The sequence below is a fragment of the Oryzias latipes genome, chromosome 11 (assembly GCF_002234675.1).
Source record: "Oryzias latipes chromosome 11, ASM223467v1".
Lineage (NCBI taxonomy): Eukaryota > Metazoa > Chordata > Actinopteri > Beloniformes > Adrianichthyidae > Oryzias > Oryzias latipes.
Window position 1 is genome coordinate 10,835,113 of NC_019869.2, and position 116,852 is coordinate 10,951,964.

General features: G+C 37.9%; 2 protein-coding genes across 2 annotated transcripts; one reads left to right on the forward strand and one right to left on the reverse strand.

The window, feature by feature from the left end:
• Positions 1-10,475: 10,475 nt before the first annotated feature.
• kcnh8 (potassium voltage-gated channel subfamily H member 8) lies at positions 10,476-82,338 on the reverse strand. The gene is made up of 17 exons (XM_011480853.3): positions 81,932-82,338; positions 59,863-60,096; positions 55,702-55,833; positions 52,213-52,340; positions 50,758-50,995; positions 50,501-50,658; positions 45,523-45,727; positions 42,839-43,048; positions 40,245-40,444; positions 36,259-36,508; positions 30,518-30,732; positions 29,284-29,328; positions 28,156-28,245; positions 27,894-28,042; positions 26,121-26,227; positions 25,810-25,889; positions 10,476-12,412 (listed from the first exon to the last, which is right to left on the reverse strand). The coding sequence occupies exons 1-17, from the start codon at positions 82,005-82,007 to the stop codon at positions 11,822-11,824; spliced, it is 3,108 nt and encodes a 1,035-aa protein (XP_011479155.1). The 5' UTR covers positions 82,008-82,338; the 3' UTR covers positions 10,476-11,821.
• Positions 82,339-98,560: 16,222 nt separating this feature from the next.
• Positions 98,561-112,734, forward strand: LOC101170854 (DNA-binding protein SATB1). The gene is made up of 11 exons (XM_011480855.3): positions 98,561-99,083; positions 99,518-99,747; positions 100,030-100,206; positions 100,285-100,411; positions 101,740-101,863; positions 102,811-102,922; positions 104,444-104,976; positions 105,561-105,758; positions 106,683-106,838; positions 111,028-111,231; positions 111,578-112,734. The coding sequence occupies exons 2-11, from the start codon at positions 99,531-99,533 to the stop codon at positions 112,406-112,408; spliced, it is 2,679 nt and encodes an 892-aa protein (XP_011479157.1). The 5' UTR covers positions 98,561-99,083; positions 99,518-99,530; the 3' UTR covers positions 112,409-112,734.
• The last annotated feature ends 4,118 nt before the right edge of the window (positions 112,735-116,852 follow it).

The window sequence follows — 116,852 nt, forward strand, 5'->3', positions numbered from 1 at the left end:
GGACACACCTTCTCATTCAAAGAGTTTTCTTTATTTTTATGACTATGACACTTTTTAACTCACTTCGAGTGGCACACTCTTTGCATTCTCTTGATGAGCTTCAAGAGGTAGTCACCTGAAATGGTCTCCAACAGACTTGAAGGATTTCTCAGAGATGCTTATCACTTGTTGGGCCTTTTGCCTTCACTCTGTGGTCCAGCTCACCCCAAACCATCTCCACTGGGTTCAGGTCTGTTGACTGTGGAGGCCAGGTCATCTGATGCAGCACCCTATCACTCTCCTTCTTGGTCAAATACACAGCCTGGAGGTGTGTTTAGGGTCATTGTCCTGTTGAAAATTAAATGATGGTCCAACTAAACGCAAACCGGATGGAATAGCATGCCGCTGCAAGATGTTGTGGTAGCCATGCTGGTTCAGTATGCCTTCAATTTGGAATAAATCCCCAACACTGTCACCAGCAAAGCACCCCCACACCATCACACCTCCTCCTCCATGCTTCATGGTGGGAACCAGGCATGTAGAGTCCATCCATTCACCTTTTCTGCGTCGCACAAAGACATGGTGGTTGGAACCAAAAATCTCCAATTTGGACTCATCAGACCAAAGCACAGATTTCCACTGATCTAATGTCCATTCCTTGTGTTCTTTAGCCCAAACAAGTCTCTTCTGCTTGTTGCCTTTCTTTAGCAGTGGTTTTCTAGCAGATATTCTACCATGAAGCCCTTATTGACACAGTCTCCTTTTAACAGTTGTTGTAGAGATGTGTCTGCTGCTAGAACTCTGTGTGCCATTGACCTGCTCTCTAATCTGAGCTGCTGTTAACCTGCCCTTTCTGAGGCTGGTGACTCAGATGAACTTATCCTCCGCAGCAGAGGTGACTCTTGGTCTTCCTTTCCTGGGGCGGTCCACATGTGAGCCAGTTTCTTTGTAGCTCTTGATGGTTTTTGTGACTGCACTTGGGGAAACTTTCAAAGTTTTCCCAATTTTTCCGACTGACTGATCTTCATTTCTTAAAGTAATGATGGCCACTCGTTTTTCTGTACTTCGCTACTTTTTTCTCTCGCCATAATACACATTCTAACAGTCTATTCAGTAGGACTGTGTATCCACCTGACTTCTTCACAACACAACTGATGGTCACAACCCCATTTATAAGGCAAGAAATCACACTTATTAAACCTGACAGGGCACACCTGTGAAGTGAAAAACATTTCAGGTGACTACCTCTAGAAGCTCATCAAGTGTGCAAACCAGTAATCACAGCAAAAGGTGTCTACTTTGAAGAACCTACAAATGACATATTTTCAGTTGTTTCACACTTTTTTTGTAATGTATATAATTCCACATGTGTTAATTCATAGTTTTGATGCCTTCAGTGTGAATCTACAATTTTCAAAGTCATGAAAATAAAGAAAATTCTTTGAATGATAAGGTGTGTAGCCACTGACTAGGTTCTGCCGGGGACCAGAGAAAATTACAGTGTCTGCCATTGACTTAGCAGGTTTACCCACCGATTCTATGTTTAATTTGAGAACTCCGTCGGGCGTCGTTACTTTAGCAAATTTTTAGAGATGTGGTCAACATCAGTATATATGTCACCAAAAATGCTACACAGAATAACTGGAAGTCAGGGATGTTTTTCTTGAAGTGGTAAATCAGTTTTTTCTGCTTTCTGAAACAGTTCAACATCTTTAACTGCAAATAGAGCTATAGCCACAAGAACCTGAGCTTCCTCACACAGTGGAGTCTGGCTATGCACAAACCATCTTTGTGTCTAATGCATAAATCAGCATAAAGAAATTATCTGCATGATTCCATGTAAGTGATATTGAATAGGAGATTTTAAAGCATGAATGATAATGTTTGTGACTTATATATTGACTTCTGTTGTGTCAGAGATCTGAAAACATGACAGCTACATCAGAAACTAGTATCCCTTGAAGATCTTTTTCAGATTTCATCTATAATGTAATGCCATACTTTAGTATATAAGGCTGTTACAAACTAAAAAACATTGAAGTAGAATTTTAAAAATGATTTGTAATTTAAAGCAAAGACAGCAGAGGGAGCCATCATCCTTCAACACCTTTCACTGTAACAGCTGATTTAGCTCATTTTGTCTCAAGTTTCACCAGCAACCACACTAAGCCTTATTGTGAACATAACACAATTTTCAAAAATCAAATCTAAATGATCTAAACCAGCTTTCTCACAACAATTTAAATCTGTGATTATCAACTGGCCTTCCTGGTATTCTAAAGGCCCCAGATTGTAGCAGTATGTCCCCCTGTTTGTCCCACATAAATGCTTCTGAGCCCCATGGAGCTCTTAGTCCAGTTAAATACACAAACAAGCACAAAAACGTTTCAATTCTCATGGAGTGTCTGCAGCTTCGAGGCAGAATCTGATCATATTGAAGGTCGTCTTCTATTATGTCAGCAGCCCATGTATTTAAGTTTGGGCTGCCACAAAGGAGGGGAGGAATTTCTCTCAAAGCATACCACATTTCACTGAAGAAGACCAACCAGACAAGAACTGTTCTTCAAAAATCAATAAAATTTGCACTTTGCCCGGAGCCCGTGCTTTTGCATACAGCATCATAACTGCTATTCCTTTCACAATTACAACTTGTATGGATACAGATAAAACAAATCAAGAATTACAACATCTAAGCATTTATATTACCTCACCCTCTAGAGTTACCATTTGTTTGTTTGTTAAATTAGAAAATATTGACTGTCAAATAGCCAAATGGACCAACGAACCGTCCAGGGTGTACCAGGGTGCATCCAACCCTAACCCAACAGTGGTTGGGATAGGCTCCAGCAACCATGTGACCCTAAGGATTTAGAAACTGATTAGACATTAAATCAGACATTTAAAAATATCATCTATATGTAAATGTTTTTAGTGCTCAAAAGAGCATAATTGATTATTACAACCGGGTTTTAAACATTTTTTTAATTTCATATTATAAGATTTTGTTCATAAAGTTAAATCATTTCTTTGAAACATCTGTATTTTTGAGAAAATTAACACTTTAAACAGGCTGCAGTGACCTTTTTAGCCTCAAAATTCCATATTTTTAAGCAGAAAAAAAAGAAATAATTTGATACATTTAACAGTTTAATCAAAATAATTAAGATTATGTTTTTTTTCAAGTTACTAAAATAAAAACATGGAATAAAGAAAGTCCCACTTTCTGCATGATATTATTGCCCCAAAAGATTAATCTTTGTGTGCAAGAAAACAAGACAGAAAATCTACATTTGATGATTGTGAGCTTTGATAATTGGGCAAAATTGAAAACAGACATGACTTTATAGATGAAATCACAATTTCCAAGAGTAGGAAAATTTGTAGGGTATTTAAATGAAACAGCCTCACTTTAAGATGAAGTGTTCAGTAAAACGTGACCAGTTTGACCTTTACAGCTGTGTCTGGAAACCGCCTCCTCGATTAGAAATGCTACTCTGTGGAAATAAACCTCTCCCAGATCTGTAAATCCAGATCTCTGTGTATTTGTACTCTGGAAGATAACTCCAGTAACTTTTTTTATACGAAAAATTTATGGAGGATGTAACAAATGAAAGGTTGAGTAAAAACTGCTCTGCAGTGAGACATGATAAGGGCTGAATGATGAGGCATTTGCCTGCAAACACAATGCTCCAGGTTCAGACTCCAGCTTTTTCTTTCTCTGATTTTCTGTGTGCAGTTTCTACTGGAGTCCCAAAAACAAGCAGATTAGGTTGTCTGGTGATTTTAAATCAGAACTGAGAGTGAGCATGCTCGGTTGTTTGTCTCCGTGCGCCACCTCTCGCCTGACAACAGCTTGGAGCGGCTCCAGCACTCCCCCCTCCCACTTGACCCTGAACAGCATGAAGCAAGTACAGAAAATGAATAGATTGAATGTTAACTAACTCTGTTCAGCGTAGCTATATGTGTGCCCTTTTGAGATATCATTGTAAAATTTCTTAACCTAAATCCAATATAAGCCAGGGTTTTTCTTTAGTTCCTCTTTTGGTGGATTTTTGTCAAAAATAAAGCTCAAATTATGCCTTAAAACACCTTTTTATGTTCATTTCTACATTATAACAAGTTAAAAAGGTTGTAGAGAAAGGTTGTAGAGATAAGTTAAAATGAGAGAAAAAGTTTAAAAAAAAAAGTAGCCATGGCACACTTACATCGTGGTGGATCCCAGTGAAGTCTTTCATTGATCTGACAAGCAGAAAGCTGCAGGAGGTAATAAATATTTTCTGGTCTTGTAGAATTTTTCTCCCGCACTTAAAAGCAAATATTTTCCTTCTTTCCACCCCTTAATTCATCTCCCTTCAGCCCTGAAACTGTCCCTCGCTGATGCTGTCTGACCTTTTGCATGCCCCCCTCTGCATTTTCCATCTCCTCTTCATGCTCAGGATGAGTGTGATAAACACAGTAAACACCCACATCAAATGCAGCTGGCTGCTGGGCATGTCATACTCTCTCCACACTGCAAACATCTTCCGGAGAACCACAGTGACTCAGATGAGCATCAGCTGCTGTGGTTGAGAGGAAGCAGGGTCTTCTTCACCAAAATCCATGGATCTGTTGTATCAGAAAAGAGGTGTCTGCACTTGTGCAAAGTGCAAACCTCAGAGAGGCTTACACAGACCTCGTTGATTCAAATGATCTGTAAAGAGCAATTAGGCCTTTGTGGAGCAGGGTTGACAAATAAAAAAGGAAACCAAGTGCATTAAAATATGACAGAAACTGGCAGCAATTAAAAAAAAAGACTCCAAGTTCAGCAAGGATGCTGTCAAACACCAAATGCTAAAAAAAAAAAGGCTTTTCCGGATAATGAACTGAGAAAAATAATATTGGGTGTGTGGATTGTACAGGCATGCTGAATGATGATTAATAAGCCTCATGAAAAAAACAAAAATAGAATTTTTAAAAAGCAACTAGCATTGTCAGAATCAGACAAATCTCCATATTAGTGTTAAAAGTTCCAGCATTTGCAGAGAAACATCAGCCCTTTCAGAACGTCATGTTTATTAATTGTTTATTGCCATTGGTCTGTATGCAAATTTACATGATCACTAATCTATCCATCTATCTATCTATCTATCTATCTATCTATCTATCTATCTATCTATCTATCTATCTATCTATCTATCTATCTATCTATCTATCTATCTATCTATCTATCTATCTATCTATCTATCTATCTATCTATCTATCTATCTATCTATCTATCTATCTATCTATCTATCTATCTATCTATCTATCTATCTATCTATCTATCTATCTATCTATCTATCTATCTATCTATCTATCTATCTATCTATCTATCTATCTATCTATCTATCTATCTATAGGTGACTGATGATGACACTGACTCTCTGATCCACACCCTCAGGATCTAATGTACTGACATTGGGATGTCATTCGGGCTCGAGAAATGAAGCCGGATGGTGACAAAGAGAGGCAAGGTAGTCCACACAGGAGGGGTCTCACTCCCAGAAGGTCCAATAGCAGACATTGAGGACAGTTACAAGTACCTTGGAATTTCGCAGGCAAATGGCAACCTGGAGCAAGAAACAAGGAAAGCTGCAACATCTAAATACCTCCAACATGTGAAAATGATTTTCCAAATAAAAGATAGTAAAAAGAACAACAATAATCACAGCTTGACTGCCAGGAAATTACAGTAAAATAATCTTCTTTCAATCTTTCTCTCTTATAGTGGTTACACATTGGCACCATTATGAAGCAACAGAGCTCCGATCAGTGTGTTCATGGGTGTGTGGGTGAATTTTGTGACTGTGAACGCAAGAGTTTTGACTGTAGAAGCCCAAAATGTTCATCTACGCACGTTTACATAGACTTTTCATTTGAAAGCAGACGCTTGAATGTGGCTTGCCGAGGACAATGTGAACGCATGTGAACGCTTCATTTATTGGTAAAAAAATAAGACTTTCTAAATTGTTGTATTTTATATGACGAGGTACAGCAGTGATCTTTTTCAAAAATAGATGGCATCCCTTGAACAGATAGGATACTTGGAAAAATAAACAAAACATTTTCTGTTAAAAACAGAAAAAACACTATTTAGTTAGACGATAAAAGGAAGTCAATAGTCATAATACGTATCTTCTTGTGGGTTATTTAAGCTGTCTAGCCAGCTGTAACATGTCTTAGTAAAGTCTGCAAGTGAAAGACTCTCTTGGTCGTTCTTCTCACAGTTTGTAAGATTGTATGCGTAAGCAATACAAACTTATTACACGATCAGGGAAAACACAGTTCTTGTTACCTGGCAATTATGTCCATTCAATCTGGCCCCTGACAGTGAAGCTTATTGCAATAAGAAATATTTAAATTCATAAAACAAGTGCTGCAATTTCATAAAATGGAATTGGATTTGGATCGATAAACAAAAAAACAATTAATAATAAATAACAAATGTTTGAAAAGTGCTCCATTCCACCAACTTAAAAGTAGAAATATACCGTTTATGAATGTTACATTTACAATGACTGACAGCCACTGATCACTTTCCGGCCTTTACATAGAAAATCTGGATTTTTTTTTATGCAACGTAAACAACAAGCTTGTGTTGCGCCTTCAAGAATGCGCTGATCACGGGTTCTTGAACGTGCTTTTAGCATATATATAATATATAAGATGCTGGACTGTCGTTACCCAATACTAGTGCATGTACCTACTGTTGGAAAAGGCTTTGTGCGAAATGTCAGACTGGTGCAACTCCCTTAAATCTTGCTTCAAGCTTTTTCTTTCACAGCTCTATTTCGATATGTGACTGACTTTGTGTCATATAATCCCAACAGGGGACAAATCACAATAATTAATTACTCGTCCATGATAAACTTTATAAATGGTTGGCACTTCCATGAAAGAAAAGGGACCCTACCCAAATGTCACTACCACATCCAAGTCCCTGATTGGTTAAAGTTCAACTAGCTCAACTTGCAACGCGTGTTTGATGGCCACACATATGCAGAGCCTAAAAACGGGCTTAAAAATATGCGCAACTTCAGGTGAGTTTTGAATGGTGAAGCCCGAAACATGTATATACCCGGATTTACATTGACTTTTTATTGGAAGTGGTAGCTTGAACAAGCATTGCTGAGGGTGATGTGAATGTAGCTTTTGCCTTTAGCATTTCAACATGTGTCCCAACAACCTTTGCTGATTGGCACAGCCAAGAGTGCACCTCGAAAGGCAGACACCGCCATTAATCTCTACTTCTGACACGTTCTGTTTTGCCACCCCTCCAACCAGTCATACCAACCCCAGAAGCAGACGAGACTCATTCATCACAACACACTGAATGTCCAGCAGCTTCCCCCTGCCTTCCTGCTTTACATCAGCGCTAACAAGATTGATGGTACAGTACTAAATCATTTTATATATATATTTATGTAAAACACATAAATGCACCACATGCTCGGTGAAAAACCAACAGAACCAAAACAATGATGTGTTTTTAGCCCCTAGGAGCAAGAAGGTCTGCTGAATGCTTGGACAAAAACACAACTAGTTATTACCTGAAAGAAAAGTTCTCACTCCAACAAATTGTGTTGTTGTTGGTTTTTTTAAAGGGAAAATCTGGGTCGATGGAAGAGATTCTTTTCACTGGGTCGATGTGCTCATTTGAATAGAAGAATGAATTCATGTGTGTGCTCTGTATCCCTGTGAATGCGGGGGACGGGGATGAATTGTTGCTGTATTTGGGTCAGGGCCATCGCCAAACAATGCAGAGGGAGTCCAATTGAAACTCACAGTGATGTATGGGATATAAAACGGAAAGTCAAGTTTGTGTTTGGTTGAAAGATGAGCGCTTCTTAAAAATCTATTGGATCCGAACACTTCTCGTAAAAATTTCCAGATAAAAGAAGCAGAGTGCAAGGCAGGATGCCAGACGGCCTTCAGATTGCTAATGACAGAAAAAGTAGCAAAGCGGTGAATAAAAGATGAGTTTGCGAGCAGGTGGATAAAACGATGCATAAACGGTCATGGTTGGGATTGTCTGCACACCATTAAAGAAGGAAGGGTCTCCAGACCATAGGATAAATTACAGCATTCCCACAGATGTGCAGCTAAATACACAAACAATCCTTCTTAGTGGAAACAGCCACCTGGAAGTTAATTTTCAGCTGTTCTGGCCTGCATTTTCTGTAAAAAAAAAACACTAAACACTAGCACACAATAAACACACGATTGAGCTGTTATGAGGATTATGATTGATCAAATGTAGCAATCTCACTCAGCATCAGAGACGAAACGTCAAAAACACAGGGGATGACAGCAGGAGAGAACAGTTGAACCACTGATAGGTGGACCAGGCTCTTCCCCAGCACACTTCCTCTGCCAGCTTTCAAGTCCTGCTTACAAGAACATGGTACTTTTCCCTAAGCTGCAGCAGACAACACCAGACAACCACACAGAGACAAAGCAAATTTACCATTATACAGAAAAACACAGCCCAAATGCAAGGTGGAGGACACACAGTCAATTTAACACCCTTTTGTTAAGAAATCAGCAACACTAGTGTACTGTAGCGTAAAAATGGATAGCAGTTATGAAAAAAGAGAAAAAGATTAAATAATTCTATGTATATGTAGCTGTTTCAACCTTTATAAAAGGAATAAAAAATGTGTACCAGAACTAATACTTATGAGTTACTTAAAAAACATTTTAATGCTAGTTTTAGAATTACACAGCAAGCTAAAAGTTTCTTTTAATTAGATTGATCAAATTGATCAAATTTTTATTAATATTACTTCTAAAAGAGGCCTGTTACTAACGGAGCTAAGGCAACCTCAGCCTGGTTGTCTTTTTCTTTCTAAATACTTTTAAAGACCCACTTTGATCATGTTTTGATCTATTTAAAGCATTTCCAATGATCTTTTAATTATTATGATGCAGTTTTTACCCAAAATAAAAGAAAAACTTGTGTTGTTTTCTACGAAATAGTTTCTGCAGAGCAGCAGAGTAGTTCATTAACCCTTGTGCTATCGTAGATGAACCCACCCTTACATCGACGTGTTATTCCTACCATGACAAAGGTGGATGAAGGTGGAAAGATTTCATGTAATCCATGGACACCAGTGAAGATCAGAAATCACTGAAGAAAAAAGGTTCAGAGCACTGTCTAGTGGGTCTAGATGACCCAACTCCCAATGTTAAAGTGCCTCGGATAGCACAAAGGTTAAAATTAGCCTTTGAGTGGTGGGCGGGTCTATTGGTGAGAAACAACCCTACCCCGCTTCCTGTGACCCATCTGTTTACAAGCCCTACTTCATGCTAGCTTTCAGCCCCTCACACCCCCATTCTAACATTACCGGTGCAACAAAAATGGCGAGCAAAAAAAATGTCAGGCTGCAAAGGCGCCTGACAGTGTGTGAATACTGTATGTGTGCGTGCATGGGTGAATGGTACTGGGACTGTAAAGCATTTTGGGCCTTCTAAGAAGGTAGAAACGCGCCATATAAGTATACGCCATTTACCATTTGAGCAAGATGTCAGTTAAAACCAAGAAGTACATGGATCTAGTGGTCTAATAGTGGATGGATCAGAATGAAGTGGAGCAGGGAGCTTGAGGTCTGCTCAATGTATTCTACAAAACAAATACAATCTTATTTTAAACTGCATTTTTTCATCTGCCCCTGATTTAAATGACTGGAATGGAGAAACACTCAGAAATACAACTGTGAGCTTTATTTTCTTCCTGGATGTCCTCCTTCATCAGAAAAATGCCACAAGAACATGTTAAAACCACCAAAAACACAATTTTTATCGGAGTGGGTCTTTAACTCTTGTGTTATCCTAGGCACTTTAACGTTGGGAGTTGGGTCATCTAGACCCACTTGACAGTGCACTGAACCTTTTTTCTTCAATGATTTGTGATCTTCACTGGTGTCCATGGATTACATGAAATCCTTCACCTTTATCCACCTTTGTCATGGTAGGGAGAACACGTCAATGGAAGGGTGGGGTCATCTGGACCCCCTAGGATGGCACAAGGGTTAATTGCTTCACAGGACCCAGTCAGATAGCAGATGGTGGACTATTAAACATAATATAATGAATAGTTAACAGATTACAAAACAGTTACATAGTTCATATAATGTGTTCAGTGCTGCTCGAGGGCTTGATTATTACCTTTATGCAATGATCCTTTTGGGTCTTTTGGTTCAGGATTTTTTCATCAATTGCAAAAACAGAATTTTAAATAAAATGAGCCTGTGACAAAAACGAAAACAAATCAAATGTTCAAAATGTGTTCATATCTGTCTCCCTTCCTGAAACTAATCTAGTTTTTTTCTAGTCATAATATTCTACAATTTGTTGATAAAACCATTTCCATTGCACATGTGTGAAATATTAGAAGTGGATTTAATATAAAAATAAGAAAAATATACACAAGGTTATGTCAACCTATGATGAATAAAGAAGCCACCAGAAGAGTCATATTTCTTGTTTATTAGCATATCAATTTTTGTATCTAATAAATATCAAAAAGGGGAAAAGAAGGTTGATTACAGTACATTCCATTAGCAGAGTAAAAGGCTCAAATCTACAGGAATTCAAAAGAGAAGAGTAGATCTGCTGGACAAAAGGTTTGACTGCATTCAATGCCAACAGCTAACACACCGGCCATAAATTCTTTTACAGCTGCAATATTTTTGCCGACATCACACTACTGCATTCTTTGAGGTAAAAAATAAAAAATACATCTTTAGTATTGATACATTCATAGAAATATAAAAGTGTCTTTATTTCCCTGTTGTGCTTTTTATGTGGGAATATTGCCTTTATTCTTAACAGCTAACAAAATCGATCCAGGAGATCGTAACCCAGGATGATTATCAGGGTAACAGCTTGCAACGTGGACCAATTTAGCATCAGTAATATTTGCTCCAGGCCACTTTACATCAGAGGGGGGGAAACTCCTGTGTGCCTAAAATAGCAGCACTGTTTAAACGGAGCTCACATTCAATAAGTAGGCATCTGTAAATTCCAAGTTCAACCATTAAAATATTGAACCACGTTTCCTTTAAATAGACAGGTAAATGGCAAGCTGAATCTCCACGGGCTGACATGCAGCATGTCAATGTGGGGCTACAGGCACTACTCGAAAGGCATGCACAGAGAGTGGAGAACCAATGTGAGGTGCATGGGGAGAACAACTGCAAAACAGAGACAGAGAGGGAAAACGAACCCCTGTGTTCAGCTTGACAGACGACAGCATGGTTGCGATGCCCAAGGCTTAAAGTGCCCCACCGCCACCTCCACAGCCAGCTTCCTCCATCCTTTACCCATTCTGCCTGCAGGTCCAGCAGTAAATAGCACAGTACGCCCCATTTCTCTCCTCACATTGACTTGCGAACCCACTTTAACAAGTTGTGCACTGTTCCGCGGTGTCCAGAGCATCCGACATTGGTTAGATAAGCAAGGAAAGAAGGGGTAAAAGGAAGGAGAAGAAGAGGGTCGGAAGGAAGCAAGAAGGAGTGCTCAAAAACTACTTTTTCTTTCAAAGTTTCTGTCTCATTCTCCATCAGGGCAGAGTGCTTTCTCTGAAGGAGCCTCAATATACTGCTCCCAAATCTTTTCTTATATTAAAACTAAGCCTCTACAAGGTAAAGCTAACACCTAAACCCTCTTTCATGCAAATACATTTTGAAAAGCGTGCCTTTAAAAAAAAACAGAAATGTTCATTGCATCTCTGCCATGTCTTGCAGTGATATTAAAGTTCTGAGCTGAGTGTGTTTCCAAAGATTTTATTGGAAATGTCCTTAGGAAACTTTTTAAAGGTCTGCTACAAACCTTGGTTTGGGCAGCGATGAACCAATCCAAGTCCAGTTTGAGGAGAGGATCCAGAACTGTGATAAAGCCCCCTTTGTCCTCCGTCCTGCGGAGGTGAACTGTCCACACTTGACATTATAGGGGTAGGAGCCTGAACCTCGCAGCATGGGATATCATGCAAACTGCAGGACGATGAAGGCATAGGAAGCTCTGAGATGACAGAGGCCGGCTGGAGCTGATAAGAGTCAGGAGTTAAAGGTGAAGCTGAGCTAGGCATGGCGGGACATGCAGCTTGGAGGCTCTGTGGTCTATGTATTAAAAAGTCTGTGTGGCACATCACACTATGCTGCTGTGCGGCCGCGAGGGATGGAGAAGTTAGTGGCATTGGTGCTTCTGTCCAAATGGAGGCAGTTTTAGAGGGGGATGGTGAAGGGCAAGACCGAGTCGGTGTGGCAGGCCGCAAGCACATGTGGTGTGCCGGAGAATAATGTGCAGGACACACTATTGTAGGCGGCTGTACTGATGGAATTAGGGTCTCCATGAGTTGGGCCATTCTCTTCATGACCTGTCCAAGGTCGGCTACTTCTTTCCGCAGGGTCCCCACCTGCAGAGACAAACAGATGATCTCTCAGAAGACCTCACAATTTTTTTCATGGCCTCATGTTAAAGATCTACTGATATGTTTTAATGGAAAATCTCATATGTACACGCTAATAAAATAAAGTAAAAAGAGAAAAGTAAAAAGAGAAAAACATGTTTCATTTTCACAAATATGTTAAATACTGTAATGGCAAACTTCGTCAATTCATGGTGATACTTTTTAAAATTAATTATTAGCAACAATTTCTGTAAAACATCCTAATGTCACATTTGTCAAGGCAAATTTAGATTTTTTATATCACAATTCACATTTTTGACTACAACATACCATTAAATGAAATTTCCCCATTGTGGGATTAATAAAGTCATCTATCTATCTATCTATCTATCTATCTATCTATCTATCTATCTATCTATCTATCTATCTATCTATCTATCTATCTATCTATCTATCTATCTATCTATCTATCTATCTATCTATCTATCTATCTATCTATCTATCTATCTATCTATCTATCTATCTATCTATCTATCTATCTATCTATCTATCTATCTATCTATCTATCTATCTATCTATCTATCTATCTATCTATCTATCTATCTATCTATCTATCTATCTATCTATCTATCTATCTATCTATCCATCTATCTATCTTTCTGCCCGCCCGTCCGTCCGCCCGTCCGTCTGTCTGTCTATCTATCTAAAGACCCACTCCAATCATGGTTTTTTTATCTTCAGAGGAGACCCAGTGCTCCCTTCCCTGTTGATTAGAGCTTGGAGCTTGTAGCCCACCCACTGTATTTTCTACGTCACAAATGTGATCTTTTTCCAACTGCATTTTTTTCATTTGCTCCTGATGCACAATAAATTGAATCAAGAAAAATTTAGAAATGCAATTTTAAGCTTATTTTTTACAATTTATGTTCTCCATCATCAGAAAGATGCAACAAGAACATGTCAAAAACACCAAAAATAAAATTTTCATCAGAGTGGGTCTTTAAATCCAGGACTCCAGCATCACTTTGAACAGAAAAAACATATACTTTTTCCTTTTTTACATTATTGGGATTAAAATCATGTATCCCTGGACCTCATTGCTCTTCTCTATCTTTTGAGTTCCTTTTACAATAATTCAAATTATTATTATCTGTTGTGGCAAGTCCATGAAAGCAACAAAAATGTGTCTTCAATTGCATAAATGCTAAAAAGTGATGGAAGTTTTTTTTACTATTATACAACAGCACGCATCTCTGATCTAGTGGTGTTTAAACCCAAAGTCTTCCAGGGCTTATGTCTTGATTCTTTTCCATCCACCCCTGCCTCTGCTGCTTCTTATTGGTAAAAGACACTTGATTCAGACAGGTGCCCTGCCTCAGAAAGTGAGGCAGGGATTTCTGAAAAACAAGCAGGGTCTTTCATGTATTTACCTTGTCTTTGTATGATTCTTTATAAAGTTGAGTTTACGTTTGTGATCAGTCTTTGCATTCTATAGTAATTGCGCTATTACTTTTCTGACCTGCGCTATTAAATTCTAAGTCTAAGTCACAACTGTACATATGGGTAGATATGGGATGTCTGGAGAGAAAAATTAGCAAATCTGTGCGGCGAATGCAGGTTGCCAGTAGAAACTTTAAGGATTGTAACCCAGTGAAACTGTAAGGCAAAAATGTATAAGCACAGTTTTGTCTACTTAATGCTGCTGGCATCAGGTTGTAGTGAACACATAAGACACGCGTTATGGTAAGTAAGGTGAGATGGAAGTAAGTGAGATACAGGCATGTCCCAAAGATATTTCCTTTTTTTTCGACCCCTCTGAATCCTGTGCACTCCTTCGGAAGCTTGTTTGTACTGTTCAGGTGTTACAGTTCTTCTCAGTCGCTTTAGTACAATTGTCAGATCAGAATGAAATTCCCAAAACTATTTGTTCAATCTTCACATCATGATGTCACTTGTGCACATCATGTAAGCAGTTTCTCACTTCTTTGAATAAGTTGCAATTGTTTTGGTACATCCATGCAAATGATTATGTACAATTCTCTGCTCTTTGCTACATTATCAATTGTTTATATCATGTTGATCAAAATGTATTATATAGTTCACTGTGTAATGGTCTTACTCCTCAAAACTCCTAGTCATTAGTTCATCGTATAAGTCATTAACTGCAAAATGGTTGACCAAGTTGTCATGATATGACAAAAATATTTCGCTGCATTGCAAGAGAGGATATTCGCTGTGATGTGGATGAGAATTTGTGGCCTAACATACAGGAACGACAAGAGGTGTAGGAAGACCGCACAAATTCCTACTGCACTGCCTGTACTGTTGTACAGAATATTGTCCTATCTTTTTTTTCCCTTTGTGTTACTGTTTGCAGTGGGTTTTTTCTATGTTGGTATGACATGGTCTGTCAACAAATTACAATATGAACAATAAAAGTGTAAATGTGAATCTTGTCCAGTCTCTTGCAATCAAACAAAAAAGGTGAAACTTACATTTTACAATAATTGTCATCCAAACTTTAGCCATAGTTTACATCAGAACCTCCCTCTAAAGTACACAGTTATATTGACAACATGACAAAGTAATTCGACTGTCTTGTTCGTAGACAATGACACAAAGACTTGACATTCTGATGGCACTGACATGTTCAATGACATAAAGACTTAGTTTTGAGAGATGAACTAAAGATTTTGAGCACATTACAGGCTTTTGCAAGAAATCCGTAGCGTTTTGCTGTTTGTGCAAATTTTTTTGAGAAATGCACACATGTATTTGCAAACTTCAATTCTGATCTGAGAATTGTACTAAAGCGACTGAGAAAAACTGTAAGCATGTGGTCCTCGCACATCTGTTGCATTCACCCTGACTGTTAGAAATGAGGAAATTGGACAATCAAACTTTAGATTGTGATGACATACAAACATCTTACAGACACTTCTGTATCACATGCACACAGTATTTGCACGGGGTCAGTAAGAAGCAGTGAGCACCTCCCTAATGACTGGAGTACTACGTACAGGGTGCTGTGTGACAGCATCACACAGAGCATTTTTTTAGCAGTTTTTTTTAAAAGGAGGGTCTAAGGTTTAGCTTAGTTTAGCTTAGTTTAGCTTAGTTTAGTTTAGCAATCAGCTTTTGTATTTTATGACGGATTTTATGTTTTGTACAATAACCTGTGTAGCGCGTTGAGACAACTGTGTTGTAATATTGGGTAATATAAATAAAATGGAATTGAATTAAAGTAAAGTGTGTGTAACTTACACTACTGTACAAATACTTCACAAATACACATATCAAACACAACAATGGTACGTTCCACTTTTACGAGGTGGTCCCACTAGTCTCAAGCACCTGCAAGAGACATCTGCAACACTCTTAAGATCCTGCCACTCCTTTTTACAACTCTCTACATGCCTGGACAACCCAAAAACTTGCAGCACCCATTTAGGGATTGACCCATACGGGTGCATGTGGCTTTATAGATTGACAAGCTTCTCTGTTTGTGGAAATCCATCTTCAGATCCTGCTGAAGCTCTTTAAAGCTCAAGTGGCTGCTAGAGCCAACTTAGTTACTGTTGGTTGAAGGCAGGGTACACCCTGAACAGGTCACCAGTCTGTTGCAAGGCCTTACACTCACATGCACACCTTTGGACAATTTAGGGACACCAATTAACGTGTGAAGCATGTGGGAGGAAAACCTGGTTTTGAACCCATACAAGAAGATGCACTCAGAAACTCCACTCAGAAAGGTCCCTGTCAGAATTTGAACCAGGGCTTTCTTGCTGTGAGGCGAAACCACTGTGAAGCTGTTGAAAACGCTCTCAAAATGAGAGATTTTTGATATTTTCCATTAAAAATAATCTTCTATTTAGCCACAAAAAAGATTGGTTTCTGTCTGTGTCATGTTCTGTAAGGACATGATCATGAAGCCCTGCCAACCATCTGCTTCTGTTCACCTTTCCCCTCGTACATGCATGTGTCTGATGACGTTGACCTTTAAAACTTGAGGCACATCAGCCCCTGGAGGAGTGCACAGTAACAAATGCAAAGTGCTCCAGCTGCTGGATGAGGATAACAAAAGGGGATCATAGTGGTCAATCAATGTGGTTGCTCTAAGCCAACTCACCACTAGAGTGTCAATTTTCTCAAACATGACTACAGCTTTTATAAATAACACATAGCATGAAACAACAAAGTCTAAATAACAAAGGCCTTAAGTGCCTTGTTTCTGCTGTAAAATGTTTTTTTTTTTAAATCAGTCCAAAATAGCTGTGATATAAATAGAAAAGCTGAGTATTGCAGGACAGTGAGCTGCTGTCATCACAACTCTTGGCCTCACACTTTTGACTCAACTCCTTGTGGTCATGCTCAGACAAAGCAGCCCCCAGACAACTGCCGCTACAGGTAGAACTTCCAATAATTGTTATACTTGATCATTAATATACCAGTAATGGTCTTGAAGCAGGGATTTTGATCCACATGCTCCAATTCCTCAACAGAGAACACTATAAGTTGTTCTCAGGTCTCCCCAGTCTTTGATTTCCACATCAGTGTATTTTTCAGTTGAATGTTGTCCCTCACTCAGGGTGTTTTCAGACTAAGGAAAGGGCTGACAGACTCTTTAAATTTGACAGGAAAGTCTGAAAACATTCATTTGACATATCAGGCATGAAAGAAGAAAGGAGTGGATCAAGGCACCTGGAAAAGTATTTCAGTTACAAGAGTAAGAGCTACTTTCAGCCTTTAAAGGATTGCAGTTACTTTGAGGCTCATATCACCTTCATTGACATGTAGTAAGTCTATCTTTGAGTATTTGTAAGGATGACTAAGGGTGTATGTGATTGAAATGTACAGCTCTGGCTCACTCACCATATCAGAGTCACATTCAGGAAAACCAAGACACTCAAGTCAAGGTGCAGGTTTGCATGTACTAAAAATTATCTCAGGAATAGGTTCCTGGTCCAAGTGTGAATGTACCTTCAGGGACCTCAGCTGACTTGTTTTGATGGGAAGGAGCAGTAACTCTGTAAATCGCTTTTTTGGTTACTGTGATTTTCCCTTTCTCATTTTGTTCCCTACTGCTCGGCCCAAAATGACTGTGGCCAAATGCAATGCCAAATTCCAATAAGCTTAGAAAAACTAAAAAATAAAGTGATGCCAGTTCCAAACTAATTAGAGTTAAGTAATTCCTGCAGCACAACTAGAAAACCAACATAATACCTCAGTTGAAGTATTATCATCCAAATTCAACCACTAAGAGAAAAAAGGGCAAACAAATGACAAGCATCAAAAAACAAATTCACTAATATAACAGTATTGTGACAATTTTATTTTCACAAAAGCTGCAACTATATTGGGACCTAAGGCTTGTTGGATTTTTTTTTTACAAAACACATTCTTCCACTTTACAGGAGGTGTTTGAAAAGTTGATCTTGCTAGGAGCTTGTTTTTCCCATCACAACATGTTTTCTAAAGCTTCCAACTTAGAGCGTCTAATTATTTCTATAAAATCACAGTAACTGTAGAAAAAAAAGGCGCAATCCTTTACAGGGCTGGCCAGCCTCCAGTTCTCCCTGGACGTTTTGCTGCTGATTAACTGGATCAGGTGTGTTCAGTCACTCAGGATGTGGAATCTCTTGAGTCAGCCAATCAGCAGCAAGCAGGTCAGGGAGAGATTAAAAAAGGCAGAGTTTGCCAGTCCTGTTTTATTGAATAAAGTGAAAACCCTTTCTGAAGTAAAAGTGCTACTTTCTAAATAAATATGTATTGGAAATTTGGTGTTTGGAAACGATTCGTGCAATTAAACACCATCCAGTATGCATTTATCATTTTAGCAAGAACATATGCATTGTCAAAGTTTACAGCAAATATTACCCAATTTGTGCTTGATGTACCATAATTGTTTTTAATGAATGGGTTGTTAGTCCAGTTTCTCTTTCAGAAGAGCCATTAGAAAAATCAAGAATGGTGGCCATTTGTAAAGATGGCAGCCATACGCTCAATTGCTATGGTAATAATAAATTGTCTATTTGCCTTAGTCTCAAGAATATGGGCTGGTCATGCGCAGTCTTTAAACCTTACCAACAGAATAACATTTTATTTAAATCACATACTGTATATACTTTTTTAAATCTTGAATTTTTGTGACTATTGAGCTTTTCTAAAAGAGGAGATCCTAAGGTGCCAAATTTGGTTCTTGTACCACAAAATGCATGATTATTATAATAACTGGCTCCACTCTAATATTGAGGCAGTAGGTTACAAGTGGTGGAGAAGATCCATCATCAAACTTCCTGCTGTGTTTTGCCTGTGTTATGACAAGCTCTGTCACTTGTAAAAATCTCATCAAATAACGTTTTGTTCCTTTCACTGCGCTGGCATCCTGATGTTTCTGAACTATGTGAATGTTCACCAAATAAATCAGGGTTTTATGTGTTTCTTTGCATGTGTTTAATCAAATTTGAACAGCTTGAGAGAGTATTTACATTTCATTATTTCAGTGTGGTTTTCATACAAAAACGTCAAAACCCAGACTTCTGCTGCAGCACAACTAATCAAGACAACAACAAAAAAAAGATCATAAAAGCTTCAAGTTTATACTCAGAATAATGTAGGAGTATTTGCTTTTGCTACGTAAGCTACTGCTCCTTAAAAAAGTGGGTCACTATTGCTGTGAATGCAAGTGTGGATCCCTCTCAGTGTGTATCTTCTGTTTCCTCTTGTAATTATAAGTGAGGCTATTGAGAAACTGCTCTCATTCGCTTTATATTACTTGGTGGGGTAGCATTACTTTTTTCAACTGTTTTAACGGATTATAAGTCGTGGTTCTTTATATAGTAAGGCCAGGGGGTGCGACTTATATGTGATTTAAAAAAAGAAAAAAAGATGCTCATTGGTTCCTTGTTTTCCCACAAGCAACTGCTAGAGGGCACTGTAGGTGTGTATCAGCATTTACTACTGAAAGCAACACAGAAGAAGAAGCTAGAGTCCAAACAAACGTGAAGAATCTGGACAATCTCCTCCTGGGGGGTATTCCAGGAAGCGTGTTTAAACTAGCCTGACTTTAAGCCTGAACTCTGGCTGAAATCCGCCTGAACTTGCTTACTCGGGGTATGTCGGTTCCAAAAGACCAGATATGAGTTAGCGTAATTACGCTCGACTTGGTAACCCTGGGTTAATGCTCGTGCACAGCAGGTACATAAAGACATTCTCAATAGATCGCCGATTTCCGGAGTCACCATGGAAATGCGTGGTGAAAAAAAAGAAAGCGCTATACTTCAGACGGAGTCTGAGGTTTTAATGACGGCGTATGAAGATTATACGTCCATCAAAAAAGTAACATGGCTGCATCATCAAAAGAAAGAGTTTCTGCTTGTAGTAGAAGAACAGACAAAGTAAACGCATGAGTTTCTGATCTTATTTCCATCTTCATGTGACACACACACATATATATATATATATATATATATATATATGTATATAAATATATATATATATATATATATATATATATATATATATATATATATATATATATATATATATATATATATATATATATATATATATATATATATATAAAACTTATCCAATTTTGCCAACTTAAATGAATTACTTCTATTGATAAGAAGTAATTAAAACTCAGTAGTTGTTAATACAACTCAAATTTACATATTTATTTAACTAAATGTCATATTACTCCAATTCAAGTAATTTCTTTTCCACCGTAATGAATTAAAATTCTTGAACTTTCATATGTCTAAGTTTGAGCTGGCAGATCCTCATTTTTATAACAATAAAAAGAACAAAACAGTTTGTAATGTGTGCGCATATTCATTTAGGAATTCACCAACATTGTTAATGTATAACTTCACTGTATGGGTGCTATATAAACTCATCATCCTCTCCCTCCCTCTCCCTCATGGTGCAGAGACCTGAGTAAAGGAGAGCAAAATAACACGGTAAAACACAGTAAAACAGCTAAACAACTAAACACATTTGGTCAAAAAGCCACAGTTAAACCCAAATCAGTCCAGACAGGCAAAGGGAATGATATCCCACAATCCCTTGCGGTGCCGATCTAACAGTAGCACCAAAGTTACACCTACAAGTTTAATTGAATTAATTTGAATGAAAGCAAAATAACTGTCTGAAAACTACCTGTTATTTTTAAACTGACTTAACAAAAAAAAGATTTTTAATTATATTAACTGAAGCAAATAATTAAGTTAGATCAAAGTAAAAAAGTTTATTTTTCCAACATCCATATGTGGTCTTATCACCCTCTCATGGTGGAAAAAGTATCTGAGCTTCTTCATCCACTAAATCATCTTCAAATGGACACGGCACGCTGCTTCACCTCTCTGTAAACAAAGTAACCTTCAACTAAACCTGCTCCAGACCAGGTTATGTTCAGAGCATGAGTTGCCATGGCAACTTGACCTACCCTGAAACATACCTCCATTTCTGGAACCGAAAGCTGAGGTTATCAACTTCCTTAGCCTCAAACTTACCGTGGGAGCTAGCATAACCTGCTTTCTGTAAATACCCCCCTGAAGTCTACGGTATTTTTCTCATTTAAATGGAGACATTTTGGTATTTTTATTTTTTCCCTCCTCGGAGTACTGCAGGACAGCAAGTCTTCAAACTGGGTCAAAGAAAATTATACTCTGTAGCAATCTATAGTGAGACAAATAATTTAATTTAGTTTAATTTCAGTTTTCTGACTACAAGTCGCTCCAGAGTTTGAGTCACAGCAGCAAAAAAAATGCATAGCAAAAAAAGAACACTAAATGAATTACATTTAAGTTGGGCCTGAGTAAGTCGCCTCCCTTGCCAAACTATGCAGAAAACCCTGATATTTACTCTGAGAAATATGGTATGCTGTACTAAAACGTTATTGTCTTTACAGGATAAAGCACCAGCTTTATTCTCCTGTGTTGCCCAAATGGCCTTTTAATGCCACAATTATAAAATGCAACACTTCATTTTCAGGTTGGAGGGCAAAGGGATTTACCCTGAATATTGCCACAAAAATGCATAAAGCAATAAATCAATCAATCAATCAACGTTTTTTTTTCCTGCCACACAAGTAAAATTAGCAAATACAATAACAATGTTTTAAGAAAAATATAATCTGTTTTTCTAATAACCAGAAATCTCACTCTTGGCACTCAGAGAATGGGTGTTTTTCAAGAAACCTAAAGCTTTTTGCTGTTTGAAGGAATACGGCTGTGTGTGAACATAGACGGAGATTGATTTAAAATGATTGCATAAATGTGATACATTTTTTAAAGCTATTTTTTCACACCAAGAAGATAAAGGACTTTTAAAATCTTTTCGGAACCGATTACATCTGGCACCCCACTGCTGTTGAATGTTCACTGTCCTCATTCGTCATGTTTGTGTATGTTTTTGCATGAGGCACTGATGGGGCTCAAATCAAACACCACTTTTCACCTCCTGTGGTGCTGATTGTAGTTAGATCTAAATGTGGATTTACCAAAAAACATGCTGAGGGACTTCCTGTCGAACACTGGTAACCCACAGAGACAGAGAAAGCACATCAGGGCAAATCTTTTTAAGAGTGATCATGTTGTTTTTTCCATCCTGTCTTCTATCTCTTTATTTATGCCGTCTGCTTTGGACAAAAAGGGGAAAGAAAGGCAAAAGAAGACTTTATTTCTATCAATTTTGTCTTCTATTTTTGCGTGGAACAGTCAACTCATCCAGTGACATGAACCCATATTTGTGGCAGGAAGACATCAACACTCCTCCTCACTTGTCAGGTTTAATGTCATTGTACCTCCCTGCCTGTCAAACTGTGTACTGCAACACGTGTGTGCAAACACCCTTGATTTCATGTATAAATCCCTACAATCTGGAGCTTTCTGTACAAATGTGCAAGATATACGAAGACATGATTATTGTTTACGGTGAAGATTGTGTCCTATATCTTGCTTTGTTTGATGTCCATTATGATTTCTTAATTCTTGCCGTCTTCTGCTTTGTGGTTTAGTTGGTTCAACTGTCAGTCACACCTGGGAGGTATTCCAGAAAGCACGTTTAAACTACCCTGACTTTAACCCTGAACTCTGGCTGAAGTCCGCCTGAACTTGGTTACTCTGGGTATGTCGGTTCCAAAAGACCGGGTATGAGTTTGTAACCCTGGGTTAATGCGTGTGCACGGCAAGAACATAAAGACATTCTTAATGGAATGGTCCATGGTGACTCGAGTCACCATGGAAACACGTGGAGAACAAAAGAGAGCACTATACTTCAGTGAGACGGAGTCTGAGATTTTAATGACGACGTATGCAGATTATACACCCATCAAAAAAGTAATACGGCTGCATCATCAGCAAAAGAAAGAGTTTCTGCTTGGAGAAAAAGAACAGACAGAGTAAACACACAAGTTTCTGATCTTATTTCCAATTACATTGTGATGTATATATATATATATATATATATATATATATATATATATATATATATATATATATATATATATATATATATATATATATATATATATATAAAACTTAAATGAATCAATGAGTTACATTTATTCAACCTAATTTCTTATGTCTATCCGACTCAATAGTTGTTAATACAACTCAAATTTACATATTTATCTAACTAAATGTCATATCACTCCAATTCAAGTAAAGTTTTTCCATATTAATTTATTGTACTTCTTGAACTCTCATATGTTTAAGTTTGAGGCCGCAGATATTTTCATTTTTATAAAATTAAAATAATTGACACAATGTGCATTTACAAGACATACTTTGCATTTAGTTTTCATGACTGACTTTAACTTCAGTTCTTATATCACATTATTGCACTAGTGGTGCTAAATAACCTCATCATCCTCTCCCTCCCTCTCATTAATGGTGCAGAAAGAATTAAACATAACAGGGTAAAATAACTCAGCAATACACAGTAAAACAGCTACAACTAAAGACATTTGGTCAAAAACCCACACTTAAACACAAATCTGTCCAGACAGGCAAATGGAATGGTATCCCACAATTCCTAGCGCTCCCGATCTAACAGCAGCACCAAAGTTACACCTACTTAATTTAATCAATTTGAATCAAAGTAAAATAAATGTCTGATGAGTACGTGTTATTTTTAAGTTGACTGAACTAAAAAAAAATATATTTATCTTAACTGAAGCAAATAATTAAGTTAGATCAATGTAAAAAAGTTTATCTTTCCAACATCCATACGTGGTCTTATCACCCTCTCATGGTGGAAAAAGTATTATCTGAGCTTCTTCATCCACTAAATCATCTTCAAATGGACACATCGTGCTGCTTCACTTCTCTGAAAATAAACTAACCTTCAACTAAACGTGTTCCAGACCAGGTTATGTTCAGAGCATGAGTTGCTATGGGAACAAATCATACCCTGAAACATATCTCTGTTTTTGGAACAAAAGGTGAGGTTATCCGCTTCCTTAGCCTCAAACTTACCGTGGCAACTCACATAACCTGCTTTTTGGAATACCCCCCAGGATCAGGTTGTCAACTATTCACAGCTGTTTTCATTTTAGTTAGTTCTCTGTATTTAAGTGTTTGGTTTTCACGTCATCTGCTGGACTTGTCATGTTTAAAAGTATTTGTGAACTATTTTATTTTGGTTTTGTCTTTTTCATCAACCTATTCATGACGGTTTAGCATAGTGATGGAGAGACCACTACTTTTTATTTGCAAGATAAGTTAAAAATATAAATTCGATGTTTAAAATACTAAATTTCATAAAAGACAACAGTGAATGTTGACCTATGAATGTGTGGATAAATGTCTGACTGCAAATGTCAATAAATGAAATGTTCTACAAAACTGCCTCAAGTTTTTCCCCCTTATTTATAAAGAAATGTGACCACAGCAACAATGTAAGCAAAGACTCTTCCACTCGTTTGGTGATGATGGGACACTGTAGATGTGTCTATCAGTAAAGTACTGAATGCAGCAGCATTATGTTGGGCTTGGCGGACTTGCTCAGAAGCGCTACACTTTTCTCCCAAAAGTGCAACTTATACTTCAGAACTCACATATGACTTTTTTTCTTCTTTATCATGCATTTTCAGCTAGTTCTGGTTTTCAAATTTCTGGCTGAGATGCACCAACACTGGTAAAACAAACTAAGCATATTTCTTTTTCACTGCTGACATTACACTACCTACTACTGAACTTGCTGCATCGAGATGATCCTATATGGTACAGGGTGTCTTTCATTTTGAAAGAAAGTCATGAACCTCTGTCAAAAGTTATAAACTATTTCATACTTTGAAAAAAACATTTTTTTTTCATTATGTTCATGTTATACTTGTGCCAAAAAAAAATAGTTCATTTAAATTGATCATAACAGTATCGTTAACATAAATGCAAATCAGTACTTTTGTTAAGGGTTAAATAAGACTTTGTGGCTCCTATTGCGTTGTGGTTAGTGAGAAAGCAACCCGAATAGCTTGTTGAGTGTTGAAGGCTGGTCTAAAGTATACTTGCTATACTCATTCCTACAGTCAAGCACACTTAATGAAATAAACTTCAAGAGTTCTACGTTTTTCTAAGGATAGTGTCCAATTTTTGAATAAGTGACTATGCCACAGAGTGCTGGTTTTTTTTTTGTTCCACATTTCCTCTTCCTCCTCTTCTTCTTCTGTGGTTTATTGGCAGGTTGGCAAATAGCTTTTTAACCACCACAATCCAGTCTGGAGAGTGAATCAGGATATTTTCCCCCCCCCAACTCTTTCTCTGCCCTCCCTTAGTACCACCTACGTTTTATCTTAACATCTTTGTTTTTTTCAGAAACAAGGGTAGAGATTAAAAAGCAACTCTTTTTCTTTGCAATATATGTTGTGTATATTACAGCAAATATCTTCATTTTTCCAATTTAATCTTTAAATATTGTCCATATTCTCCATTGTTCTGCATACTTGTCCCATGTCCTGAAATGTTGGTTCAGAAAAAGTGTGTCCCAATCTGTGTATTAATTGATCTTCCCTGTTCCTTCACACACATTGTTCCCCACTGTCCTCGGCATCCCATATCTTCCCTCCCTTTCTTCCTCCCACCATTTTGCCATAATTGTATTATTTTTCCTTGGATTAAATTTTTAAATTCTGCTGTACTTAGTTTCACATTCATGTCAATGTGCAGTTTCTTAGAAGCCAGTTCTGCATTCTGGATTCTGCATAAATCCACACTTGGAAATTAATTTAGTTTTCAAGTTTGAGCAGGAATGTAACACCTGATTTAAATAAAGACTTTCTAGTAGGACTTATCTTTGATTCTCATAAGTACTACTGCTGGTCCACATCATGTACTTGTAAGTCACATTATTAAAGTAACATGCAGTGAAGATGGCAGAAAGTACGCAGTGACAGTTACCTGCTGGTCCAGGTTGTGCAGCTGTCCTCTGGTCTCCTCTGCTTTAGCTGCTAACTCTACTGTGCTGATGTGCAGCGTATCTGTGGCAAATTTGCAAGTTATATTTAACTTCAATATCTACCACAAAGTTAAGGCAAAAAACAAAACAAAAAAAGAAGCAGATTAAAGACCCTGGAGGTGGTGACATTCAGTATATTACCGTGATCTGCCTCATTACTCTAAAACACTGCAGGGTTTTTCATGTTAACATTTTTTAAATGGTCTGCAGCCCCGAAAATATTTAAAATATGATGAAGTTTGGATGAAAGGACCTGCAGTTGCACGAGTCGGTGTGTTGACAGGACAACCTCGGCTGGTAGAGAAGGAGAACGTATGAAAACTCTCCTTATCCTCGCTGTCTTCAGTGCCATCCACTATCCTGCAGAGAAACAAATGTTTTTCAAGCCACAGAAACAAAATAAGATTTCAAAGACATCTGGAACCAAAATTCTATTTTAATCAAACTTTATTTTATAATCAAATCAAACTTTATTTGATAATAACTAATAACTTCAGTGTGTTTCTCTTTAATTGTGCACAAATGGCTGTGCTTAAAATGAGCACTCCTTCCTGAAAGAAAAGCGTCCGTGAGCAAATTAAGTGGCTTTTCATGACATCCGGAAAAAAAAAACTATTCTTTTCAGAGTAAAACAACTCCTAAACTAAAAAATATTCTCTTGATTCAAGACTGTGGTTGTGTTTACATGGTTTAAGACTCCAAGTTGGCATTCTAAAGGCATCTAGTTTCTTAAATGTCATATAAATTGCAAAACTGAGTCGCTTTAGCGGGGTACAAATACAAAGAAATCTATTTTCTACGGTATTTTTCTGCTTTAAGTGCACATTTGCATAATAAATGCTACTAAACTCAGGACACAACAGAGAAAAGTAGGTGGACAAAAGAGGTTATGACATCCTGGTTTGCTGGTATAAGTAAAAAGACATAATTAATGCCATGAAAACCTGTAGACTAGTGTTTTTCCAGGAAAAAACTTTAACCAAACAGGACAGCAGCAGCAGTGAAGATGCAAAATTGTTTTATGCTAAACATTTGATTAAAAAAATTGGGAAGCAATCTAAATCAAAAACCATTTCATCAGTTGCTGGTTGGGATCAAAGCTTATTTCACCTGAATCACAGACATCAAACGGGCTCACTTCAGTTTTGAGGGTTTGGAGTGACCCAGCACAACTCTGGGTACCACTATTCTGTTTTAAGCAGGTTTGACCACAAGCTTTAAAACCAGGTGAGCTTTACAGCTAAAAGCTAGAGAGCTTTACACATAGGTTTTATTCTAATTAGAAAGATCCCACTAAACACACATTTTAAATCTCTGTAGTGAGATTTAAAGTCCAAGACAGACATACTGGATTTTTTTTAATTAAACCCGAACATCTCATTTTGTATTTTAGAATAATGAATCCCAAAAAAACCAACAACCTTAAGCTCTTTTGGCAGCAACTATCTTCAGCTGTATAATAACCTTTCTAATTCTGTCCTCTCCATCCATCATGCCCTTTTTTGTGTGAAAAGTTAAAAAAAATTAGGATTGTTATTTGGGAAAAGTGATATCATATCCTGCCCAGACAGAGACAACTACATGGCTCAAAATTGGTTGTTAGAAGGTCTAAAACAAGCAAACAAACAAAACGTTCATATGACCATGGTCTGTCCATTTCTATCTGCAATTTTAGATTTTTCTATATCATAATTACAGAGAAACCAAATTGCAATTAATTACACTTTATAATTTAAATCAAGCAATTTTATTGTCACAACCTAAAAACTAACCAATTTTATTTTAGTATTGATGAAAATTATTTTTATTTTCTCCAAACCATTATATCTTAATTATATCTGTGAATAAGATTGAAAAAAACAAAAAACAACAGTCAGTATAACAGGAGCCCAAGCAGGAATATGGAGTTAGACAAGTTCCTTTTTCATTTGCCATTGAGTCCTCTTTTATTTGACTTAAGTTTCTTTTAATTGAAAAAGACAAAAACAGATTCAGGCATGGAAAGAGCAGACTGGAAAAAAGTAACCTGGGACTGAGGTTGCATGGGTCCAAAGTGGTGAAGGTACTTTCTTGAATTTTCTTCTGAGACTTGCTTAAGATCTGTGCCATTGTCGTCTGGCTGGAGGAAGTTAGTGGGGACTTCTCACCTGTGTACCGGGGACTTGCTGCACCTGTCTGCCTCATCAACATAGACATAGAGCTAGCATTACTTCCCTTTAAATCACAGATCAGTGTACCGGTAGTACTTATATACAACATATACAACGTATAGCTGAAGGACTTTGAACCTGATGGCGTTCCTCCATATCTGCATCTTCTTCATCCTGAGTCTCAGTGATGTGACCCTGAACTGCTCTCCCATTCTTGCTCACTCGTAACTGAAAAAATATCAAAATTAAAAAAATGAATCATGTGGATTTAAAAATAGAACATTTACCTACAGAGCTGTGCAACAAATGTAACCCCTTGTTCTTGTTGGCTGAATTTATTTTCAGCTTTAAAAAAAATGACCAATGTTTTTGCTTTCGGGTAGATGCTGCATGAAGGTAATTTTGGAGCTGATGTAGTTGGATGCATATTTGTATCAGAAATATGTATCAGTATTTCAGTAAACTACAGTCGTTTAACTGATAACTGGTCATCCTTAATCCATTGTTTTCTATTGCTTTGGTTTTTGGGGGGTTTTAAGAAGCAAAGGCTGTTTTTGTGCTACAGTATTTCCAGTGAAAGGCAAGAAAACCTTTCCAAAAGGCATAAAATTCAGTTCAGTTCATTGCTGTGAGCCGAAGTCACAGAGTTTAAGTGTCACACTGTCATAATAAACACAAAAAACATAATCTACTTGTCAGTAATTTGTATTTTGATATGGCTATAGTGTCAGGGAGTGATCAACAGTGAGACAATGATCCATTCAGCTCATAAGAGCAGTTAAGATCCACATTCACCAATTGATCGGTGGTTACTGGCCTGTGACCCATCTGTCACCGACCCAAAAACACCGCCGTGTGAGGTTAATGGCTCGCACAGATTCATCGATTTTGCTGTAAAATATCTGAGCAGTTTGACAGCATATAAAACCTTTAGTTGCCTTCTATTCTACTGCAACCACGCTTTAATGACTGCAGCTAATTTTGGGAGGAATTTATCATTTTCCTCTCAACTTTCACAAAAAGTTATTAGGGGGTAAAAGCGTGATAGTGTCTATTATCAATGATAGATGTCTGCTGCAGGGCACACTGAAGGTCTTTTAGAAAGAAAAAAAAATTCTACTAAATAAATTTTCCCTTTGTTCTGTTTTTCAATGTTAAAAGTAATATAAAGAGACTTTAAAAACAAATGAAAAGAAGAGATAAATTGCTGCATTCTCTACAAACACAGAGGCTTCATGATGTCAAAAATCAATTTAGTGCTCTTACCTGAGTTTCTGGTGTTGTTGTTGTTGTTGGTAGTCTGACTTTAACCTGGAATGCAGCCAAACAGAGGATTAACAATACAACATGTAAAAAGCAGATTCCACATGCAGCCCTTCTCTTCGCTGCTTCAATTTTACAGCAATGTAATTACACAAGCTTCCACTATAAATCACATTCTGAAGCGAGAAAAAGCTGCTCTTTAAAGGATATTTTGTACAGTGAGGCGGAAAAAGCAAAACAACAAAAAAGGGTAAAATGATAGAGTATCAAAGAACAAACAGAGCAAATTCAACATCTAAGCTCAAAACATCCTTCAGTCCTGAACCAATCTTCACCAATCTTTATTTAAAACTCCACTTGGAGAGAACTCTCGACACATTAGCTTCTCCTCAAAGCCAGGAGCATTTATCACATATGTGTGTGTGTGTGTGTGTAGGTGTTGGGGTGTGTGAGTGCGTTCATGTGTGAGAAAAAGAGAGCATTACAGCCAGGGAGAGGGCAAACTAGCAAGGGCAATTGCAGAGGCTCTGCCACTGTAATTACAGTCAGGTGTTTCTGCATCTCTTACACCGACAACTTACACTTTTGCGCACACAAACACACAGGTACACACACAAACACATATTCACAAGCACACAGATAGCTATTTGTATCCAACTCTTCACCAAGCCCTGACAAGCCATAACATACTTTATATACACATATTTAGACTGTTCTATTCTATTCTATTCTATTCTATTCTATTCTATTCTATTCTATTCTATTCTATTCTATTCTATTCTTCTAAGTCTAAACAGATTTCACACCTAATGGTGACTCTAGCCATGAATTATTTGTGTGAAACTGGGATGGGACCTTTCTGTGTGGAGTTTGTATGTTCTCTACGAGCATCATTGGGTTCTGTCCAAGCACTTTGGTTTCTTCCCACAGTTCAAAAACATGTTTCATAGGTTGATTGGTGTCTGTGGAGAGGGTGGTCTGGCATCTCTGCTTAGGATCCTGCCCCCACCACCCAATTCTACACAAGTGGTAAAAAATCAATGGATGTCTAAAAGTAGACTTAGGTTTTCAGATTGCAGGGGCTTTAAACATAAAAACCATTTTATATTTTAATTTATTGTAATGTATTTCCCTTAAATCTTCTAACAAAAGTAAGGTAATAAAGTCTTTCGTAACAGATTCTTTAGATCACTACCTACACTGTAGTTAAACAATAACACTCAGTGGAAGGACTCGCCTGCGTCTCATGTCCCTCCCTCAGGTTGTATGTGAGATCCTGTTGGATGTCTTGGACAAAATGGTGAGAATATTCGGGATAGAGATCCAAAACCTCGTAGAGCCCTTTCAGGTTGATGCACTGCAGGTCACAGTAGGTCAGGGCTTTTACATCTGCGTTGGTTTTTATTACTCGGTTATCTAAGGACAGGTTTGCCCCAATGAGGTCCCCTTTACCTGCTCAGAGAAAGACACAGAAGGTGGGTTAGAAAAGGGTTTAGTGCATGATGTTTTCATGGTAATAGTAGTTGGAGACACATTTTCTAATGCAGACACTCATGATTCACAATTTCCATTTGATGATGGGTTTTTGAGGGGACACTCATGGTGGAAGGTGTGAGAGGTTTTAGAGTAGAATAATGCTGGGACATCATGAAAACCTCTTATCCCTTCAACACTTGGCTCAAGGCCTTGTGTTAAAATGCATGTGGCTCTCAGCTCTCAAAAGCACTAGTTAGTAAGAAATTCATTATTATGCAAATCACTGGAAAGAATTTTATTCATCTGTCATTTCTTCATGTTCCTGGGATCTAAAACCCTCTTCTCTCTCTTTAAAAAAGGGTCTTCAGCAATAGTTTACCCTGCTTATTAAAGGCCTTTCAAAGTGTTCCGTTAAAAACAGACAATTTTCTTCACTCCCTGTTCACAGAAATACGAATTTTGAATAATAAGTGACTATTTGCCAATCTATGAATCATTTGGGAGCTAGAAATGCTATTTATCTAAAAGAAAACCCAGTCTGGAAGCTTTATCGTCATTTTTAAAGGCATTGCTAATATTATTTATCTTTATGTTTAAATTAAAAGTAATATTTTCCAGGAAAATTTTGTTGTACACAAAACAAAAGACCAAAAAAAATGAAAAAAATGATACCTCAAATACAAAGTAAACTTTTGTAATCCGAATCCTCTGTTTTGTGTATTATTTGAATCATCATCTAATCCCAAATAAAGAGTGGCATTACTGCAGGTAGCAGTAATGACAAAAAAATGAAAACTAGTCAACGTTTTCCTGATCTCATAAAAGCGTTTGACACCACTGACCATAAATTATTTTAAGAAAACTTAGCTTGTATGGTATTAGAGGATTGGCACTCAATAAAATTCTAGTTATTTAAAGATGCAGCAGTATGTACAAATAGATGATATAAAGTCTAGTTTATGAAACATAATGTTTGGGGAACCTCAGAGATCAGTCTTAGGTCCCAAATCATTTATTATTTGTTATTATTGTTATAATTGTTATTATTCTTTTTACATAAATTATATTGCCAGCACATTTAAATTATTAAAATGTATATTTTTTTGCAGATTACCTGTTGTGATGTCATTACAATGCAAAGTAACTAAAGTGAAACAAACAGAGGTACTAAAGATAAAATAATGTTTTGATATTTAAACTGTGAAAATTCATATTTTATGCTATTCAGTGATAGAAATAAAAACAATAATATTTCTGTAAATATAGGGGGCACTAACATTAATACGGTAAATAAAATAAAGTTTCTGGTTGTAATTGATGAATATTTTTCTTGGAAACCTCACAGTAGTAGTATAAAAACAAAAATAGCCAAAGGATTTGCCATTTTCACACAAGCTGAGATGGTCCCTTAACCATAATGCATTGCATGTACTGTAAAACTCTCTGATTGCTCCACACCTGCAATACTGTATAGAGATTTGGGGTACTACTTATAAAACATACTTAGCCCTTAATCTTAACATTACAAAAAAAAGCAACAAGAAATGTTACACGAAGTAAATATATAGACCCATCAGGAACACTATTCAGCAATACGAAAAAAATCTAAATTTAGTGACCTAGTTGATTTCAACATTCTCAAATGTATGAACAAAGCACACAAATTAAGACAAATTCAAATTTACATAAAATAACATAAAATAGATTTAGAACCAAGGCATTGAAGAGGTCTGTTTCAGTATACAGACCTATCGTTTGGATTAAATTGGACAAAGAAACTAAAAATACAAAATAAATTGCTGCGTTTACGAGTCTTATTAAAATGAGATGCTAAACAAATATTATAAATAGTATGTACAAGTATTTATCAAGCAAATATAATTTATACAACTTTAATTAGATGATGCCAATGAACCTTTGTGTAAATGAGGGTTTGTGTTGATACATTTGTATGTATTAATGTTTATTTAAAATGTAGACTGGGCTTAACATTCATGTTAAGATCAGTTTCATTTTCATTGATGTGCTTTGATTTACTTTTGTTGATGAGTGATAGCGGCAGATAATATACAGTTCATTTTCCGTCTTTCTGATCCTGATCCTAACTCCTAATCTGTACTGTATTGATGTTTTGTATTGTTATTGAATGAAATAAATGTTTAATTAAAAATAGTATGATGTAGTGTTGATGGGCAATTGAGTTAAATAAATCCTAATTATTGTCAAGGAATTCATAAACCTTGAAATGTAAAGTCATCATTTGATGTATCTCAAGGAGACAAAGCTTAAATATGATAGTTTTAAAGACGATGGGTTAATTGCTATGAAACATTTAACCCATTGTTTTCCTGTTTCTCTTTATTCATTTCTTTATTATAGTCTCTTCCGCCATTTTATTTGGCGCTTAACTTCTTTACATATCTATTAAGAAAATAAAGATTAAAAATGTACTTCTGTGTATTTCTTTATTGAAATTGTTGTGAATCAAGAGCAGAAGAAAAAAATGCTGTTTGAAAAAGAGCTTATTTGTGACCTGGAAACTATGCTGGGTAAGGTGCGATCAAGCATCTTTTTCCCTTTCATATATTCAGTAATTGTTGTTGTTTCTCATTCTGGCAATTTACAAAACTATCTCTTCACACACAGTTTAACTTTCTTTAAGATTTAACACAACACAGTCTGCCTTAGAGAAGGCCACCTTCTCTCAGATTTTTCCCAATCATATCTTATATCTGTCATATTTGTCTATTTCCACTGATCTCTATCCAGGAAGTTTTTCTTTTGGGAGAAATTTTCAATATCAGCCACACCTTATACACACAGTCAGCAAGCAGACACATAGAAAGACTTTCCACCTGCCAAATCCCCTGATGTCCACACACACACACACATCTTCATGCATTCCACACACCCTTTGCATTTTGATAAAAGTAGGGAACAGGAATGTACTCTAAAAAAGCAAAGATTATTAGAATTAGCAAGTCAAAAAAAGAATAAGTGACAGATGGAGTTTTGTGTCAAAAACTGGCATTCACACTGCTACCAGATTGCAGTACAGCTCAGCGTCATGAAGGTCAGAGAGCAAAAGCCATTAGTGACAGTCAGAATGTTAGACTTCAAAACTCTTTTCATCTGTCAGCGTGGAAAATTCTACAAAGCAAGGCAGAAACAGCACCCATAAGTGCTAAGGTGGTGAAAAAAGTAAATGCTTACATCTGTCCACCTAGGGTTTATGGAATAAAATGACAAAGATTAGAAAAATTAGTAGCACACCGCTCCTAAAAGTAATTTAATGTACATAACAAAGTAACGTAAGAAGACATGTAAAAATTTAGAAAGAAATATTTAATGGTGAATATACCAAGTGGTTGTTTAAATGTGTAAACATTAAAAGCTTACAACCTTTTTTATGGATTTTAATATGTGGTCTCATGATTTCCTTGTGCTTTTATAGGTCTAGTGTACGTTTTGGTATATTGTGACAATATACAATGTTTGAATGTTATAACAAAAATAGAAGTCACAGTGGGGCAAAACGGTATTTGTCAGTCATCCATCCCTCAAATTGTCCCACTTCTAAAGATGAGAAAGGCCTGTAATGTTGCTATTTATTTATTTTTAGTTACCAAATAGGTATTTTTCTGCATAATTATACAAACAACATATTAAGAAATCAAGCAAAGTGATTCACTGGATTGCTTTTTTTACATTTTGTCTCTCACAGTTGAAGTGTATCTATGATGAAACCTATCTTATCTTTTTAAGTGGGTCGTCTTGCAAAATTGATGACTTACCTGATACTTTGTGCCCCCCTGTACTTCTGAATACTATTACAACCCTGTCCTACAGGAATGACTTCTGTGTCTTTAGCAGAAGGAAAAAAAAAGTTGTTTTTTTGACATTTCATGCTCGGTGAGAACATTTTCAGTCTAATTTATCTGGTGATGCAAAATGCATATTCTGTCATGAGCCTGCACCTAAGACTGCAGTCTTTTGCAAAATCAAACACAGTTTGAAATTTTATGCACAGCAATTTCTACAACTCTTTTTCCACGTTGTTTTTATTAACAATTTGCTGTTTTGGGTTTAAACCTAAAACCTACCTGAGAAATATTGAGTAATATCAAAGTTTTCAGACTGGTTGGTTTTCTGGAATGAAACAGCTAAAAAGCACAATCACAAAAATGAGGGGAAAAAAGGTTCCCATGTGCATCATCCTAATTCATAATTTCAATGTTTACCAAATAACAAATGCAAAAATATCAGTTTTGGTTCCTCAATTTATCCACATATTTTGTCCTTTCATGCAAATGTTTTTTAAAATAAAGTAAATGCCTATGTCTGAATTCCTCTACTACTCCTTAACCCCTAAAAGACTATGGTGCAGGTCAATCAAGGGAATTTGAATGCAATTTGGACAAATGCACCCTCTTTTTTTCAACGCATTCATTATGCAATTGCTGAAGTAAAAACCTAATAAGTATGAACAGTTTACAAATGAATTCACTGTGTTCTGATGACAAAAAAACTGATGATATATACAAAAAAATTTAAATACGTTTTTTTCAAATGACAAAGTGTTGCGGCGCAATACATTGCGGTCTTTATTTGCCAATTAATTCACACTAGTTTTCTGCAGACACTGGGAAAGTTCCGGGGCACTGGATTTTGGAATTGTACATTTAGACACCACAAAAAAACGGCAAATGCCCCATGTAGTTTACTAAATGATAACTAGCAAGAGAGTTCTGACACAAGCAATTAGGCCTGCACAATATATAAAAAATTTAAATTGCTATCACGGTGTCAGCTTGTGCTTTATGCGTATCGCAAAAGATAGAGTAAACTGCGTTAAATGGTGACCTTAAATGTTTACACACACGCTTAAACAATCTCATGGCAGCTTGAAGCATTAAATATCTAATAAACCCCTTTATGCATTTGCACCCCTTCAGTCACTAAATAATCGAATGGAGCCCTTTTGTGTTAGATGCTCACCTCCCATGTAGATGTGAGTCATTACAAGTTTAATTTAAAATATGCTGTCTTTTATTTAAATGAAAGGGTTGGCGAAAAATGGAAATATTGGATGATTTGTTTTTTGCGCTGCTATTTGTTAAAGTCACGCAAGCTATAACGTCATCGCGACACTGATCACTTATTGTTGCCCTATGAGGTTTCCTCACATTGTGCAGCTCTACAACCAAAAATTTTTGAAAAAGTAAATTAAAAACTCATTGAAACTAAAACCATTCAACTTCGACAGTTAAACAAACAGAGCAGAGAGTTATAATGTTGTGGGAGAAAGAGCATGTTAATAGATTAATAAACTGGACATGTGTGGGCGAGTTAGCGGTTCAAGTGATCCATTAATCTCTGTATGTACAAGTAAAAAAAGGTCTGGTATTATACTAGACATAGGTCTGCAAGAATGACATTTGTCATGAACCAAAGAGTTTTGCTATAAAAAACGATAATCCCCTCCTTATCCCTTTAACCTACCCAGAATGGCCAACACCATGTCATCCTTCAGCACTTCCATTGAGCCAGAGCAGACAAAAAAGATGGCCTGGAGAGCATCACCCTGTCGAAGCAGGTACTCTCCAGGGGCGCAAAAGGAGGTCTTGATGTGCAGTGACAAGGAGCGCAGGCAGCCGCGACTGGCAGAGGCAAATAACGACAGCTCCAGGATCTCCTTGTTAAGATGCATGGTGATATCGGATCGCAACTCATCTGGAAAGTCCTTCAGCAGCTGTGGAGATGGCGTGGGGGGAAGCAGAGAATGAAATCGAGGGATGAAGAAAGAGAAAGGAGAAAGGAGTGTTGGAAGCATGACAGGTGTGAAAACACCACTCTGAAACTCAGTAATTTAATTTCCAGCATTCACTGCCCCTGTTTTGTGTTCTAACCTGTGAATACAGCTGTGAAACGTACCAAGTGAAATTTTCCTGTCAAAGCTGGAAAAAAGGCAAAACATTGCCAGTTGTTAATCTGTTGATCACTTTGAAAAGACAAAAACCTGGAGCTCACGGTCACAAAGACTTGTACTGTGGCATCAGGGCTAGGCTGACTTTAATCAACAACCCATCTATAATTCATCTGTCTGGGATTCGTCATCTTCACTCCATCTTGGCCTGGGTCTGAGTTCTGACAGCTGTCTCACAGGCATGGACACCCTGGAAGGATGAGCCACCACTCAAGTGACAGTTTCTCTGAGCTTGTCAAAGAAAGGTGCTGTTCATCCTGCATTTTGCTTGTGCAAACTAGTTTTATTTTACAGTTGACTTCAGTTTGACTGCCTGTGTGGTGTACTTCACACACTAATCCTTCCTTATTCTCAAAAATCCAAAAGTCAGGTTTTGTTCTAATGTGGCTAAGGCACTTCAGCCATGATAGCTAAATGTTATGCACAAGATTTCACAAATATTTGTGTGTCAAGAACACAATTATACATGATTTATCAAGAATGTGGGAAAAGTGATGTCTTCCTCTTATGTTGGGGTGTAATGAAGGCAAACAACATCATGTGTGCTAATGAGATGTGACCTTATGCGACCTGTGGGATTCTCAGCTGTAAACTGGCCAGGCTGGTCTGTTACAGTGACTGCCATCTGATTCATTGTTCCCTTTTTTGTTTTGGGAAATATCATTTGGTGTATTCCTGAGGCACTTTTTAGTGAACACGTTTTTTGGGGGAAAGCCGCATTGAACAGTGCATTTCCATTGATGAACTTACACTATATTACCAAAAGTATTGGCTCACCTGCCTTGACTCATATATCAACTTACAGCTTCAACCCTTCTGGGAAGGCTGTCCACAAGAGTGAGGAGTGTGTTTCTAGGAATTTTTGACCATTCTTCCAAAAGCGCATTGGTGAGGTCACACACTGATGTTGGTGGAGGCCTGGCTCTCAATCGCCGCTCTAATTCATCCCAAAGGTGTTCTATCGGCTTCAGGTCAGGACTCTGTGCAGGCCAGTCAAGTTCATCCATACCAGATTCTGTCAACCATGTCTTAATGGACCTTACTTTGCTTTCTCATGTTGGAAGTGGAAGGGGCCTACTCCAAACTGTTCCCACAAGGTTGGTAGCATGGAATTGTCCAAATGTTTTGGTATCCCATTCAGAGTTGCTTTCACTGGAACTCAGGGGCCAAGCCCAAGTCCTGAAAAACAACCCCTCACCATAATTCCTCCTCCACCAAATTTCACACTTGGCACAATGCAGTCTAAAATATACCGTCCCCCCCCGCAACCTCCAAATCCAGACTTGTCCATCAGATTGTCAGATGGAAAAGTGTGATTCACTCATGTCTCTGCTGCTCTAGAGTCCAGTTGCGGCGTGCTTTATACCACTGCATCTGACGCTTTGAATTGCACTTGGTGATTCGTGGCTTGGATGCAGCGGCTCAGCCATGGAAACTGCCATGAAGCTCTCTGCTTGCTGTACTTGGGCTAATCTGAAGGCCACATGAAGTTTGGAGCTGTGTAGCAATTGACTATGAAGAACCTTTATGCACTATGCGCTTCGACATTCACTGACCCCTCTCCGTCATTTACCTGGCCTACCGCTTTCATGGCTGAGTTGCTGTTGTTCCCTAACTCCTCCATTTTGTTGTGATACAGCTGACACTTGACTGTGGAATAATTAGGAGTGAGTAAATTTCCCGACTGGATTTGTTGCACAGGAGGCATCCTATGGCAGTTCCACGCTGGAATTCACTGAGCAGCCCATTCCTTCATAAATGTTTGTAAAAACAGTCTGCAGTGCTTGATTTTATGCAGCTGTGACCAGGCCAAGTGTTAAGGACACCTTATCATTTAGATGGATGAGCAAATGATATTGGGAATATCTTCTTATTATGACACTAGTGACCTCATGGTAGAATTTTGGCCCTAAGCCTGAAAGATCAAATCCCAGGTTGGGCCAAACTTTTAAAAATGGGACACAGTACCTCCCTGTTTGATATTCAGGATTAAGCAGTTGGATTGGAGGGGTTTGACCATCAAGTATGGTTGTGATTGCAGCTCACTGCTCCCCCAGGTGGATCCCAGGTCAAATGAGAAGAGGCAATATTGCACTATTGTGTGAAAATTAATGGGATTCACTTTGTCAAAACCTAGGAACATCCAGTACATTTCCCTTTCATATTAATCCCGTTTTTTGCTAAAAATTTTGTGGATGCTGAACTTTTATAATTTAAAAAACACAAGGGGAAGCTTAAATTGTCTTTAACGCTGCCACTGCTGACATTTTTAAGTGGAGTTTGGTTCTGCAGAATTTCCTGCAACAAATCATGGATGACTGATCCTGTACTTAACTTCTTACAAAGATAAACCCTATTAAATGATGGCTAATAAGCAAAGTGACGTAAAAGCTCAGTATGTGAGGCTCCTAGACTGTGTGTCTGCCCAGGTGGTCTGCAGCACGGGGGCTCCACAAGGGACAGTGCTCTCTCCTTTTCTTTTTGACACTCTACACATCTGGCTTCCACTATGACTCAAACAGCTGCCATTCCAGAAGTTCTCCGATGACACAGCCATTGTTGGACGCGTGTCAGAGGGAAACGATCTGGAATATAAGAAGGTGATCAAGGACTTTGTGGACAGGCGTGAACTCAATCACCTTCACATCAATGCCACCAAAACGAAGGAGATTGGTGGTTGACTTCCGCAAAAAGGCTTCTCAGTCTCTTCCAGTGGTCATTCAGGGACTGGACATCAAGAGGATGGATGTGTGCAAGTACCTGGGTGTTCACATCAACAATAAACTGGACTGGTCAGATAACACAAGGGTCCTGCATAAGAAGGGCTAGAGTCGCCTCCACCTCCTGAGGAGACTGAGGTCCTTTGGTGTGTGTAGGCTACACTCAAGACCTTCTATGAAACTGTCGTTGCGACAGCAACTTTCTATGTTGTGGTCTGCTGGTGTGGAGGAATGAATGAAAGGGACTAAAATAAACTGGACAAGCTGGTGAAGAGAGCTAGCTCTGTCCTGGGCTGTCCCCTGGACTCAGTGGACTCTGTAGGTGAGAGGAGGATGCTGACCAAGCTGTCCAGCATTCTTAACAACCCCTCTCACCCTCGGTATGTAATGGTGAGGACCATGAGTAGCTCGTTCAGCCAAAGATTGCTGCACATCCAGTGCAAAAAGGAACGATACCGGAGGTCCTTCGTCCCAACAGCAGTCAGACTATACAATGACACATTCTGGGACTGAAACCGCTGCTGTTATTTATCTAATTATTTAACTTGTTATTTATGACGTGTACTTTTACTTCCACTTTCTATTATTACTATTTTATTCTTACTCAGTGCTACTTTGTTTTTTTCTAACAGCTATATTTCTTGTTTTTGGCTGCCGTGACAACTGAATTTCCCTCCGGGGATCAATATAGTCCTTTCTTATCTTATCATATCTTACCTTAAAAGCACACCAAACACCCACATTTAAAAGATAAAAGAGATTAGATGATTTCATTTCTCTACCTCGTTGCAGTCAATGCCGTTGTTGACTGACCAGGTGGTCTGAAAGTACTCCAGCATTCGCTGCTTGAGGCTCTGAGGCAGGTGATGGATACGTATGAAGTCCTTGAGGTCTTTAGTCCTAGTGTGATACTGGGACCAGCGGGAATACATTCTCTGGATGATGGCTGTTACGTTTCCAAAAACCAAGGCGTGCATCAGTGCTGCAGGGAAGAGGAGGAAGAAGAGAGCTAAAGTAAAGGTGCTGAAAGGTTAGACAGGAAAAAGATGGTGGAATAAAAAATGGATAAAATAGTGGAAGAGTAAAATAAACAAAAACAAAAAAATACACAAATGCAATTCTGGCATAGAAAAAATATATTTATGTGTTATCATTAGGGATCTCAACAAGTGAAAAAAAACGAGATAGGGCTTTACAACACCTACTGCTGTAGGAAAACTAAGAGAAATGTAGAAAAAAAGAACTCTTTTAGAGATTTAAGTCACACAAACTGGTTCAGTATTATCAATTAGGAATAATAGAATAACAATAATTTTTGTCATGCATCACTGCCTTTATTTGATTCTTCTGATAAAACAAGGTGAACATGTTTCAATTAAATGTATGTCTGGTAGTTCTGCTCTACCCAGAAAAGAACATCAGTGTCAGGACCGACTGGATTTTATTTGATTAGTTTGAGAAAGCTGCCCTTTCCACAGCCACACATAATGTATTCTCTTAATCCCATTCAGTGTTCAGCAGTGCCACAGCTGCGTCACACACTGCTATACATGAAAGCGTGGCTGCTACACCAGTGATCACTCTTTTCAACTCTCAGTTCGAGACAAAAAAAAAAAAGAATTTTAGGAAAGGAAATCATGTAGAAGTGTGAAGTTAAGGGTTAGTTCAGAAATGAAAGGAACTTTGCAGCTCTTTTAACTCAGTGGGACTTCTTCATAAATGTCTTAAAAAGATTTTAGTACCATTTTCCTGAAATATTCCGGATGCGTTATTACAGATTTGTTGGCCCCTTTAAAGGACGTATAAACCTGGATATTTTTTAATCAAAAAGATTCGTCTCTTGTTCCTCATTAGCATCAGATTTACATAAGAACACACCCTGCTGTTTCTCATATAAGAGAAAGGGACTTAACGGCTGTGAAAAAAGCTAAATCTAAAAATACCTTTGGTGAGTTTTACAAATGCAAGCCATGTAAATATATCCTCCTAACATAAATGATGCATAAAAAGACCATAAAGAAGAAATCATGATAGTTCAGTAAATGTTATCTTACTGTAGGTTTCTTTAATGCAATCTAAACTATCTGCCCAAATCATTCACATCATGTTTCAGCAAGGTCATCATTGATAACAGAGTATTTTTTACTTCTCTACTTTCAGATTTTTTTGAGTGGTGTTTCTGTTTAGTACATTAATAAATCAACTTATGAGACTCTTTCAGGAAGCATTTTGTTGACTTTATTACATCAAGTCTATCCACTCCTAGTAATTTTTTGCAATATATTTTAAAAAACAGGCTTCATGGAAAAACATTATTAGACATTTTCACATAGAAAAACATCTCCTTACTGTCAAAAAAACAAAACAATAATTCATAACAAAGTCCACAGCTTAGCATTCATTAAATGTGCTGAAGTGATGCTAATAATTTTCTTCTTTGCCAAGAACCAGTTCCAAAAAGAAAATATTTGGGGATTCCAAAATCTTCACAAAATGTAAAAAGAAGTTTTCTAGAAAAAAAAAGGTCTATGGTTTGAGGAGGATCTCAATACAGAAGACCAGAAAAGGGTTGATAGAAAAACAAAATAAATATTACATAAACTGAAGTCACAATTAAAGAAAAAACTACTAACAAAACTGAACTGTAACAGCAAAATAAAACACATAAAAAATTGAAATCTGAATGAACTGAAGCAGTGTTGGCAAGCAAAGATTGCAGGCTGTAACTGAAAGAGTTTAATATTCTGACTGATAAAATAATTATTAACATAAAGTTCTGATGATGATTTGTGAAAACAGGTGGAATTATGACAGCTGGAAAATTCCATTACAACATGATTAGAATAAAACTAGCAAAAATAAAACAATGCTAGATTAAAACAAAACAAAACAATCAAACACGAGGGGTTATTAAACAGTAAGAACTTAAACCAAATAAACTAAAATTATTAATAATTTAATGTAAATATGAACAGAATTTAATACTTACAAAATGAAACTCAACTGTTGTAATTAATTTATAGCAATAAAAAGGGGGTTCCTACAAAAAATAATAATGGAAAGGGAAAAAAGATTTGTTTATCAAATGATACTTTGGATTTTTTTTTAAGTTTGCATTCTTACATGTGATGTGTCTGTGGCTTCTGACACCCTGGAGCTGGTTAAAAAAATTTAGTTTTTGTCCGAATCTACAATGATTATTAACATTTTATTACCAAACAAATTTAACTTTTTATTATGTTTTCTGGCTTTTTGGATTACCTTATATAATGGTGGGAGGTAATGAGTGACAATACCATTTTCAGAGCACATTAATGTTACTAAATGTTTATAAATCAGTTGTATTTACTTTTAAAAGTCTGTTATGTTTGTTTACCTCCTATTAGCATGACACAAATTGAGAAGATCTTCTCTGCATCAGTGTTGGCCGACACGTTCCCAAAGCCCACACTGGTTAAACTGCTGAGGGTGAAGTACAGCGATGCGATGTACACACTCCGGATTGAGGGACCGCTGGTGGTCCCATTAACTTCAGCCATGGCGTGATACGGCGATTCCAAACGTTTACCCAACTCATGGAGCCATCCTGTTTCAAAAGGACATCAATGCAAGGTAAACGGTCTCACAGTCTTAGATGGCTAACCAAAGCAAATGAAAACCTTGCAGACCCACTCCGATCATCTTTTGATCTATTGTAAAAGTGTTTCCCTAGGTCTTTTAATTATAATTACCGGTATGTCCTTTTTAGCCAAAACAAAAAAAAAGTTGTTTTCTAGGACATAGTTACTGAAAGGCAAAGCTCTTTTCAAACTCCTGATTCACAATGATTTAAATAAAGAAAAACTTAGAAATGCGATATTAAGCTAAATTTTCTCTATATATGTCCTCCTTCATCAGAAAAATGGCACAAGAACTTGTGAAATATGATGATCATCGGAGTCTTAAAACTTTCCTGGTGTGTCATTTTAATCTTGCGTAGGTTTTTTAAAAATCAATTTAATTGTGACTTTACCAGACAGTTTTCAAAGTCTGGACATTTCGTTTGTCTCTCGTTCATGCTATACTCAGAGGAACTTCTGAGCTTCAACACGGAAAGCAGAGCAGATGCATGATAGCAGGAGCTCATACCCAACACTGTGTGGAGACATGAAGTTCATCCCATGAGTCTCTTGCAGACACTGATGAATGGTAATTGGATGGAAACACTTCATGGGTGCTAGGATTCAAAACTCACCTCAGCATTAGAAATGAATAATTAGGACACAAAACATTGATCCTGTGTCAGAATGCTGTTTTGTGACAATGAAAGGCGGTGATATTAGAAAGGAATCTTTCTTGCTTTATCTGAGCTGGACTGCAATTTCAGGGTTAAAGAAAACAGTAAAAAAGATTGCAGCTCATCAAGAGCAGGGGTGCGTGTAAAACCAAAATCTGCCCTACCCTCACCAAAATAAGTTCTGCTGACATTTATTCTGGAGTTCTGCTTTATTTTGAAAAATGTATACTGTATGCATTTCAAATTATAATTCTATTCTTCTTTTGTTGAAAAAGACTTGTTCAGTTGCTTTTGGAATTTCTACTCAACTATAGGACATACTGCATATTTTTATAATCTTAATGTTTATATACAATTCTGTATAACATTTCCAATCATATCAATTCACATTTTAATTGAACGTCTTCACAATGACTATGGTCTCTCTGGGTCAGTTTTAAATTGGTTTATATCGTGTCTTAATGGAATAACATTTAATGTGGCTGTCGGTTCTTCAAGCTCTGAAATTAGAGAAATAACTTGTAGCGTTCCCCAGGGTTCTGTACTAGGCCCTATTTTATTTATTTTATATATGATTCCTTTTGGGAAACTTATTAATCAATTTAGCCACATCTCATATCATTTATATGCAGACGACATCCAGCTCTACTGTTCTTTCACGGAAAATGATTACTAAAAACTACAAAATTTGCTGAATTGCTTAACGAGCATTAAAACATGGTTGAACAGTAACCATTTAGTCCTAAATACTCAGAAAACCGAGACACTTATTTTTGCCCCTGAACATAAAATCCCGTCCATCAGTCAACGCCTTGGGTGTCTGAGCTCTTCTGTCCAGTCAAGCCTCAGAAATCTTGGGGTGTTGTTCGACAAGTCTATGTCTCTGGAGAGTCACTCAAAACAGATAGTGAAAAACTGTTTTTATCATCTGAGGAACGTGGCAAAATTAAAAAGTATCTTGTCTTGATCAGACCTGGAAACAATTATCCACGCTTTTATTTCCTCTCGTTTAGATTACTGCAACTCTCTTTTTACCTGTTTTAACAAACGTTCCCTAAACCGTTTTCAGCTTGTCCAAAACTCTGCAGCGAGGCTTTTAACAGGAACAAGTAAATGGACACACATCACTCCTCTCTTGTCTGCTTTACATTGGTTACCTGTCAAATTTCGAATTGATTTTAAAATTCTACTTTTAGTTTTTAGAGCCTTGCATGGTCAAGCTCCGACATACTTATCTGACCTTTTAACCCCATACTCTTCGGCCCGATCACTGAGGTCTTCCAACCAGAATCTTTTAAGCGTTCCAAAAACCCGCTATAAGACTAGAGGAGATCTGTCATTTCAAGCTGTTCTTTGGAACTCCCTCCCATTGTCGTTGCGTCAGATCGATTCCGTTGAGTGTTTTAAATCTCAGGTCAAGACGTTTTTATTTAGGAGAGCTTTTAGTTGATTTAGTCCTAGTTTTACCACGTTTTACTGTGTTTTATTTTACTATTATTTACTTTTATGCTCTTTGTAAAGCACTTTGTGACTTGCTCTGTGAAAAGTGCTATAGAAATAAAGATTCTATTCTATTCTATTCTATCTTTTGCCTGCCTTATTCTTTCGATTGTATTATATTGAAGCACAAAGTAATCTGCTGAATTACTTCTGTTTGCAGCAGAACACCTGCTGTGCTTAAAGGAACAAGGCGAACAAACAACAAATCAAGTTTTACCATAAAGGAAGGTCACAGGTGCTCTCAGATTAAAAATAACGCCTGGCGTTATTTGCTCTCAACTCACCAATATCCCAGTTGTAGCTGTTGGCCTCTATCTCCATCTTGCCAATAATATACCAGATGCAGGCCATCCAGTGGGCCAGGAGGGCAAACATGGACATGAGCAGAGTCAGGACGACAGTGCTGTGCTGTGAGTATCGGTCCATCTTCTGCAGGAGTCTGAGCAGACGAAGCAGGCGGACTGTTTTTAAAAGGTGCACCACGGACACCTGGAAAAAACAGCAAACAGAAAAATACAAATGTACAAATTAGAAAATGAGAAAACACTGACACGTTTGTTGGATTTTTATCTTTTATCAAGATTAATATAGCAGTTTGAGTAATTCTTTATTCAAATTGTTGTGAATCAGAAGCAGATGAAAAAAATAGCTCATTTGTGACAAAAAAAATGCTCCAATATTGATCGCTGTTGTTATTGCACCAGTAATGTTAGGTTGAGGGTTTGAGGAGTTGTAATCGAGCAGCAGAGCGTGTAAACAGATAGCTTAGTTATGGGAGAAGGGGGGGTTGCTCCCCCCTAAAAGTTTTACCCACAACTCAGACACCAAACTGCATAATCATAAATAAAGACTTCTATGACGCTTTTACAATAGATCCAAAGATGGTCAGAGTGGGTCTATGAAAGATACTGATTAAGGTTAAGAATGCCACCAATAATCTAGAAAACAAATGACCCAGCAATACAATTTAAAAAATATTTTAGAAAAAAAAAATAAAAAATGCACACTAATACAAAACTGAATTTAAGAAAATTTTTACAGATTATATTTTCTAAATCAGTTTGATGAAGAATGAAAGTTCAATGAAAATCACTTTTTGGGGGATCTTCAAGAGCCTATTCATCCATCCACTTTTTTAACCTGCTACATCCCTTTTTGGGTCATGGGGATGCCAGAGCCTGTCCTGGTGCGGTTCAACCTGGACAGGTCATCAGTCCAAAGCATGGCTGTTTAAGAGCCCTATAGTGGAATAGCTGTGTAGTCCTCCCCTTCCCTTCCCTCTCTCAGTATGTCTAAATGAGAACTGGTAAACCCTTAGGCCTAAGGTTATGGTCGAGGTTTTAAATTCACCCAAAAAGTTTCTCTAGAAGTCTGAATTCCCTGTGAGTTCTTGTGTTTGCTTCAGGTCCTGGCAGCTATTTGCAGCAACATTTTGTTGGACACAATGGAGTCCAGTCTGCCTACCCTGCTTTCAGAGATCTCATGCCCTATCATACAGAACAAACTGCTGTGAGGAATATTACTGTGGAATACTCCTCAAACAGCCAGGCCAGCTACTGTCTGTCGACTCAGTTCTCTGCAGTCACAAAGCTGTCTGACAAGCCTCCTGGCTGTCCTTGGAAATAACCCACATATTCCTCAATCTTGAAACACAAATACATTTGTTTTACCTGCTTATTCCAGGGTTGGTGAAAAGTGCAAACAATAAAAACAACAGGGAATGACTGGCTTTGGATGAACGATTCTCACAATTAAACATGCTACTTCTCCACCTTGCTGTCCATTATTTAAAAGAAAATACACCTAACTTTAGCTTACCTAGTTACAGCCTGAGTGCATGAAGACACTTCTGTATAAACCAGACGTTGGTAGTTCTGAGCAACACAACTAATGAATGAAATCATATTGACAGTAAAAAGTTCCTACGTTCAGTTAAAAAAAGAGACTTTTCACAACAAAAATTATTTTTTTTATTCTTAAGGGTCTCTCAAATGTAATGATTAGAACTGTTAAAGGCTGAAAACTCCCTTAAGTATAATTTTTAGAAAGATGTAATGAATGGTTCTTAAATACAGGAATTCAAATTAGATCAATCAAGAAGGAATGATTTGCTTGTTTGTTTCTAATGTCAAATGCTCTATGTCTATTTTTATGTGCGGTGTATTAATTCTTATTGTTGGTGAAGCAGCTCTGGTTTAAGCCAATGGGAAGACTTTCTTGACATGTTCCTATCTGAATGATACAATAATCCTAAGACTACACTTTAGGGAGTCTTTGTTTGATCCTATCATGAAAGTTTGTGTTGTCTGGGTCCTTAAACTAACATGTTTGTGCTTCAGGTCCTTTAATCTTCAGAAACACAATTTTGAGCTTAATTTTACTTACATATGACTTAAATCATGAGGAAAAATGCCAAAAGAATATGTTAAAAACACACAAAAAACACAATTTTTATCATATTAAGTCTTTAAAGGTATAAAACTCTGCATGTGCACATTTGTGACAATCTGTAAAAACAGGCAAGAGGATGGTGTTGGGGCGGGCAGATATGCTCTTGCACACATCTTTAACATGCTTTATGGTGGTTTTTGCACACCCTTGCTATGAGAAATAAAGATGGTGGAGCATGAGGGGTAATGAAGCCGCCTACTGAGCCCTGGGGAGAAGCTCCATCTTTTCTCCAGCATATATCAGCCCCCCTTACACATCCAGCTCCTGCTGCCTTTCTTTTCCTTATATATACTGTGTTTTTTTTCCCTCCGCTTATCAGGTGGGAAATGGGCATTCGGCTAAATTATTGCATCCTTTTTAAAGCAGCATGTAAACTAGAAAGGTTGTAATGTAGCAGAAATGGCAATTATTTCTCTGCCTCCAGCAATGCCTTTAGCCCTACAACCGCATCACAACAACATGACAGGTCAGTTGATTTTTATTTATTTTAGTGGCAGTACCAGTCGGCTCAAAAACATAAATGGTATTAAACCAAGAAGGCTTCGATCTTCAAAGCATGCAATGACTTTCAGTAGCTAAAACAATAAAAAATTCAGGTTTCCGTTTTTGCAAAGCTGTTATGGTCATTCAGTCATAGGTTTGAAATCTTTTAAGACATAATTCAGCAAAAAGATGTTGACCCCAAGAATCTTCCAAGACTCCAAACTACCACAGAAATGTCCCTTGAAACACAATTAAGCTTGCCAGAAAGAGAAAACTGACAAAGACGTATGACTAAAGACATAAGGGACGACCACTGCTGAGGCCTCCAGGCTCATTTTGGTGAACGATGGTTTTTGCCCTGGAAGCAGACTTTCTGAATGCTCTGTCCTCAGAGGGGGTATCAAGCAGAACGTGCTGCAGTTATACCAGCTATTCTACCTCTCCCCAGTGGCAGTAAAGAATCTATGGCCCAGTAGACCTATGCCTAAAGCCTGATCCACTGGGATTCCTTGGTATTTCCATTTATAGACTTTTGGAACCAAACTGGTGTCTTTACCTGGGGCAGCCTGTCACAGCTCGCCACCTTTATACTTTGATAGGAAAAAAAGTTAGTTTTTTAGTTACTTTTATAATTGATTTTATGATTTCAACATTTTCCTGACCAAATTTTATAATTTCAATGTACAGAACAGTTGGAAAAAATGTCTTACATTTTTTGAAGAGGGACGTTCCAATTGTTTATCATATTCTGTCATGTTTTTTCATTTTTTTCACATTGAAGCAGCAATGCGTGTAACTCATTGGAAAGTGTTTTGAAACCACAGGTGGTTTTGGCAGAGATTTTAATGCCGGATGCCCTTCCTGACACAACCCTGTTTTTATCTGGGCAGCAGAGGGAGGTCCAGAATTGTGGCCCCTCTTGCGACTGCACAGTTAGGCAGTAGGGTGAAGGGTCTTGCTCAAGGACCCAAACTAGATGAAGCTCATTGCACCCCCTGGGAAACAAACCTTGATTTCACATGCACAAGTCCTGCACTTAACCGACTCAGCTATCCAGCCACATATACGGTACATAAAACCTAAAAACATTTATGTGTGGAACTATGTAGAAGTGGTGAAAAGCACATACAGTTTTTGTAGAGAAAAGTTTGGGTCCTCACTTTTAATAATATCTTTACAGATGTGCAAGTTGCCCTTCCAATGATGCACTGAGCACAAATGCACTCCCACACAATCACAGAGATTGGTTTTATATCAACAAACCATATTCTAACAAACCAGATGGTCCCCCTTTCTATTTATGCATTCATTGTAGGAATAAAAAAGGTAGGTTTCAACTCTTGGTAAGCAAAGAGTTTCAGACGTGAGTAGTATGACTTGCTTGTAAATCCTTCAGTTCCTTTAATATGTTAGGCTGAATGTGTGTGCTCCAGTCTAATAGGCCATCGAATACAGAGTATTCACTTTCTGTACATTAGGGCCCAGACAGCACAAACTTTTATGATAGAATAGAAAAAAAAGACTCCCTATAGTGTATGTAGCCTTACGATTGGTTGTATCATTCAAACAGGAAAATGTCAAGAAAGTCTTCCTAATTGCTTGAGATCTATACTTTTTTTTCCTCACAACTGTTTTTATGAGGCTTTGTATTCGACTCCTGTAGTAGAAACAAAGATTTTAATGATACAGGCCTGATTATTTTGTACTGAAGATGGAATCCACACCAAATTAAAGCCATACTGGAGCTCTGGAAACAATCCAAATGATTTTTGCTATGCTTGCCGCTCTTTAAAGAACAACAAATTAATAGGCTGTTTTGGAGCAACATGCCAGTCCCTTTTTCGAAAAAAAACCCCCAATACTTGGTGAGTTTAGTTAAAGCTTTGAGTAGAGCTGCTTTATTAAGCAGTTCTAAACAGGTCTTGGTACTTGTTACATCCACTTATGGAGACATAAAGAATTATTTTAAAATAAAAAAAATTTTTAGGTTTTGTGCCTGTGTTTTTTTTTTAGATTTTGTAAATATTTTATTTAAAAAAAATGTTAGAAATTACATATTTTAAAATTTGATGCAATGATTTACACTTTGGCGTTCGCCATATTATTCATTAATAAAACTCTGGAGTAGATTTTTTTGAATTTATTGAATGTGTTAGATTTCCACAGTTATTTTTATTACTACAGCTTGAAAAATATATGACATACCTTCCCCCTCCCCACATTTTGCCTATGCAGTCCAAGCTAAAAATGTATTTAAAGATTTATGTACAAAATGATTTTTAAAAAGAGAGAAATATATTCTGTGAAAGTAATATCCAATCTACTTACCACGCTCACTCTGACAGCATAGAGCAGATCAAAAGGCAATGCAGCCACCAGATCGATGATAAACCATGTGGTCAGGTAATGGATGCATATCTGACGAGCGTCAAAGATTACCTGACCGGACTTGCTGACATAAGTAGTGCGAAAATTGAAAATAATATCTGAAAGATAGAAAAACAACAGTTTGTTTTTAAGGTGTGGGTTTTCCCACAGAGTCAATTCTTCAAATCAAGGAAAACTGTTTCCTAGCAAGAACATACCTATAATGAAAAGGATCTCCACAGCAATATCGCTCACAGTCGTGCTGCGTGTCAGGTCATCATCATCACCAATGAAGCAGACGTTATAGGGAACCGTCACAGCAACATAGAATGTGGCTAGCAGGATCAGCCAGTCCCATCCTGCTTTAAAAGTGCTGTAGTGTAGAAGGATGAATTTGGACTTCTTGGCATCTGCTACCTTATACTCAGGCAGAGCAGGTGGGTCACCAAACACATTCTGGACAGATAAGAAAAGTAGTCTGCTTCAAAAAATAAACAAACGGAAGCCAAGAATGTCTGAGAACATTGTTTAGATAACTTCTTATGAATGAATGAAGACAAAGGAGTATACATACAGCAGTATTCTTTTAGTTCATTCAGAAAGCTTTGAGCTAAAAAGCTAAATTGCAGTCCTTATGAAGGGAACAGAACTGATTTTAAGAAAGATAAGTTATTTGGCTATTTAAAACCTAATTAAATGTATATACGTTATTTAAATATGTTTTTGAACTTTCCTAAGTGTCTGACAAAAAAGCTCACACATTTATAGTAGCTGGTATATAGGGAATAAAGGGGCGCGGACCTTGTTTCTCTGTACACCCTTTAAAAAAACAGAAAGAGTAGGATTAATGAATATTTTAACTATTTAACCACTTAATCAAAATACATATATGACTTTTTACAAGTAATGAATTCAAATGTAAGCAGATTTTTTTTTAAATCAGTGTAAATACATCAATACCAAGACATATTTCGGAGTATGTTAATTTAACAATTTTGCAGGTCAGAGACATTCGGCTGCTTTTCAGTTAAAATGAACTTATATGTTCAAAGGCACGCAGCCAGTGACTTTATTTAGATGCTTGACAACATGTGATCCTTGTCCACTGCGTGTCGTTAAAATAATTTGATTTCAGGAATTAGGTGGTGGTTGTTGATAGCAAATTTTGAATATTGTTGCACTTGTTGCTTCAAAAAAGATTTTCTCTTAATGAGATGATCATACACTTCATTTTAAAAAGCTGTACCTAATGATGCTTCTCAATCCCTTCTATTTCTAGTAAGGGATGGTTACTTGAGATACATTTGAGGATATCTTTGCTATTTACTTTAACTCTGAGCAATCCATCTGCTGTTATCAAACCGCAAAAAGAATACGGTACTTTTTTAAGATGTTACTTTTGAAAGTGCTGCTAACTTCATGCAATGCTGGCTTCAAAAATGGAACAGATACATTTATTTAGTTAATTTTTGTTACTGTGTGTACTTTTCTTAATTACCAGTTTTTCAAAGCACAAACCAGATTTCTATTTTAGTCTACAGGGGATTAGGCAAACCAATTAGAATCCTTCCTGTCATTTGTCTCATTTATTTATCATTAATTTTTTTGTAAGTTGTAGTAAAATATATTTTTTCTTTTTCTTTTTTACAAAGTCCCCATTTGTGGAGTAATACCTTGTTGAGTTTAATCTTGCTCTTCTCCCTGCTGTGCAAGTGACCAGAGATGTGATAGAGAACAGTGCCGCTCCGCAGCCGAGCTGTGCTGAAGGGAGAGCCTGTTTTCACCCTTCCACGCCGCCGCTCTGTAAGCACACACACACGGGTTGATGCACACCCATCAACAACTCTTTACTCCCATAGGGTTTGCTCCCGACGTATAAAACTGTCATTACGTTTGATCAAATGCCCAACGTTCTGTCCTGAATAGGAAAAGAGAATACATATAAAAATAAGAATTAAAAAAAAATTGTACCATTTTTGAGCAATCTGTCCCATTTGTTTAAACATGATATTAAAATTATAGTTGAAAAAAAAAACCTTCGCTGTCTATTTTGGCATTGTTCAAAAGCAGGTTTTGGTCATTCTGTCATAATGGGGAGTATTGTGTATTGTATCCAAAAAAAGAACTCTTTACTACTTTGGCAGGGTGGCGGTTTTAAGAAAGTTAAGTGGTTGTGGATTGCAGCTGAAGTGAACACTGCAGCAAGCACAGTTCTGTGTTTCTTTGAGTATATTGTTGAGGCAGACTGTTCAGATGGGATGAGTGCAGACTGAGAAATTCAAAGCTGGGACAAAGCTTTGTTTTTGTAGTAAGTTTTTGGAAATTTCAAAGGTAAAAAACTTGTTTTTTTGTGGTATAAGTGACGTCAAAGACAGTAACACAGTTGGGGAGTAGAAGTGAAACTCCTTTTGAGTGTCCTTTTGAAAACGTGCTCACATGAACCCCACAAGGTGGACAGACAGGGCCCATCCATAAAACAGTGTGGGGCTTATTTTTAGATCTAATGAATTTCCCTTCGGTTGTTCAGCCATTATTGGGGGGGTGTCAGGGAAGCACTAGTGAGGTGAGAGTCTATTTGAGAAGGAGGTGGTGGTGGAGGGGCACTTGTAGAATAGACAGGAGATGTGAGAATGGTGAGTTATGGTAAAAAACAGCAGGGTGTAATGACAAATCGAGGTGATGGAGGAGCCGAGAAATGGACGAATGACACTAAAAACTAGGGACATAGTGTAGACTATGTTTTTAGTAAAGGTAAAACTTTTGACAGAAAAGGAAACAGAGAAAGTCGGAAAGTGTTCACCCCACACATTGGGTTCTTCCACAATTTACTCATGATATCCAGGAAAAGAGAGTCTTTGTGGGTCCCATCAGACTTAAAAGACTTCTTAAGCTATAACTAAAATTTTCCATGCCCTTGTGGACAAAAATAACTCTTTATTCATTCTTATAAGCAATAAAAGAACTCAGACAAAATAAATTGCTTTTAAATTTCATATATTTAATGTGTCACAGTGATTACTGAGTGACTTTTTGATGCTAGTTCTTATGCCCTAGTCACATATGCCTGTTTTTGGATGGTCATTTCCTCATTTCTAACAGCCAAACTGCACGCAAGAGACACGAAAGGAGCTTGCTGTCAGGTAAGGAGGGCTGGTGAGCGTGACGACAGAGACGGGAGGCACACAGTGCAGGGCAAGGTGTTTATTAAACTAACACAAAGCGCTGCAGAGCAGGGAAACAAAACTAAGCTTACTGTGGCCTAAACATGAAAACATGGCAGAAGACAGACAGGGAAGAGACGGTATGGACCAGCACAAGGCAGAGACAAGACTTAAATAAAAACAAGACTGACAAAACACAGGTGAACATGATCAGGAGAGATTGGGATCAGGGAAGTAAAACTCAAAAGCACCACAAAACAGGAAACCTTCCAAAATAAGACAGGAAACAGAACTCAAACATGACAGAAACAAAAGGAAGCAAAAACTTATGCAAAGACACCCAAACCATGACAGTACCCCCCCTCAAGGAAAGGCATCGAGGTTCCAAAGGTCAACTAAGGAGGAGGGGGCCCGGAGGACGAACTTTGACGGTCAAATGGAGGCAGGGCTGGGCATACCAGCGAGGCCGAGACGATGAGTCCGGAGGACGGTCCGGAGGCCGCGCTGAACGGCGAGGCAGGTCCGGAGGACGGCCGGGAGGCCGCACTGCCCAGCGAGGCAGACGAGGCGGGTCTGGCTAAGTCAGGGTGCCTTGGCCGTTCAGGTGCCAGCGGGGAGTCCAAAATCGGTGTTGGATCAGGCACAGAGTTCAGGGCCAGTGTGGCAGGGTGCACCGGCGGGCCGGGCAGTAGTCAGGTGCCGGCGGCTCGGGCCAGTAGTCAGGTGCCGGCGGGTTGGGCCAGTCGTCAGATTCGGTAGAGTAATCAGTCCATAGGGCAGGCAGGTCAGGCATGAAGTCTGGGGCAGGCGGGTCAAGCCAACAATCAACTGGCGGATCAGGCCAGCAATCGGCTGGCGGGTCAGGCCAGTGGTTGGCTGATGGTTCAGGCATGGAGTCTGGGACTGGCATGGGTTCGGCCAGTCCTCGAGCTCCAGCGGGTCGGGCAAGTCGTCAGGGTTGGTCAAGTTGTCCGCCAAGAGGGCAGGCGGGTCAGGCCAGCAGTCAGCTGGGGAGTCAGGCATGGAGTCATAATTGGTGAGCAAAATATAAAAGGTTGAAGGTTGAAGTGAACTATCCAGACAGGGATTGCAAAGCATAGGACTTCCATTATGCCACCAGTGTGTGAATGTGTGTGTGACTGGGTGAATGGGTCTGTGACTGTAAAGCGCTTTGTCCTTGTAGGAAGAAAGGCGATACATAAGTATACGCCATACGCCATTTTCTTTCTCTGGTTGCTTTGCCCCGCCCTCGTAATTCCTGAACAATGACTGAAAGGATCTATAGTGCTTTTTTTTTTCTTTTTTTTTTTTTTTTCTTTGGTTCGAAACAGAAATGTCAGGTTGACAGTAGTCTGAATACAAACCAAAGGCAAGGTTCAGGACTCAATCCGGACCAAAATAAGATCCCTTGGTCTGGACTAACTAATTTTTCCAGTCTGAATAGACCCAAAGTGTTTGCTATGACCTGTCACTCACAGCATGGTTATAGACAAAAATGTTCATGAACATTTTTGCCCTGCGAGTTCACCAAGTGGTACACAACCTTGATTATAATTCCTGAGGCCAATCTGCATGCCCTGCAGGTTTGCACAGAGTTCATCCGCAGACAACCCATTTCCACATGTAAAGGCAGTTATGACAAACGCATAGGTTTTGACTAAAGTTCTTTACCACTAGAACTTTTTTATGTGATTCTTATAATCAATGAAGGAGCTCCAACAAAACAAATTATTTTTAACATTCATATATCTGATGTGTCAGGATAGTTAATGGGTGACTGTTGAAACAAATTTCCCAACAAGAGCATGATGTTTAAGATTTAGACGCCTCAAGTGCGGAGTAAATGCAAATACACCCACCCCCCACCCCCCATTCTGATATTTAATAATTATGATATTTTTTGAAAGATTACCAGATTTTTGTTATAAAAGTTAATCTTTCTTTGAGGAATTTTACATCTGACTGAGAGAAAAGATAACCATATTGCATGATTAGTATTACCTTCCCTCCGGTCCTCGTGGATGGCTTTGGCTTTAGTGTCAGTAATGTCCTTAAAGGAAGCCAGAAAGAGCACCACATCTCCCTTCTCGTTTTTGATTGGAACTATGTCCAACAGGCACCAGAACAGCACAGCTGAAAGTACAAAGAGACATTTTTTTAATGCCATCAAATGCAACTTTTGGAAATTTTCTAGGTTGATTTGGAATGTGTATACAGTACAGACCAAAAGTTTGGACACACCTTCCCATTCATTTGATTGGGAAGGTGTGTGCAAACTTTTGGTCTGTACTGTATGTTGGCTTTGTTTGCGCTGGGAGTGAATAAACGGTTCCATCGACTCCTCAACTCATCAGTGGGCTTTCTAACCCTTAGGGGTCACAAGGGGATGGGGGAGAGCAGAGGCTTTAAATAGACCGGGCTAACCATTCCCCAAGCACAACAAGGGATGAACAAATCTTTGAAGTCTTGTTTCCTTTTAAATAAAAGCCTTTCAAAAGATTTTCTCTGCAAGAAAAATAGGTAATGGTAAAAAAAATAATAATTTTTTTACATGAATTTAGACCCATGTGCAGTCCTCCACAGGTTTGTGGGGAAATGTTTTCTTTTCTGCTTTGATTTAAACTCCACAACAGTTATCTTGGTGCTTTAACTTATTCAAGACGTCTTTCATAAATAAATGAGAAAATAACATCTGTTTATTTTTTCTGAAGCCTACATTTGTCTGGAATAGTTTGGGAAATTCGACATGGCTAGTTGGCAAATAGTAGTATAATAGTAAATAATAGTATATTATAGTTAGTAATAAAAATCCAAGTGTGTGAGATGAAGAGCCCCCCCCCACACACACACACACACCTTGGTAGCTATGCAGTCAAATTTGCGTGACATATTTTTGCCACAACTTAAAGTCCCACTCTGATCATCTTTTGATCAATTTTAAAGTGTTCCCAGGGGTCTTCTAATTATGATTATGCTGTTTATGGCCAAAGGTTAAAAATCTAGGTTTTCTTCTTCTGAATTGTGGGCTGGATTTTTGGCGCAAAGCAACCCCACCCCCCTTCCCCTCCCTGTTGGTGAGCTCCTGGAGCAGGGAGATCGTCGCCTGTCCAGCATAATTTCCAACAGCGTTTTTTCATCTGCTCCAGATTCACAACAATTTGAATAACGAAATACTCAGAAATGCAATTCTGAACCTAATTGTCTTTATACATCCATCCATCATCAGAAAAAATGACACAAGAACATGTTAAAAACACCAAAAACACAATTTTTAAAAAGATTTTAAGTAAAAATTGTTTAGTCTGCAGCATATATAGTCTCATGATGAAGGCTCGCAACCTACTATATGGATTTTTGATCAAGAGGGATTTCCCATGGAGTTTCCTTCCATCACCCTCACTCTGTAAGCTTTCCTTGCCTGTTTGTTACCCCAATCTCAGTGTTTTTGTCTTTGCTTGAGTGCGTGTCTGAGTGAACAGCTGAACGGCTGAGAAGCAAGATGCCACTATCAGGCACCCAGAGTGAAGAGGAGTATTCCTGATTGCGAGCCTGCAGCGTTCTCTGTTCTCAGGCAGACAGACGGAGGACAAACTGAGTCAATCAGCCTTGTTTACTTTCAGGACTCCGCTGTGACAGACGGAAAGAGAGGAAAAAGGAGGAAAGGAGAGATAATAGAACCAAAGAGCTGAGCAGGGGTGAAAGCCAACAACGTACTGAGAAACTGGCAGCACCAGAGCTGTAGGTGTGTTTGGCACATGCAGAAAAAAACTGAAAGCAAGACCAAACAGAGACATATTTGGAGGAAAGGGACTAAAGGCAATTGAAAGACAAAAAAAGAAGATGAATGACTGTGATGTGAGATATCAGAGAGGGAGAGCTGCATCTGTGAGGGTATTATCAAGCATATGTGTGTGCATCTGAACTGAGCTGTCTGCTATATCTACTTCAATCAATCAAAGAAAAAGCTGTAAATTTGAATGGTGTATCACACTGTTTACATTCTATTTTCAGAGCCTTCAGCCATCAGGCTCCTCTGTTAAAGATCCAGCACCCAGTTTAGGAGGTAAATATCTTCTCTAAACAAAAGTTTCCCTCATGAAAAATGCAATGTTTGGAAGTTTTACACGTAAATGTCTGAAAGAACCACAAAATTGTGTTTTTGCTGTTTTTCACAGATTCTTGTAGAATTTTTCTGATGACGGAGGGCATTTAACAAAGTTACAGTTTTTCTCAGTCGCTTTAGTACAATTCTCAGATCAGAATTGAAGTTTGCAAATACGTGTGTGCATTTCTCAAAACAATTTGTACAAACAGCAAAACACTATGGATTTCTTGCAAAAGCCTGTAACGTGCTCAAAATCTTTAGTTCATCTCTGAAAACTAAGTCTTTATGTCATTGAACATGTCAGTGCCATCAGAATGTCAAGTCCTTGTGTCATTGTCTACGAACAAGACAGTCAAATGACTTAGTCATGTTGTCAATATAACTGTGTACTTTAGAGGGAGGTTCTGATGTAAACTATGGCTAAAGTTTGGATGACAATTATTGTAAAATGTAAGTTACACCTTTTATGTTTGATTGCAAGAGACTGGACAAGATTCACATTAACACTTTTATTGTTCATATTGTAATTTGTTGACAGACCATGTCATACCAACATAGAAAAAACCCACTGCAAACAGTAACATAAAGGGAAAAAAAAGATAGGACAATATTCTGTACAACAGTACAGGCAGTGCAGTAGGAATTGGTGTGGTCTTCCTACACCTCTTGTCGTTCCTGTATGTTAGGCCACAAATTCTCATCCACATCACAGCGAATATCCTCTCTTGCAATGCAGCGAAATATTTTTGTCACATTATGACAACTTGGTCAACCATTTTGCAGTTAATGACTTATACGATGAACTAATGACTAGGAGTTTTGAGGAGTAAGACTATTGCACAGTGAACTACATAATACATTTTGATCCATATGACATAAAGAATTGATAATGTAGCAAAGAGCAGAGAATTGTACATAAGCATTTGCATGGATGTACCAAAGCAATTGCAACTTGTTCAAAGAAGTGAGAAACTGCTTATATGATGTGCACAAGTGACATCATGATGTGAAGATTGAACAAAAAGTTTTTGGAATTTCATTCTGATCTGAGAATTGTACTAAAGCGACTGAGAAAAACTGTAAGTTGAACTGCTTTTCTGAATGCTTCTTTATTCGAGGAAAGTTAGGAACAGATTTAAAAAAGGCTTTTGGAAAAAGCTTGTGGGTGTAATGCAGAAACTGAAAACAGCAGGCCACAAGCAATTGTACCTAAAAAGCAGAAAATTTAAAGAACTTTTTTTTCCCATGTATTCGAACCGACTGTACAAAAAACGTTCAAATTTGATCAAACTCTTGTCTCTAGAGTTTAATTCCAAAGATGAAAAAAAATTACTTGTGTTTTTTGTTTCTGGAAAATGCACTTTTCATGTCTTTTAAGTAAAAGCTAAATTAGAGTAAGTTTGGAGCAGAAGTGGATTGATGCATTTTTGCATTAATAGGTGTCAAGGGGTTAAAATGACAATAAAAAAATAAGTCAGGAAACTTAAATCAAAACATTATCATATCAAGTCAAGGCATCCTTCTTTTGATCTCTTTGTGTCCTTGTTATTTCCCCCCCTTTGTTCACTGGCCAGCTTCCTAATCATTATGGCACACTCCATGCCACAACTGGGCTCAGCTAAACTGATGGAGACAGGGTTATGCGGCTATTAGCTGACAGCTATTAAAGTTTAATGAGGCTCAAAGTTAAATAACAAGTGCATGACAATTTTCACTGATGGATTTGTTTAATCACCGTTTAATGAGCACAGATCAATAAAATAAGTTTTATATCCCTTCCTCTAGTAATTATTTCTTCCATGCAGTGGCCCATATGCCAATTTAAATGGAGTTTCCCCAGAAATAGTCACAGAGAACAAATTTATTACAATATAAAAAGGGAAATTGTGCATGATACTGACTTTGTCTGCACATTTTCTCATAGAATATTTCTGCTCATCCTCTCACTGTGGTTGAAGGGCTAATCTGGCAAAGAGCAGGAGTTTTCACAAAAGGAGAACAAAAAGCAGAAGTTACAACAATCCATCCAACACAAAAAAGAAGCATTTTGTGTTTACCTGTCTTTGAGTAGAACATGATCTCATCTTTAAACTCTTTGCGCTCCTCCAAGGCTTCATCAATGCTGAGAATGATGCTTTCACTGGTCTCAGGTCCATACAGGAACTTACAGGCACAGCTCTTCTGCATGACCTCAGCCCTGGAGAAGCCTGTGAGCTCGCAGAAGCCATCCGAGCAGTAGACAATGGGAAATCCCTTTGACACCTGAGCATTGGCTAGGATGAAGTTACTGTCTGCAGAAGAAGAAAAAGACAGAGGATCTAAGTTTTATCATCTATTTGTTCTATTTATTCTTATTTATAAATCTGTTAGTTCAAATATAGACGTATTCTTTATTATGAGATGGTTTTAACAGGATAAATGTAGTTTTAAGCTAAACATTCATTCATCTTCTAAACCCGTCTCGTCCCTTTCGGGGGCACGGGGTTGCAGGAGCCTATCCCGGCCACTCGTGGGTGAAGGCAGGGGACACCCTAGGTTCACACCCAGAGACAATTTAGAGTGACCTGTTAACCTATGAAGCATGTTTTTGGACAGTGGGAGGAAGCCGGAGTCCCTGGAGAAAACCCACGCATGTACAGGGAGAACATGCAAACTCCACACAGAAAGGTCCCCAATTGGTGTTCTGTTTCAGATCCCCCAGACAGGACTTTATCCGGGGTCCTTCTTGCTGTGAAGCAACCGTGCAGTAAGCTAAACGTATTGATTGGTATTTCTTTAGAATGCTGGACATTGTGTAAAAAACCTCCTTTTGAGCTATTTCTCTTATTCAGTTATCACAATGGGCACCCCTTCTTTTTAATTGCAAATAATTTGATCAAAACAAACTTAATTGGTGGAGAAAATAATTATTGTAGGTAGGACTGTTGAAAATATGGGGTCTTAGAGAAAGAAACGTTTAAAGCCAAAGCATGTAAAACACAGAGACTTGTTAGGCTCAGTTAGTGACATTAATGTTACTCACATTTGAAACTTTTTGACCGATAGATGCACATAAAGTCTTACAAACACAATTTTAGGTAAACACAAATTATCTAAATTGTGCAAGAGGGTTAGTACTTTTTTCATTAATCTGTCAAATTCTAAAGTGTGTATCTCAAGGCTGTTTGCAGTGCCTGAAACACCTCCACTGTAAAGCACCCAGAAGAGACCTTAGATGCACAACCTACTGTTTTTTTGGATAAAAAGAATAAGTCTTCTTTCAGATTCCCTCAGATGAGGGAGCTCCTTGCCCTGTCCCAAAGGAGATGTGCAATCTCATTCTGTCTTATATTGCCTGGAGCTTGTGACCAAGCACAAGCTTTGGAATGTGATTAATACCTCTGGAATGGGGTCAAAGAAAAAAAGAGTTAAAGGTAAATCTCCAAAATCATTTGTGAAAAGGACTTTAAATGTATTGAAAATGCTTGTGTAAAGTTGTTCTTTTCAACATTGAATTTTACAGACCATAGCTAAAATTTAGTGGTAGCAACAAATTCAAGGTACTTCATAGCACTTTGCTGTTGCCTTTTTTGGTTTGGATTCACGCTTGTACAATTTTTCCAAATGTCGAAAGCAAAATATGCTGCATTTAGCCAAAATAAAGAAATAAAGAAGGTGTGTTGATAGATAAACAGAAGAGCTGAAAAGGCAGCACAGTAATGTTTAACTTATCTATCTATCTGAATAGATCTCTATGCTTGACACAACTGATACACTGTCTGCCATAATATCAGCAGCTACTGTGATCTGTGCTCTTCAGCAAAGTTGTGAAGCCTTAATCACATGAATCCCCATCTGATCCCCTGTCTAATTCGTGTGGCCACCTCAAAGGAGGTCATGAAAATGGAACGTAAGATTTTTGTGCATGAGGTAGGTGTATCGGGAAGTATTTGTCAGGATAGTGTAAGTTACACACATTTATGACGTACAAGTGAGGCTGTCATATGCTGCACTTGTACCGCACTAGTCATTAGTGAGGTCAATGCAATGGCCCGTATTGTCCGTACACAAGTGGTGCACATACGGTGTGTGTCGGTGATAATTAAAAGCCCGTAGGATGTCAACACAAACTACCCTCTTATTGTCATTTCTAACAGTCAAGCTGCATGGAAGGAGCATGCACTTATCACTTGAATAGCACTAACGGGCTCCTTGCACTGTGTGCATGGTTGAAAAAATGAGTAATCCGTATGACATGCCTGCATCTCACCTACGTCACCCTTACTTACCCTTACGTGTTGTATAAGTGTTCACTACGATCTGTCTCTGGCAGCTTGCCCATAAAAAATGTGCATAAACCCTAAATTTCGTGTGACTCATTTGGTGCCTACAGACAGCCTGTATCCACCCATATGTGCAGTTGGGACTACCCCATAAGCTGCATGTAATAAAATTTAGCCTGTTCATTCCGTAAACGGTCTTGGTGTGCATTCACCTCATAATTAACTTTTTTTTTAACCAATGCACAGAAAAATTGGTCAAGAAGCTTCTCTGTAGCACCTTGGATGAACCACTCTCTGCGCCATTTGGGGTGATCACAATGCTTTCAAGCATGCAGGTATGAAAACAGATGGGATCTTCAGTTCTTCAGTCTGGCAGATAAAAGGCCTGTGTAGGCTGAATGAATGAAACTCATTTACCTGAAGAAAAAAATCCAGCTCTTGAAAACAAAAATCCTTGACAAAAAAAATCCCTTGAAGAAACTGACCCTGAATTCAAAATGTTTAAAAAAATGTTATGCATGTTGGAAAGAAAACGAGTTTGTAAATTGGAAATAAAAACTACCACAGAAGCTATTGTTATAACAGCTAAAGTGTTTTTTTCCTGCCTCTTAGACTCTTAACTTCACTTGAACAGGAATGAGAAAAAAATAATTATCTTAGTAATTAAAAAAAAAATCTGAAGTTACTAACTCTAATGGAATTAAAAAAGAAGTAAAGTCAGGGTCACAAAAGACAGAACTGAGTTTAAAGACTCGCATTACAGACAACAAATCAGCTTTTTACCATTTCAGTCAATTTGCAAGACTTCAGATCCTATAAAGACAAAAAGTCTTCAAAAATTACACTGTCAGATTATAAATTATGAAGCAGTGTAAAGCCTTAAGACTTGACAGATCTCCTTTGTGGTCTGCTATCCAAGCAGGGCTCAAAATCTACAGGAATCAGTCAGCCTGTGATCCTGAGGTCAAAACCAAACTGCGTGAAGCTGCTAAAGCTGTCAAGTGCCACATAGATGGAACTAACTTTGAAATGAGAAGAATGTTACATTTTTTTCTGGTGTCTTTCCTCACGGTGACATCTATATTTTCATTTCTCCTTACATGTGTTTTGGTTTTTGCGTTTTAATGTGTCGTTTAGCTGCCAAAGCCTTCCACATCTGGGTGTGAGATTTGTTGATGCTACCTTGTGTTGTTCCATGAGATGGAGGAAAAATAATCACACAAGCTCTGACGTTTATCACAGTTATTCAGCCTATTTGCCTGTAGCTCTAAATTCCTGGATGAAGCACACCAGCTGTTTTTGCCCTAATCCATCAATTCTGGCAAACAAATGCACCCACCATAAGCAAGCACTTACAGACAGCGTTGTGCACATTGCTGATGGACAGTTAATTTTTTTTTTCCGTGAGGTGCCCATTGTTAACAGAGAGTGGACAATTGTGGTCTGATAAATTATGTGACTGATACGTGTGTACAGATGTGGGTGTGTAGGGCGTGTGCTTCCCTCTGCACACTAGTGAACCACCACAATTGAGGATTTGATATTAAAAAAACACAAACAGAAGTACTGAAATGAAAAAAAATTTGTGTAAGACATAAAAGCTTACATAAGCTCACCAATAACCTTTTCAATGATGCTGCAAAGGCACTTGTATCAATTATGCTGCATTACCAAAATCAATTTTATACACCAACAGCTCCACTTTCTGACATCCTGGACGTTTAATTGTTTCATGTAGCTTGTCAAGCTTTGTTGAATGTTTGTTGAAACATCCGACTTGCTCTGAGAACGTAACTGCAAAGAAAAGAAAAAAAATAAATTGTGTGTTTCACCCCAGAAATGAGCTGTCTTTTTATAGGGACTCCAAAACAGGACCTGAAAGGGTCCTCTCTTTGTCGTTTTTAGTCACCAAAACTTTCTAATTAATTTTCTTTTATTACTTTTACTTCACTTCTGGTAAAATAAATGAAGTAGAGCTGAACGCTTCACTTAGGTTTGGAGTTAATGGCTTTCATTTTGATTCCATGCACACAAATAAACACTAAAACCTTTAAAACAGCTGTCCAGTTTTTGGAAAATGTTCAACAAATACTGATGGACATCATTTCTGTGAAATCCTAACTACCGGTACTGCACAGTAGTTAGCTATGATAACAATTTTGACAGCTCCATCCGTTTTCCAATTTTTTTTAAATACATTTTATTTATCAGAAATGATAGATAATGATTAATGAAGACTAAAACTAGACAGAGCTAAAACATTACAGGTAGACAAAACAAAACTGACAAAATGATCTGAAAGGGAGAAACCATAGACAGTATATCACTGGACAGCTTGACCCCTCCCCCCTTGCATTCCAAACAGGAAGTACCTGCTGGCTCCAAGAAGCCCAAATCCCATTGATTTCTAGAGAGAAATAAACAGCTATTACTCAGTCATTCTATTTGTCAGAATAACCCTTCTTGCTCTGCTACTTTATTTTTAACATCTTTTTGCCAATTCTAAATTTTTTCTTTTCATTGTATTTTTTCTTTATTACAAGTTATTCAAATTATAAACTTACCAATCAGATGCCTCAGTGAAAGCATGTGGTGCCCGCTGGCCCCCACATCTATTGTTTGACAGATTCTCCAGAGCCGCTTTTAGTGGAAGGGCTGTGGAATCCGAACATGCTCACTCATGACTGGCAACAGTAGATGCCATTAAAAAGTGACTCAGTCCAACTCATACTGACACACTGTCGTCTGGCCCCAAATGCGGAGCCATTGTGGAAAAATGGCGACTGAACTGGCTTCGTTTTGCTTGAGCTGGAGGTAAGGCATTTTCTATGGGTGATGTCATTTGTTCATCTTTATTTACAGTCTATGGGAGCAACCTCTGACTGTATACGAGAACTGGACCGAGTGAGTGTGATGTCACCTATGAAAATTTAACTAATTCCAGTTCAAACGAAAGAAGTCAATTCAGTCATCATTTTTTCTTAATATGGACATTTCCATGTTGGAGCCCAAAAATTGTCAGTAAGCAGAGATTGGTCTAAATCGGTCTGAGTCAACGTTTCTGTGGCAATCACTTTCGCCAGGATTGAGCTTGTTGAAAGTCCACACCCCCACCACTTCATAGCCATTTTGTGAGAATCTGTCAATCAAACACTCCAAACGTTCGACATGAGGTCGCATACTTTCACTGAGGCATCTGATTGGCCAGTTTATAATTTGAATAACTTGAACTACAGAAAAAAATATCATAAAAACTATAATTGACAAGAACATCTTAAATAAAGATATAAGAGAATGGTTATTCTGACACATATAGTGACTGAGAAATATCTGTTTATTTCTCAATAGAGGTCCATGGGATTGTGGCTTCTTAGAGCCAGTGGGTACTTCCGGTTTGAAACGCAAAGGGGAGGAGTCACTCAGTCCAGTGCTTTTTTTACAGTTAATGGGAGTAACTGACACCACAATGGTGTCTACTGGGAACAGTCTCAACAGGACATGAATCCATCGCAGGGCCACAAATATGCATTCTCACTTCAAATTTAGAGTCACCATAGAATCCAAGAAACACGTTTTTGAACAGCAAATGATGAGAGATGACCCACATATTTATAAAAAGAGATAATGTACAGAAAGAACTCAACCGGGATTTAAACCCCTATCCCGGGAATCATGCAAACCCCCAAACTACATTACGCATTTAGATAATTTATACTAGAACCAGGTGTAATCACTCATGAAAGCATGACCAGAAGCCACACAATAGCTGAATGCGAACCCTTTTTGTAAATCTAATAAAATGGCTGCTTTAATTCATTTTATTTAAATTATTTTATGTTGAAAATAGATTAAAAATGCATGCTATTTTTTCCAGTAAGCAAGGAGGACCGTGGAACTGAAACAGTGGTATTCCTACTTGACAGCGTAGGACAAAAAAGCATGTCTAGTCAGCAGTAGTGCGCTCACTAAATGGCTCAAACAGATGGGGATGCAGGTCTCAGCTTTGGGACTGGCTGTCAGATGTGAAGCCCAAAATGTTTGGCTCAGGCAAGATGGACAGAGGTACCAGCAGGACTGCTGGGGTGTCAGTGACCCCTAACAATAGCCTGTCTACTGACTGAAGTTCCCAGAGTGCCACCGAACAATGTTGGAATTAGAACTAAGTTAAGCTTAAACAGAAATCTTCAAAGAGCTGATACTGCTTGTGGTGTCCATGTTGGGTGAGAAGAGAAGGTACAGCAAAGTTCTTGTACACTCTGACAGATCCTCACACTCATATAGGTCTCTGCACCATTTGTCCAAAGAATGTAATGCTGTATGGACATTTAGAAACTGAGCCATTTAAAGTCCCACTCCAATCATCTTTTGATCTACACTACAGACCAAAAGTTTGGACACACCTTCTCATTCAAAGAGTTTTCTTTATTTTCATGACTAGTCATGTGAAATGTTTTTCTCTTCACAGGTGTGCCCTGTCAGGTTTCATAAGTGTGATTTCTTGCCTTATAAATGGGGTTGGGACCATCATGTAAGGATTCAGTGGTTTGGTTTTGTTGTTGGTCATGTTTTAGTTTTACTTTTTGTCAGTCACTCCACCTTCAGTTTCATGATCCACAGCTGTGTTCAGTTCAGTTAATTACCCTCAGCCTATATAAGTGTCTTGGTTTCTGTTCATCCTTGTCAGGTCATCTGCTCTGTTTTCTCACTGGTTTGTTTCTCCCCATAGTTTTGTCATGTTCCAGTTTGTTTATTAAATTTTTTATTTCCTGTCACCAAGCTTGGTCTCCTGCATTTTGGGTCCTCCACCACCTCCACACATCAGTTGTGTTGTGCAGAAGTCAGGTGGATACACAACTGATAGTCCTACTGAATAGACTGTTAGAATTTGTATTATGGCAAGAAAAAAGCAGCGAAGTACAGAAAAACGAGTGGCAGTCAGAAAAACCATCAAGAGCTACAAAGAAACTGGCTCACATGTGGACCGCCCCTGGAAAGGAAGACCAAGAGCCACCTCTGCTGCAGTGGATAAATTCATCCGAGTCACCAGCCTCAGACATGGCAGGAGTTCTAGTAGCAGACACATCTCTACAACTGTTACAAGAGACTGTGTCAATCAGGCCTTCATGGTAGAATATCTGCTAAGAAACCACAGCTAAAGAAAGGCAACAAGCAGAAGAGACTTGTTTGGGCTAAAGAACACAAGGAATGGACATTAGATCAGTGGAAATCTGTGCTTTGGTCTGATGAGTCCAAATTGGAGATTTTTGGTTCCAACCACCATGTCTTTGTGCGACGCAGAAAAGGTGAACGGATGGACCCTACATGCCTGGTTCCCACCGTGAAGCATGGAGGAGGAGGTGTGATGGTGTGGGGTGTTTTGCTGGTGACACTGTTGGGGATTTATTCCAAATTGAAGGCATACTGAACCAGCATGGCTACCACACCATCTTACAGCAGCATGCTATTCCATCTGGTTTGCGTTTAGTTGGACCATCATTTATTTTTCAACAGGACAATGACCCCAAACACACCTCCAGGCTGTGTAAGGGCTATTTGACCAAGAAGGAGAGTGATGGGGTGCTGCACCAGATGACCTGGCCTCCAGAGTCACCGGACCTGAACCCAATGGAGATGGTTTGGGGTGAGCTGGACCACAGAGTGAAGGCAAAGAAATGCTCAGTGTTTGTGTGTGTATATATATATATATATATATATAAATATATGGGGGTGTGTGTGTGTGTGTACCATGATCATAAGAATGAAATTTTTTACATTTTTCATTGGAGTGGGTCTTTAGAGACTGTAACATAGTCATTTGTGTAAAAATGGCCGTCCTACTTTCTGTTTAAAAGCTGCTCACATAATTTCTCTATATCATTAATAACCAGACGAAATACTCAGATTACTTTGAAATCCAGTTACTTTTAAATGTAAAATACTAATGTAAATATATTTTTACACATATGTTGAATTCTATAAGACTGCTACTTTATTGGGTCATCATAAGTGATATAGAACCATTATTATCCATGCTATATTGTCCCCATCCCTGCTGGTGTCCTACTTTCCCTCTCTCCATCTCTCCTTTGCACTCCCACCAGCATTAGATATGACCTTGCTGTACCTCTTATCTCTCCATCTCTTCCCTCTCTCCCTCCACCAATTTCCCTTCATTCTAGCTCCATCCTTAACCCATCAACCTTCTCCCCTTCTTTCCCCTCCCTTCCACTGTTAGCCATGTTTTACCTTCCATCCCTCTATCTAATTACTCTTCATCTATCCATACTTGGATTCAACCCAGACTTCTTTCCTCACCAGGATCCATCTCTTTTCTTTACTGTTTACTCCCCCTATGCTCGCTAGAAAGGTCTCTACAACGTCTGTTTTTTTATTTACTACAAACCAAAACAAAGCTACATTTCAGATTTTGTGTTTTTAAAAATATCCTTTGCCTCTTTTTTCAAAAACACATTTTTCTCATTTTTTTTCTGTTTTGTCCTTTTCATCTCCACTTATTTCAGGTACTTCTGATTTTTTTCTGGCTAATTGCTTGCATGTAGAAACCCATAGATCATCTCAAGTTGTGCTCACAGTGCTGCATGACAGCAGCTGGAGAAATCCCACAGGCATGGAGAGAGTAGAGGGCAGAAGAAAGGATCCAGAAAACAAAAAACAAAACAAAAAAGAACACAGAGATGGAAGATGCTGCAAAGCTTAATGAATTACTTTTAAGACCAAGTTTAGAAAACAATAGAAATATTACAAAGAAACACTTACATAAATTGAGATTGTCAACTTGAATTTAAGATGTGTCAGATTAAGTGTTTGAACTGGTAAAAACTATTTTTAATTAGGAGTTTGTCAGAGTTGGCAGCAGAAACACTTTGAACAGAAAGTTAATGCTTGACTGCTGTAAACACATCAGAAATGGATTTATTAGGTCACACGACAGACATTTATGTAAATATTATTAAAGTAAAAACACTTGTTATTTACATTATTGTTATTTACATTGTGTAAAATTATATATATTTTTTGTGCAATAAAGGTGTCAGGTCAAGAAATTGTCACGGGAACAACAACAAGAAAAAACAACAACACTGTGTTATTTCAGTCACAAGAACAATTTAAATCTCAGTAGGTAAGTACCACTCCACTAAATGGGTCAAAGCTACACCCTTCACACACTTTAATGGGTACAGCTACACTAATGCACTGTGGCGTAGAAGCTTGTTACAGCAATGCTTCTTTTTAGGATTGCATGATAGTTTTACCAACAACAGGAGGAATTGAGAGCTTGTGTCAGACAGTTTTTTACAGAACAAAAAGGAGAAAAGGAAAAGAAAAAAATCTAGTTTTTTCTCTGAGATGTAAAACTAGGCAACCCAAAAACACAAATAAATCTGTGTGTAACGCAAAAGGGTTAAAGAAGGATGCTAATTTAGGGGGGAAGATTTCAAAAAAGGTCATCAGAAGTGCGAGAGATTGAGAAAATTGAACAGAACCATTTAAAATACACTAACAACCACGGACAAACAAACCCACACTCTAACGCCAAAACCAAATAAACCTCAGGTGGCATTTAAACATTGGTTACAAATTAAGTGAAAATTAAAGAAGATCTAGCACAGTGGTGTAGTGGTTAGCACTCTTGCCTCACAGCACGGCCCTAGTTCTAATCCTGGCTGTGTTCTTTTTGTGAGGTTTGCATGTTCTCCTCATACATGTTTGGGCTTTTGGATCAGTCCTGCTTTTGGGGCCCCTCAGAAAAGCAAAAACACATGTTCTGTGTGATCACAGATCTACAATAGCAACTGTTCAGCACATACTTCACCTGTCACAGCACTGCAACTGAGCCCACCATGTGTGAACACAGGGGCAGGGTAATGGGAGGGAGGGGGGCTGATACCCCTTCAGCAAAAAGCTTTGCCCCCAATTTTTGAGACTTGCTCAATTAGGTTCTCTCCCTTCAGTGGCACACCCGCTGAGCCGTCTCTATCTGCTCTTCTATGGTTAGACACGTAAAGCTCCCAGCTGCTACAGTTAGGTGTTATCCGGAGGCTAGAATTGGTGACATAGAGGGAAACTTTCTAATGTTAGCCCAGTTGTAAGTCCAGATTCCGTCGAGTCGTGATTCACGCAGGTAACGACGCCCGACGGAGACAATCAGAGGTTCTCAAATTAAAAGTAGAATCAGTGTGTAACCTGGCTAAGTCGATGTCAGACACTGTAATTTTCTCTGGTCTCCTGCCGAACTTAGTCAGTGATGAAATGTACAGCCACTTTTCATCATTTAACCTCTGGTTAGCTAGATAGTGCCCAGAAAATGGCGTTGGCTTTATGGACAATTGGAGTGCATTTTCAGGAAAGCCCGGACTCATGCGGCGAGATGGCATCCATCCCACGTTGGACGGAGCCACTCTTCTTTCTTCGAACATTTCTGCTAGCATCAGTTGTGCTGCCTGGCAACATAGAGGTGAGACCCGGGCACAGAGCAGCAGTTTACAACTCCTTGGCAGAGCAGCAGCAGTTCATTGGAAATTTACCTGCTGTGGGCGTGGCTATTGGCGTGGTCTAAGCCAGCCCTCACGTCCTATCATTCCTCCGTTCACACTCTCTCCTGCAAGCTTACCGCCCCTCACACCCCCAACCTAACATTAGCGATGCAACAGCAATAGTGAGCGATACTGAAGCTATCCAGCATACAGTTTTGAGCCAGATGCCAGCTCAGACGAGGAACACAAAGGCGTTTATGGATCTATTTGTCTACAAGTGGATGAATCAGAATGGAGCAGGGACCTTGGGGCCCGGCCATTGTAGCCTCTAGTCTACGTAAAAGCTACAAGCTTTTTCCAACTACATTTTCGTGTCTGCTCCTGATTCACAATAATTTGAAAAAAGAAATACTCAGAAATGCAATTTTAAGCATTTTCTTTGCATGTGACCTACATCATGAGAAAAGCACCAACAACACGAATTTCATTGGAGAAGGTCTTTAAATTTGTCTCAAAAGGGCAATACATCACACTTATTTAAAGAAATGTTACCAAGTCAAATACTCCTGGTCACAGATATTCTTCACTGATAGCAAGGAAAAAAACACATCATGTATTCTATTGAATTGTTTTAAGAAAGGCCAGTTTAATCTTTAGATAACTCTTTTAAGTAAACATATAGATGATAAAAAGAAAAAGATAAAAACAAAATAAAACCATACTTATATCTTTTTTCTTCTTTCTGCTTAAAACGTTTTTAATTTTGTGACTTCATGGAAGATGCTGGAACCCAAGAAAAGTGGGATTAGGGTTTTTTTATTGCCACTTTATTTTCTGTGAAAGAAAGCATTGCACCTTTCTCCTAGCTGGAGCTGTGTGCTGAAGACTTTTTCCCAACTTTAGATCTTTAATGATTCTCCTTCACACCCCTGACTTGAGAAACTGGTGTATGAAGAGCTCACAAAATGCCCAGTGTGCACATTCACCTGCCTCAGTCACTTTCTGAAGCTCACCCCAGTGCTATTTAAGGTACAGCAACAATTTTTGTGATGGGTGACCAAGCAGGGGAAAAAGCAACTGACAGGCACAACTACACACCCCGGAAGAGGAGCAGATGGATGAGAAAGCAGATGAGATATAAATGTATAGAGAATAACTGTCACAGAGGGATGATGGGTTTGGAGGGCGGAGGGTGAGGGGAGGAAGTGTAAAGCTGAAAGCAAGTAAGATAGACCCGTGAAAAGTCAAATGATGAAAGACAGAGTGTGGTGAAAATCGGTGCAGAAGTGGGGAGATGGATGGAGAGACCTCCTCACCCTTTTTGCCTGAATTTATGCAGGCCTCTAAAAAACTGCTTCATCTGTTACATAACCACAAAAAAAGTCTTTCTGCAGTTGCCACAGTAACCACTCACACACACCATAGCAACCAAGGTTACAACCGTACAGTTGTCTTGTGGAGACAGAGCCGCATAGAATTGTAAGATATTGTCACATACTTCAATCTTCCTCAGTTTTTAACAAACTGTAGAGTCCGTATTGACGATCTGTATGAGAGCACATAGGTTGATAAAGGAGCGCAAACCCGCGCCACCGTCCTTTCACATCATACAGATTAAGAGAGAAAATCATTACACAAATCCACAGCCTTAATCACCGCTGTGGCTGTTCATCATACATTCCCCCAGCTCCTGCAAAAAGAAAGATTACACCAGCCATTAGAGCTCGCAATTTACACTCCCTCCATTTTTCATTGGAAGTCTGTCTGTCGTTTCCTCGTATCAATTACAAAAAACCGTCTGTCGTGTGGCTTCCCTGAAGTTAAACTTCAAAAAATGAACTGAGTCTAAAAATGAACATACAAGCCTGGACTTCCCCTGGAGAAACCCGGTTTGTCGATTGCTGAGGACAGTCCATTAGACACAGTGATTAGGAGAAGAATCTCGCTAATTAGGTGGCTTAACAAGGCAGAACATCTTCTGTTATGCCAAGCCTATCGTTTGGATCTGGTCCATGTCTGATTGAAAAGCCAACGGGCTCACAGTAACATTCACAGTAACATTGAAGTCAGGGGACCTTACAGCACATTTTTCTGCTGGGGCTATTCTGTACCATTTTCATGAAATACTTGATCAAAAGCACTTAAAGCCAAAGAGTTCTCTGCTGAATTGCTGCTACTGTGTGTAGTATTTGAAAATGGGTTCTTATTAAAGAATTAAAACAAAACCTTTGTCTTGTAAAAAAATTATACAGGCAAACCCCTATGGTTGCAAAAGAAGAATGATTAAGGCCTTGACGCCTTCATCAAAACAGGAAATTGTTGTATTAAAGCTGGAGATAAATTCAGGTGTTGTGGGGATGAACACCATTTTTTAAATAAACATATTTTCTTCTGTTTTAAATAAACTGAGCTTTTGGTTTTGTCTTTGAACCCGCGTAGAGTGGGGCAAAAAAGTATTTAGTCAGCCACAAATTGTGCAAGTTCTCTCACTTAAAAAGATGAGAGAGGCCTGTAATTTTCATCATAGGTATACTTCAAATATGAGAGACAAATTTGGGGAAAAAAATCAATCCAGAAATTAACATTGTCTATTTTTTAAAGAATGTATTTGTAAATTATAGTGGAAAATTAATATTTGGTCAATAACAAAAGTTCAACTCAATACTTTGTTATATTCCCCTCTATTGGCAATGACAGCAGTCAAAAATATTCTGTGTTAAGGTTTTTACAAACTGTTGCTGGTATTTTGGCCCATTCCTGCATGCAGATTTCCTCTAGAGCAGTGATGTTTTGGGGCTTTCGCTGGGCAACACAGACTTTCAGCTCCCTCCAAAGACTTTCTGTGGGGTTGAGATCTGGAGACTGGCTGGGCCACTCCAGGACCTTGAAATGCTTCTTATAAAGCCCCTCCTTCGATACCCCAGCAGTGTGTTGGGGATTGTTGTCATGCTGAAAGACCCTGCCATGTTTCATCTTCAAGTTCTTGCTGAGGGAAGTAGGTTTTCACTCAAAATCTGTCCATACATGTCCCATTTATTCTTTCCTTTACACGGATCAGTCTTCCAGGTCCGTTTTCCGAAAAAAATCCCCAAACAAGATTTTTCCACCCCAATGCTTTAAAGTAGGTATGGTGTTCTTTAGATGCAATTCAGCATTCTTGTGTGTTACTGATGGTAGCCTTTGTTACTTTGGTCCCAATTCTCTGCAGGTCATTCACTAGGTCCCCCTTGTCTTTTTAGGTAGGAAAACTTGCACAACTGGTGGCTGACTAAATACTTCTTTGCCCCACTGTATGCAGGTTCTTGAACACGCATTCAGCCCATGGTGTTCACACTGGACAAGCAGGGAGGGGTTTTCTTCTTCTTTTCTTTTTCTGCTCTCTATTAGCTCATGTCTGTCACCTAGAGTTGGAAGAGGCTTGCTGAATAATGTTGAAGCGGTGCAAATCTCACAAACCTTGCTCCAGGTATTTTCTTTCTCAGCTTTATTCCGAAATATGACAGCTCACATAAATTTCCAGCTGGGCACAAACTGCAATTATTGATTTCTTCTTCATGTTCAATTTTCAAATAGTTGGCACTTTTGTGAATTAAATGGGACACCATCCTTACATCACTACCAAATCCAAGTCCCCAAGTGGTCAAAGTCACACCTGGTTTTATATTCCACACCTGTTCAATGGCCGTGCATTTTGTATGTAAAGCTCGAAAACAGTCGTACTTGTGCAGCACAAGAGTTTTGAATGCGGAAGCCTGAAAAGCGCATATACACATGTTTACATAGACCTTTCTTTAGAAGTGGCCGCTTGAACGTGCATTGCCAAGGACGATGTGAACGTAGCTATAGAGATTACTTCACCATCTCTAGCGGATAACAGCATCATCAAGCATCAGGCTATTTATTCCATGTTATACAATGTATGAAGCTTTAATATTACATGATTTAGTATATGGAGAAATAAATTGCCTTTTGTTTCTCAACAATAATTGGGTTGACCTTCTTTGGATCATACAGAAGGTAGCCTCAGCTTCTGCAAGACTGATGCCAGACTCTTTTGTTTTCTTACAGAGTTGAAAAATATACACGAAGAATACTTTGGACAAAACCGACACTGTAGAGCCAGTGTAGTGATGAGACGCTGTCTGCACACTCCACCCCTGCAGTCAATAATGATTGATTACTCCGTCACAGTCTCATAACTGCACTCATTATTTCTTTCAGTTTAAGCCTCTGTGTGAGGAAAAACCTCAAGTTTTTAAAATTATAATGAAAAATATAGCTGGTAGCCCTCTACTTAAGGGTTCTTACAGTTTTAGTCCAGGTTGTCTTCCACAGCAGTAAACTTTGCTAAATATTTTTTTAGTGCAGCAGTTTGTTCTGCAGTCTTTCATCCTCTGCAATTAGATGCCTCAGTCTTATAGCAGGTCAAAGGGTTTGTGGATTGACTGAGCCAAGGGAGAGCAATGTTCTTCTCTGAATTCCCAGCATCCAATTCTTTAGGGTTTACTGTAATTGTTTTTTTTTTTTATTCTTGTGGCTGTGTGTATTGATGACAATGAGAGATGTTTACTACTCTTAAATATAATTAGCATTTAAAGTCACTTTCTTTATGGCTTTTCATTCTATTTGCTGTGCAAGGGAATTTAACAATCTGCATGTGCTAGCATCAAATCAGTTCTGAGCTGCAGCCAGTGCTGCTTGCTGCTGAAATGTAGCCTAAGTTATCATGTCATTTTAAAGCATTTTTTTGCGCGCTTATCAAAGTTCTTTTTCAAGTGTAATTTTATTAACAGCAGGGTCTTGTACACACATTTGTTTGGAACCAAGATTATGTCACTTTTCACAGTTTCTTTATCCCTAAAGATAAACTTTTGAGAACAGAGACGTTCAGTCTCTTTTTGTACCCCTCCCGTTGTGTAAAGTTCTTTATTCATGCAAGACCCAGCTTGCAGAAAGGGGGGATCAAGGACGGAGCTACTCAGCTCAGTACCAATGGCCATGCCCATGTAGAGGAGATTTTTAGAAACAGAGGCTTCAGATAAACATGAAATATCACATTTAGGTTGTGGGATTTTAAGTAAACCACTGGGAACGTTTTTATTTAAAAAATTTCATGGGAGGACTATAAAGGAATTTAATTAGTAGGATGTAAATGTCTGTTTTTATTCTAATACACTAATTGCAGAATTTAAAATATTCTCAAGCAGTTTTACCGCTTAGCACAAAGAAAATTGTGTTAATTGGTGTTTTTAACATGTTCTGTGGCATTTTTCTGATCATGGGGGACATTTATAAGAACTTAAGCTTCAAATTGCATCTGAGTATTTTTGTTTTCAAATTGCTATGAATCAGGAGTAAATGAAAAAAATGCCATTTAAAAGAGCTACATCTGGTAAGCCACAAGCTCCCTTCTCCACTCTATTCTGATGCATCCGCTTACAGTAAATCTTTGTTTTCCTTTTCTGAGCTGGTCTCTGGCTCAAAACTGTATGGCTGTATGGTTCCAATATTGCTGCCCTTAAATTGTTGCACTCGTAATGTTATGTTGGGGTTGCACTGGGCAACTACCAGGGGTAGAGCACATAAGCAGATAGATGATGGGAAATGAAGGATGGTTTACTCTGCACCAACAGTAACACCCACAACTCAGAATTGAATTTCTAATAAACTACAGCTGCTCTGCAGAAACTATATCCTAGAAAAAACATTTTTTTAAATTTTAAATTTTTTTTAAAATGGCATCACCAGAATTAAAAGACCACCTGTAACGCTTTGAAAATATATCAAAAAATGGTCAGAATGAAACTTAATAAAAGTAAAAAGACCCCTTGTTTCAAGAAAAATTGTCTCATTTTCTCTCTTGTTTGAAATATAATCTTATAAAGAAAGTTTTTTAATGGCAAAATAATTGTAGTTTAATTAACGTGTCTCATTGATTAGATTTGTTTCCTTACTTGAAGATTTCCTTTTAATTGAAAGGATTTTTTTGACTTATATCTTGGGGGCTTTTTTTGCAGTGCACTGTTTTCCTCTGTCGTCTTATCTTTTTTTTTTTTAAACAGTTTTCTTTCACTTTTACTGTGAGATATTTAAACAGCCGTCTTGTGTGCACCAAGTCTTGCCATGAGGAATAGCAATGGTAATTACCTATAGTGGAGGTGGAACTAGACTGTGATGAGACAACGAAAATTGCAATCTGGATGAATGGTGTAGGACGGGGAGCAGACAGCACCTTTTCACACTATCCTTTGTTTACGAATGTTTCACTGTCTGTTTAAATTAGTAGACAGCTCAATGTGGTACCCTTATCTCATAGAGGGGGGTATCAGTGGCTGACAGAAATGGCTCAGTCAGCAAGTATTTTGTTCAAACAGAAAGGTTTCCCTTTTAGTTTAATGGCACTAGTTATCAGCTGGTTGGCAGTTACTCCATCTACAAAGAGCTAAAAGACCATGTGGGAAAAGGTCAGACTCCTGGCCTGTGGTCTTTTGCTGCATGTCCTCTCACTTCTCAGACGTCTCATAACTGTCATAATTGGTTTGGAGTAAAGACAGACAGAATATCCAAAAAATGGATGAGTGAGAGAAGACTTTTTGCAAAACAATAAAAGTCAAGTACTTTTATAATATAGCTTTAGCTCTAACTCTTTGGACTACTGTAACTCTTCAACTGTTGATCCAATTTTCTTCTGAAATAGTGAAAAGCATAATCAGCTTATTCACATTGATTACGTAAAAACAGTTGAAGAGATACAGTACGTTAAAGCTCCATTATTAAAGGGTTAATGAAGTCTCAAAATGCTCACGGTCTCCTTGGCAACAATAAGGCTCTCACTGATTTGAAGAATAAATTCAGAATTCTTTGAGTATATTTTTTTTTTGTTTTTGTCAAATTCAGAAATTCTGATTTTTTGAAAGGGTCTATATTATGCAAAATAAACCTTTTGAGCTTTTAAGTCTATTATAATGTTAATTTCCAAACCTTTTCCTAGCCCACGAAAGCAGGCGGGTTCTCACATTGTGACGTAGAAAAGTGAAGAACAGCCCCTTCCAGGAAGAGTCTGTGCTGCCAGCACCACCATCTAACACACACCTACTTTAATAAAAATAAATCATTCTTTAGTGTGCCAAAGGTAATAAATTATCATATGAATGTAGTTTATTCTGAAAGGCTTAAGAAAGGCGTAATATATGCCCTTTAAATGCATGTTTGAATTATCAAAATTTAACATTTCAATCTTTTTTCTCCTCATTTAAGATGTAGACTCATTTCATTTTTCTTCTTGTACAAAGTTAGAGTTAATTTTGAATATATTTAAGATATTTTTAAAAAGTAAAAGACATTGTAAATGGGCTGCATAGTGGCACAGTGGTTAGCGCTCTTGCCTCGAGGCAAGAAATCCCCAAGTTCAAGTCCTGGCTGGGGGTCCTGAAACCTTTCTGTGTTGAGTTTGCATGTTCTCCATGCGTAGGTTTTGTCAGGGGACTCCGGCTTCCTCCCACCTTTCAATAACAATAATTGGTTACTCTAAATTGTCCATAGGTATGAATGTGAGTGTGCATGGGTGTGTGATTGTGACCCTGCGACAGACTGGAAACCTGGATGTTCCCTGCCTTCACCAGCAAGTGGCCGGGATAGGCTCGGGCAGAACAGTGACCCCGAAAGGGACAAAAGACGGATTAGAAGATGAATTAATTAATTAAAGACATTGTGCAGTAAAACTGTTCTTTAGAATTAAATTTGTAAAAAAAAAACGGTAACTGCATAAATGTAATTGTTACTACTGACCAGCATAAAAGCTAATAAATTACTGCTTTAAAGGCACAAAGGATGTTCAATGATTTAGTTTTAAATGTTAATTTTGCAAAAATGAATACAAATACCTTAAAACTGTATTTAAGCCACAAAGCAATTCAAACTGGAATCTGAGATCACAAATGACCAAATTATGTAATCAGTAACTTCTACAGTATTAAGCCAGTTTTTCAGTGATTACTCAATTGTATTTTGCATCTTCCCTATCAATTAAGCAAATTCCATTTCCAGTTGAAGAGACTGTATTTGGAAATGCTGTGGCCTGGTTACAACGTGCTAATGTAAAAAGCATCATGCTTGATTTTCAAAAGCAGTGATGGACAGACGGTTAGATTCGTCATATGGATGGCACACGGTTGTAAAGCTGACAGAAGGTGTTGCAGCATTCTTACGAAACCATCTCACATAATCTGTTCTGTCTTAGAAAATATAAGATTATCAGGGTTACCAGATTCTCTGACATTTAACGACACAAGATGGTCAGTCAGAAGGTTTTCTATTGGTCAGCTCTTAGGGGAACAAACCATGTAGTAAAAGCTAGTTATTCTACCAAAACATTATCTGTGACAGAATGATTGACTGTAGGGTGCAAAAACCCCAAATAAATAATTAATAAAAATTCATGGCATCTTGTTTTTTTTATATAACATCAGGACAAAGTGCTAAAGCAGCATCTAAACAAAGCAAAATACATTCCATCAAAATGGGTTGTGGAACTAGCATCATTTACTGTAAAACTGCAAATTATGTCTTTCACATAATTTTGAAACAATTTGGGACATTTATCTTTGACGTTTTTGGCGTGCATGTTAATGCACAGTTGCGTTCATATCTTCTCCATCTCTACAACGCAACGTTTCAATTATATAGTTTGGTCCTGAATAGATTAATTTCCTCATCTTAAAAAAAAATCTTTCAATTCTTAATTTCTGTTTTTATCCAATTTGAATTATAAACAAATAGAAACAAACAATTAGAGGATTAAAAAGGTTTAGGAGTTAAAATAACTGGTTGATGTTTGGGAAACTGGGTTATTGTGCTGGTCCCCAGTCTGGATAAAATACAGGGTTACAGCATCCGGTGTAACAAACTCTCACACAAACCACCTGTGTGAATCAGTGAAAGCTAATTCATTGTGGCAACCCTTGAAGGGATGGGTGGACAGGTCAACAATGACTTTTTTTGTGGGGTAAAAATGTAATTACAAAAATTAATTTCCAAATATAAATTCAATTTATTAAAACAAAATGTGACATTGTTTACAGTAAAATAAAAAAAGATAAAAATTAAAATAAAAAAAACATAACTAGAAACATGATTTATTTTGCTTTGATCATGTTACTAAAAAAGATTTTTTTCTTTCATGTAAGTGGAGCTTTGGCGCAATTTCAATAGGGAAGATCGACCTCATCTTCAGGTACGCTGGGTTGTTGTTTCTTCACTTCACTCGTCACTCATCAACTAGTCCTCACTCTGAGCCAATAGCCAATGTCCTCACTTTCTTCACAGAGAATCACAAACAAAATTCCTGCCTTTAGAGGTTTGTTTATCCGAATTCCAGAAACGTTGCTGATCCATCTCCGCCCTGTTCTCTTCCTGCCTCCTCGATTCGGAGCGGTCTGGGCTCCAAATTACCATCAGAGTCTAGGATCTGGGGTCTCTTCACATGGTCCAAGGTCATCACAAAAATGCAAGATGTTTCGGGCCCAGAGCCTAACTGCCAAAGATTATTGACCATTTCATGCACAAATTTCTGTTTCAATATAGAATCTTTCAATCACACTTTCAAGATATCTCTGGAAATGCGACGATCCTCAAAATAAGTGTAAAAGACTGTTTTGATTCAAAGTGGAATCGTTTCTTTGTATCCACTTTTCTGTCCTTTTTTCGATTTAGGGATGCATTGAAACCACTGATTATTAACAAATATTGCCCAAAGTTTGTAATGAAATAACAATAATACTTAGTAAATGTACTTGTGAAAAGTGTGCAACTGTTTGTTAAGTGCAACATTAATCTATTCCTAATACCTTATAAAAATCAAAACTAACTCATAAAAACCTTTGGATTAATGGAGCCAAAAGAAAATGCACACTTCTCAAAACGACATTGGAAAGTATTTATTCTGTAAAACAGAATACATTTTTTTAACCATAAACATTATAAATTCTGGAAGGATCAACGACATTATCATGTTTTTAAAGGGGAAGAACAATTGAAATCTGTGAAAGAGTTGACTTTAAATATCCAAGCCTTCTCTCACATCCGGTGACGATAAAGAGTTCCTCATTCATCACTGTCTCCAGGACTTATCAGTTTCCGATTGTGTTAGATGGACTTTCACAGGAGTAAACACTGTCTCTTCTCTTACAGTTCCTCCTGACCAGGCCAACGGACCTAATTTGTCTCGTCAGGCTCTGTTGCTTCCAGTCCTCTCCATCTTACACTTCAAGCCCAACCTTAATTTCCTTCCTCCAGTCAAGGACAGCACTTCGTTCTTTGGAGCTTGACTAACTACAAATCTAGAGGGATTGTCTTTGTAAGGACAAAGCTTCAGGCTAGGCAGTCTATTTACTTTTTATTTTTATCCAAATATAGCCTGTTTGTACTTTTTGTACTCTGCCCAACCAGGAAAAATGTGATGAACAAAAAAGTGTGAATGCAATTCTGCTGCAATACCATGTGGTGTTTTCATGCAGGTGAGAGTCAATGGCTGGACTTTTGTGTTCTAATGAAAAAAGAAATGAATAGTTGAAGTATCTGAGTATGGTTTGATGAAATTTAGTTCACCAGTTCTGAAATAAAGAGCACAACATGTGACGTTAAAATCTAGCTGTGCTTTACAGAATATCTTTGGGCAGAACAAACAACTGCAACTTCTTTGATGTAACACTGGAAAGCCTTTAGGTGTTCTGAACCTGCAGCAAATGTCAGCTGTAACAACAAGAGAAGCTGTCCCATTTTGTGATAAATCCTCCTTGGAATTGAGTTTAAACCACACTACAAAATGTCAGTGTTCTCTCAGTTTGGCTAGAGAGTCTCTCTCAAACCATTTATCGTTAATTAATATGACTCTCAATGAATGGGGTGGTAACCCTATGTGATCAATGGGATTTGCCAGTCAACGAGCAGAGACATTAATGGCTGCTCAAACTTGCTGAGCAGGTGGAAGACGAGCATTTATTACCGGACAAAACTTGTAAACAAGTTCTGCACATCTGCAGACGGCATGAGCGCGCAAAGGTTCCTTTGTCGCTGTCCGTGGTCCTGAAAGCTGAGGAACCATGGACAGCTCCATACCAAGCGCCTTGGTTTTTGTTGTTTCAGGCCCAGAATGAATGCCAAACTATTAAGTTCATTGAAACAATGGGAAAATGTTGATTTAAGCGCTAAACTGAAATGTATTTGCACATTTTATAAAAGGAAATTCTGGAGAACAAAGACATGAAAGCCATTAAGTATGCCATTTTAATTATATAGGCTTTAGGGTAAATTTTGAAACATACAAATTTTAAAAATAGAAAATTCAATGAAATAGTTGAATAAAAACTTACGAGTGCCATCAAACCGTGTGGCTATAGTGTCCAGAAACGTGTTCTGTGGCGCTAATAATCCCTTCATCACAGGCATGTTCCTTGCTGATCGTGGAAGTCCCCATTAAAGTTGCCGGGAAAAAAGGGTGTAAGTCGTCCATATACGTGAGCTGCTCCGTGAAGACGCCGAGGCTCTGTGAGACCAGCTCCCCAGTCAACTCAGCACAAAGCAAACCCGGGCTGTAGATGGATGTGCGTGATGCGCGCAGCCGTGCGTCTGTCGCGCGTGTGAGAAACAGGGTGAGAGGAAGCCCAGAGTTGCAGTTCAGGTAAAAAGCGGTGAACACGTGAGATTTTCAGAGCTGCTGATGTTGTGGCATCACTGTGGGAGCGTCTCTGCACAGCTGTCTGAACTGCATCTGCGACTACAGTGAGTTTCTCACCAAGAAGACGAATAAACTTGCTTTTCCTGTTCTCCCCACTCCCTCTGCTTTGTATAAATCATTCTCTTTGCAGATTTGCATTATAATACAGGGTAGACAGTTCCTCTTCTGTGATCTATGAAAGTGAAAAGAAAGTTGAGATGGGAAAAAAGGATTCAAAAGAGACAGACCGCTACACCTGAACAAAGAGAAAGGACGGAGAGGCAGAGAGCAACAGCAAGAAGTAACATTAATGCAGAAACTATACAGACTTCAAAATGTTAATTAAAAAAACAAGCGAAAATAATGATCATAATAAAGTAAACGAATGCGCACTTTGTCACAGAGCAACAAAATTTAATGACAATAGACCGACGATTGTATGGAAAACACGTTTTAGCGTCATCTAGTGGTATTTTGTTTTATTTTTATTTTATCATTAAAATATAACGTAATCCAATTCAGCCCAGAAAAATGATAAAATTTCTCAAAAACATATGCATTTATTAATGTTTGAATCAAGTGTAAAATTATGTGTCTCTTCAAATTAGAATTTTTATATTTTTTAATTCACCCTAAAAAATATGCTTTAGTGTAATTAGGTCCATTGCAGCTTTCTTGTTTGTTCCAAAACTTTCCAGGATTTGTTTTCTTTTTTCCTAATTTTGAGTTTTCTTGAAGGAACAGCTCAGAACGTTGAACAAGCGCACCTTTTTTACTTTGCTGCCCTCTCGTGGAGATTAAGGCTTACTACAAACTGACCGCATGAAGTGATGTTGCATCTTCAGAAACTGCTTACTTATTTGCAGAAATCAGCATCTAAGTTCCTATGTAGATATCTCTGCAGGGGGACAAGATTCCCCCCACCCACCAACAAGCTTTGCCCCCACAATCCTTGAGTAATAGTATCTTTATTGACACAGATTAAGAAATCATCAATACAAGCTTCTTTGGGCATTGCAAAAATAACTAAATCAGTCGTTAAATTGCCCTTCAAATTATTTGTCTCAATACTAAAACATTTTGAAACTCTGATGTTCTCATTTTAGATAGATAGATAGATAGATAGATAGATAGATAGATAGATAGATAGATAGATAGATAGATAGATAGATAGATAGATAGATAGATAGATAGATAGATAGATAGATAGATAGATAGATAGATAGATAGATAGATAGATAGATAGATAGATAGATAGATAGATAGATAGATAGATAGATAGATAGATAGATAGATAGATAGATAGATAGATAGATAGATAGATAGATGACTTTATTAATCCCACAATGGGGAAATTTCATTTCTGTGGCAGCAACACGACATTCAGAAATAATCTATATAACATCAATAAAGGACATCACAATTGACATTTATATTAGATAATTAAAAATATTACTAAAATTATTATGAAAAATTATTATCGAAATTAGATTCTTATTAAATAAAAAAATAAATATTAAATATTAAATAAATACAGCTGCAAAAGTGTAAAAAACATGCGGTCTGCAAAACATGTAAACTATAAAAAAACATTACAAATTTTTTCTAAATACAGAAATAACTAATGAAGTTCACACCAAAAACAAAAACAAACAACTGTTCAGGAACAAAAAACAATTTAAAATTGAAAAACAACAACTACAACAAAAGTAAATGAATCAATGACTAAACAGAAAAACACATTTTCCAACTTTATGTCCCCACCCTCCCCCCATATCAAATGTTCTAGCTCCAGCACTGGACCAGACTAAGTGTTTAGATTGTCAGTCAATGAGAAATTTCATATTTTCCTGAGATGTCTTTTTAAAAAAAAAAGGATCATCATTAGAAAAATGCTGGAACAAATATCGTTATGCCCCAAAAATTAATTTACATTTAGCTTTTTAAGGTGCGTTTGGGGACCAAAATAGATGTGATTTCTGTAAAAGAATATTTCCGATTTCCTTCTCATGAACCCTTCTGGCCTTCAGTGACAAGTTTACAGCAGTTCCTGCTCCACTGTCAGACCAAGATAGCCTAATACTGGAATACTCACTGTTAATCAATACATTTGATTGCTTGCTAATACATGTAGTCCTCCATCATGTCAAATATTTTATCCTTGATGTGACTGTCTTGTTTCTTGTCATGATAGATATTCAAAGGACAGTTTTATTGAGACTTCTTTCTTGGTAGTAAAATCCCTTAAGGTAGTAAAAATGACCCTCAGTTTGACATGAATAAATCCATAAAAAGTCTATTATTGAAGTTGGTATCCAATTATCTAATAATTAATTATATTAATGAATAAATATTTTCTTCTCACAATTAAGGATGGTGCCCTAGGGATATTTTTATTCAGTTTGAATTTATTAAAGTAAACAGATTTGATCAATTCGATTATTGTTGAGGTAGAATATTGTTGCATGTTTGACTAATGCATGAAACATCTAACAGATTTCAGATGTGACCATAAACTGTCCATACACAAACATATTTCTTTTCTATTCGTCCAGTCCAGCAGCTGAACAAACAGACTCCGAGGGCTTTCTTTTTTTTTTGGACAGTTTTTATTGTGGCATTCGGGGTTCTGTTTTATTCTCTGTTTTACTCCCCTTTTATATTTGGAACAACAAATTGTATTCAGTCATTTTTGACTTAGTAAAAGAAGAGGGAGTGAGGCAAATAAGAAGAAAGGAATTAAGATAGGATAAAGTGGGGAAGCAATAGAGGTTTTAGAGTGCAGCAGAAAAAAAACATTGAATATAAAGAAAGAAAACATAAACATATGACAAAAGTTACCCAACCCATAAATTAGTAAAACTATTCCTACCAAAAGTATTTCTTAAGATTTCATGGAAGCAGCCATTTTAAAAAGGGCTGCATTTTTGTGGACAATTACCGGTATACACATCTACACACTCAAATCCATGCAAACAGGAATGAATAGATAGAACAGCCCCTGTCTGCATAAACCTACAAATGTTCTTAATACTGTACATACAGATCCACACAGACAGCTGAACACCACATATATAAGCTAATTTACACACACATACTTGTGCATACCGATACACTAACGCATTCCATACATATTTCATAATAAACCGTGCAAACACAATGCATTATGGTATATGTTTGCCCATCCAGTGAGTATTGTGCCACACTGGTTTTTCACAGAGAAATTTACAGGTCATTGAATTTTGAAATTTGCAACTCCATGACTCTGAAAGGGAATCAGCAGGTTCGGAGAATGGATACATTGGATGGATGGATGAAGATATTTTTAAAGTGGACAGCAAATTTACAAATGACTGACGATGTCCCATCAGCACATTCTTCAAGTTTAGTCTACCAAATATCAAGCAGACAAGACAGAATGGAAGATCGGAAGGGAGCAATTGAAATAAATATATACGCCCATTAAATTATTAAATCAATCTGTCATTAACTATTTAAAAATGTAATTAGATAAATAAAATTGGAAATCAACAAATAAATGTTTAAATACATGTGGGATTAAAATAGCCACATTTAAATATTTAATGACATGTTTCATTATTTCATGGTCCTGTGTGGCTTGGAAGGGACTACTTGAAATAAATATATTTAACATGAAATTATTAAATAAATGTGCAATTAATTATTATAAACTGGAAATAAATAATTAAAGGTGTCATTAAATTTTTCAACATTTAATTAAATTTAAATTTCAAATTATTTAAGAAACATGCATATATTTAGTGTTTTATTTTTTATTAATTATATGATTTTTATAAATAATTTCAGGGTCCGATTTGCAGCAGTTCTTTATTTTATCCGTCAAACTGTCCCATCAATCTCAGTGGGCATCATCATCTCTACTCCACAGCACTGTAAACCTTATCACGGTGGTTTCAATGTATTTCCATGATATTCATAGCAACTTGGTTAAAGACATTTTTGAACTTGCAGACTATGTGGAATCAGAGTCCCCAAACCTAGAACACATATTATGCTAGATGGATGAATTGTTTGAGGTTTTTGGAATAACTTCTGCAGTTTCTGACGTGGACACTGACCCAGCAGTGACTGAAAATGTAGCAGAAGTGTTACACTGTCTCTCTCGTCACAGGGTTCGACAGGCAAAAGGCACACCATGAACAGGGTGTTTAGCGTTTTGAAATCCTATTTACATTTCTGAAGTGCCTGGTTTTTTTGTAGGATGACAGCTGTCGAAATCGCTGTGATGTTCGTGGTATCAAGGAGGCCCATTACCAGACGCATGCGACAATTCAGTTTAAGGTATGAGACTACTTTTATTCATGCATTTGCCTTAACCGAAACTAACAACTTAATTATCGTTACATTTTTATGCAATAAGTAAGTTGTGTAGTATGTTGAAGCTGGTGTGTGTTTTGAACTGAGTGGCCGATCCACCCATGTTAGCTCACATCATAATGGGGATTCAACAGTGCTGTTTGTTGGTCTTTCGCAAACTTTTGACTTTTTGATATAAACTTGTTTAATTCTTGAAATTAGTCTAAAACTGTGTGTGTGCTGCCTCTTGTGGTTGAGCAGTGGTGGTAAAGTTGAATTTTGCCATTGATCTAACACTAACCTGGAAACTAGGAGTGGCTCCAGCAGATCCCTGAGAACATCTCATGCATGTTCTCAGGGAACATGCATGAGAGGTGCAGTGATAGGGACTGCACAGATCCTCAAGCTCCCAGACTGCTGATAGAGAACCCGAGCTCTAGAGAGACGCCACTCAAGGAGAGTAAAAGGACTGTTTTTTTTTGCACATATATTTGTATATGTATGTATTCAAACTATGTAAACTATGTACATGTGCATAGTGATTTTTAACTGGAGCAGTTGGACACAAGTCACTACATTGTGTTTTGTTGTGACAGTTTTTTAAATTCAAATAAGGAAATGTTGAAGGAATTGCTTCAGTGGATGGTCTTGTAAATAAAAAAATAAGTTGCCATTGTATTTACATATATTTCATTTTATAGCCCTAAGTTTCAAGGCTGCAAGGCTCTATACATAGAGTTGATGCAGAGGGAGTCTACATGAGACGTCTCGGGCTCCATGTTGTAAGACCATGGCAAAATTCTGTCCCTGGTTGCGGCTCTTTCATCTATCACATGTGGTAGATGTCAACCATAAGTTAATCAGGTCAGTGATATTAGAAGATAAACAATGTATCTATATAATTGACTATAGAATTGTGCTGTTCTCCATGTTCACACGTCCCTGACAGGTGGAGATTTGGTGTTCATGGTGGTGTAGATGGATTTAGCCGCTTGGCTGAGAACAACCGAGCCAGTGCAGTGTTACAGAGCTTTTTGACAGCCAACAGACAGCCAACAGACAATTGTAGCTTCATGAAGTAAATGTTTTTGCTATTTTTCTATTCAGACTGATGAAGGCTATGGTATTGACTAGAATGGACCTAACAATTCTGATGCTGGCACTATGATGCTGATGCTGGCACTATGTCAGTCCCCAAGGTACAGGAGTTTCTGTAAATGATGCTATTGAATCTTATACAGAAGCTGTGGAAGTGTTGTTGAGAATAATAGACTGATGGCAAACAGAGGCTTGACAGAAGCACTGCTTACCTTGAGAAAAATTGAAAAGACTCTAGATATTGTCTTACCATGTCATTATTGTAAAAACGAAACTATTTAACACAAATGCTGAATAATTTAGCTTCAGTAGATGGAAAACAACATCAAACGTTTCCAACCACAAAAGACCTATCAGAACAGAAGAGAGGCTGAATTTCCAATGCCTCCTCAGACAGAGTGACATTTTGGTTGACAGCTCGTGGGCAGTACAGTAGATATTTGACATGGTGTCACTTATGGGTTGCAATCCGCTTCTGTGGGCAAATCCTCTATTGAGCCAGGTCAACCTCATGCACAATTTTATAACTCAGCCTCAGGTTTTCTTCACAACATGTACAGACAAGGCTGCAAACACACTATTTTTTACATCCACAAACTGACTCGATCTGTCAATTATCTGTTTGTTTCCTCCTGCAGTGCGTTTTTTAAGTTTTTTTTGAATCCAATTTGCAGTAAGGACAACTCATTTTTTGCATCCTACACCTTTCTTTTAACATTTTTGATGCAATGGAGGCTCTAAGGACTGCAATGGGGGCTCTGAAGGCTGTGTTGGGGCCAGTGGGTGCTGTGATCCCCTGTTGTCTTTTCTTTAAAAACTGTGACTTACTCAAGCAAGTCAAGCAATCAATGAAGCTCTACTTGACTTTAGTCAATGATCCCTATTTGTAACGAATCAAATAGCTTAAGTGTGTCTTGTTTGTTTTTTTAATTTATGCATTTCATCATTTCTGTAATGAGTTTGATTAATCTGTCATTTTATTGTATTGACTACTATTAATGCTTGAAATAATCAAATCAAATCAAAAATGTTGCCAGACAATAGCAACGGTGAAAGTGGGATGTTCCCTGGCAACCTAAACCACATTTGAAGACTGTGAATTCTAGGAATGAAATGAACATATTTAATTACTTCTGACTTACATACTTAAGATTCATAACTAAGACTAAGTGTACCTTTGTGTTTCACGGATGAATGGTTGTCCATATGGTAGTCCACAGCATGCTTTGCACCCTTGTAATGGCAAAATGGGCAGTGGAATGTGTTATATTCATAATTTGGTTTTCTCATACCTCAATGAAACTACATATGAAAAGACATGGCAATAAGAAACTCAAAGGCCAAAAAACTGTTTCTATTCCAGTGTTTTTCACTGCTGGGGAAGATGGTCAGCTGTTCTGTGGTATGGCTGTGGTCGTATTTGGTTTTGTTCGTTCTTTTTTTTCCTGTGTTGAGTATTTTTTTCTGTATCATAGTGGCACTTCGTTGTTTTGGTGGATCTTTGTGTCTCTGTGTCTGATTATTTTCAGATGTGGTGCTGGAAAGTGTGTGGATTCCATTGGACCCAAGCTGATGGAGGCAGCCTTTAAAAGCACCACGTGGACCTCCAGCCTGTGAGAAGGGAGCTTTGCTGCAACCTGTCTCCACTGCAGCTTGGTGTTCTTTGCCACCAGTTTTGTAGATTTTGACATGTTGCAGTTTTTCTGGTACTCTTTATTTTATGTTGCACTTTGTGGTTTTGTGTTCAGGGCCACTCAGAGCAGTCTTTTGTTTGTAGTTATGTTAAGGTGAGGCTGTAGGGGTGAACTGCCATTTTCTTTCATGTTTTCTCCTGTTTATGTTAGTTTAGGGAGGTTTGTGTTATATCATTTATTTCCCTTTTCTTTCATTCACAGGTAAGATTTCAGATTTCCATTAGATGGGGTTTTGTTAGTTATTTTTTGGCCTTAGTTCCTGTGACAAAGTCGTTTTCTACTTGTCACCCGTCTGTCATAACTCATCACCTTTAAACACATAATGCATAATCACCTCTTTGATTTTTGTAATGTTTCTCACCTTCTCTTCCTGTTGCCCAAGGAACAAAATGGTGGCCAAGGCCTTACTTCCTGTTTAATAGTTGGGCACAGGAAGTGGAAAGAATTTGGATTTCTTTGTATATACATTTTGTTGTAATGATTTCAGTTTGTTTATTTATGTATGTCTTTATTTGCAGGACTTTAACTGTATTATTTACAAGACATTTCTATCTTTTGTTATTTGAAATGTTTGTTTAAATGTGACTTCCTTCCTGGGTGTGGCCAGCCAATTAACTGGAGCCCATAAAAGAGAAGGAGCTCAGTGTGGAGGGGAGGTGTGAGCTGTGCAGCCAGAGTGTGAGACCAGAGAATAAAACCTGTTCCTGAACTTAAGAGTCATCTGCCTCCTATGTACACCAGGCCACTCTTGTCACATCACAGTGTGACAGTTCCCCTGAAGCCTTTTTGCTTCACCTTAAGAGGTTATTATCATTTGATATTTATTAATTTGTAAATAAATCAGTTATTTTATGGAGACAGTCCATTGGTGTTTTTGTTTGAAAAAACATTACTTTTATGTCATGTTCATCTAAGCCCCCCTAGACATAAAAAGCGGTGTAACATTATGTGGAGAATTGTTCATCACCGATGTAAAAAGATTTACCATCGCTGGGATATCAGCTCTGCCTTCATGCAAAAGGCCCCGATAAAGCACTGAATGGTTGGGATATGAAAGTTCATGAAATGTTTTTCTATGTGTTTATTTGATCCTGCTAAAGACATTTTGATGAGAATGACGGTACAGCGATTTAGCCGATAGCTGTTTTTGAAAAGTCCCGCCCCTCTCGTCACCAATCATTCCTGGAGGTTTACGCAATACGTTATCAGGCTGACCAATCACTTGAAATCAGTTAGAACTAATAGACAGACTTCCAACAGGTTTTTTCTCGGAAGAGGAACCAGACTGGGTTGCCCACTCTCTCCTTCTCTTTTTGCTATATCTATTGAGCCTCCAGCTGAAGCAATAAGACAGAATGAGAGCATTAAAGGAATTAAAACCAAACACAGCCATCATAAAATTAGTCTCTATGCAGATGACATATTACTGTTTTTAAGTAATTTACATTCTGTAAATGAAACAGCAACAATCATTAATGAATTCTCCTCCATATCAGACTACTCCATTAATTGGAATAAGTCTGTTTTATTACCACTGAACAGTAATGCGGAGCAAAGACTCACGATCCCAGTCAGATCAGGAAATATCAAATATCTAGGTATCTATTTTCCCCCCAAATTATCAGAACAGGTGCAGCTTAACCACACGCCATTACTGAAAATCATACAGGACGATCTAACACGCTGGACCAACCTGCCTCTGTCCCTTATAGGCAAGGTAGCCACGGTTAAAATTAAAATCTTACCTAAAGTTAATTATCTATTCTCAATGATACCCACACAACCGCCACTAAAATGGTTCAAAACATTAGACTCATATACACCTTTTTATGGAACAAAAAACCTGTAAGAATTAGTCTAAAAACTTTAAAATCTGTAAAAAGCTGTGGAGGCTTAGAATTACCTAACTTCCACAAATACTTTCTTGTAAATAGATTACAATACATCTTAAAATGGTTAAAAAATAATCCAGAAACCAACTCATGGTTAGACTTGGAACAGGGGTTATGTGAAAAGATCAACTTGTCAGATCTACCGTTTATTAGCCAAACAGTTGAAAAACAGGATTGTTTTTAAAGTATTAATATAAATGCTACTGTAAGGATTTAGTGGTTTGGTTTTCTTTGTCATGTTTTTGGTTTCCTTGTCAGTCACACCTTCAGGTTCATGATCCACAGCTGTCTTCAGTTCAGTTAATTACCCTCAGCCTATTTAAGTGTCTTGGTTTCTGTTCATCCTTGTCAGGTCATCTGCTCTGTTTTGTCACAGTTTTGTTTCCCCTCATATTTTTGTCATGTTTCAGTTTGCTAATTAAATGTTTTAGTTCCTGTCATCAAGCTTGGTCTCCTGCATTTGGGTCCTCCACCACCAGTTCGTGACAGCTACTTTAACAGCCTGGTGGGAATTTCTCAAAATATCAAAATCATCCATTGAACCGTGCAAAATGACACCTATCTGGAACAACCCGGACATCCTTATAAACAAAAGAAAATACTCTTCCCAGCTTGGCAAGCAGGGGCGTAAAACAACTACAGCACGTAATTATTGATAGAAGATTCATAACTCCCCAGGAATTACAAGACAAACATGGAATAAGTAACTTCTTGGAATATCAGCAACTTAAATCAATTATTACTGTTTCCCTTTCAGCTTTTCCCATCAGGGGTCACCACAGCAAATGAGTCGCATGGTAAACTTGGCAATGTTTTACGCCGGATGCCCTTCCTGACGCAACCCTCTCAAAGCAGGCTTGGGACCGGCACAGAAGCAGAGAAGGGAACAGGGAGCAGCCCGGAGTCAAACCCTGGTTTCATGGACGGAAGGCACCGTAAACCAGCACGAGCTAAACCGGCTCAACTTAAATCAATTATTACTAAAAAGTTTAAATACAAAGACATTGATTTAAAGCTACCAGAAGCAGTTACCTCTCTGATTAATTTTAGAAATGGATAAAACTCTCTCCAATATATACAAACTTTTATGTAAATTAGATAATAATATTTCACTTCCGACAACAAAATGGGATGCAGATTTAAGCATCAGCACAGATGAAAGCTTCTGGTCAGAACTTTGTCTAAACACCTTTAAACTGACAAAAAGTCCAAATCTGCAGCTAATCCATTTCAAAACTCTACACAGAATTTACTACACTGGACAGAGGATGTTCAAGATGGGTCTCAGTAACTCAGACATTTGTGAGCACTGTGATAGTAATCTACCCGACAGTTACATGCATGCATTGTGGTTCTGCACGCCTGTCCAGGCTCTCTGGCAGCAGGTATGTGCCGATCTATCAGTCTGGCTTAGGGTTTCAATCACGGCTTCACCGTCACTTTGTGCGCTTGGTGACATGAGTGCCATCGATATAGGAGGAGGATTAGTATCTATCATTTTCATAACTTTGTATTGCTAAAAAAATTATTTTAATAAATTGGAAAAACAAGAAAAATATAAATATAAGTCAATACAGAAATCTGCTGTTTGATCATATAAGCTTGGAAAAAATGTCAGCCCAAAGTTCAAGTAACTTTGGCGGGGGGGCTACTCTCTTGGTTGGGGTCTTGGTCTGGGGATGGCTGGGCACTCTCCTTCCTTCTTTTTACATTCCACCATCCATTTTAGAAGAACATAAACGCTCACCTGAGTTCAAGTAACTTTGAAAGAATTCAGTCTCTCTGGTCTCCCAAAGCTAACTCCATGACTTAGGGGGTGGGGGGCCTGGTCGTCGCTGCTCCTTGGCTTACTGCCGTGGTTCGGGGTGGGGGTCGGGGCCTCCGGTGCCCGGTGGGGGGCGATGGGGGCTCTGTGGGTCGGGGGGTCGGGTCCAGTGCCTGGGTGGGGAGGGCTGGGGTGCTGCGCGGTTTTCTGGGCTTGGGTGTGGGTGTGTGTGGTGGTGGTGGTGGGGGGGGGGGGGGGGGGGGGGGGGTCGGGGTTGGAGTGGGTCCTGGCTCGTACCTGGGGTTGAGGCAATGTGTGGTACTGACTCACGTGCCTCCCCTGATCAATTGTCCCTGAAAAGTATTTTGATGAGGAATAAAAACCGCAAAGCATTGAAGTAGAGATGATCTGAATTCAGCCCCCCCACTGAGTTTGATGGGACAGTTTATCAAATAAAATAAAGAAATGCTGCAAACCGGACCTTAAAATTATTACTTAAATCGACAAATTATTTTTGAAAAACTTAAATAAATACGTGTTTCTTAAATCATTTAAAATGGAATTTTTTATGAAAGAATGGCACATTTAATAACACTTTAATAAACTTAAGAACACATTTATTTGATCATTTCAGATTAAATATATTGTTTTAATTAGTCCCTTCCAGCCCACACTGTACCATGAAATAATTAAATATGTCGTAAAATATTGAAATGTGTTTTTAGAGGCTATTTTAATATTTTAATGCCATTTATAATTACACATTTATTAATAGATATCCAATATGATTTAGTTAATGACTATTTCAAATAATTAATAACCTTTATTTAATAATTTCATAATAAATAAATTTACTTCAATTTGTCGCTTCCAGCCCACAATGGACCATGAAATAATGAAATATGTCATGAAATATTTAACTGTGCTTTATAATTCCTATTTTAATATTCGAATCCCACATATATTTAAACATTTATTTGTTGATTTCCAGTTTTATTTATTTAATGACAATTTTAAATAATAATGACACATTTATTTAATAATTTAATAGCGTGTATATTTCAAAATTTGTCTCTTCCAGTCTTCCATAAGAGAGAATATCAAAATCCGTGGGTTAATAATATAAATGATTTTCTTCTCCAATTTGAGATGGAAAATGCTCACCTTAAAGAAGTTGAATAAATATTTATTTTAACTCAAAAAGAACCAGTGTAACAGAAAAATATCAGAAATGTGTTTTGCGGTCCACTTGATCTGTAGTTCGTCCCACATAATTTTCATTTGAGGAATATAAGTCTTGGCTTTTATAGGTTAAGTTGAAGATGTCTTTTCCTTTTTGTTTCTTTTACTCTTCCGTTACAATAAAAAGTATATCTATATAGTTTGTGCTCAGCCTTGCTCCTGTAATCAGTCCAAACAAGTATTAATCTTCATTTTTTTGGTCCTTTATGAATTCTGCACTGTCTTGTGTTGTCTGGAAACATGTGTGCATGAATGTACTTGAGATCAGACAGAAATATATCATTCTGAGTGTTGGGAAGCCATTTCCCTGCGATGCCTGCTCGTCTAATGGCTGCAGACTCACTAACCATATCATGAGTTTATAATAACCACATCACATCTGTGGCGAATGAGGTGGAATGAAACTCTAACCTAATTTGGAGAGATACACGACTGCGCAAGTAATAGGGTGTCCCTTGAGATAGGGCTCCAATTGAGGGAGCCGTGCCCTGCACCGCTCGCATGCTCTGTGACCGTGTAATGGTCTTAATTATCATTTAGCATGCCAGCCTCATCGACGGAGTACTAAGCCAGTGATAAAACAGCAGTTCAGGAGGTGACAGAGGGGAAGCCACGTGTTCACACAGACTTGACGGCATACCTAGAATATTCACTGATCCACTCCTGTGATTCTGTTTAAAAACATTTCTCTGTTTCCCCAAGTCAGGTGTAATTTTTTTCTCATCTGTAAAGATGAAGTTTTTAAAAAATCAAGTCATCCATTGACATAGAAATAAAACAATGTGTGACACAGCATTGTTTTGTCATAAACAGACATTATTCAGAAACACTGCATGGAAATCAAAAGATACATTTAGTGCTTTTATGGCAATTGAAAGAGAAGCAGCAGCCAGGTGCTGCTGATCAAGTGCTCTTCATTAAGTGATCATCATTAGGTGTGAGTAACTCTGTAAAAGCTGAGGTTAGGGCAGTTTGCTGGTCTGGAGCATTCAGGTGTGTGTAAGCTCTGCACAGAGGAGAGGAGACGTCAGCGATAATCATACGGGAACAGATGTTGCTCCTGACAAGTGCGGTTTGGGTTTTAAACTGTCCCTGAATAATTTAAGAGTTTTGATGTGAGACAGTTAGCTTCTATGTTTCTAAAACAAAAGTGGGTAACAATCCTCATTTGTGTTTGATTCTACAGGTTCCAGTTAGCATGCTAAAATGTTTTAAATGATGACAAATTCAATTTTTTTTGAAGGATTAAATGTGGAAACAAAAAAGTAACAGAATATACAGTATACTCTCCAATTTGCAAAAGCAGCTACAGTATCGAGTGAGCATGAACACATGTCAAGCATGGGGGTAGAAGATTGATCATTAGGGGTCTTTTTCAGCTTTGAGTCATATTAGATTTGATTATAAAGTACTTTCTTGAGCTAAATGGGAGACCATCTGTCCTGCAGCTAGCATGGCCAAAATGAATGCATTATTATAAGCACAGAAGAGAAACTACATCTGAATGGCTTCAAAAAAGAAAGTTGTTTTTGGTTCTGATGAAGTTCAACCCACATACAGACTAATAAAATGTTTGTATAGCAGTACAAGATGGAGAAGCTTCAGCTGTGTATTCCATGGGCCTAATGGTTCACAGTGTTATGAAGACCAGATGATGCACACGAGATTACTTCCAGGCTAAGCATGGTTCTGTAATGTTACTGAACGATGGGTGTACTGTTTCTCATTTAGTTTTTGGCACAATATTTGATTATTAAAAACAAAACAGTCTTATATATTCTCCTTATATACTCGAGTTTCCCTCACTTATAGTCCTACACCAGTCATCTTTTGTAAAAGCATTCCCAGTGGTCATTTAATTTTAATTATGCTGTTTTTAGGCAAAAACAAAAAAACCTGTGTTGTTTTCTAGGACATAGTTTCTGCAGAGCGGCAGGAGTTCATCAGAAATTCCCCTCTGAGTTGTGAGTGGGACTGTTTGCTCAGAGTTTGCTTGCCCCCTTCCCATCATTTGTCGGTTTACATTCTCTCCCACTAACTTACAGCCTCTCACACCCAAAACTTAACATTAATGCAACAAAAATGACAAGCAATATTGGAGCTATCAAGCCGTGTAACAAGTGGATGCATCAAAAGGGAGCGGAGCAGGGAGCTTGTGGCTGCCGTAGTAGGTTTAACGTCACCTACAAGCTTTTTCAAACAGCAGTTTTTCATCTGCTCCTGATTCATAACAATTTAAATAACATAATACTCGGAAATGTAATTTTAAGCTTAATTTTCTTTATACATACCCTCCATTATCAGAAAGATGCCACATGATCGTGTTAATGTGTTTTACCACACATTCTGTGTGGTAAAACAAAATTGTCATCCAAATGGGTCTTTAGAAATGCTGTGAAGACTACATCATGTTTAGGAAATAGAGGATTTTACCCTTTCTTAAACTTTAAGTCAACATTTCCAAAACTCACAGCAACATACCCAGAGGTGTAAGTGGGATGATGCAAAGACACATCTTCACCCAGCTGAGTGACATCTCTCTCTGAATTAGTCACGATGAGTTATGTCTAACCAGCCGTGACTCTTTCTGGCTGGGGAGATAGCTAATTCACTTTGTTTAATTAGTCAAAAGTAGTACAGCAGAGGCTGCTCCCTCTCTCCAATCATTCACTTTCACTTCTCAGGATCCAAACAGATACGTGCCGGTAGCAAAGATAGACCTAAAATCGTGAGTCTATAAGTCGTATCTTCCAGGACTGCGTTTGCCTCCATTTCACTCAAGCACCAACACCACTCTTAGCCTTGTGAGATCTTCAAAAAGTTCCCTGACACAGTTTGAAGATATAGTATTTGATCTACACGTCTGATGCTTGGATGCAACTTTCAGAAATGTCACCTCACATTTTCAATGTTCTTTTTTAAGTTTGTTTCAAACTGATAGCAGCAAAAAGCACTACAGACTGTTAACCAGTCATATAAGTTACCCATGATCCACCAAATGATCGACTATGTTCTTTATAAAATGTTATTTTCTGTATTGCTGTCAACCACTGTTATGATGATAGGTGAAAAGAAAAGCTTGAAATGAGAAAAGAAAAGAAAATTGTGTTTTTAAAAATTCTTGTGGCATTTTTCTGATTGTGGAGGACATATATTAATAGCATTAAGCTCAAAATGGCATTTCTGAGAATTTCTGTATTCAAATCAGGACCAGACGAAAGAATGCAATTAGAAAAAGAGATCATTTTTGACGTAGCTGGTCATGAACTATCGGGGGATCATGTAAACAGAGAACTCTCAGCAAAGGGGAGAGGATGTGGAGGCACGGTTGCTCCACACCAACAGTCTTGCCCACAACTCAGAGTTGAATTTGTAATGAACTACTGCTGCTCTGCAGAAACTATGTCCCAGAAAACAAAACTGTTTTTTAAATTTTGGCTAAAACAACATAATCATAATTAAAATACCGCTGGGAGACCACTTTTACAATAGATCAAGTTAATTTTTAGTTGTGTTTTGTATTTAATTGTGTTATTTTATTTTATGATTTTTTTCCCCCTACGCCACAACACACCTGCTTTAAGTTTGCAATTAACCATCTTCTTCTATTTTTGTTTATTTACTTTTAAGTAACTTTAAGTCCATGGTTTCTATTTGTTCTCCATCCCTTTACCATTTCGCATGTTTTCTTTTTTTTTGTATCTTTGTCATGTTTTAAGCTTATTATTAAATTAAGCTTCTATCTACTTGGACTCCGGCTGCAGTGCTAATCTGTAGTCTATTGAATTTGAAGAAGTATCTTTGAGTAGTATTCTGTTTCATTATCCACTTTTGTGTAATTTTAATATCATAATCCCATTATAAGCTTAACCTATTAGTACATATTGAAGTGATTAAAAACTAAATTAAATAGTATCTACATACCAACAGAGCAGTCAAGTTTTGATATAACTATTCTGATTTTAACCTGAAATCTTGTTTACCTCATATAGTGAAAGCTGTCTGGGTCAAATGTGAGCCAGTGTGCGCTTATAAGTTAATATAATTCAGACTCATCCACCTTGTCCTGCTTCCACTTTGTTGCCATAGAGAGCTCCAATACCCTAAAGACAATAACAAGCGCGTACACAGCATGCGGCAGAACGTAATAAATAGATTTATGCGCAATTGTCACATTTAATACATTTGCAGAGCGCGCGAGTGAATTCATTATTACACCATATGTTAATGCAGCTGGGGCTGTGTGTTTGTGAGACTACAGACATGAGTGTGTGTTGTGTTAGAGTGAGGAAGGCGGGGGAGGGGAGGGACCCTCCTCTGCCTCACTCTCCTCAGCGCCTTGAAGTGTAACCAACAACTGCTGTCCCGGAGTCAGTGGTGCAGCCTACTGCATGGTCGGAAATGCACTCCAGCAGGAGCGGTCCGCGCATTGTTCTCCATGCAGCCTGATCCACAGACGCGGCTCGCCACGGCGCTCCGGAGAGATGATGGGTGGTCGCTGTGAACTTGCGCCGAGGCCAATTTTTCGCTTTAGCGGGGAGCGCAGCGCTGTCCACAAGCAGGGAACGATACAGACACAAACACCCATCCATTAAGCTCGAGATCAATCTTTTGATGCCAGCAGCGGTTCTTCAGAAGAAAGAAAAGGACGCACCGGAGGAGCGTTACGCGCGCAGACAGCCAGGAGGAGCGGATTGCGAACACAACACATGGATCCAGCCGCTGTCTGCAGGGATGGACTGCTGATTGATGAGAGAAATTCGCGGTGCGCACAAACAGGTTGGTCTAACCTCGATCAAACTTCAACCCAAGCAGACGTGGGACAATTAGCACTCATCAAGGTGCTGAAAATGGAAAAGAAATCCTGTCGCTTTCGGCGGCGCGCCTGCTGGTGACAGCTGGTTTGTAAGGGGGAACTGATTGCAGTATTCACGGGATATTAACTGGATTTAGGGGGTTATTCTAAGTTCTGCATCGGATTGAAGGTCATTCCCATTCATGGTTTTCAAGGTTTATTTGTAAGGTTTACCTTTAAAATGAAAAATATTACCCTATTTCTTCCAACAGGCTGCGACGTGCGCTCTGTGTATTTAATGACCAATTAAGCAACCAACTGTTTTTCTGCAAAAGTTAAAATCGATCAAGTAAAATTGTAAATGTTCCGTTGGCATGTCAAGGTCTTTGTTTTAAATCTGTGATTGTCTGTGCATAAGTGTAAGCTCACAGATGGATCCACTGTGCAATGAAATCAAGAAAGCAGAGGGAGGTGAGCTAGCTGTAGACCCTGGACCCCGTCCAAATAAGCTGGCTCGACTGGAACAACACGAGATGGGACCCTCCACACCAGAGTGGAGCAGGCAGGGCAGTCCTGTGGCCAAAACCCCCGGTATTGCACAAAAACCCGCCACAGCAAGGTCGACAGGCAGAAACTGGCACACCAAAGGTACTAAGACCTTAAAGAATGAAAAAAAAATACTTAAATAGTTAGAATTTTGCTTAGAATGCTTAGAATTTTTTTGTTTTTGTTTTTAGTCAGAACTGTACATACCCATGTAATGCATGAAGACTAGAAGTTTAATTTAGTCAGCTATAAAAATGGATTTGGAAAGTTCGGAAGCTTAAAAACACAAATGATACTCAGAGGAAAAAAGTATGTCTAGTCAGTATTTAATTATCAAAATGTGGCTTTGGAGAACCTTCTGATATTTTATGTATTTCATCGTAGGAAGCCTGCTGCCAGTATTCTGTGTGGTAGAACACAGGGAGACTGTTTTGGAAGTCGAGAAAAATGAAGAACATGCAGAGTTTGTGTTGGTCAAAAGAGACCTGCTGTTCAATCAGCTGATTGAGATGGCCTTATTGACGCTGGGATATTCTCACAGCTCTGCAGCACAGGCTAAAGGTACACAACACTCTGCAAACACAGTTACACACACACAAACATTGAATTGTTCTCAGCTTTGCTTTCCCCCTTTGGCAGGTCTGATCCAGGTTGGCAGGTGGAACCCAGTACCTCTGTCCTGTGTAACAGACGCTCCGGATGCTACGGTGGCTGACATGCTGCAGGATGTTCACCATGTTATCACCCTGAAAATACAGCTGCACAGGTAGAAAAGCTCAATTCAACCTCTTTCTCACCACCAGATAATGTTGATTGATGTTAACATCTTGTTAAGCAATCACATGGCAGCAGCTCAATTAATGTAGACATGCATTGATGATCAAGATGACCTGATGGAGAGGAAGTAGCATCAGAGAAAGGACTGCTGGTGCCAGACAAACTTATTGAATAAACTTCTTATCCACTTTTTGTAGAAGAAGGGTTTACAGAGAGTATATCTAGTGAGTGATAGTTATCTGGATGAAAATGCTTTGTTGAGAAGAGATCAGAGAAGAATGTATGAACTGCCATTCCAAGGCAAACTTAGATCTGTTACTACACAACATAAATTAAGCTTTAAAATTAACATATTTCAGGGAATTTTCAATTTCTTTTAGTTTCCTATAGCTAAATTGCATTAATCTTAGAATAAAACAACTGTTTCTGATGAAGCTCAAAGCAACCAGTTGTGTTTTTATTTTTATGAATTTCACACAGACCAGAAACAATGAATAAACCCACTTCTCAATCTGAGTACTTCAGGAAAATACAATCTTTAGGTCCTTGTTGTCTTTTATATGAGATGGGAGTGAAGCAGAAGATTATTAACTGTGGAGGACCGGAAGAGACACATTCAAATAAATATATACGCCATTAAATTACTGAATAAATGTATCATTCCTTTTTTTAAATTGTCATTAAATAAATAAAATTGAAAATCAATAAATAAATGTTTAATATATATGTGTGGCATTAAAATATTCCTTTAAAAAGCACATTTAAATATTTCATGACATATTTATTTATTCCATGGTTCAGTGTTGCGTATATATTTATTTCAATTGGTCTCTTCCGGTCCGCCATAAGTAACACTTGTCTTTCAAATTTTACATTTTCTATATGAAAAAAATTAATAAAACCAGATGGGCTTTTCATGTATTTTCCTTTTAAATCCTCAGTGTGCACTTTCATTGTAAAGTTATGTATTGTTCATTTGTTAGTTCTCTAGTGGGAGTATAGGTTTATGTGTTGTTAGTCCATAAATTTACAACAGTTCTTTTGTTCGGATTTAGATGCAGCTTAACATGGATTGTACATATAATTTTTATATACAATTTTCTTGTTAATCAAACACAATAAGCCGAGTTTGCTTGTCACATTGGAAATTGTTAGACTAAAAAAGCAATTGTGTTGATGGATCTGTTGCAGTTTAAAGACATGGGAAATAATCTGGATTTATAAGGGGGTGCAATGGAAGATGTAGTCGAGTTGTGTTATATAAGAGATTCTAAAATTGATTTGGGGTTTTGTTTTTGTCTTTGATTTTATAACCAGCTGTCCTAAACTGGAAGACTTGCCGCCTGAGCAGTGGAGTCACTCCACTGTTAGAAATGCTCTGAAGGAGCTTCTGAAGGAAATGAACCAGAGCTCTCTGGCCAAGGAGTGTCCACTGTCACAGGTACAGCAGACACGAATAAAGCCAGCATGCACTTACAAGAGGGAAAAGAAAAGGAGAAAATGTGTGTCTTTGTTCTGCACGTGTTTGTGTAGGAGTGTTTATGATCAAGTATATGGTCCAGTAGTCGCACAAGATGACCAGATGCTGCAGTAGATAAGGTGTGGGAGCGGATCACAGGAGACAGAATTAAAGAGAGATGGATATCTCTTAAAAAGCTTCACTGTCTTGGCTGCCATCATTCTGGCTCCATCACCAGCCTGTCTGTCTCAGACTGTCTGTACATCTCTTTCATGTCTGCTTTTTTTTTCACATGTTATGCATTTAATTAAGCAAATAAAGACACAATGGAAGCAATAGTTTTCATTAATCATGCAGCAATTGGGAAAGCGGCTCTTTATGAATATTCATAGTTATCAACTTAGTTTGTATTTTATTTTTGCCTGAGGGAAAGTTGGACATCTACAGAAAAAAAAACTCACTTTGCTTGTCTCAAATTTAAAAATTCCTTCCCTCTGTGCAGAGTTAGGATCTGATATAAGCTGGTCCCTCCTCCCTCGTCTATTCCATCAATCCCTCCCAACCCCCCCTTGCTTGTTTGTGGGAAGCAGATTAAAATAAATATGAGAAGATGAAAGGTGTAATCAGATGTAAAGATTGCACATGATGGTCTTCAGGGAAAAGCTGTGAGAGTGTGAGTGTGTGTCAGTGGGTGAGAGACAACCGTAGTCCCCGATGACCTCTAGTGCTTTTTATTAACACACACACATGCACGTATGCATCCTGACACACTCATCTGTCTTTATTATCTTATTTACCTGGGGGTCTTTTTAATAACACAGATCTGAGTTCATTAACATCAGACATGAGAACAGCTGAGGCACCCGAACTGCCTTTTGCAGGCACCCAGAAAACAATGAATTTCCAGAGGCTCTTCTCCTCTGTTTCAGAGCATGATATCATCAATTGTAAATAGCACTTACTATGCAAACGTCTCAGCTGCCAAGTGTCACGAGTTTGGCCGATGGTACAAGCACTTCAAGAAGTCCAAATACTTCAAGGGTGAGGAATTTTAATTATAAAGCGTGCTTTTGAGTTTTATTGTGCATGCTAATTCATCCTTCACAAAAGTAAATGTGATCTTGATAGATTAAACTTCTGAAATAATCTATTTTTATGCATTTATATGATAGTATAAATATGAATAATTCTGACTCCTAAATTTTGTCCATTGTATTTTGCATGCCAGGGGTTTAGGGTTTAGAAAAAGTACAAATATGACGCAATAAACTAAAGATAACAAATGTCAGTAAACCTGAGGTTCTTCCAATAAACCAAGATTGAGTGTTACGCACTTGAAAAAGCAGTCTGACATTCTAAATTTACTGTTTGAAACAGATTACATGGAGCCCATGTCACAAATAGAATTGTTCATATGAAAGGAACTTCATTGATACAGATATCGATCACTCCAGTGTTACCTATCTTCAAAAGAGGTCTTCTTTTTTAATGGAAGTTTATCTTGCCAGCCTTTGGCCAGCATTGTCCCTGCATTGCAATTTCATTGTGAGCATCATAGAAGTAAGGTGCCACTTTTAAAAGCAGAGAAGAGATTCAAACACCTTCAGTGATGATCTAGCTTTGACACCATTATCGCTGGCAAATATGATTTTAGACTAATTTTTTACATTTGATTTCAATTTTCCTTTATACCCCCTTATGCTGACTTTACTTCCAATTATATAAAAGTTATTGCAATACAGTTTCTATTCAAGTCAATGCTACATTGAGTAGAGTCCTATATTTTATGATACGTTGCGAATTAGCGACATACAGCACGAAGGGGTTAAATATGAATTCTTGCAAATAAAAAGATAGGTGTGTTTAGCAACATTTTCCTTCATTTGAGCTGTAATCATAACACGCATCTTTAGAGAAAAGAATGTTACAAAAACTATGGGCAGAGTCATGTTAAGGGTTAAGCACAGCATTAGCATGATCATGCTTTAGGTTAGTGTTGCAGCCAGTAATTGTAGTATTTCAATGATAGAAAAAAAGGAATTGCATTAAATATTAGAAAGGACTACACATACACAACACAGTGACTTTTGTGAATGGATAAAGATCCTAAAGTTTCATTCTTGACTTTAAGCAAAGACAGCCTAGCTTAACCACACTGTGCTTATCTCCACTTGTGTTTGGATGGAGACTCTGAGATGTTATGACCAAGCAATGCAGATCACCTGGTAAATCCAGAGCAAATGAGCTTCCCGAGCTAAACTCACTTTTGAAAATTGTCCATTAAATAAACAGAAAATCATTTGCATTTCTCAATCGTTCTCAAAAGGTACCAAAGATGGAATCTGACTTCTGTAACTTCAGAGTAAATATTTTGCGGCTACATTCCATTACATTGTGTTTTCACTCAATTGTATCCTTAAAAAAATCATATAAGCTTTAGAGATTTGATCAGTTTTCAAATTTTCCCTGTTTGCATGTTTACTAAACAAATTCTCTCACAACTCATGTGTTAGTTATCATTTCTGTCAATAACAGACATTTCTTTGTCTTTCCTCTTACCAGAGATTGACAGTTTTTCCGAGCAGTCCACACACCTCACGCTAACGCCACAGCCAGTAACGGGTAGCCCAGCTGACCAGACCTCTCTGCTTTTCCCTCGTGGAGCAATGACGAACATTTGTGGTCATTCTGGCCTTGGTTTGCACCCTCCTGGGTTGGTAACTCAGCCCCTCAGTCCCCAAATGGCCAAACAGCAGCTGGTGATGGTGCAGTATCTCAACCAGCAGTTTGCTGTGAGCCGCATGTTAGCTGGCCAGGGCCTCCCATCCGCACCACAGCAGTATCTCAACCACCCTCCTGTGGGAAGGACGCCTGCCAAAGTATTTTCTAAAGCCCCTGATTCCCAAACCTCACAGCAGCCACAGTGTGGCCTTGGAGGAGGTTCATCCACAGGGCTGCAAAGTCAGACACCAACTGGGTCTTCTGTCGGCTCAGCAGACGTACCAGCTGACATCTACCAGTGTGTGAGGGAGGAGCTGAAGCGAGCGGGCATCTCTCAAGCCATTTTTGCCCGAGTAGCTTTTAACAGGACTCAGGTATGGAACTGCGGTTGGAAAAAGGGCCTTTAAAATTCAAGCCTTGCAACTCCTTATAGTTATTTCCATGTGTAGTTTTTCTTCTGGTAGTGATGGTTGGCACGTTGGCATTGGCTGTGCCGCAGTGCCCCCTCCCCCCTGTGTATGAGAGTGTGCATGTATGTTTGTGCCAGCTCTCTGCAGTATAAATCTGGTGCCAGCACTGAAGCAGCTGCTTGGCCAACTAATCACAAACCCTTGGAGAAATGCTGTTTTTCCCTCTACCTCTTGTTCCATCTCAGCGTCCTTCCTTCTTTTCACCTCTGACAGCGTTCTCCTTCCTTCAATTTGTAATTCTTGTAATTCTCACTTTTATTTTTCATCCTTTTTGGGTCACCTTTGGTTGGAGGAGCTATACTAAGTTCTGCACCAAAAGTAACTTCTTTAACATTCTGGAAAGAATGTATACATGCAATCTTAAAGGAAAGGGCTAAAACTTGAATTTTCTTGAGATCTTAATTCTATATGCTTTGAAAAAGTTACTCCAGGACTCTGTTGAATATGCTTTGACACGTCAAGAGTATTACATTGGGTGTGTTTTCCAGGGCTTGCTGTCTGAGATCTTGCGAAAAGAGGAGGATCCAAAGCATGCCTCCCAGTCTCTGCTGGTCAACCTGCGAGCCATGCACAGCTTTCTACAGCTCCCAGAGGCTGAGAGGGAGCGCATATACCAGGAGGAAAAGGAGCGGAGTTTGACTGGATATACACCCAGCTGCAATAACACACCCCCACTGTCCACACAGGTCAGCCAGCATCAGCGAGACGGCAATTCACAGAATGTCAAGTTTGTCTTTTTGTATTTCTTTTTATTCGCATTAGGGAGCATTCAAATCATTATCTATTTCAATATTTTTGCATGCTTTAGCATAAAAAATGAATATCACAATTTAGGTTTTTTTCCGACTTTATCTTAGTACAGTAAAAATAGGATGCTGTGGCACTCTTTATTAGGTCTGAGAGTCAGGCTAAGCAGAGCAGGTAGAGACAGCAGCATCTGGCAGTGAACGATGCCTTCTGCTGCACCGTGCTTTACAAAGCATCTGTAAAAGCCTCTTCCATTTTAAACCGGGACATTAATGACATTTAAATGTCATAAAACATAATCATTAGTCCAAAAAAATGTAAACAAAATTTTAGACTAAAATTACACTGAATATAGAGCTTAATACACTAGAAAGTATATTTCCTCCAGACCTGAGTGCTCTGCAGTTGCAGCAATGATCTTTGACCCAGAAAAGTGAATCTAGAAACAATGCACTTGATGCACAAAACATGGTATCCAAATGTACAGAGATAAATCTGCACAATTGTTAGCACTGATGTTAGTTTTAGAAAGCAAACATTTTATTGCACAATTATAGCAAAGTTTACCGTCATTCTCCACCAATTAAAAATAAGATTGAAAAGAAAGCCCATATTTTGTCATTTTCTTTTCCAGTGGTGTCAACGAGATCTTATAAACCTAGAAAGAAATAGTGATTTAACTAGGCTGTCTTACAAAAGTTTTGTCTCTTCTGGGGACAAAAGTTTCTTCTGGGGATTTTAATTTATCCAAAAATTACATTAAATGTATTCAACATTTTTCAAACTTGTGTCTAAGCTGCTGTTCTTGACTCCTCCCTCTGCATACACTGCAATATTCCAAAACATTTTTTCTCTTTTTTTAGGCAAGACTTTCCCCAGTTACATCTGAGAGAGGGTTGAGGACAGACAGCTGCGTTCTCCATGTCAATGGCTCCATATACGAGGAGATTCAGCATGAAATGAAGAGAGCCAAAGTGTCTCAGGCTTTGTTTGCAAAGGTCGCTGCTTCCAAGAGTCAGGTATTGCATTAGATACTACTTTTGTCCACATCAGAACTAATTTTGTAGAAGTTTGCTCCAGAAGTAGAGTAGGCAGCTTATGGAAGATAAATGAAATTCTGTGTGAATCAGTATTTATTTAGGAATTGAACCAAAAACAATCATCAACAATTAGGAATTTAAAATCCTCAAGGAAACAAAAAGGGTCTGAGGTTTGAAGAAGACAATGAAACGCTGAACGAAGAAAACCAGAAACATAAACGTAGTAGATATTGATGATGGTATATCACAAATGTTCTCATCTAAATCCTTACATGACAAAAGAGCAGGAAAATAGGTACTAAAACTGAAAAAACTGGCAAAGACAAGAACCAAATAAAACTCACAGACCCAAAAAAAACTAATCTTAACATTTAGTTTTTGTGATTATCTCCCAACAGCTGAAACAGATAGATGTGTGTGTGTGTGGGGGTGTGGGGGTGTAGTTGTGTGTTTGTGTGCGTGTATGGAGAAAAGCCCAGATAATCAACCAGCAGCTGTACTTTGTAGAAGACTATTATCAGTGCATCAGACTGCTATTGTGGCCTAAATTATCGCTCTAATAGTCGCCATACACACATGCACACTGCTTACTTACACATGCAGATGTTCTGTACGAGTGCATGGTAGCACACACAATTTACACAAACGTGCACAGATGCACAAATCCACCAACACAAAAACACACAAAAGCATGATTTGAGTGTTTATTGTTCTCATTTTTATGGCAGCCCCATAAGCCTGTTATTGCCTTTTGTTTTGAAGATAATTTCCCTTCATGAAATGGGGGGATTTTAGTCGACTCTTTTTTTTCCTCCTCCTCTTGAGCACATCTACAATTTTAGACTTGTTTTTTCCCTGTAATATCCCTCTACATCAACACTTACAGGGGTCCTTCGATAGCCATTCTAGCGCAAACAGCTGGTCCAAAACCCATCAGGTTATTTTGTTGGGTTTTGGCAAACCTCACATTTTTCATGCCGTTTAAAAAGCCTTTATAACCTCCCGTACGGTGCTTTACCATCCCCCCACACCCACACGCATCCTCTGTTTCCGTCCCTCCTGCTTTCTCTCCATCTCTGCATTACCAAGTTATTTGGCAGTCAGAGCCATGCTGGATCTATCTGCTCTATCTGCACCATGCATCTGGATGGCATTGTGTGCTCAAGTTGGGTTTTGGCCAGGTGTGTGCTCATCTGTGCGATATGTGTGTGAAATCTTGTTACAGTTCATGCATATAACTTGTTAATGTTCCTCTATCCAGTACGAACAACTTTTTTCTCTCCTATGATGCCAAAAGATTTATGCTGAAAAAAGACAAATTTTAAGATAAGAAAGTACAGTGTTACCAACTTCATCTTTTAACACTTGAACCAAGGCTACTAAAATAAAAAGCTATTTTAGATAGGGCTGTCAAGCGATTAATTTTTTTGAGCGATTAATTAATTACAACCTGTAATTAATGAATCTCATTAATGTATTTTTAATCTAACCTAATAATTGCTGTGAAAAAGCCTCATTTTCAGGGACTTTCATGTCACATTGTGTGACATTATGGCGCAGTAAAAAAATCAAAATTCAACTAAAACAGTGGCTTGACGAAGTTTATTTTAACTGACTTCCAACCTTTACATTTACACCACAAAGGTGTAAATCAGGTCCAGAGTGCCCTGCTTCAATACATCACAAAACAGTAGGAACACTTGTCTGATCAGTCCAAAAGAATTTTGACAACAAACTTATTAACACTAACATAATACATTAGAAGGAGGAGATGAGACATGAGGAGGTGATACCGAAGGAATTAAACTATTTAGCCTTTGGACTTTATTTGTTGTGACTGGACAAAAACAAAAGATAAGAGGTGAACTTTTCCCTCTGAAATTATGCTTGGTTTAACTTATCATTAGAATATATTAGGTCTGCACAAGTAATCACAAAGTTATCGTTATCGCGATATCAAGCCGTGCAATATGCATATCGCAAAAGTCGCCAAAAATTGCAATAAACGGTAAACCTTACATGTGCTAAAACAATCTTAAGGCAACTTGAACTATTTCATGAATTGAATAAATCCCTTCATGCATTTGACCAATCAGATGGAGCCCTTAACGTTGTTGACCAATCAAATGGAGCTTTTATGTTAGATGTTCCCCTTAAATATCTTAAAATAATTTAAGGTATTTTGACTCTTATTTAAATCAAACTTTTGCTGTGAAATGGAAGTGTTTTTGTTGTTTTTGCTGTTTGTTCATTTATCGCAAGTTATGTCGTCATCGCAATATTGATCACTAATATCGAAATAGTTTTCCTCATATCATGCACCTCTAGAATATATATACCACTTTCTACTGCTGCTGCTGAGTGAGGTCAATGTAGGCTTTTTAGTCGTTACCACGACAACACGCTGCACCGTATATCAAGTCCGCTTTTTGTGAATAACAATTTAAACCTAAATAATAACTAGATTAAAGTACTAATATTTTATTTTATTTTTTTAATTGGTATTAGTGGAATAATGTCCTTTTGAGGTGTCCATTCTCAGAAATGAATGGACTTTGTGGAAGCAACCATCTGACACTATCAGGGCTATACTTTTGTTTCTCAGTTTATGATAATGGACACCTCAAAGGGCATTATTCCTTACATAATAGATAAACGTTATGGATTAAAAATTAGATGAACACTATTAAAAAAATGCACTAATTTGTCATTAACTGATCGCGATTAATGCAATAATTTGACACCCCTAATTTTAGATACAGTGGATTTGTCCTTTCTATATCACGACTCAAACTTTACAGTTAGAACCAGTTTTAGAGTATTGGCAAAAAAACAATGATATGTTATTAGATATATTAACCCCTTCACATTGTATGTCACTAATTGGCAATGCATCATTAAATCCAGGACTTCACTTAGTTTGGCATCACCTTGAATGGAAAAAACACTAATTATTTTTTACATATTTCAAAATAATTTTTGGCATGAAGGGGTTAAAGAATGGGATGATAAAAAATTAGTTAACAGTAACTAACAGTAGTAAAACTACTGTAAGGTCAAAAATCCTATTCATCTTCATTTTTGTTTTGCAGTTATTTTTGTTCTTAAAAATAGTAATTTTTATTAAATAATTTCTTGAGAAAGTACGAATAATTTCTACATAACTTTAAAACAGGCAGCACGGTGGAGCCTCTCAGCTAGAAGGTTCAAATCCCAACTGGGTCCTCTCTGTGTGGTGTTTGCATGTTCCCCCTGTTTATGTGTACGTTTTTTCTGAGGACTCTGGTTTCCTCCTACAGTCCAAAAAAAGTTTCACAGGTTAATTGGTGATTTTAAAATGTCTCTAGGTGTGAGTGTGTGACCCTGCAACAGACTGGTGACCCGTTTTGGGTGTACCCCGCCTTTACCCAGCAGTAGCAGGGGTTGGCTCCAGCAACTCTGTGACCCCGAAAGGGATTCGGCGGGTATTGAAGACGGATGGATAGTTTTAAAACAACCTAATTTGCTTACTGATGAAAGTATAAACTAGTTTAGGGACTATATTTTTGAAGGACCTAGTACAGATTGGTAAGTTTCAGCAGGAAGACAGTTATATGAACTGATTTCATTGATATTATCAATTTTTTTTCTGTTTGTTCTATTGGCAACATATAAAGGCATTAATGTGGTTATGCCTTTCCTTAAAATTACACACAAAATTATGTTGTTTAGCTTTTTTCATGTCTGCTATCCAATGGCAGAAAACGTTCAAAGTGTTATGAAGGCTGAGAGTAATTTGAAAAGCTACTTAATTATTGACTTGAACAGATGGTCCTGCTGGAAAATAGTTACAGGTACTATGATCATGCTCTGATTTTAAATAATTTCACATTCTGTGCTCACTATTTGGATTAAATCTATGTTGCCTTTCAGAGAAAATATTATGGAGAGTTTGAGAGAAACCCATTAAAAATGTGATTTTTGCAGTGCCCCCAAGCCCAACTTTTTTATGTATTTTACTATCAATTACACCATACCCCCTTAAGCTTTTTCCATAAACATTGCATGTAGCAGAGATAACTTTAAAAAAATCTATACATTGCTGCATAGATTGAAACCCTTAACTGTCTGGATGAAACCCGTTCAACCATCTTAACCACTCCTGTTCTATGTCATGTACTTCCGGTAGGGCTGGCTGTGTGAGCTTCTGCGCTGGAAAGAGGACCCCTGCCCAGAAAACCGCACTTTATGGGAGAACCTGTGCATGATTCGCCGATTTCTCAGCCTACCCCAGACTGAAAGGGATGCTATTTATGAGCAAGAGAGCAACAACATGACTTCACAGCAGCATTGCACTGACAAGCTCACACTACTCAACAATGACAACACACTGGTAAGAAGACAATGATGTTTTCCCTGTGGACACTCCCTGAGGAAAAACCACAGGAATAACAAATGAAATAAAATAAAATTATAAAAAACATTTAAAAAAAAGAAATATAAATTCAATAAAAGTTCTCATTAATTAAATCACAAATTTAAATTATTCAAATTTATAATGTAAGAAATAGTACATAATATATTAAATAACTGCCTGTAGAAATGTTTGTCTTGAACATACAAAAGTGTTTTGCATGAAATTAATTTTTAAACTTTTATGATGGAACAGTCATGCCCACAATTAACAGACCATATATTAGAACATCTGGATTTTACTCAAATTCTACTTCTCTTTTCAGTACCAGCGCAACTCTGTGATGCCACAGCAACACCACCTCCAACCCCTGCAACCCCTTCAGCCAGAAACATCACCTCACCTGTCTCCACGGCAACCGTGTGCTGCATCACCAGCTGAGTCTGAGGCTGGGGCCACCTGGGGGCATTTCCGAGTACGTTTGCAGCGCAGAAGCAGTTGCAGTGTTGAAAGAGGGGATACCAAAGACTGGATTGATGGGTCACCAATGGATATTGAGAACATGGGTGGGGACTGGGGCGGCATTGGAACAGTGAGAGATAAGGGCGGTGCGCAGTGGGGTGATGTAAATGTAAAGGGAGACACTGGTGAGATCACTGGAGACAGGAAAATTGTAAATATTAAGGAAAAACTTTACGCAAAACTCACCCGAATGAGGAGTGACGAGAAGGGCGAAGCAGTTGGTTGTTCCAAGACACATTTTAAAGAGGATATCCAACTGGATGAGCTTAACGTGTCTAGTGATGCCCTAGTAATCCTGCAGAGCTTCATCCAAGATGTGGGCCTCAATCCAGATGAGGAAGCAGTTCACACCCTTGCTGCACAGCTGGGCCTGCCCAAACACACCATCCTTAACTTCTTCAACAGCCAGGACCAAGGACAACGCCAACATTACTACCACAGTCCAACATGTGGCCAAGAAGACCAGAAAGGCTGGACTAAAGCTGACCTCTCACGTGCTGACTTGCCTACTCCTGAACTGAAAAGGGATGGAAATGCAACAAAGCAAAATGGTCAGATTATTGGTGTCAGAGAATCAGACGTCAGCACTCAGACTGTTCCCCAAATAAAAGAAGAGCAGGAGAGTGGCATCTGATTCTCCAAAACATTTTCATTGACACCAACACACTCTTCTTCACACAAACCGTCTGAATGCAATTCAAACTTAATCCTTTAGTAGAGATTCACTGTGCTTTTGTAAAAATATGGTGACAAGCATGTGTTACCCTCAATCTTTTAAAGCCAGACTTAGCTAATTTGCAAAAATGAAAACCAGAGGATATCAAAAATTTGTCTTGCTAATGTTTTGTTCCACCGAAAACTATATTCTAATCAAAGAATTTTCGAAAGGATTCGGCATAAAAGTTGTGGTTTTGATCTGTGTTTATATTGAGGTGTTTTAATAAAAATGTTTAAAGAGTACATGATATTTTCCATCAATACTGGAATAGTAAAGCCTGCAAGAAGGCTGGAATTCCTGTTAGCACCATTGAGGTTTTTTGACACATGTAGTCATCCCAGCATCAGTATTTCCACCATCAGGAATTACAAGTACCCAAAGGCAGGAAGCAGTCTTCTGCACATAAACCTATAAAATTAAACCTGAACATATCAGAGATCAGTCTTTTGCTTAGTCACTCAAATGTGACTAAGCAAAAGACTGAACCATGACTAAGAGGAAGAACAACAGGGGATCAAGCAAGGACAAATTTGCAGAGGGGTAATTACGGTACCTAAAAGGCTACGGTACCTATGCAGCTGCGATGGGCAAAAACTATGATCTGGTGTGTACACATGAAAGCACATATACACAAAAACACTCATATGCATGACCTAAACACAAAACCTGACTAAAATACAAAAACAAGGAAAAGGAAATTGAATAGGCACCATCCTTAGCAAAAAGCAGTACACTTTAAGTTTATTTTATTAAGTATACTTGAGTATGAGTTTAGTAAGTCTACTGCAGACTATGCTCTGGTAGTGTGGGACTAACTGGATACTTCCTCAGACTAAATTGGCACAATATATAGTTAGTACACAAAAAGTAAACTCTAGGTACACTGCCTTGCTTTTAGTATAGTGTACTTGCTGTAAACTTAATTAGACTACTTTTTGTAAAAGGCTGATACTACCACCCAGGTGCAGTGCGTGTGAAAGTCGCTGTAGTATTATGTATTTACTTAAAAAAACTCTTCCGTTATTCAAGGATCCTCAATGCACTTGACAGAATCAACTGTGATAAAAACGAAATTTGTTATTGTATAGTTCCTGTATAGGTACATGTGACAAGTAGTGGGAACCAATACAATCAGCCTCAGATTAATTAGCTTACATTTCTTCAGTAAGTTTTCCAAAACCTTCTATGCCAGAAATGCCTTGTAAACAATGGCACTGCCAGACTTTTTTTTCAAATACGATCCATCTTCATATTTTTCTTGTAAATATTTTTTGGGCTCTGTTTTTTTTCAGTCGGAAAAAGGATTTTCTCATTTATCTCCAATTTAGTATTTGTGTTCATCATATCTACTGACACAAAAACTGCTCCTATTTATAGAAGTAACCTCTGAAATTGTGTATGTGTAAAAATAATGCAAGAAATAAAAAGTTGTGCTGTATTTAAAAAAAGGAAAATGAAAGAAAGACAAAGTATTAATCATCTAAGTCAATCAAACACCCCTTTTTCCCAAGTTTGTTCAAAACAAATCTTGTTTTGTTGAGCTTAATAAAGAACAAAATGTATTCTTTGTTATAGTTATCTTAAGTAGTTGTAACCATGCATGCAAATGTAAATTTCTGACACAACCAAATTTAGTTAAACACATATACTATATCCTTTAAACCTTTTTGATTTTAAAGCATTAAACTGGTTTTGGATGATGCAAGATAATCACATTTCTTAACAAAATAAAAATTGTGGATAAATGGACAAAATGGTTTAAATGTCTTATCTTTTGTCTGTGCAAGGGATCTGATTTTTTTTAACAAAAAATACTGTTTTTGTTAAACTCCGAAGGAAAGGGAAATTGAACTGACAATTTGCAGTGGTTGCCAAGAGGTTCATGTCATGGTAGGCTAACATAGCTAGAAGGCCCGAAATGTTCACGCACACAAACAAATAACAGTTTCGGTCTTAAAAGGAAATCTAGACTATTTTGTGATTTTGGGTATACTTAACAGACATGTATTAATAGTTTAAAGAACTAATTATAATGGCAATCTATGTGACCTAGAAAGAAGAGCAGAGTCAAAACCAACATTTGTCAGGGCACTATTTTAAAACAGCTGCAAAAAAAGCTGTACTAACTGAATTAGACAGTCTTTGTCTGTGTTTTAATTCTGAAGAGTCTCTTATAGTACATGACTGGGTGAATTAGTGTCACCGTTGCCAGCACAACAATGGTCCATTGTTTTGATCAGCCGTGTATCTGTTTATCTGTTTCTTTCCGATCACATGTCTCCTACTGCTGCCAGTGTTGTCTGTCTTTTACCTCTTAAATGCTTTGCTTTCATTAACTTCAACATTTTTTTTCTTCTGTTACTTCATCTGACTCTCTTTGTTTCTCTCTTCCAGACTCTTCACTTTACAGCCACCTTTCTATACAAAGAGCACAACATTCAAGCCCATTTTGGTCAGAATAGCTTCACAGAGTAGTTCAATAAAGCTGTGCTCTTTACTGTCATCTGTTTCCATGACAATACTTTAGTCAGGGCCAAGAAGGGGCCATGAAAGCCTCATCATCAGTAATATTACCTATAATAATGATGATAATGGCCCTCTTGAAATGCTGTGCCTGTGATAATGATGGTAATAGCAATGGTGGCCATGATTCCTGCTTTGTGTTAACCCCCCCCAACACCACACTTGTACACAACAACACTAATGCCAACATTTAAATCAGTAATGTTAGCTAATGTCTCCATCAGTGTATACTTTTCCAAGGATGTCTGCTTTTAGACCCTTTTGCTGTTTGTGAGTGTCTGTGGGTGAAATGTTGTGATTCAGCTGTTTGTTAAAAGGCCTGCACAGATCATCTTGACTTGTCTGATCGCAGAAATTGCTGTAATTAAGTCACCATAAAACGGTTTCAATCAGGTTTCATGCAGTGAAGCCTCTTCGGGCTGTCTTCCTCTTTTCTTGATACTGAACTACTGTAACCTTGAACATTTCTTATGCAAATTGGCATAATCTTTGTCCCTCTTTTTTTGCTTTTACTGAAATCTCTGTCAAAAAATGTTCTATACTGGAATGATGAATCTTGAAAGTTGTGATCCTTGCAATTATAACTTAACTAGTCAGTGCTGTTGTTGCAATTTTGTTGTGTAATCTAAAGTACTTGAACTCCCAAGAAGCAACTTCTGCAATTTATTTAATTAGTTTATTTGGAATTAGTACCAGCTGTAGAGACGAGATGATCAGACTGCTCTGTTGCTAAAATCAGGGATACCAAAAGTAAGAGCACCAAGGCTCCAATCTTCAAAACTTTAACCAAGAAAAAGTACTATTTGACACCCTTATTCTCACCAAATTGAGTAATTTACACTTTTGGGATTAGAGGAGAAAGATGACCAATAAGCAGATTTTTTTGTAGAAAGAAAAATTAGTCTCAGTCTTACATAGCATGCAATTTGGAAGTTAAAGAAGATAAGATGAGATAAGACAAGACTTTAATTCTCTTGGTCAGTTATAATTAAGACTCCCTGATAAAATCTGTCTGTCTCCGGTTTCTAATAGCATGGAAGTGCCATCTCAGTCATACAATCTTTGTAAACGTTTTGACATTGTTTTGAAAGAAGACTTATACGAGATGAGATGACAAATTAATGCAGAAAAATACTGACAAATTTGAAGGAAACCCCTTTTGAGTAGCTCAGTGTCTAGGCTAGGGTCTACAGGAAGATATCAAGAATACTATGATGGTGATGGGGTTCAGTTGGGCAGCAGAAAATTGTTCTGGAAAGGGGCCCAGTGCAGCCTTTCAGGGCAGATGTGAAAATGGATGCTCAGCGATGCTTCACATGCCTTCATGTGGAGGTTGAGCAACTCTGCCAAGGAGATTAGGAGTAGCTTGGAAAGCAGAAGTTGGCTAAGTTTGTAGGATCATCCACAAAAAACCCAAGGCTGCAACCACCACCAACATCTGCCAAAGGAGCTTTTACAAACTTCCAGATGAACTGACTGCATTAGGAATAAATAGAATGATATAGATACAGGCTAAAAAGCTTTTAGGTTGTATGTTGAACCCCCCCAGTAATCTTAAAAGTACTAAACTATTAAAACACCTTATTTCAGAGAATGTTTCTCAAGCACATATTAAGGTGACAATATTACATATTATAATTGCAGCAACATATTAAGACAGTTTTAAATGAGTGCTGTCATGCAATATTTTATTTGCACAATTAATTAATTATGACCTATAATTAATTAATCTAGTTAATCTATTTGTAATCTAACCTAATGATGGCTGTGAAAAGCCTCATTTTGAGGTATTTTCATTTTAATTTCAATATCAGAATACAAAAGAAAAAATGTGCCT

Bases quoted from the DNA above. Each gene is read 5' to 3' on its own strand.
- kcnh8 (XM_011480853.3), bottom strand. From the start codon at position 82,007: ATGCCTGTGATGAAGGGATTATTAGCGCCACAGAACACGTTTCTGGAC. The intron at 45,728-50,500 runs GTAAGTAGATTG...TGTTTTTTCCAG, and splicing joins ATGCTGTCAGAGTGAGCGTG to GTGTCCGTGGTGCACCTTTT. The intron at 29,329-30,517 runs GCGAGTCCTTCC...GCTGCATTCCAG, and splicing joins GGGAGGGACATGAGACGCAG to GTTAAAGTCAGACTACCAAC.
- LOC101170854 (XM_011480855.3), top strand. From the start codon at position 99,531: ATGGATCCACTGTGCAATGAAATCAAGAAAGCAGAGGGAGGTGAGCTA. The intron at 106,839-111,027 runs GTATTGCATTAG...TACTTCCGGTAG, and splicing joins TCGCTGCTTCCAAGAGTCAG to GGCTGGCTGTGTGAGCTTCT. The intron at 111,232-111,577 runs GTAAGAAGACAA...TTCTCTTTTCAG, and splicing joins TCAACAATGACAACACACTG to TACCAGCGCAACTCTGTGAT.